The 116,476-nt window shown below is 43.9% G+C and overlaps 1 protein-coding gene and 1 long non-coding RNA gene across 5 annotated transcripts; one reads left to right on the top strand and one right to left on the bottom strand.

Moving 5' to 3' along the window:
- Positions 1-31,188: 31,188 nt before the first annotated feature.
- LOC148224780 (uncharacterized) lies at positions 31,189-53,935 on the bottom strand. The gene is made up of 2 exons (XR_015801401.1): positions 50,113-53,935; positions 31,189-45,432 (listed from the first exon to the last, which is right to left on the bottom strand). It is a non-coding gene; the product is annotated as an uncharacterized LOC148224780 (long non-coding RNA).
- Positions 53,936-54,254: 319 nt separating this feature from the next.
- KATNAL1 (katanin catalytic subunit A1 like 1) lies at positions 54,255-91,797 on the top strand. 4 transcript variants are annotated; one of them, XM_088159544.1, is made up of 11 exons: positions 54,255-54,340; positions 63,013-63,188; positions 70,478-70,638; positions 72,526-72,694; positions 79,304-79,428; positions 79,933-80,038; positions 84,594-84,752; positions 85,590-85,716; positions 86,672-86,806; positions 89,146-89,272; positions 90,751-91,797. In XM_088159544.1, exons 2-11 carry the CDS (start codon positions 63,027-63,029, stop codon positions 90,947-90,949), a joined length of 1,470 nt encoding a protein of 489 aa, XP_088015670.1. In that variant the 5' UTR covers positions 54,255-54,340; positions 63,013-63,026; the 3' UTR covers positions 90,950-91,797. The 4 variants fall into 4 exon arrangements, with proteins under 4 accessions (XP_088015670.1, XP_088015673.1, XP_088015672.1 ...); XM_088159547.1 differs by lacking the exon at positions 54,255-54,340 and adding an exon at positions 54,503-54,600; XM_088159546.1 differs by lacking the exon at positions 54,255-54,340 and adding an exon at positions 54,611-54,780.
- The last annotated feature ends 24,679 nt before the right edge of the window (positions 91,798-116,476 follow it).

Here is a 116,476-nt window from a genome sequence, read left to right as displayed (position 1 = left end):
CAAAGGAGTGAAGACAGCAGCATATGATGGCCAAAAATGGAAAATAAATGCTAGAAATGTTTCATATTGACCCAAATTAATAAAAACCTCAAATGAAGTGGTTTAGGCTTGTTTCATATGGTAAAGATATAGGCTAGCCTGGTCTCAGGCTAGTAATTTGCTTTCCCTAGAACAAAACAAAAGGCGACCATTTATCTTGGCTATGAAAATGTCCTTGTCAGATGTCAGCTGAGCTGTCTCTGGGCAGGTCACCTATCTCCTCCCAGCTTCAGAGCAGACCCATAAACTACAGCCCTCCAAACACGATGCATCCTGAGCAGTGATCCCTTCTCTTCTCTGACCCGCTTGAGTTGTCTCAGAAGGCACAGACCTTCCCTATGCCTGGAAAATCCTGCTAGAGAAAAAATATCACTGCTAGTGATAATGGAAGACATCTCTGTAGCCCCCTGAACCCTCAGAGGGTTAAAAGTGACTTTCATGGCAATACCAGACATAAGAATTCCTTCTTGCTGACCCTGCTTCTCACCCACCCCAGAGCATGGCTCCTGCTGGCACAGCCCTTCCTGGCACCAGGAGAGAAGTGCGGAGGACCAGCTCCCAGAATGAACCAGTCATAAATAAAATCCAGTGAAAACTTGTTTCTGCTTAGAAATAATCACCAGACAAAGAAAAGACCCAACTCATAGAATTCCATGCTTGGCATACCAGTGATGAGGTGATGGACTGCAATTCAGAGGTAGGAGGAAGCAGCTAGAGCAGGAGTGGGCATTGCTGCCAAGATTAGCTTCAAACTAAAGCCACTGTTTCCACATTTCCACAAAGGTGGAGAGAAGGGTGACAGTGTCTCAGACGGGCAATAGCTGGAGTGAAGTGGAGCTGAGCCCTGAACCAAGGCATGAGTGAACCATACATGGAACCTCTGACTGACAGCACGGGTGTCTCCAGGGAGTCCTGAGGACTCACATTGATCTGCACAGTTAGGAGAGCAAAGAAAGTAGTGATTTATCCGATCAGTCATAAAAATGTGAAAATCTGCCTTGTTAATGTTGACAATTAACTCTTATGTTTGCCTGGGGGAAAGGTGCTGGTGCCTTTCCTCTAGGATGCTCAGGTATGTGGCAGTGGAAGCCTACTGTTGTCTTCTGTAGGACCAGGACAACGCTGTGCTGGCAGGCAAGAAAATGACGTGGCTCCTCTGGACCTAAGTGAGCACTGAGCAGGACACAAGAACAGTGGAAATGCCCCTAGCTACACAAATGTGATACTCAATCATGCCGCTGAAGCCTCCTCCTGCTGCTGCTCTGAACGGGCTGCGTTCTCTGGTTTGGGTTTCTCAGAGTCCTGGAGGAGATGTTAGATGGTTGTGCGATTCAGTCTCTAATTAGGTCCCTGTAGTGGTGAGATTGCTTCCTTTATAATCACTCAGTGGGAACTGGTACTTTATCCTCTGTACTCAAATTTTTATGTCTTTCACCCTCATTTTCTCTCCAATGCCCAGAGTCGCCAGTCCACAGGATGACAGCTGCAAAAGCCTCTGACATTCACTTTAAGAATGATTCTTTTCAGCTGCTTCACATTTCCTTTTGACAAGCTCTTCCAGTGATATTTACTGCAACTAATGAATTAACTCACAGCTGGACCACTTGCTAGCCTTTTCAGTCTGGAGCTGTTTTAAATCTTGATTAGCTGTTATGATTTGTAAATCTCATAGAACTGCTAAGTCTAAGCTTTCCTGTCTCACACTGTGATCAGGAGACTGTTCCCAGTCATGCAGAGCAGCAGTACACAGGCATTAGGCATTTAGGGGGACTTTACCTCTGCAGCAGTTAGCAAAAAAGTGTATTATCCACAGGAAGTACTTCAATTCACAAGGAAAGTTATTTGGATAACTTGTAGTACGTCGGTTTTGCATGGCCTGGGTTTTGGTAGCAGAGAGGCCAGAGGTGGCTTCTGTGAGAAGCTGCTGAAAGCTTCCCTCATGTCCAGCACAGCCAATGGCTGATGGCTCTGAAGATGGACACGCTGCTGGCCAAGCCTTGGCCAATTAGAAAGGTTGGTAACGGCTCTGTGATTGCAGATTTAAGAAGAAAATCAAAACAAAGTGAGGTGCGTGCGCAGTGCTAATTCCAGCTAGAGAAGAGGAGGATGTGAGAACGTGTGAGGAAAACACATGGAAACACCAAAGTCAGTGCAGAAGGAGGGGCAGGAGCTGCTCCAAGTGCCAGAGCTGAGATTCCTCTGCACGCCATAGTGAGACCATGGTGAAGCAGCTGTGCCTCTGCAGCCATGGAGATCCATGGGGGTGCAGAGATCCATGGGGGTGCAGAGATCCACCCACAGCCCGTGGGGATCCACGGGGGATGCAGAGATCCACCCACAACCCGTGGGGAAGGTGCCCACACCAGAGCAGGTGGATACCTGCAGGAGGATATGATTCAGTGAGAGACCCAGTGAAGAGAAGGAGTCCTGCTTCCAGGATGGAGCAGCCTGTCCTTGGAGGACTGCACCTTGTGGAAAAGGGACCCATGCCACAGCAGTTTTGGGAGGACTGCTGCTCATGAGATTGGAAACACACTGGAGAAGTTCATGGAGAGCTGTCTCCATGGAGAGGAGGGACCCCATGGTGTCATTAGGGAAGGACTCCTCCCCCAGAGCAGTGGAAGATCCCGGGTGATGAACTGACCAAAACCCCCACGCCCCATCCCCTGCACTGTCGGTGGGAAGGAGGGAGAGCTGGGGTTGGAAAGGTGTTTTAAGGGCTTATTTTACTTCTCATTATCCTCCTCTGACTTTATTAGTATTCACTTTGTACTTCCAAGTTGAGTCTGTTTTACTCTTGGAATATTTTCTCCCGGTCCTTAACTCATGAAGCCTTCATTTAACTTTTCTCTCTTCTGCCCAGCTGTGGCAGGGGAGGATGAGTGAGCAGCTTTTGTAGGTGCCTGGTGTTTGGCTACTGTCAAACCACAACGGTTTTTGGTGGAGAATGTGGGTACTCACAAGGACTTTGAGATAAGGATATTAATTGGGAGAAATATTGGGCAAAACAAGTATTAAACTGTGTTATCAAGTAGAATGATAGTGAGGGATTTGCATTGTAGTTGTAGTGAAGAGTCTAGGGGTGGATTTTGTGTAGTTTGTCCATTTTTGTTCTGTGTTGTGATGATGTAATTTTTGGATCTGGTATGGGGAACGTTTTCTTTTCTTTTCTTTTCTTTTCTTTTCTTTTCTTTTCTTTTCTTTTCTTTTCTTTTCTTTTCTTTTCTTTTCTTTTCTTTTCTTTTCTTTTCTTTTCTTTTCTTTTCTTTTCTTTTCTTTTCTTTTCCTCTGTTTAGTTTACTTGTTTTTGTTGTTCTAAGTAAAGATTGTATGTTGAATGTGGATGATTTTTTTAACTGCAGACTTCCATGGTCATTGCCAGTCATTATATAAAGTGTCTGATAGTGTTAATATTATTAGCCAATGCCGTTGTTATTCTATGGAATTCAGGGAATTTGTCGTCATCCTCGTGCAAGAAAAAACAACCTTTAAGTGAGGAGCTATTAAAATCTGCCCTGAGGCATTCAGTTCCTGGGCGGAAGGGTGTGTGGAGGGATTTGGGCAGGTTCCTAGGGCGGTTATCATCTCCCATTGCCTGGGACTTTACTCCTGAACAGGTAAACAGCCCCAGCAAACTGGCCCGTGGACTGACAGAGGGAACCATTACCCATGCTGAAGCCCTGCTTCCCGGAAGGGTCCGAGCAAAGCTTACTTGACTTTTCCCTTCACTTACGCACACACTGATTCTCACTTATTTCTTTCCTTTCACTGTAATAAAACGGCCTGATCTCACCCTCCGGTTGCTCTCCATCTTATTGTCTCCCCTGTCCCACTGGCAAAGGGAGCAAGAGAGCAGCTTAGTGGGCACCTGGTACCCATCCAGGGCCAACCTGCTACAGATAGCTGGAAAAGTAAAGGTCTTACTATTTTAAGCCTATGCGAAAAAATATGCAATGCAACACATACTACATTTCACAAGCATCTTGCACAAGTGATATTACACAAATGTACCTTTCTCCACATTATTTTGCAGATCCTCTTTTCTGTTTCTAGCTTCTGAACTCATCCTGAGCAATGAACAACAGCCCAACATTTCAAATTAGGATCCTTATTTGAGTTCCTAAATAAAATTAAGTCCGGTTTGTACAGATTCTGCCCTCGCAAGCCCCAAGACAACTTAAAGGGTCAGCAAGTGTTTGGCTGTGGGTTTGTTTGTATTTTGGCAACTAACTGTGCATTTAGGCATCTAAATTTTCAGTGTTTTGAATTCCAACTCTAAAATTCTGGCCTAGAGGTAAGCATCAAACTGGAATTTATAGCCCAGGGGCTGGGAATACACTAGTCATGCAGTTGCCTAAGTTCAGGATGAAAAGTCAAAGCGCATGGAGCCTTTTCACTTATCAGAAGACCTAGAGCAAAACAGGAAGTTATTAATATCAGAGCCTGAACTGACTTGAGAGTCAGACAATATCAAACAGAAGGTGTCTCCCCTTTTTCCTGTTTATCTCTTGCTAGCTCAGAAGACAGGGGAGATGAAGAGGCAAAGAGTTTCATAATTTGGTGCTACAAGGCAGTAAAATTGAACCAGCAGGCTGTACATCATTACACAAAGTATATGGCATCACTTTCCTCAAGTCTTTAAAGCTTTTGCTGTACTTTTAAACAAACAGGGAAGCTGTTTTAAAATGATGGGGTGGAACATGACAAAATAATGCAGTGCAATGGCATGCAGGAGTTCAGACAAAGTGAGCAATAAATGAAACTGCAGGGGAGGGTAATATGCTGCCTTGGTATAATTATCTTAGCAAAACACTGGAACATAGAACTTTCTCTTGAGAAAGTGTCATTTGATTTTTAAATAACACAGGTCATTAGAATTAGAGTTTCATGTAGTGTCTGCATGATGGTTTATCAAAGTAAGATCAAGTTACTGGCAGGGTCCTAGGAGGAAGCTCCAGGGTAAAGGAAAAATACTGCACAGAGCAGCTTTGCACCATACAGTACAGAAATCAGCAAAACTTTTTGGACTCATGGCCCAGCCTCATCACATCAGCACGGCACACACCAGACTGCATTCAGCTTTCTGTTTTCACTTCTGCTCAACACAGTTATTTTCTTTCAAACAAGGACAATTTTAAAAATTGTCCTTTCTACAAGGGAACTGCACATAGTCCCTCCTTGAAAGACAAGATCGAGCAGGAAATCCTACACTGAGAACAGCTAGCAAGGTCAAAAATGGAGTGCCAGCCTGTTGGGGTGTGGGGTCATTGGCTGGCTGAGCTCTTCTGTGTTTTGTCAGCCACCGTGGAGGTAACAGGGCCATGGAGCTGCCTCCTTGGCCTCCACATTTGCAGAGAATTTATTAAAAGACTCATGCTGGGCACAGAAAAAGTGGCACTGAGCAGCAAAAGGGAAACCCCAAGAATAGTTATTTGTTTTGACTTATGATTGGGCAGGTCATACTTCCTAGCATAACTTGGCTGTTCTCGAGAAGACAAAACACAAAACACTCTAAGTAGGTGTCAGCTCTCTGAGAGAGGTTTCCTTTCTTTTGGAGAAACAGGAGATTTCATGCAAGGATTCATTCACTGGGTGCTTTCACTCTTTCAGTTATTTAGAGGTTTGGGCCTCTTTCTTTTTTTCCCATCCTATTCCACTCACAGCCACATGAAATAAATTCCTAGAAGGAGATCACTCCCACAGAGCCTTACACCTCTCAATTTACACTGGAAAAACACTGTTAGTACATGCAGAAGATTTAAAAAATAGAGGTGCATCTTCCTTTCTGTCTTTGATAAGGTTTCAGCTGCAAACAAAAGGCAAGAGTCACACTTTCTTTCCACTGAGGTTGCAGATGTCAAGCAAAAACATCACAAATTTCATTGCTGCTTAAAGGAGATTTGCTGTACACGACTTGCAGAAAACACTACCTCTGACAAGATTTGTTAACTACAGTACTGATGTACACAATGTAATCTTCAGGGGAAGGCTGTCCCCTAGAATGGCCTCTTTTCTCCACTTTAGGGGTGCTGGGTAAAGAGGGGTACAGCAAGCAGCTTCCAGGCTCCCAGATAGTTGCTTTTGTCATCTCCTGAACTCTTGGATGAGGAGGAGGAGGAAGGGAGGAAGAACTGTATCAGATGAAATAGAACTAGGTAAGACAAAAGAGTGGTTACTAGCAAATGAAAAAGAATTCTACAAATAAAGATACGAATAGTTTTCATGCTTAAGCAAGAAATGTGAGAGGTATGAAATGAAGCAGAATTAAGAAAAAGCATTCTACTTCTGAGCGAATTAGAGATATTTACAGCACAATATCAGTTCCCTGTGCAGCTCAAGTCAAACACTGATTTGCATTTGAAAATCAGCTACTTGGAGTACTCTGGAGTATCCCCTTTGCTGTCCATTGCCTACGGTGAAAAAGTAATGCAGACCAAACCACTACAGGGCCTGATATGATTTTCTCTCATAGTGTACACCTCACATGTATTAATCTCACACACCTCAGAGGTATGGAAGCACATTTTTCCTTGGAGAATGAGAGGCAAAAGGCTGAAGGATGGGAGCAGCTTACACAAGGGAGTCAGTGGCAAAGCAGAAACCAGGATGTAGATCACCCAAGTTCCAAGCTCACATCTGAACTTACACACACACCCTCTTCTCCCTCAAAATGTGAGAAAAGAAGAAATAAAACCAAAACCATACCACAGTGGTTTGAGTCATTTGAGAGTCCTGGCTACAACCTCCCACACAGCAATCACCGCACAATCTTGGCTGCTTTCACCATTGCCATCTTACCTTTCCCTCTCAGGCTTTCTGTTGTGTTCTGACATAAACTGGGAGCTGCCTGAGGCAGAAACTGTTTAAGCTTCCCCATTATTTTGCATGTAGCATGAAGTATCATGGAGTATCTCATAGGTTTTGGCTCTAAAATGAGTTTTTGAGAGAGAGTCAAATTACTTAATGTCACTTGAGTCTGCCTTCTGAAGCTTTTCCACACCTAGGAGCAGCTGGCAGAAGCAGTGGAAATGAGCAAGAGCCATGTGTGCATATTGCTCAGGTTCTACTATTTCTGCTCACCCTGAGATTTTTGGTATCAGGGAAATTATTTAGGCTGCAGGAAATAGCTCTTGAGGGCAACAAGGATCTGGCTAGTGAGTCTGTCCTTAGGCTAGGCAAGCCTGAAAGATGTGCATACACCAGCAGCTGCTTTGCAGGAATGAGGCCCTGTAAATTTTTTTTATGCATGCTGATGTCCAAAGCATTGCTGTGAAGAACTTATGCAATAGATATGTGACTATGTGTCCCTGTTCCACTGCTAAGTATTTGTATGTGTCTCCTCTCTCACTGCCCTTCAAGGCTTTGCTCTGAATATAGTGATGCATGCTGTTCCTGAGGAGTCTTGGGAGAGCATGTAGAGGGCATAGATTTGCTTCAAAGCAGATCTTCAAACATCTGTTTGTACTTAGAGCACAAAAATTCAGCACACTACAGCACATAGCTGCCTGGAGCTTCAAGGCAAACGCAAATGCTAAGAGGTATTAAACACTCATAAACATAAACAAGATAGCCTGGAGCAGCTTATCAGTTAGGTGGTAATGGGTGGGGAAAGGCTCATTGTATATTTAAGGCCCAGGCATTTTCTCACTGATTTTTGCCATGTTAGTAATGAGCCAGGGAGAGAAAAACTGTCATGTGATTTAGCCGGGAAATATTGTTCAGGTCAGTCAGTCCCTGACTCTCTCCTGCTGTGGTTCCTGCTTGCTGCTGCACAGGGGTGCAAGGGCAGTCCCTGGACAGACACTCTCTGAGTCAGGAAGGGGAAGAGACAACTGCTCATGCCAGGCCACCACTATGAGAGGTCACCCCTGCAGCAGAACAGAGGTTACACTGAATGGTAAGGGACTTCCCCGGCAACAGAGCCTGGCTATCTCAGACTGATACAGGAGCATCAGGGGAAGGCTCTGGCCCCAGATTATTGTTTGGGTGGAAAAAGAATGAGCAGATGAAGACACTGTCAGCTGCTTTTGCTTGAAATCACTCTACGACCACAGGGTAGAGTGGCACTGAGACACAGGGACATTTTTACCACTACCTGAGAGATAGGTATCACTATTAACCCGATAGAAGTTAGTGGTGTTTCAGTCCCCTCCACACTTTCTGGGTGAATGAAAAGAAAATTTGGCTGGCTTGAAGTCTCCATATAATTTTGTGTTAGCATCAGATGACTGCCAGTTCTGGTGTAAAGGAGGGAACAGAAACATGGGGCAGGATCTGTTAGGACTTGAGGCAGAGAAGCAGAGCTGTTCTAGGTGAGCTTAAACCATTATGGACAACATCTCAGTATCTCTAGTTCACAGTCTTCTATTTAGTCTAATCCCACCTCCTTGGAGATTCAACTCCAATGCCATTTGGAGCAGCTCTGCCCTGGACATATGTTGTCTTCTGCCAGCTCCACTGCAGGGACTGTAATCTTCGTCAGCAGAGCAGTAAAAGCAGCTGGGTCGGTCACCTCTTCAGATACCTCACCATCACTCGTTAGAGCTCATTTGTCAGAGCCCTAAACCACAACACAAACACTAGAAATCAACCCAAAATGGATATGGCTAGACCACAAGACCTGAAATCAAGACCTGAAAAAAGGTGCAATCTAGTTCAATAAATAGTGCCTCCCCTAGAACAGATAATTTGAGTTCTCCAAGCAAAATAGTGCCAACAAGAAAAGCATTTTACACCAATATTTTTGGCAGTATAGAAACATCCCTGTATACTGCATAGTACTTACTACAAGGGCAGAAGATTCCAATGTAGATCCACATTCACTTTTGCGTTTCTAGAGGTGAAGAGGGATTTTCAGTCATGTTGAGCTAATGTGACTGAGCCAACAGGAATTAAAGCTATGCCCTTTACTGCCTGTTGAGACATGGTGAAAGAAAGAAGCTACCTTAAATCAAAGGGTCCAGATTCAGGGAGGTGCTCCAGCTAGAAATCAGAAGCCAGTGTGCAGATACTTTGATAACTTGAGCTTTTATCATTCCACAGGCCCCCAAGATCAGTTGGTGAGGGCTGGGTAGGTTTCCTCATGTGGTATTTGAAGGCAAAGACAATCTACATTTGCTTCCCACAGGCAAGCCCAGGCAGCTACAGCATGTTATAAAAAGAGGAGATTAAATGCAAGTTTTGTAGCACTACTATATGAAAAGATACAATCGGTTCTACCATTAGGAGCTTAGGAGTTAGGATTCTAAATCTGATGTAGGCACCTTTGAAGCACCAGTTTTGTCATGAATATCCCATGCTTTGTCCTATCTTGAAAACTGAATTGTTTAGCTATTAAGAGATTAATGTAATCTCTGTGTCTATGAAATTGGATTTTGAAACTGTTTGCTTACTGTACTATCTCCAGTGCAGTGAACAAGACCTCTGCTGATTTTCATGTTGCTATAATTACAGGTCACACCTTGTTTGAGCCCAGCGTGTGCTGGCATTGCCAGCAGGACAAAGTGCCTGGCAGACTGCAGGAGGGGGCATGTAGCTGGCAGGGAGAGGGAGCATCCTCACTGAACCACTGGTGATGTTCTGTGTTGTTTTGGACCCCTGAGTGTGAGCAGATCCAGTTAGAGGGTAGAGTGTACCAGCTATGAGCAGAGGCTGAGGGAGCTGGGTGGGTTTAGTCCAGAGACAGGGAGATGGAAGGGTGATCCAATAGGACCCCATTGCAAATCACACTTCCCTCAGGGGGAGACTGACAGACCCCAATCCATCCTGCAAGCAACAGATGGACAAATGAGGGGCAACAAAACCAGGCTGGAGCATGGGAGAAGAGAATGGACATTAGTGGAAAACAGGTCCCAGAGAGGGAGACTCTGCATTCTCTATTCTTGGAGGCTTTCAAGTCTTGGCTAGACAATGCCAAAGCTGACTTGATGTAATGCGATAGTCCTGTGTTAAGCAGGAGCCTGGGTGACCTTGGGCCTTCAGAGGACTCTTCAAACCAACATTTTTGTGTTTCTGTTGTTGTTTCCTAGTGAAGGAAATGAACACTCTTCAGCTCCATGGATACGTGTCTTTTTATGCTAAATAAGGAGCTGGTCCTGCAGTCTTCCTTCCAAGAAGCTAGCAGTAAAAGTTAAGAAATCTTAGCCCCTCTCCACCCCTCCTTCTCCCACAGGCAGCAGTGTGTTGTGCCCACCTCCAGTCTCCACTTTGCTGCAGAAACATGGCTTGTGGTCCAGTGAGCATGGACCATGAGTGTTGACAGACCAATTGCTTCACTCGGAACTAAATGGTAGAAGAGATATCCCAGGGCAGGAGGCAATTGCTGCTGTGAATTCTGCTTGTCATCAGCTAACTCAGAACACGTCTCCTTGCAGCAGGTTCTGTTCACTTGAGAATCCTGGCATAGTTACTTTATTGCCGCTTCCGCTCATGCACACCAGAGACACTTCAGCAGGCTCCTTTACCACTAACAGAGGGATCACGAAGCATCTTCTGGCCACCTGAAGCAATTTCTCTCTCTAGCTAGAGATCTGCAACTCTATGCCCCAATCTTAGCAATGTTTGCTTGTCTTTGCATCCTCTGCATGTCCTCTGCCAAGTTTCCCCTCTCTTGGGAAAAGGCGATCTATTTGCTGAGTTTTTATTTACTCATCATGACAGACTAGCTTCTGACAAGTCATCTCTGTGCAGTGCTGCAGCCCTACACTGCTGTCTTGCATGGGTACAGGCTAAAAATAAAACCACAGAGTTTTAAAATGGTCATTTTTTCCTTTTTGAAGCAGATGAAAATCTAACTCACTTTCGCTTTCCCAGAAGTAACCTTGACTGCAGTGGCTTGAGAAATGCTCTGGCAGTAGCAAGGTTCTTGTTAACGACTGATTGCTCCAGGGCAGGGGATGATTTGGTGTTCTGATACAGGGAAAAGGGCAGAATAGAAAGAAGTCAAATGAGCAGTGCCTGTAGCTATTATGCTTCTCCTGATGTATCTGGCAGAGACTGCAGAAATGGCTGGGTGACCAATGGAAGCGCTCGTGTACCATGGGGAGCCCCACACCCCAAAACACCACAGGCACAGACTGTGTCATCACCAGCAGCAAGCTCTCCAACACTGGTGGAAGGGACAAAGAACCAGCATGTGTCCTCTGCTCTCAGACAGAAAAATAATCTTTTGTATTCCTCTTTCTTTTGGACTTTGTAAACAGTTTGAGCCTGTTTATATACAACTTGTTTTGTCCAGTTGGATACATCTGGGTTACTTGTACCGTCTGTTCTCTTCAGTTTTAGGCACCTCCCCATTATTTGCTGTTTCTTTGACCAAGCTTTTGCCCTCTGAAGTCCATAATGCATCAACAGCACACATACACACACAGGCCCAATACCACCCTCAAAGCCTACCAGGGTTCTGAGATGCCCTCAAGGCCAGATCCGAACCTCAAAGGGAACACATGGCACAAAAGTGCTGCCTCAGGGCTCCTCTCCACCCATGAGTGTTCTGGCAGCTGAGTGCCTGTGCTAGCCTTTTCACCCCAAACTGTATTCAGCCCATGATGATTTGCTCCCAGCAGCTCTGTTAGCTCTCCTCACCTGGCAGACAGCAGCTCTACAACCTTTGCTCACTATGCCAGGTACAGACAGGGCCAGGCATTCTGGGGAGCTCCGCAGCAGCAGTATTGTGGTGGCTATGATGAACCGAATTAAAACAGATTGAATGGAAACAGAAACAAAGGCAAAGACAGCATCACTGAAAGATGACGCAGAGCAGCTACAGTTCCCTCAGAGCTGCACTAGCACCAAACACTGCACCTTGCTGAAATGTGGTGCCATTAGAAAGTCCAACTGCATGTACCACATTTTCAAGTTACAGGGAGACTGGCAAAAGGTCTGGGGGGAGCTGCTAATGTGTGGGGCTGTATGCATGCTCTGGAGCTGGAGGAGTACCCAGTAAGTGCTGGGAACTGACACAATTTTATATGTACACATAACTTTACATGGTCTCCTTGTTATCTGAACATTTTCTACTGCTTAAAAGACAACACTGTTCTGACCTAACTACAGAGAGGATCTGGAGTATTGATTTTAAAGGCAGAATGCAGTCATAGAATTATAGCATCATTTACGTTGGAAAAGAGTTATAACAGCACTGAGTCCAACTATTAACCAGCAGTTCCAAGTGCACCACCACACCATGTCCCTCAGTGTCACAGCTACGTGTCTTTTAAATATCTCCAGGGATCGTGACTCCACCACTTCCCTAGGCAGCCTGTTCCACTGCTTGACAATCCCTTTGATGAACAAATTTTTCCAAGTATTCAGTGCAAAGATCTGAGATAGGTGTGCCTCATCTGTCACCAGCAGCCCTGCTGTCATGTAAACTGAACCATGATCAAAATCCCCCAAATTTTGCAGGTGACACCAGACTCAGAGCCAGGTATTGATCTATTTTCTCTTCCTGTTTCTTTTCTTACTAATCCCCACAATTGGTAGGGTAAGGGAGAAAACTACCCATGGTCCAGATTCCTTAAGCAATTGTCCCAAAGCCCTGAAGTGTCTCCTGATTGTCCTTGGACTTCCTGGTGCAACTTCATTGCCGCCTACCTGAAAATTAATAGTGGAGAACAATCTGAGGGCTGTATGAGAGTAAGAAGCTTCCTCTTCACATCTTTAACCCATGTCCCAGAGAGGCAGCAGACCTCCCTCAGAAGTGGTTCCAGCCGGCATATCGGGTCTTCTCCCTTCAGAAGGGAGTCTTCCACGACAATGACCTGTCTCTTTTTCTTCATGGACACAGTTTTGACACAGGTTGACTTAACCTTGGTGACAGCCCCATGGAAGGTGAGACACTTGTCCCTGTTGCTCAGTTCTACTAGCAGAGCCTTGTACCCATAATTGCTCCTGGCCCTACATGATCCTACCTATATCCATCCATTTCTTCTTGCAGTCAACTGCTTTGGAGCATGTATGTCTTGTTCCTTACTGAGAGTCAAATGCAACATGATCCTGATTATGAGCATTTTGTCTCAGACCAAAAGTTTAGATTGTATTTGCCGTCAGCAATGTGTTGTTGAGAATATAAAATGAAAACTCACAATCACCAACCAACAACATTGCCTGAGCACCAGAAAACATGGAAAAGTTCTTGACTCTGGCCCAGTAGGGGTGCCACTTAGATATTTTTGAAATTTAATTAAGCAAATGTCATCATTCCTAACACAAACCATCTTGCAGTGAGCATGCTTTTGAGTGCTCAAAGCAAAGCAGAAAGGAGCACTGGAATCCTGAGGAGTTTTAGGAATTATTCCCATATTAGGTACTATTTCCACAATGAGATGCACTCTCAGTTTATCCATTTTAATTATGCCAATTTATTATATTTATGGAGTAGGGATGTGCGTTTAGATTAAAAACTCATTTTTGTAGGTGCTACATTAATAAGTCATGAAACAGCCCCCATTCCTGCAGACTCCAATGTAGTGCCACAGTGACCTGGAAGCAGAGGATAAAGGACATTGCCAATGGGGAGAATGTGCAAACTGATGTACCCAGCAAAAAACCACATTCTTTGGAGCAGGAAAAAATTTGCTTTTCAGGAGAAAACTGTACAGTATGAAAGTGCACATAGGTTATGCAGACATTTCATTTTTATTTAAGGGTGGGTGTAGTCCTTATGAAATGAGACAAATAAAAAGCCTGAGAAATTTCAGTTCTCTCCATCTAGAGAACAAATATATCAGGTTGTTCTGCAGTGACCTGCTAAGCCTAAATTTAAAAGGATCTGGGAAGAAGAGGATAGTTCAGGCTCTGTACCCTTCGCAGCTTGCTCTCTGTGTTCCCATCACTTCCATCAACAGCAGGATCTTCACCACTTCCATCTCCCCATCCTTGAGAAAAGGGGCTAAGAGAACTACTACTTGAAGACTTTAGATGTGACAATAAATCTACCCACTGTCTGCAGTGACTTATAATAGCAACTGGCATTTTCCAAAGAGATTTTGGCATGGAGGAGCCTGAATGTAATTGTTAACGTGTGGAAGTCTCATGTAAATGAGTCTGTTTTGAAAATAGGGCTCAACCGTGTAGCTAGAAAGCCATGAAAGACTTCAGGATATACCTCCACTGCACCAAGTGAAGGTGGTCTGCAGATGCCATGGTGCCCCCAGAGCTAAAATCAGCATAGCCAGGTTGGTCAAAGCCTGGCTGAACAAGCTTTGCTCTTTTGCTGCCATGTAACTCTGCCAATGCAGATATATCCCCTTCCTACCCTCACAGCACCCCAGCATGGCACAGGACAGCAGCATGTGGTGGTACCAGCTGCAAACAGCTGCTGTGGGTGTGGTGTGGACACATCTGCAAGTGCTCACATCCCCCCATCTATGCTGGGCCTCAGTCACTCCTCACTTCTCTGAGATGACCTCAGGAGCTGGTAGGACCCAAGGGGGCAGGTGGGACACCCAAAATAGCTTTAAATTCGGTGGGGGGTGGAAAGCTAGCTGAGAAAACGAGCAGCAGTGAAACCAGACACTGGAATCTGAAGGTATAGGCAGCAGATTATTAATGAAGAGGCTTGTTTAAGTGTCTTGGTAATGTGGCAGTGAGAAACCTTGTTATTACTGCTTTCAGCACAGAGTGCATATACAACATGGTATTGTGAAACCTTGAAATCTTTGTACACAAATACAGTTAGGAGAAGAGGAAAAGGAAATCTTGGCCATGTTTCTGAATATGCTCACTTCTTCTGAAAATAATATCACAGCCAGAACACTATACTGCTCTATTCAACTCTCATGCACAAGTCCTCATACCTGGCTTAATAATCATAATGAACTACGAGGGAAAGGTAAACAGTCTTCATTCCACATCTCTGAGGATAATAGTAAGAAGGAAGAGATTTCAAACATTGGTAATGACTTGGAGAGCAGCACATTGCTTAAAACATTGACTATGAGCCAAGAAATACCCCTCAAGGCTGCAATCAAAAACAGTTTTTGGCGTTGTGCTGAGAACAGAAACTTCATTTGATCAACAGAGTTATTGCAACAGACTCGCTGTTGAGAGTTTGGAAGCTCATCTCTAATGTGGCACCCCTCACTAGAGCTAAAGCTTCTGCATGAGAAAGCTCTGGGTTCATGAAATGCAGCTCTGGCTCACAGCTTCAGGTTAATTGTGATGACCACCGAAGAGAGTTGATGCATCTCCCTTGGCTGGCACAGAAGTCTGTGTAACTTTTCATGGGGAAATAAGAGAGATCTGAGACTGGCAAAAATACTTCTCCCTGTTTTTGCAAGTAGTTGTTGATTTAGGAGAATGAAATCAGCTTGAACTGTTTTTTGTGAAGAGCTTCAGCCTATTGCCCTCAGCAGCAGTACAAGTACAGGAGCAATCTCTGACCTACAGGCCTTGCCAGGATAAGAAGAAAACAGATGTGGATTAGCCCCCCTCCTGACCAGAAAAAAAACCCACCTGCCAGAGAACATCGGCAGGGAGAAAAGGAAGGAACTGAAAATTAATTTTTTATAGAGTTTCTCAGAAAATGGCAGACCTTCTCAAAGTATTTAAGGCCTTTTTTTTATGCTAAGTAGACATTTCAGATGAAATCTGGAAAACTGAAGGTCTATTATTCCTATAAATATCTACCATCAGAAATATGTTTCCTGCTGGCATCACTAAGGAAAAAAAAAAGAGTTTTGAGAAGAGACAGGGTTGTTAATATCAGAAAGTAATTTTCAACAAGCAACAACAAGCTATATTGATCTTAAAAAAAAAAATTTTACTGACTCTCCTGAGTACCATACACTGAACTAATTGCTCAGGGACCTATGGATAATTGGCAGCTCCATGCTGACGATTTGGTGATCTGGCAAAAGAGAACCCTCCCCAACCATGGGAATAAAATTTAAAAAAATTCAGAGGCTCCTGTTCAGCAAAAAGAAGCCAGTAGTGCACATAGACCGCAGCCTGTGTCAGAGTTCCAGAGGTCTGACGCAAACCAGACATGAGCTGCTGAGTTCCTCGGGAGAGAAGAAGGAATTTCAGACAAGCATGCCACAGGAGAGAGTCCTAGAGCCCAGAGAAGCAACTAGGTGCTCACACAAGCCATGATCAAAAAAGACCACAATACCAAAAAAACGGAACAAGTTAGAAATAAACAAATTTTGGGGAGATGATGTATGCTGAGTGACATCCAAGCACTGGAACACCTTGCCCAGAGAAGTGGATGTCCATCACTGGAAATGTTAAAAGTCAGGTTAGATGATCCAGTGAAAGATGTCCCGGCCCACAGCAGTGGGGGTGGACCAGGTGATCTTTGAAGGTCTCTTCCAACCCAAACAAAGTCATCAATTTTATGATTTCTTACTTCAGCATAGAAAGCCTAAAATTTTCTGGTTCTGACAATCTGAACTGCCATTAAAAGCAATGTGCCTTTTCCAAATATAATTTTCTTAAAACAGAAGAGCATTAACATAGTGATTTTTTTTCTCCAAAGAATGAGGCAACTCATGGAGTTTTCAATTAATTTTAAAGATTGTGATTTTCTTCTTCAAATCCAGGCAAAAAGACAGGCTGATAAATTTTCATGTTCAAAGATTTACCTTTCCAACAAGAGACTGGCAAAGTACAGAAGAGGGGAAACGCTGGGAAAGGGAAAAAGCTAGCATGTGTCCAGGTGTTGCCTTCAGACTTTATGTTTGACAGAAACCAAACAAGACACCCATAGAAAAAGAGAATGTTTTCCTGTATGGGGGAGATTATATGATTATCACACCTGATTCTTGCTTTAAAAACCATGCAGTGTCTCCACTGCTTGGTGATGGCTGCAGGTAGAAGCATCTACAGCAATTTAACACCAGTGAGCCCTACAGTAAGAGTGGAGGAGACACCACCGCTGCAGGAACAACTTTTTGAGCAGTTAAAGCCCAGAAGGAAAGTTAGTACCTACCACTGTGAACAAAAAGCTCATTGTAATTAAAAGCAACTACCAAGAAGGCTGTGTTGCATCTGTTGGAAGCACACACGGATTTGGGGCAAACTGGGGAGATCTCTAAGGTTGACGCTTGTGTCTTCAGCCTCAGTACAGCCAGAGAGGTGTCTAAACACAATCCTGTGCCATGTGCTCTAGGATGGCCCTGTTTGAGCAGGGAGTTGGACCAGATGCCCCACTGTGGTCCCTTCCAGCCTGACACATCCCATGACTCTGTGGTACTCAGGAATAACCACTGAGGTAAGACACAGGCATTTCACACCCCCAGTGCTTCCTTGACAAGGTGCTGAGGACCAGCAGCGCAGCACTGGTTCCTACTCGTGCCTCTGTGTAACCACGGACCTGTGGCTGCACTCCAGGTTCGTAAATACGACACCTGAGATCAGGTGCTGGCCTGGTCCCCAGCCAACTGCAGCAGGAGAGACCTGTGTAGGGATCTCAGAGGCTTGCTTAAAGGCAGACACTGATGCAGAGGCTTCCCCCATTATTCACAGGAATACAGAGACCTGAGAAGCAGCTGGGACGTGGCTCAGTGCACTGCATACTGGTCACAGAGAGACACCACAAGTGGGGCCATGGTTATTTCTAGCCCCTCAGGAAAAGCATGTCCCCACGCTTTCCTTACACATGCTCTGCATGGCCCCCTTAATCCCCCAGAGTTCCTGCCTGCCAAGGAGGGAAAGGGGCCCGATGACAATACTGTGGCTGGGAACAAAAAAAGCAGGCTTGAAGCAAACAGCCCCATCCCATCCAGCCATGCAACATGACTCAACAGATCCACACAGGCAGGGCTGTGTACAGGCTGTGAGTAGAAACCAAACACAGAGCACTCAGCGGGCTGGCAAGCTGGGCGTTTTTGGTTTGTTTTGTTTTTTTTTTTCTTTTCCTTCTCTTTTATTTAAGCAACACTTCCAAGAGGAAGAAAGGCAGGAAGAAAATACTGACTTACCATGGAGTGAGGGCCTCTCACCAAGATCCACAGTGCAGCTAAGAGGGATCTGGCCTGCTTTCCTAAAAATGTATACAACTGATGGCTTTGCAAAGGCATGGAAAGAAGGAGCCACAGGTGCAGGGTGAGATAGGCAGGATACCCTGTGGCACAGAGAATCTCTTCAGCCTGTGTAACTTGGCAGGGTAGAGAATTGCTCTGACAAGTTACACAGGCTTCTACAGCAGCTATGAATTTGATCCTATAAAAAACAAGTATCAACAACTTAATCACATGCCTGGAATCACGTGGAAGCAAGGACAACACGCAGTAGCAAAAGTTGACTTTTCTTTTTTTTTTTTTTTTTTTTTTTGAGTGTGTTTGTTTTTTAACATAAAGTGGGAGTGAGGAGTGAAATTTGGGTGGGGCGTTCTGTTATTCATTGGGAGGAAATAGAACATGTTTGCAACAGTTCCTGCCTTGTTTTGCTCTCCCTCAAGAGCACGGGGCTCTCTCCAGGCTGGTAATGCTGCAGTTTTTCCAGGACTGCCAGGCCCCAGGTAGTTCTGCAGCCCAGAGGAGCCCTCACACTGTCTCCCTGGGACTCATCGGCTGAGCCGAGCTGGCGTGGGCTCAGGGCAGGAGCTTTGGCCGAGTGCCTGGCACAGCCGTGAGCGGCTGGCAGCAGCGCTTGGCAGCGCTGCCTTTGGAAAAAGATGACGGTATGCGGAGTGGGCGATGTCAGGAGGGGAGGAAGGCCGTGCAGGGCAGCGGCGCGCCGGGGAGCCTGAGTCACGGCGCCGCAGCGCGCCTGTGCACGGCCTGCCTGCGGGCCCGGTGCCGCCCCGCGGGCCCGGCTGGCCGCGGCCGCATTGCAGGCCTGTGGAGGCGGCCCGCAGCTGCCCCGTCCAGCAGCACCGTGGAAGGAATGGTGCTAGCACGCGTGTGCCGCAGGCAGGCTCCCCGGGGACAGGCCTATGGCCGCAGCTCTGCCCGACCCAGCGGGCCGGATCTGACTGGGCGCCGGCGGCTGTGTTGTTTCCAAAGACGCACGTCCGAATCATCTTGTCTGCAAGCGTCTCAAAGTGAAACAGTTTGTTTTAACTCACAGAAACCTCTGAGTTTCATACTGTTCTGTCTCCGCCTCTCTTCAGAGACCCCAGAGACTCAAATGAACCAAAAAACAACTTGTTTTTTCTTTCTTTCTTCCCCCCCGCCCCAGTTTTCAAATGAAAACCCTGTCTTTTCTGTATGTACTTCTGCCTTGCAGTATCCAGTTACAGATCTACAGGTCTCACACTTGTGGCCCGTTTCCAGCAATCCTGTTCACAGTAGGCATGGATTTTTGCCGTGGGCCAAAGCCACAGCAGGTTGGTCAATGATCTGCCTGTCTCATCCATCACAGGGAGAGCAGCAAACCAGCCCTCCAAAAGCTTTGCTGTCTTACACCATGAGGGCTTCATATAGGTATAGCTATTTTGTCAGCTTTACTGATTAATCTTGTGTGCACACGTGTAAACCAGCCCAAGTGTGCATACCTGAAACTGGGAGAGCTGCATGAAGCTCAGCCAGCAGCCAGCTGTGGGGCACGCTTGGCTCAGTTCCTTCCTTTTAACTCCTCTGATACAATTAAAGCAGCACAGACTCAAATGTGGCTGCAGTGATGCTGCTATAAAAATACAGGAAGGGAAACTAGATTTAACAGAGCATGACCCTTCATACTTGCATAGTTGTTCACACTGGTACTTCTACCAGCATCAGACTCCTTGTGAAAATGGAAATTATATCCCCAGCTGAAAGTCCTGCACAGGCACAGACACTGTGGGCAGATAAGACCCATGTGCTACTCAGTAGGAACAGTTTGTGTCTTGCAAAGTATCCTTCTGGTTTAGAAGAACCAGAAATATAAAGGATAATATTTGCTTTTCTTTTAAAAATAGCTTGTTCTAAGGAATGTCTTTTTCAACCATGAGAGAATACAACACAGAAGGGATACAGGACCTAATAACCCACCTGGAAATACTTTGTATGGAAAAGCAGTTCAGCCAGTTTGGGGATTGAGCCAAAGAATTATCAGACAGGCCTTGCTTGATATGATTTGGGTTTGTGGCAGCTTTTATAGCCCAGCAGGATTTCCCAAAGCTGAGGTGCTTTTAAGCTGCCCATGTATGTGCCTGGCCCTTATTGCAGTCCTGGCTTTTGGCCAAAGTGATTTCTGTTTGTGAGGGAGTGAACAAGTGAGGATCATTACAACTTGGAAGGAGCTCAGTTCTTGCTCGATGAGAGCTCTGGAGACATAGAATGGGACAAAACAAGTATAGAAATGTACCACAAAGTGGGAGCTGATAACGAGATGGCATGCTCCTGCAAAACTCAACTATTTAGGACATGGTTTGCAGACTGTGGGAAAATCCTTATGCAGAAGTAGGGGAACCTGGATGCAGGAGAATAAGAGGTTTCCAGGAAGATCTGTGTGCATCTCCCACTCTGAGGCAATCGCCCATCAGCAGATCTGTATTCTGACCATGGAAATGTAGGTCCTCCACGGCTGTGATTCTGCTCCTCATCCTTCATGGCAATGAGTGACCCTACAGCCTTAGGAGCAGCAGCACAAAACCTGTGAATTTTCAGAAGTCAACAGCAGAGCCTCTGCTGCGCTCTCTTCAAGAGGAGGGAAAAACAGTTCAATGAAAAGGTACAGATGGGACACTCTGTAAACTTTCTTGCCCCCCAAATATTTTTTCAAGGTAGAAAGGGACTTCTAATGAAACTATCCCACTGCCTGAAGGACAGAACAGATTAACTCTGACATCCATGAGGCACCCCAGGTAGCATTTCCAAATGAAAATGTATGGGTCCTTTAGGAATCTTATTTTGGGGTAAGGGGAAAGAGAGAAGGAAAGAAGAAAGGTTAGTTCCATGGAAAGCTGCTGTTCTTCATTGAATCTAAAATAGAACTTCTTGGAAGTTTACCAACCAGGCATTTTTGTGTGGAAAACACTAACTGTGCAGATTGGGCACTGTCCAAGTTAAAATACACACCAGTACTGGATAGGAATAGTGTTGGGGTCTAGATATGTTCACTCTGAAATACCTGCCAAAGAGTCCCTGCTATGGCAGGACTTGGGATCTCACAGCAGCTGTTATTTTTCTACAGCACGTTACAGTTCTGGCGTGTCAGTGAGTTCTGGAGTGTAGCTTGCCCTTTACAGTCAGTGCAGATTCAGACAGTTCACTAACTGGAGTCCCAGGAGTTTGCTTGGTTTTGTTATTCTGAGTTTGACACCTGCATTTGGAGAGCGACTTATGCCCAGCACTGCACTTGCAGCAAGGGAATGGGAGTGAAGGGGTGTCAGAGTGTGGTTTTTCAGGAGTGGTAACAGGACTGTTTTGTTCTGTTTGTCTTTTCTTAAAGAATAAATCCATGTCTACCATGAATCAAGGCACAGAAGGAGCAGAAAACAAGCTGGGAAACTGGACATTACTTGGACTGTGATGGAATTTGTCATTTGCTAGAATTTAAGGATTTTTAAATTGATAAGTACTAGGGTTGGTGTTTTACACAATATTGATGCTTGGCATGAGTCTTTGGGCATTGGATGAGGGCAGGGAATGGCAGTACAGTTTTCAGCTTGGGAGGTTTTCTCCTCCCTCTGAAAAGACCCAGGCTTAACCTTGCTGTACAATTGATCTCATGCATGGTAAGGAGAATTTTGAAGTTTTATCCTAGCCCTCTTCAAACTCTTCCTTTTTCTTCCATGCTTGCCATGATAGTATTGGCGCACCCACCTTTTCCATCTGCTTCTCTGCAAACACCTGCCCATGCAATTTCTCTCTGCTTCACCTTGTGCTGAACGTGATGCTGTTCTTGGTGAGTCAAATCCAATGAGGCATTGAGATTATTTGACTTGTGCCTAGGAAAAGCATGGTGCTAAAACTCTGTTTTGGTTCTGCACCATGGAGAAACCCTTTATTCAAATGGGTTTGTGTTTCCCTGCTCCAGCTGTCTCCAGTCTCGCATCGTTGCCCTTAGAGGTACACACTTTCTGTACTTCAGCAAGCAAGGCTTTGCCACTGGGGGCTGCTCCGAGAATACCTGATTGTTTCACTGTAATTTGGAGGGAGAAGCCTGTGTTTGTATTCTTGCCTGGGGCACAGCATAGCTCGTGAGCAGGACTTGTATTTCTGGTTTCTTCACAATACCAACTTTATCAGCCAGATGAAAGCTGAACTCCAGTTTTTCCAAAGAGGGTCACAACAAGCTTGGCTAGAGCCTTGTGCCAGTTAGCTGGGACTACACACAACACAGCCACATGGTTCAAGCAGTGTCTCTCTCATAAACACATAGAGCACCTCAGTATCCTCTTGCTGCTCTACTTTCATGCTCTAGTTGCTAAAAAACGGGACAGGATGCAGTAGAGCCAGTGTATATATGTCTGCATATGTACCTGTGTATGAAAGGTGGGATAAGCACAGTTCTTGCTTTTGGATAGTGTAAAGCTAGCATCCTTGCTGGTGGTAACTTCCAGAGGGTAAAGAGAAGGCACAGGAGAGCTTATCCCACGTAGTGTCATTACTGATGGGGCAGGAGAAGTGGCCTCAGTTATATTCTTAGCAGATCAAAGCTGCATTCCCTGGAGTTCCCTGGTGGAAGCTAAGTGAAAGGTTATGTGCCTGTTTGGCAGCCTGTCATTTAGATAGGGATAAGCTCGAGACTAACCCAGAAGCTAATGAGAGGGAGGAGGCTGAGAATGTATTGTAAAATGCCCTGAGAAGAGAGGCAGATGACACAGGGGAGCCAAGCCTGTCTCTCTGTCCAAGTACTGAAGTACTCAAGCTTGCAAGGACAGAGAGTCATGTGGTCTGTGCTGGAGCACGGGCACCTCTCCTGCAGAGAGGGCAGATGCTGCACTAGGTCAGGATCTCATGGAGAGAAGCTGAGTGCTGGGAGAAGGATGAGAGGTTTTCAAGGAGCAGTACAACCCGTAGCTCTGAGAAGCAGGGTCTGGCATGAAAGTGTGAGCAGACTGCGGTTTTAGTTGCTCTGGAAGAGCTAGAACATAGCAGCTGAGCAGAAAAGTTAAACTAAGTGTTTTTTATCCACTGAGAAAGTACTGAAAGGTAGTGGCTGACTGGGAATAGGTTAAGTGAGCCAGAGAGCAGCAGTGATAAGAGGGTGGAGGAGTTACTGATGCACTCCCTCAAGGCTGGGCATGTGCTCCCTTGTGTCTATGTGTCTAAACTTGGGGAACTGATTCTCTCTTCTTTTTTTTTAAGGCTGGCGACTTACAGTAGTGTATGCAGATCTGTCTCAACACTGTAGTGATGGCAAAGGAGTTTTGTGAGAAATGGGCAGTAGGAAAGTTTTGTGAAGTGGCCTGTACATTTCTGAGGTGTGAGGATAAGTGAGAGGCAGCTGGGAACAGGTGTTACGGTTTTGGGATCCCTGGGTGGGTAAAAAGTTAGGAGGACATCAGTAGGGTCTTGAAAGATTCTTGGCAGATAGCTCTGGGTGAAGGAGGCCTCTGTACAAGGTGGTCTTGCAACACTGCAAGGGCAGAGATGACCAAGCAACCTGAGCGTGGTATGAGGTGAGGCATAACAGCATAGTGGAGAGATGATCTGGAATGCCTACACAACCCCTAAACCAGCCAACGCTATACTCCTCAAGGGACTTACTGTAACTCAAAGGAAGATTATTTACTAAGACCACTTTTTTTCCTTTTTAAAAGAAAAATCAGTGCTTCATCAAAAGACAGTGTAAAGTAAATGAAAAAAAATAAGGTCACAGTGCCAGGAAATACAGACCAAACGCACATCCCATGAGAACTAACCTGCTTGTAGCTTTGCATCAAAAAATATTAGTCCATTTATTGCACATTAAAAATTCCCTTTGTCTCTTCTCAGTTGTGGTGCATGCTTGAGATCTTAAAGATGGCACTGCCAGTCCTTAAAGCAATATTTGACATCAATTTACTCATTAACTTTCAGATGCAGGACACTGAAAACCTTTCCCTAAGGACATCTGTGTGTTCTGTTTGAGAGAGTTACTGTTGTTTTCCCACCTCCCGTGAAGGGTTGTTTACAATACCATCTCTCCCTTTTAATCCCCTTTTCCTTTCATGTCTAACAAACAGTATTAAACAGAACATGGGGGGAAAAGCAGATCTCACACATTATAATTATCTATAGTTAACTGAAAAAATGCTTCACAATTAGAGGTCTCATTTTGTAAATTAATGCTCAAAAAGCTTTTTCCTATGCTTTTTTTCATATAAAACCTCTGTTCTTTCAAGCTCGAGGTTTGTATGTATAGTAAGTCAGATAACGGGTTTCCGAGTTGATGTGCACTCTGTGCAGGGACTGAGCTGCCACAAACAGGATCTTCCTCATGAGATCCTGTGCAGGGGGATGTCTTCAGACATACACACAGGAATGTGGGCAGTACCAAGATGTTGAGCCTTGACAGAAAACATTACATTTCAAAACTGACTGCTGTTTCTGCTGGTTATTTTTACAATTTCCCTTAATTTCTCTAGCTCTTTTTGCCCTGTATCTGAGCACTTGAAGACTGTAAATATATTTAAAGTCACAATTTTTATGTTGGGAGGTGTGAGACTCCACATTATTTAGATCTGAGAGGCTATTGTTTGATGAGCACTTCTTTCAGCAACAGCACCAACATAAGCATTCCCTGATTTCCCCTTCCCCTCTCCCACCACTCACTCACCCCTCAGCTGTGCCAGTTTCTGTTCTGCGTGGGAAACAAATCACAGAACACATCCAGTTTAAAAATAGCTGGGAAAGAGTGAGAGAGAGAGAAAAATGAACTCCAGAACCTGGACTAATATCCTACATGTACATCCAAAGCTGATACAACAGAACATTTTTAGCTCAGACTCCGTCTGTCCAGCTCCATCAATAATTTGTACCTGACTTCACATAGGACTGAAAGGTAGAAATTTCAACAGCTAGTGATTTCCTCTCTAATTTTGGTGTAAACTGATTGCTGTGTGAGGAGTAGGGACCTCAACTAAAAAAATGCAGCCAGCAGTCACCTGGCTAGTGAGTATGTGCATTCTGGTTGGCCAAGTATGCATTAGCTGATCAGCCGGCATATATGGACCTGACTGCAGCTCAGGAAAGGGTCTTAGAGCATATAATGGGGGAAGAGTGGGGCTCATTGCAGCTATTTTATTTTAGGAGGAGGAGAGGGAAGGGAGGTGACTATGAAGCAGTGGTCAGAGACCCTCAGAAAACCGAGAGTCATTAAGCAATTTGTTTCCAAAAGGCCTGAAATTCTATAAAATAAGACCTCTTCTGCACGTGAGCCTGTAAATCAAGTGAGCCTGTAAATCATAGAATTTGGGAGGAAGTTGAGAGCTCAGCTTCACATTCCTGTTAAGACTTCAGCAACCACTTCTGCTTTTAGCACTGTGAACACCAGTGGAAACCACGGATACTGATTTCTTTCCTGTACTCAAATGTCACTTAATGCCCTTATTTCTCATTAATAACTCCTTTAAGCACTTGCTTCATCTCTGTTGCTACCTGCCTCCTTTCCAATCCACAACAGCTTGCCAAGAGCTCTACTCCATCCTCTTCTTTTGTATCCTTCATGCCTCCCCTCTGACCAATGAATGGCCTCAAATTTGGTACAGGGCAGTACACAAAATATTCAGTGAATTGTATCTGAAAATGATCAGTATTTTGGTGCAAACAAAAGGTGGCTCTTCCTGCCCACCCCTTCTGAGAGAAAAGAGGCCTTGGGTCTCCTCACTGTTTTTGCTGATCTGCAGAGGGGACTGGGTGGGATGGGAGCCACAGGGTGGAGGAGTAGCCATGAGACACCCTATGAGTCATGGCTGTAGTCCATGGTCAAAAAAGGGTCTCGATGTTCCTGTTCTGAGGTGTGTTTTCAGCGTCTGGTTGAACGTGCAGGATGCAAGCAGGGCTGCATGGCTGCTCATAGTGGACTGTGCCTGTGTTGGAAGCTCATACCATCTTTGGCAGGGGAACTTTCATCTGATAGAAACTGGGTCTATTCCTACCATTTGTGGTCTTCCTCAGTAAGAGAAATTATCATCGCCATAGGCAGGTCTTGGATTTCTCCAGGTGGGAAACCAGAGGTTTTGGGCAGTTGGGGATTTTCCTGGTGTGGGAAATCCCTGGGTGGCGATAATCCAGTGTATTGGGCTGTGTGCCATCCCTGCTGCAGACACCCAGGAGCATTATTGGGAATTGCACCCAGTGTGATCTGTTTGCAGATACTCCAGTCTCACCACAGGTATGGAGTGAGGTTTGATGGCAAAGGCCTGAGAAGGCTCCCAGGGAATCTGCCTGTGAAAATTCCCTTGTCCTTGCATACCTCTAGGTCTGCTCCAGTCTGCACACTGGGGGAGCTGCTAGAGCTCAGCTCAGCTCCTGCAAGGGAGCTTTCCTAAGCAGAGGCTTTCCTAATACTGATTCCACTTCTGGAACTAGTTCCCGTAGGAAATTTTCTTTCCCCAAATGGAAGAATGTAGCCATTTTGCAAGGTGCCGGAGGGGACTTATAAAGGAGAACTAAAGCAGAAGCCGGGGCTGCCTTGCTGGAAAGGAGTGCTAGAAGGTCTCATCCTCTCTCCTCACCCGACACAGGCGCAGGGAAGGTGCTGGTGAATCTTTACCAACACGGAAAAGCCTCACGCAGAGCGGAGTGGCCCTTGCGTTGCTGTGAGTGATGTTAGGATCTTGCTTTGTTCTTGGGTAACTACAGAACTTGGGGAAGTGGTAGCAGGGGAGGATGATCAGAAAGCTGTCAGAAATTCTATAATTGGTGTATCAAAGGTCTTTTTACTCTCCTCCAGTCACATTTTAACAGTACCCATTTTATTCTACGTGTCAGTAAACAACAAAATTGTTACTGATAAAACTTGCCTTAAGCAACAAGACACATGTGAACAATAAAGCACTAAGAGCCACATTTTCAAAAGTGTGTGTGCAGAAATGTCTATTGTACAATGTATAAGCAGCATGTGGTCTGGATGTGGCAAGCAGCAATGGGAGAGGAAAAGGGGAACAGATGGAACCTGTACATGAGTGACAAGAGCGGACGTAGGCTTAGATCAAGTTTTGTACTGTGCAGAGGCTGAGCTTTTGAAAAGCCTTAAATAACAACCACATTTTAAGGAGGACTGCACTAATGGGACATGCAGATAAGCACACCAAATGGTGCAACTGCAGAGCACACAGCACTGCAGACAGTGATATATACAGAGTGTATGAAAAGTTTGGTCTGACACGCCAGCCATGCGTACAATCAAAGGTGTGCACATTTTAGAAACATCAGCCTCCCTGAAACCTCAATGACTTAGCAATAAAGCATCAGGAAATGATAAGTCAGGGTCAGAAAGGTCTGAGAATTCCACACAGCTGAAATAAAGGTTGAGCAAGAGGAATTAGCATCAAGAAATCAGATTCAGATGTTTAAAGCTGATTGTCTGAACCAAGTTAATATAATGCACCATGTGTCACTTCAAAACGTTTGGATCGTGCAGCTGGGAAGCCCTTCCCGTGATTGTGAAATGCAGCAGTTCACTGTATCTGAGAAAGCTGGGATGGACATGTCTGCCTGGACACGAGCAGGCTATAAATGATGAATTGGGATTACAGCATTTAATGTCCCAGTCCAGTTTTACCAGTTCCCCAAACCACTAGCACAGAAAACAAGCCCCGCAGCAAGGCAATACGAAAATTCTACCTTCACATATTCCGGACTTGCTTTCTGTCTCCATTCATCTCTCCATGGACTGAAAATGCTCAGACTCTTTTTTCCAACTGCGAAGCACTCTGATGATCCACATCCCTTACTCTCTTACTTTCATCCTATTTAAAAGAGCCCCTATTCAGCTACCCAGTCTTTTCAAGGAAAATTATCGTCTCTCTATCCATTCTACCAAGTCTAGAGTTCACAGAAAATTGTTTTTAACCTGTCAGTACTATGAGATAATACATTTTTACTCATCCTCACACATGCACAGGAGGAAGCCCTTACCAGTATGAATGCGGATCAGCACAACAACCACCTATGTGGGACACTGTAAGTCTGCAAAACTTGCACAATTTCACTGCTAATTTTTTAGTCTCAGTTGGATTTATATCAACTTACAGACACATGTATTGTGTATGCTCCTTCAGCCTTGAAGAGTAATCCAAGAATCCAGCACTGCTCACCTGAAATCCACACCTTGCAGAAAATGAGAATTCCGTAGGTATGAGGGTTTTGCAGAACAGCAACTTGTTTGTTTTGTGGATTTATGAAATTATATAGCTGGTGGGAGTGGCTCTTTCCTAGAAAAAGGTCACACACTCATCAGTCCTTGTGTGAGAAACTGATTAACTGGAGATCAGCATAAATTCTGTACTTTTCCATACACTGTTTGCGATGACCAGTTCTGGATTGGGGTGATGGTGTACACAGAGAAATATTTGACAATACAGATACTAGGCTCTCATATCATAGATCTTTTCTCCTGTTCTATTCACATGCATTTTCATGGAAACTAGACATGCATGATACAGCTATGGGCTAACACTCTCTCTGGTACATATCTAGTGAATCCAAAGACAAATGTGACACTGTGATTTATGTTGTGAACAAAACAGACCAGGGCGTGTTCTCTCCCCCATCAGCAAGTGTCACAGCAGAGCCACAGCAAGCTCCTCTCCCACAGCCACCTCCAAACATAATAGGATGACCAGCCTAAGGAACAGCATCTCAAAGAGGGCTCAGAGGCAACAGGTAGGGCTGCGCCAAGGGATGCTGGAACCTGGGCCCTCTCCTGGGGCAGATACAACCAAGACAAAGCCATTTCTTTCATCACCAGCACTTGCTGATTTCAGAAGACTCTCTGTAAAATTCAGCATCTTCTGTCACTTGAAGCTGAAGTGCACAGCCTGGGTTTTACACTCAGGCTGTGGGAAGTTGGTTGAGGTTTGCTCTGTTGCTGACAGCTTGAAATTTCCACTTGCATCTCCTTCCTGTTTCCTTTTCAGACATGCATCATACAAACTCAGAGAGGCTGCACAAATGTACCAAAATGGTGAGAAGAGAGGACATTCTCTACCACAATGAAGCTTTTAGTGTGCCTAGTCAATGCTGAAGCAGCAGAAGCAGACCTGGGCAGGCACTTCCCATAGCCACACCCTGCAGATACATACCTTGGTGCTGTTGATGGCTACCTGAAGTCCATGTCAGCAGCTCCCATCCCACTTGGGATGCCACCTGACATACTCAGACATCAGAACCTAGGAACTGGGAAGTATGCTGGGACTTTTTTTTTTTTTTTTTTTAATTTAAAACTTGCAGCACTGCTGCTGCCTCACAGAGAGTTGGCTCATTCACTGCTAGTTGTGAAAGGGACAGTGTGCATGCTGGGGCAGCATACATTCCACATGTCTCAGCATGGGATGGGACCTCTAGGAGGGATCACTTGGATATATATATATACCAGACACATCTCTGATTTCATGTGTAGGCCACATGGGAAGGCAGGGCTTGCTGCCTGGAGCCCATACCTGCCCACAAACCCTCCAGTCCTGAGATCCCCATGCCACATGGCACCTGATGTCTGGCGATTTCCTAGCCCTACCAGCACCTCACCATGCCTGGCAGGAAGAGCTGATGGAGTCCATGGCACTGTCCCACCTTGCTGCAGCTATGCACAAGAGCTTTGGTTGTCTCCAGTGTGTCTTTGTCTCACCCCATCAGCACAGAAAGTGAGTGGTGCCAGCCGCATTGTGAGGAGCAGGAGATGATATATCTAAAACAAGGGAGGAATTTTAACCCACTTTGCTTTCCCTTTGTCTCACCCATATTCCACTTGCCCTTAGAATGACCAAAACTATCCAGTGACATCATTCATCACCCACAGAAAAGCACAAACCACACAAATTCCCCATGGAAATCTCCTGAGGAAACAGGCTTTCTAGACTCTCAGTGCCTCGAAAAACTCCCTGACCAGTTACTTCTCTCCCAGACATTTTATCAGGAAGTGAAGCTCATTGAATCAGTGATTCACTCCCCACTCAGCACTGGCTGACTGCATTTTGTGTTCCTTGGGATAAGGATATTCTTTGCTCGGGTCCAGGACACCTCTCATATATGCGAGAGTATGTCTGGCTTGTTACAATTAAGATTATTCCAAATTTGATGGGAGAGTCGTTTTTATGCACTGCCTTTTTTATAGGGGACTTCAGCAGGGTCCATCCAATGCACCAGATCAACAACACAAAGAAATCAAAAAACACCTTAGTATGCTGCTTTCCTTGCCTATGTTTGTATAAAGCTTGTTTACAGCCAGCAGACCATGAGAAAAAGGTCATTTATAGTATGTGCTGTGGCACTGCTCGCCTGAATTTTAGGAGTCAGCAACTTAGATAAACTCTTGACACAGCATGCAGACAGTTAAGAATGTGTCTTCTGCCTGCTGCAGGAAGCTGGTCGGTGTATCAAAGATCAAAGTTGCTCACACCAAAGCAAGAAGGTTACATACAAGCAGAAAGTAACTACAATGCTCGGGTTTGGATGCAGGATTTGCAGGCATTGGTCTCTAAATTGGACCATAAACCACTTGAAGCAATTAAGAGAACCCCAAACACTTGCTGCAGCACCATCCGGATTACTCACAGGCTAATCCTACTGTTGCAAGGATAACAAGATGTTATCAAGATGTTTGATATGACTTTGAGAGGATGACTTTATTGAAAACCATATTAGAGACTTATTTAGAGAATGCAATGACCTTAAGTGGCTGTGCCTCAAAAGGGCTAACAAAAGAGTATGTGACCTGAAATGGGCATATATTGCAGGGGAAGTCACTTCCCTCTGCTACACATACAGCATCTGCAGAACAGGCAAATATTTATCAGGAAGCTCATTGAATCAGTTAATTGTTTAAAAAAAACCCCAAACCCTAAGAGATGTTTTTTTAATATATCTCAAAAAATCAGAAAGGTAGTCAGGACCTTTTCAGAAGTTGCTCCTGAAATAAGTGTGCCTGGGATAAAACACAGCTAGGAATGACTGTTGAGAAACTTTTGGTCAGCTCTGGCAGTTTTGATGCAAACCTGGCTGCTGCTGGAGTTATTGCTGCAGGACTGCACTGGGAGGAAAGACTGGCAGGGGAATTCAAGCTAGCATGTCTGCCCTCTCTTCTCTCTTTTCTGCTCCACTATAGAATAAGAAATCAGAGAAAACACAAGCCTGATTTTTAAATATTTTTATTGGCTCTAATGGGCTCTTGCGCACAAAGAGGGTTCAGGATAATTTTGTGTTGATTTGCTTTCAATTCTGCATCCCTGCTCTGTTCTGGTTTACTGTTCTCCAGCTCCCGGTACAAACAGGTTCCTTCCTCAACAATGTTCTGCCACATCATCTTCCTTCCTTTGTATACAGGCTGCTCCTGCCTGTTACATACCATGCGGCTTCCTAAGGCACCTCATTTCTCAACGCTAGCAAAAACAGGAACCAAAAGCAAAGCAGTAATAAAATGCTAAAATCTCACTGCAGTTAAAAATGAAATCTTGAAAGTTTCCGATTCAAGATGACTTTTCTGTTAACGGATTATTTTTCTAGTTTAGTGCTCTGCAGTATACGTGCAAATGAGGTGCTTGTAGTATTTATCAGATTCAAATGCCTCTTCAGCAAGGTTTGCAACATTGACCCACGCTTCTCCTCCTCTTTTACTGATGTTGAAAAGCGAACCCAGCTGAGCAGAGTACACATTGCTTCACTGTTCACCTCTTTTCTCCTGTCTTGTAAGGCTTTGCTGTCTGATTTTTGCTCTAGGGAGGTTCAATAGCATGTGTACAGGGACAAGAGAAAACCACAGGCCACAGTACATATTGCACAAATGCTGTTATTATTCTGAGGCCTGAAGAAACAAGGAAGGAAGCTTGAGGCTGGTGGTTTGGCAGGTGTGAGGCCTTTTTCACACAGACATCTGTTTCAAGTGGTAGCTCTGGGCTCACGGATGAGCAGGGAATGCCTGTCACTCCCACCCCTTCTCTGTGTCACAGCACAAGGGGGTTTGGGCTCCTGATGAAGTAATGTCAGCTCCTTGTTCAATCTGTGCTTCGAGACTCTGCTCTCTTGTGTTTGTGGGGCAGGGCTGCAAAGTGAGGTGATTCCTCCCTGCAAATTGGCTGAGACAGAGGCTGCTGCTGCTGCCACGCCAGCACGCACAAAATGGATGGGGTTAGAGTACAAAATGGGTGAGCAGCAACATGTGCACCAGCTCAACAAGCCCAGCAAGCTCCATGCAAGGACCTGATGAAAACCGTTTGGATGCTACCACATACCCCACATCAAAGTGAGCTTTTCTAATCCCACTAGATTAGTGTTTTGGGCAACCCTACTAGTGATCCCATTACAGTTTTGAATAGACTGCTTCATTTGGCAGGATGTTACAGCACACTCTCTGTGATGCCTTGTACCATATTTGAAGGAATTCATTAATGTTTGATGGTTAATTATCTATGCAATAACATATCTGGGACTCCACCTTAGAAATAATCTAGAAAGAAACTGCAGTTTTTAGGGCTGGATCCTGCTCTACTAAACACATGTGTAAGGAGGAAAAAAAGGGTTCACATAATATCCTCCCCGACAGGAATTCTTTGGGACAAGTTAGTGTTGAGCCACATTGTTATTTTAAATGACAATAGGTTCTTTCTCCTGTAGTTCATGGCCAACTTTAACGAACATTTAGCAACTTAATTATCTTTAACACTGCTACTCCTCTGTTACAGATTGCTGACATTGGTCAGAGAATTCAGAAGTTGCTGGGGGAAGGGCAGATATGCAGAAAAGCAGAGACTGAGATATATGTCTACAGCTGCCCTCATTTCCATAAGAAATCAAGCTGAAGCAATTTCAAGGTGAGGGACTGTGGTTAATCCCTCCCAATGCACTCATTAATACCTCTCATAACAAGTCTCCTTGTCCACTGACAAGGAGAGTCAATCAAGCACCACTTTAGTCTGGGCAGGAGAAAGGCTACAGTTTCATAGGGGCTGCTGGGTTTTATGGTTTCTTCAGAGGTTTTAAGCTGTGCTGCGCTGATGTGCCTTCATTCAGAACTGAGCAAGCAAGCAAGCAAGGTAGGTGATGTGATGGGAGAAGTCGGCTCCTGTCTTTGCTTCATGTCACAAATGACAGAGTAAAATCTGCTGATGTCAGCGCTAGAATGGGCAAAATCCTGGCAAAATGAAAGGCTAGGTGGCATTTTGACATTCTTTAAAAGGAAGGCAGAATTCCTGACATGAAGCATCCTTCTGTCATGCTTTACATGATCTCTAAAATCACCATGTCATCTGTGGTGGTCACGTGTGAGAAGCACCACTGAAGCACTCATAGAAATCTAATAAACTTCAGAGTTGAGCTGCAAGAAAAAAATATTTTGTCCTGAGGATTAAAAGAAAAATAAGAAAAGCAAGCCACACACAAGGAAGCCTGATGTTCCAGCTTTGGTATTATATTTTTTTTTCTTTTTCCTATCTGAAAAATATCAGCATGACAGCAAACAGAACCCTCCTAGTTCACATGGCAGCACAGCTTAACTGTGTTGGTAAGTGTGGAATTGGCTCTTTGCTCTAGCATGCCCCTAAATAGTACCATTAACATGTGGTTATAGTCAGAGAGCACATTTGGTAGGAAATGACACCTTGTTACTTCCCAGATTATCTGCTCTCTATGGGGTAAATATTTTAAACATCGTGCCGGGTTTTAGCAGCAACATCCCTATTAAAGTAAATGGGATCTGAGTGAGGGTAAATCCAAGAACGCAGTGCTGGGACAGTACACCTATAAATCTTCTGTGTCTTACACTCCGTGCTTTATTCGCTGACAAAGGACAAGTGTTTGCTGCCTTTGTAAGGTTCCTAAAGCACAAAGGGAGGGTGTGTGCTCGGCATTGCTTCCTGCAGCTCTGGCTGCTGCTACAGCACGACAGCCCGAAGCAGGAAGGACACAGGGATTCCTCAGCTCGGCAGCGCAGGCTGCAGCCACGCCAGCGGGAGGAATGTGGCTCTCGGGGGCCAAGGAGTTCAGTTCACTCTGGGCCGCAGTGACACAGTGATAAAGGTCCTTTTGAAACAGCATCTACTTTTAAGCCAGGAAGTATTTTAGGCAACAGATACCTCACAAGCCTCTTCAAGCTTACTCAGTATATATTAAGCAATTTTTGTGTAAATTTTATCTTCTGCTGATATCAATCCCATCACAGTAGTGGTTGATAAGTGCCCCAGTTTATGTAACAGCAAAGGCTGGGAAAGGCCTTTTCCTTAGGGTAGCTACCTTAAACCAAATAACTGGAGTTTGAAAAAAAGAGCCTGCTCTCTCCAGTAGGCATTGTTTCATGGTTTAATACGATAAATCTAGCCTACATGTGCAGGATATGTCTGGCAGTGTTCTTTGTTACTTCACTAGATGGCGTGTGGTGGTGCCTGGCAGGGGAGAGAGAAGGGAGAAGAATTAATTCAGTGTGTAACTGGCTGCACTGCACTCCTGCCTCTGATGTGCCTTTAACAATGTGGATCTATGAGTTAATGTTTCAAGGGTGAGAACTGAATTTCCTGCTGAAACTTTTGCCTGAAAAGTACCCTTAAATCAGCAGTGGGGCAAGACCGGTGGAAGAGAGGTTTATTAGACCAACCTCTTTCCTAGGCAAAACATGCTTTCAGAGACATAAGTTCTTCAAATCTAAAACAGGCCTGAAGAAGAGCTTATGTGTCTGCTTACTATAACATGGTCAGCTGGTAGACCTAATCTCTTTCTATAAATTCTGTCATGCTTATAGCCTCATACCATCACTGCTGCTACAATACTGTAAAAATGTCCAAAACTTTGTGTGGTTCTTCAAAAGGCAAGCCATAAGGTTAATTTGTGCTCTCACTTTCCCTGGTGTATACCCTGGCATAGCTGTCCTCTTTTGTTCTTCTATTAACTATTTATGCCTTCCACTTGGCAAAAGAACAAGACCCAGCTCTGCCCTGAGGCACTTCCTCTAGTGGGATGACACAAAATCACCCTCGAAGGGCACTCACAGTGCATGTGCAGTGAGAATCTGCTCTTTTCTAGCTTGGGAAAATAGGCATTAAATCTTCAAGGCCTCAGACATGAATCGCGGAAGTGGCTGGATCCATTAGGGATGTTCCAGGCTCCCTAACACAAACACTGACAGTGAAGCTCTCCACGGAGAGGTTTGTTGGTGAACACGCCCGCTCTCCCGGCAGCACAGGGGCTGTGATTTCACAACTGGCCTAAGCTGACCTAAGCTGGGCCCCAGCCAAAAGACAGCTCTCCCCCTCTGCTGACTCTTGTGCTCCTTTGGCTGTGGGGTCTGTGGTGCCAGGGGCGGATTGGTCTCGGTGCAACCCTCCCCTCCTGTTCTTTTTCCCTTTTGGTAGGGTTAATTTTCAGCTGGCTCAGTTTGCTGAATTGGCTGACTGCTTGGGTGGACACTGGAGATGGCACAAGGAGATGGCCAGGGATGAGGAGCTGGAAAGTGCAAGTTTGGCCGTTCTGCCATCGGTGTGGGCTGAGCCCCCAGGAGTCAGAGGGCTGTGTACCACAGCTTCTGCAGTGCCCACAAACCACCCCAAATGCAGTGGGAAGAGGGCAGGGCAGGCCACTGCCTTAGGATGGGATGCAAATATTCCTCTGCTCCTTTGAACACAGAGAAAAGGGGTTTAAAAACCATCTGCTAAAGAATGGTGCCATGAGGAAAACACATCTGATATACATACAAGTGTGGGGTTTTCCTGTGGTATTTAGGCCTGAGGTGTTTACGGTTTTATCATCCAGCTATGCACCCAAGCTGCAAATGTGTTCAGTGCAACCCATGCACTAGATTTAACACCTGCTGCACATGGCTATAGCTACAACAGCAGCTTATACCCTGGCTGAGTCAGCCACCGATGTCACATCATGGTCAACACTCTCCCCAGACAACAAAATTATGTCCAAAATCGAGTGTCTTTCTTTGTTGTTTGTGTCTTGTTTCTGAAGGAAGAGTGTATTTGGTAGGTGCTTGGCTTGGGGGAGAGTGTCTGATGAAGTGCCAGTGCTGCAGCTGTGTGGGGAATTGTGCAGAAAGGGACCAAGTGCTCACACTGACTAGGCAAAACAGGGGCAAACACTGGCAACCAGCTGAACAAGAGGCCCCTCGGCATTCCCTGAAGAGAGAACTCATTCTCCCCTTCTGAGTCAGGTTTGTGTGGCCCCTGTAAGATGAAGCTACAGAGTAATACAAGTTCTGCCAGGGTTAAGCCACTGCAGCCTCTCCACTAACCTTCCCCTGAAGCAAAAGAGGTTTAAGATGTTAATGGGAGAGGAAAACCAGGGTCATTGGATGGCTTATAATCAGTTCTGTAAGAGAGGAAAGTCGCTATGCAACTTCCTTCTGTATTTCCATGAAATACTCCTCCTGTCTTAGATCAGTTCATTTAGCTACCTCAGCCTCAAAGTGCAGTTGTCTTAGTTAACTCATTTGGTACAAATTTCCCCATCCCATCACTCAAATCTAGTAAGTTGAAACATCTGGATGAACCCAGAAAAAACTGCAAGAGATGTCCTGACTTTATTCCAACTAGTCTATGCTTTGAAAATCACTGTACATGCAACATTTCTCTGCACATAGCCACCAGTATCCTCTCAGCTGCGGCTCCTGGTTCAGAGTCCCACTCTGCTATTCCTTCACTCTGCCCCGATAGTCTCCCAGGGTTTAAATCTGTCTTACTGTCAGCATATTGTGTTTGAATTACAGAATTGTTCATATATGTCTCTCCCTCTCGTAAACTTACAGCAAAGAGTAAAGATCCCCATAAGAAAGAACTGTTTGGGTTATAGAGAAATGCTGCCAACTACTGTAACAGGAAAACATTACAGCTCCCTTTTGCCCCAAAAATAACATTTTCTTGCTGTGGGTAAATAGCTATTTCAGTTCTTCTGGGAGCATTAATCCTGGCCCTCTCTTTCTCCAAAGGCAGTGTGCAGTCCTCCATCCCACAGAAAAGCTCATTTCCACAAGGCATGTCCAGACAGCATTGGCATCTGCCAAGGAGTGGGGATAGTAGAGGATGAGAACAACGGCAGAGGGGGATGCTCCAAGGAAGTTGTTCATGCACATGACAGAAGCTAAAAAAGCATTCCTCACCAGAATGGCACTCAAAGGACTTCATTTGGGCTCTTCTCTGCCTGGAAGGGCTCTCACTTGGTTTCTTCCCCCTCTACTGCATATCCTGGAACCCATAATTCTGAAAGTGAGTCAATGTCTGCAGAGACACCGATGGTTGTGTTTCATGCAATTCAAATGTATCTCAATTCTGCACCTTGAGACAAGTCCCCTTGGCTCTGCCATGTCCATGCCTAATACATCTGCTGCTCAGGAAGGTAACAGGGCCATGAACTGTGTGTTCAGAGCACCTAGTGTACGACAGTTCACTGCAATTAACTGGGATTTCCAAGTACAAAATAAAATAACTGTAAACCAAGGAAAGTAATGACATTTGTCAAACTCAGCTATACCACAAAGAACAGATAAACAGATACCAAAATCATAAGTTAGTCCTCCACCTATTAGTCTGGTTTTAGTTGGTGTGAGTTTTTCTCCAAGGACCTCTTTCCTCACCAAAATGCACAGGTCTTTATCTTCCTCACATTATCGAGCTGTCAAGCTGTAGTAATTTCCAAGCAGCAACTGGTTCTATTTGTATTGATCTAATTTGAGATGAACACTGGCCTCATTAGGCTTTACTCTGCTTCCTGCCCCACTGCTCATCAGGGTTGGCTGAGATAACACCTGAGAAACAATGCTGGTACTTAGAGCAAAAAATCAGGACAAGTGAATCCAGCTCTGCCACTAACAAGAGCCAAATCCATGTCCCTTTTGTTTTAACTTTTCCTGTCTGTAATGGGAGTAATACTGATATCTCTTATGGCAGAGGCACAACGGCTTGTTTGTAGGACACTTTGAGATGGTGCAGCTTGGTGAGATCTCAACAAGGGTACAAAGTGCTACTGGTGTTTTAAGCGTCTGATGTGTGTCTTAAACTAACCTTGATCTTATACTTCACACATCTGATCCCCTTCCACATCTCTACTATAAACAAGCCATGATTTGAGTAAATTGTTTATTAAATATATAACTTTAAAAGACTTGTAAGAGTCTGCTTGTTTTTTAATCACTGTATATTGCAGATTTGAGCTAACCTGAGAAAAGCAAATATATGGCCAAGAGTTCATTGAGGGTGCTGCAACCCTTCTATAGGTATGCATCATGTTAATGCAATGTAGCCCAGATCTTTAGGGTTTCTGAAGGCCAAGAAGCTGTGTAAGGTCTTTTGATCCTGACAACAGCATGAACAAGTGGGTTACATAACTGACAAAGCTAGTCACATCTTGGTAGGCATAAAAGCATTTATTTTCTTGTCACCTAGCAATATGACAACAGCTTATACCTGCTTCTTGCAAGCCTTGCTGCAATATGTGCTTTGTCTGTGGATGCTCATCCAGCAACAAAGGGCGTACTGCAGAAAGGCACATGGCTCTGGATTCCTACCATAAGGCCCTGACTTTGGGGCTGCAGATTGTCCTGTCAGCAACGAACTCATTTAAGGTATACCCATCTCCCTTCACAGCCCAGGCTGTGCCTTCCCATGTTTAGCTGAACCCGACCTCCATCATGCTCCTTCTCCTTTGCACTACTTCAGCAAAGTGACAGGATCTCCAGCACAAAGCAGGTCAGGCCTGGGATGGGTGTATTTGCACAGATCCTCAGCACTGGCTCCTCTTCACATGATGGGGTGCCATGCAGTGTGCCCTGATCCTTATCACTGACGGCAGTGACCACGGAGCACTTCCACACAGCTCCTGAACAGGGGGTCCTGGGTATAGGGTCCAATTCGCCCTCTCCTGCAGATGTGACTGCATTTATCCCAGGTCTTCTGGATATATAGAAAGTGTGTATCATGCTCCGAGCAAACAACAGTGAGGCAGGAAATGCCTCAAATGTACATCTGGCCTTGCACCATGCCATAGCAGAGCCACAGCTGTCTGCAGCACACTGCAGAGATCCAGAACTGCCCCACATTGTCTCTGCACATTACAGCTCAGCCTCTCCAGGGAATGCTGTGTTTGCTGTTACATTTGCACACCAGCCAGCACTTTGCTTCCTGGTTTATGAATGGTGTATCCAGAAATTGGCTGCTACACTGGTGCATTTCAGAGAAGATAATGCTGTCCTTTTCCCTGCTGTTTATCGTAACCCTAATTTCTGACAAACAAAAGAGATGAATTCTGGGCAATTTACCAATAATCAAGTATAGGGTGAAAGAGATGACTTTACAATATATATAGCCTGTGAGTGGGGCTCAACAAAGCCCTCTGATACTGGGTATCACACTTTCACCAGGCCCTTAGACTAATGAATAGTGGTAACAGCTGCAAACGTTTTCTGCCCTGCAAATTGCAGCCAGAGATAATAAAATTTCAAAACTAGCAACACAACAACATCATGGGAAAACTATGACATTAAAGATATGATAGGGATACCTTGGGACTATGAGAAGAAATTGAGTACCTTCAGCACTGAATGAGTAATCCTCAGGAGACTATTTAAAACTCATTGACTCGTTATGCCTACGCATGGCTTTGTCAGTCAACAGAAACGTCAAAACTTTGTGCAGGTGAAGTTTACTCAGCTACAGAAGAGCAGAGCAAGACTTTCCTTTTTGATCAGTTGCCTGGTTTTGCCCTTGGGGCAGAAATCCTTCAGACATCTCTTGGGGTTTCTTTTTTCATTTGATGGATTTGCCTCTGACATATGAAATCATAAGCTGTATAACTGAGGCAGGGTGGTAATACCAGACACAAGTAGGATGTGTGTGGCAGGATTCATTTCATGTTAGAGACATAATACATGCTCCCTCTACCTGCGGTGCAGCCCAGGACCCAGGTGGGGAACTTGAGTGATCTGCTTCTCAGCTGCCTTACACACGCAGAGCTCAGGACAGTGAACTGCACTGCCCTGCGGGTGCCCAGGAGACAGATTGGGCTGCTCTTACACTACATATAAAGCATCCTGGCCCTTCCTCACACTGCATTACTTCCCTCCACCAGCCTTCTTCATTTCCATTCTGTGGAGAACCCCATCCCTCCCTCCTCACTGATAGTCGTTCCTCAGCCCCCAAACATGGCTGGAGAGGTGATAGAAGACAGGGATATCAGCATAATGCAGAGTAACAGTGGCAAGTTAAGAGAAAACCCTACAACAAGGTAAACACTCTGCATCCTCTAGTTCCTGTTGGAACATAAATGAAACAGTTCCAGCTAGTTCATCTTAGTCCTGCATACATGTTGCGTGAAGGAAGGGCCTGAAAACGGCAGAGAAACCTCTAAGACGCAGTCTGCACAGGGGTGATGCCAGTTATGTGGGTAGAGTTCATTGAACAAATGTAGATGTTTAAGCAGTAGGTGTCCATTTGGGAGTTAGTCACCTTAGGATGTCGTTTTAAATCAGAAAGAAATAGACACTTTTGGCATAAGATAGAAATTTACACTCAGCTGAGCTCAATTGTGCCTCGTGAGCTCCTGCTGCTCCTCACTGATAATACACGGAGTCAGGCATAGCCAGCTCCCAGGTGAACGCCTGCACAACACACACCAAACAACGGGTGAGATAAATCCCATTTTGCTCAGCCTTGTTTTGACACAGGGATGCTACACGTTCTGGGGCTGCAGAAAGGGGCTTTGTAGGGTGCCTGATGGAGCACACTCTAGCATGCAACTGCAGAGGCTAGGGAGACAGATTCAGAGGAACAGACACAGTGACAGACACAGCAAAACCCTTCGGGAACGTGGCTGCTGAAGCAACCATGACTTCATTAGACTTGCTCAAGATGCCCTCTACCCTAGACCTTTCACCTCATTTAATGGTTTCTTGGCCTCAATCCCTTATAATTCTGAAATGAAAAAAAAATCTCTTTTGACTCCTGTTTTCAAGCCAGGGCTGTTTGATTTAGAACGCTGCATTGAAGTCTGTGTTACTGATTGATTTCAGGTTTATTATATTTTCCCCTTTGAAAAATGCTACAGTAAAAAAAACCCCACATTGTCGTTTTTCATGTAACCCCCCCCCCACCTTTTTTTTTTTTCAATCTTAGCAAATGCTCAGTCTTTTCCACTTCAATAGCTTGAAATTCTCCCCTGGGAGCCCTAAGCTCTTTAAATATTTTTAGGTTGCCAGATTTCTTATGTTCTCTCTCCAGGAAGCCAATTTTGTTTCTAAGCTCTTGAGAGTAGTCCAGCTTCATCTTTTGCGCACTCACTGCATCACAATAAAATGCTGCCTAATTGCTGCCTCAGCCGAGTCCCAAAGGTGCTAGAGTTTGTCTCTAGGCTACAGTTGTGGACAATAAACTCTTCTCAGACTGGAGTTAAGCCTTTTTATTATTTAAATCTGAGTCATGTAAAATTAGTTTACTAGCAAGTTACCCACTAAGATTTAGTATGGAAAGAAACTCCCACATATTGTTTTCCAACACAATGAGAGGATGATCAGATATAAAGATTTGCAAGTGGCCTGTAATACAAGATGTGTATAGAAACACCCGCATTTAATTTTGCCAAAATGACATGAAAATGTTTCTGTGAGCCTAGAAGTTACTCTCAGACCTCATCTGTTTGGTGTTCTTTAAGTTCAAATTGAAACTGGTGGTATGAAAAACTTTCTTTTTTCCTCTAGCTTATCCATGACCTGAAATACCTAGAAAGGAGGAAAGGCAGCTGAAGATAACAAATACCAGATGGGCAAGAGCTTTCTGTTCTCAGTCTAGCATCACAGCAAGAGGATTTAGTGATCATTTTGCTTGAAAATAAACAAGAATATACTAAGACCAGCCACCCAGGCTGCACCCCCATCAAGGGACAAATGGACACTACAAGGAGTGAGAATGAACACCTGCTCTCTTTCTCATCAGGACCATATTAATCTATCCTCAATAGCAGAAGACATCTGTATATGGCAGTTTATCTCTTTGTGCTCCTTTTTGTAATCTCCATTTTAAAGTGTTTGTATTTCTTTTGTACAATATGGCTTCTGACAAAAGTGCATACTCCGCAGACAGTATATAACAAGACTTAATGATCATTGTTTTGAGACTCTAATTCCTTAAGACAATAGTTTCTTTGGATGCATCCACAGTCTTAATTAAGCGAAAATGAAGCTGAAAGAGTGCTAGATTTTCTCAAAATGGTTAGACTGTCCTTTAATTAAAAAGGTCAGACATGATAACAGAGACCTGACATGGCTTTTGTAGTGGTGTCAGCAGCATATTTGCAGCCTGGGACACTCATGAGCAAGGACAGCATACATCCAGGTCAGGGCTAAGCCTGTCCAAAGGGCTCTTCGTCGGGCTCCTTTTGTCAGCACAGAGAGCGTGCAGGCAGATGCAGGGATCTGCAGTGACTGCGGGGACACTCTTAACCACACACCACACGCTCATCCCCTCCTGTTGCTGGGGTCTCTCATTCCTTATTTAGACTTGTCTTAATCACTTTTTGGGGGGGGAAATGCCAGGCATGGTGTGACAGAACCTCCATTGCTAACAGTGATGCAGAAGATGGGAAGGATGCACAGGTCTGAAGTTAACATTGGCAGGCAGCAGCTAGAAAAGCTAGGACGCAATTTCAGCCTTATTCAGATCAATGGGAACCTTGCCACTGATGTAAGTGGAATGAAGACTCTGCTCTACATGTCTGCCTGTAATCTGAGAACATGTATTGTGCACATCCTGGAGACTCAGTGAAAACCAGACCCCACAGAGTTTACCTTAGATTCACTGTCTCAAATAAAACTATGTGGATTCTTTGTGCCCCTTTTAGTTATCTGTAAAACAAGTATGATAATGCTTTGAGTGCTAAACAATACAATGTGTGTAGGAAGACAGTATCTTTTATTAGGCTAACTGAAATAGTTGGGGAAAAACAGACAAGCTTTGAGGCTTGTCTGAAATGCTTTGAGATGCTCTGATGAAAGGTGTTTGAGCTGTGCAAGGGATCATTAAATTACATTCTTCCTCTCTCTGGAAATCATTTAGTGATATTTCAAAGGAAAGATGCTGTACAGAAATAACTGATTTCTATTGCAAGTGCTGTCTGGAGCTAAATATCTTCCTTCCTCTCTCTTTATGAACTAATCTAAAGAAAAATATGTTTTAAATTAGCATGTTAAGAACAATTTTGTGGTATAATGTATAGTTCTGTGAAATGTTCTGTGTGAAGCATAACTCACAAGATCCTTAAGCATATTTCAGTACACTCAAACAAAATGGCCGGATTCCTGTTGAACAGTTTGTGAAAATTATGAAGGTACCACTATAAAGATATTAGAAAGCATGGAAGGTCAGTGAAAATGGCACATGAAAAAAAAAAAAGGCAGATATGAGTCAAAAACTACTTACGCTTGTAAATACCAGCTAACAAGCACCCAAACTGTCACTTTTGAGTGTGGACATCATGTCTTGGAAAGCTATGAACCAGCTAGTGTGCATAAAAAGTGTCAACAACCAAACACTTGACCCTCTGCTCTCCTTGATTTACCAGGAAGGAGCTGGGAGTGCTCACTTGAAATTAGCCAGGGCTGAGAAACCAACAGCATTAGGGTGTCACAGCCATGGGTGCAGCAAGATAGATCAGTGCTATCATGGAGTGTGTGCAACACTGGGGTCACTGGGGGCCCTGAAGGGGTAGGGGAGGCAAGGTTTAACTCTACATAAATCCTACCAATATCACTTTATTAGCACTTTAGTTCAATGTCAAGATACAAATGATGTCAAGAAGAAAGAACACTGAGGGCAGAACAATTTTAAATATGTGAAAAGTACTTGTGAAAAAGGATGAAATAAACTTGTTTATGTCTATTAGAACAAGAAGCAATAGGGATAAATTGCAGTAAAGGATATTTACATTAAACCACTAGACAACAGTGTAGGATTAAGGAAAATTAGGTATTGGTATAGACTCCCTAGAGAAATAGTGAACCCTCCATCACTGGAACATAAAAAAGGCTTAAATAAACCCCATCAAAAGTTTCATTATGGATGATTGTTCACTGAAGCAGAGAAGACTTGAAGATTCATCTGAGAAAGGTTACAATGTGTGACCAGGGCTTCCTGGATGTTCCTTTTTTTCTCCAGAAAGATGTCGAAGATTTTCTGTTTGTGTGAGATTTTGAGATGCAGTCCTCTGAAAATATTTGTCTAAGAGAGAAGGGACCATTTATCTTTTGAAGTCCCTGTTCCTCTCCATTGATCACAGATGCAGTCACAGATGACTGGCTAAGTATGGACACCTACTTATTGAATCTGCAAAGTGAGATGAGACAATTACCATCCTTAATGACAAATTGTGTCCTTTCTAATATATTCCTAAATATAACACTCAAATCCCCATTACTCATTCCAACTATAATTATTTGTTGTGCACGTATGAGGTGGCACCCATAACACATAATCATAATGTTATTTATTGTCCTGAATTAGTAATTTAGCACATTATATTTAGATGCCATATGGCCTGATGAAAAATGTAATAAGGGCTTCCTATGCAGTGGATAGAAAACTCCTAGATAATAATTAATATAATGTATTTCACTTTTGCACTGCATTTCTACTAAGAATATTGCAGAAGTGTAGGCTATCTCAGGAAAGAAAATGTTGTTTTGACCCAAGACACAGCCAAAGCTCTGCTGAGTTGCAGATAGAGCTACTAACTAGGAATGTAAGTGGTTTTATTTCAGCAGTATGTGTGAAAGAATAAGGTGTCTCTGATATATGGTATTAACCACTTGGGTTTCCAAAATCTGCATACAGTAACACCAATGCTCAGCTAATCTAGATGAATGTGTGTGTTTATATTGGACTCATCCCACCACAGGACTAAAACTGGGTACTTACCACTATGTCCCACACTGAGGTCATGGGAGGAAGCCTGAGCACCCAACTGTCCTCTCTGCTGAACTGCAGCTTTCTCCTTGGGGTCCTTTCCAGCTACATCCCATGCATTCACTCTCGAGATTCCCCCCAAATGGCAATAAGGCCAAGAACACTATATTTGGCTCTCCCAGACCCATGTTGTCTTCCAACACTATTCCTGCAGGTTCCACACTGGGCAGAGACGGACACCACAGAGTACATACATATGAGATCCAGGGTACAGGGCTGTGTGGCGTGGACAGAGCAGTCTGGAGTAGCTCTTGGCATCCTGGGTGTGCATCAGCACACACCACTGAGCCTTGGGATGGAAAACTGCTCCCTCTTTTGTGTGGATACAGACTTTGCACCGCTGCCTGTATCAGCCAGCACTGCACTGAACAGTGGTGCTGGAGACTGCTTTCATCAGGCAGAAAGGTCCCAAGGACTTTTTCAATAGGAGGAGGAGTTATCGGTATCTGAGCAAAAGAGAAACCCAGAATAAAAATGATGAAAGGTGACAAGGAGAAAGAGCACAGGATCACCTTCCCCATTCTGAGAAATTCGTAAAATATTATTCTCCTGTGCACTTGGAACAACTTCTTTTAATAACCTTTATTCTTTTGTAACCTGTAATTACAGAAACCTCAATCTCATACCTTCTCTTATGCACAAGTACCATCATCATATATGTTTTTCTACACTGTAAAAGGATGTGAAGACTTAAGGCTCTTGTATTGATTTTGGCTGGGATAAAGTTAATTTTCTTCACAGTAGCTGGTGCAGGGCTGTGTTTTGGATTTGTGCTGGAAACAGTAATAACATGGGGATGTTTTGGTTACTGCTGAGCAGGGCTTACCCAGGGTCAAAGCCTTTTCTGCCTCTCACCCCGCCCCAGCAGGGAGTGGGCTGGAGGTGCACACGGAGCTGGGAGGGGACACAGCAGGGACAGCTGACCCAGCTGACCAAAGGGAGATCCCAGACTGTGTGGTGACACGCTCAGCATATAAAGCTGGAGGAAGAAGAGGAGATGTTCAGAGTGATGATGTTGCTGTTCCCAAGTAAATAATCATTAACTATGATGGAGCCTGGCTTTCCTGGGAGATAGCTGACCACCTGCCAGGCTCTGGGAAGTTGTGAAGGAATTCCTTAATTTTCTTCGCTTGCTTGTGGGGCTTATGCATTACCTATTAAACTGTCTTTATGTCAGCCCATGGGTTTTTTCCACTTTTACCTTCTGATTCTCCCATCCCACTGGCAGGGGAGTGAGTGAGCAGCTGGCTGATCTGCCTACTGGGGCTAAGCCACAACAGGCTCATTTTGTAACTTCATTACATTTAAAAAAGGATCAAATATGAAAATTAAATGTAACACTTCCCCTCTTTTCTTTTTTTTTTTTCTTTTAAGGTGACATGAAGAATTATTTGAATGAGGAAATGCATACAGGAAGACAATAGCATATATAGATTTAACTCCAGCTTAGCATATAGAAGTTTACCTTCAGCTCTGCTTCCTTGTGGATTTTAGCTTGTTCCTTGTTTAAATTTTTAGGAATGTTTTTATTCTTACTTGCATGGAGAAGGACCAGAAAGAGCTGAGTACTTCAGCTAAAAGAAGCAATTAGGTAGGTCAAGCTACAGAAGCTCACAGATAAGTATAATTTAACAATCTCTTCATAGGTTATTAAGATGCCTACCTGATGACTACTGAACTTTAAAAAGAAGCAAAAGATGCCATGCAAAACTATTAAAAACTACTAATAATTCTCTCACCTCATTGGGTTTGTGGCTTGCATTCCTAATACATGCTTGTTTTAAAAGAATACTGTTTTATAACAGGATGGTTAATTCTCTAACAACATGAAATACCTTAACTGCCAGAGACTGAAAAAGTGTCCTGGTGGTGGACACCAGTAGCATCAAGTCTGTCTGAACTGGAATGAGTTTTAATAATAAAAAAATGAAGCTTTAGTGACATACTAGCAGCTGAGCCTGGGTGGTTTTAGAGGTCAGCACACAGGACAGTTGAACCTCGCTTGTTGGAGTCAGCAGTGCTCCATGTAAAAGCAGCAGCTGCTCAGCCTGGAGGTAGGATTCAGCTGCCCAAATGTAGGTATTTCATATCTGAGCATCTCTTATGGATCATATAAAGCATCATCTAAAAGGCCGGGTTTTCCATTGATTTTGAAAAGAATTTAAGACAACTAGTTTACAAGCAGATGCCTGCAATGTAAACCATTAAATGTAGGTACATTGTATCCAGCGTGTCTGATGAAACATTAGAAACCCTTGGCTGATGGGTGGGAAACTTCTTAAGCTACTGCAACTTGACTGCAGATGCTAGTGGCAACACCACGCTTCTAGGCTTATTTATGAAGTTTGGCACACCTTTTCATAGTACATTTGTAAATACTATAAATAATTCTGTTTAAATTATGACCACTTAAATTATGGATAACAGAGATACATGGCTAGATTATATCGTTCTTACAGTGGTACAAGCCATAATAAACTTCCATGACACTTTTGAAACTGTAATGGTATAAAAATAACAGTCTTGAACAGAACAATGCTAAGATACAAGACTCAGTCTCCTCAACTTGCAATGTAAAGTTAAACATATTTTTTCTTGGTTACACACTTGGCAAAAAGGTCAACAGTGCATTTCTGTCCTTTGCTAAAGCTCATCCTTCCTCAGTCATGTTTACAAGGTCATGCAATTAAGAAAATCAGAGACATGACCTAGGTTAAAAGTTACACCTTCATTTGCAGGGTTCTTTTCAACTCAGATGATTTCACCAGCCTAGCTAGCAGTACTAGCCCAAGAGACAGAGTGGTATGTAAAGTAGAAGGCAAGAACAAGTGCTGAGGGGTGGAGACCAGGTAAATCAGTTTAGTTGCCAAGGAAAAGATGCAAAGAATAGCACAGAAAGGCATTCAAAGTTGAAGAGGCTCCTCTGGATGATAATTCAGAGCAGAAGCCTAACTAACAGTCTGAACTGCTCTCTGGAGGAGCCTCTCTCACTCCTTCAACTATGCAAGGCATCTAGGGAGACCAGCCTCCTAATTTAGGCATCTAAGTTATATATTTAAACGTAGGAGTGAATACTCCCCCTGAGAATGTGAATGGGATGTTATAATAGTTTAAAACATGCTTCACCAAAGCCGTGATGCCAGTGTCTGTTCTTTTATGAGATACTGTTCTTTGTGCCACCGATCCTCTACCGACACAACCATGTTTCTCATTTATTAGATAAATGAACAGCATTAACAGAATGCAAAATGTTCAGTTCAAATTCTGAAGTTAAAAAAAGATCCCCAATTTTATGCTCAAAATACAAACCAGATTAAGTTGTTCACATGGAAACCACTGCAAATTCCCAGTAGTATTCATTTTAGGGGACCAGAAAGGGAAAAGAGATTCTTCACAATGATCACCAGTGTATATTTAACTTTGTTCTCCTCAAACATTTTTTTAAATTTTCCAATTAGGAACTTTGATCTGTAATTACATCTTGTCTGTTATCTACTTAGAACCTTTTACATATTCAGTGATGGGGGTTTCAGAAGTTATCAATAAATGACAGAAGTTGTGAAGTTGTTTTCTTTCAATGCAGATGCATGGCTTACCTCCTGCCCTGCAAAATCTTGATACTAAGGCACACATGAGAACACCAATTTTCAGTGTGTCTTTCTCCAGTGTAAACACCCTCATTGCCACTGATCACTGCAATTCAAAGGACTGTTTTAGACAGTTGTGGAAGAAATGCTCTTTAAATGTAGCTGTCTTCTCTCCTGGATGAATATGTTTACAGGAGTGGATTGTTAAAACCAATTCATTTTCTAGTGTCTCACACTGCAGAACTGCAACTAACATGCCTAAGAAATCAAACATGCTGGGCAAGCCATTAATATGTATTAGACTGTGCTTTGTTTATTCTAGTGGTTTGGGCATCTACACAGTGTGTGCAAAAAGCTGCTCAACAGCTCCCTGTTTTGACACTGCCACTGCTAAGTCAGAAAAACATCTACGGGGGAATGAGAATAATGTATACAAGCATGACTTAAAATGGCTGTGCCTGAGTTAACAGGCTCAACTGATGTAACTGCTTCAAACTATCAAAGCCTACTATCCTATGGTGTTGTATCCATTCCCATTTAGCCCTCATCCCCTAAAGAAACTTGCCAATGGATCATACATGGTACTGCAACTTGTGCACAGAAGCAGGTGCTGGGCGTTTCGTTAAGTGAGGAGCTGCCAGTCATTTTACATGGGCACACCGGGCAGCTTGTTACCGGATGAAATCTAGAACAGCCGAGTTCTGCCTGCCTTGTGCTCAGCAGAAGCACCAGCTAAGTGTATCTTTTCTGCTGTGCTACTTACTCCAAAACTAAAAGGAACTCAGTTAGACCTCCATCCTTCTGCAATTGTGGTAGAAACTGAGCAGTGAGGCTCAAACTTATTACAATGGGACAGACAGTGCAACTGCAGAATGTCACATCTTCAAAAAACAGCTTAAAGTTCACACTTTACCATGAAAGAGTTGTACTACCAAACAAAAGCACATCACGAGAGATTTTCTCTCAGCTGTCAATCCCAGCAGACAGATTAAGGGAACTTTACCACTTGATACTGTCTAGTGGTCTGCCACAGAGTCAAGACGGTGTGAATAAACTTTCTTTCCTGGTCCAGGTTTTAATTTTACAGTCGCTGACTGGGCATGCCTTTGGGCATGACTCTACTTTCTCTGAGGTTTCTGCCCAAGTTTCCTCTCTCTTTGTTTTGACTGCTGTAAGCTCCTTTCTTATTCCTTCTCCAGAAAGTAATACTCCAACACATGCAAAATGCTTCTGTATGTCTGATGAAACATTGCATGTTGAGTATACACACAAAAGAAACACAATATCCTAGTTCCTGTTTATTTTTCTAATTTCTGTCCACAGACTCAAAGCAGAACAGGTGGGATTTTTTTCCAGTGTACTGTGGGCTTGTTTCAATTCATCTCAAAGATCTGTCTTTTCTTCCACGTGTGCTTTCCATTAATGTGACACTGGGCTGTTCTTCATCATTTTAATCAACCTACTCAAAACTGCCATGACAGTTTTCCCTTTCTAGGGCTCTAACAATGCAACACATTGGGTGGGACTCCTGTCACCTACCTTTAGACATCTACAGTGCAAACACTCATATTGATGTTGATCAGATGAGTCAGCTATAAGCACTGGAAAAAAAATAAGCATTTAAAATTAAGCATTAAAAATGAAAACATTCAGGGCACAATCCACCTTGGTTGAAGCAGGAATTCTATCCCCAAAGTCTTGAATCAGAGGCAAAAGTCTAAAAGACAGATGTCTTCATTGACTAGATAAATAAAAACATCCTTGTCTATTCCACCTCTCGCCTTCTGCCTTAATTGAAATCCTGTTTGAAAATAAACTGCTTTCCCTTACACTGCTCTCTATTAACAATTCACAGCACTTCGAGATGTGCCTTGTGGGAAGGATGTTGACTAAATCTTTCTCAGGGTTTGGACCCTGAGGTTCTTTCCTAGGAGAAAAATTGGTGGACGTGTCATACTGATAAATATAATTCCATAAAATATCTGCACAGAAGAACAATTACTATGTGTGTATGAAAATTAACAGTCAACTGATGCCTTTACTGACTTGTGCATAACTTCCCTTGGAAGGTTAATGTCTATGAATATGTAGCATGCACCTTCTTCTCCCTACTGCTTCCCTATTGTTTTTCCCTTTTCATTATTACAGCATTTCTCCATACAGCCTGTAAGACCTTTGGTAAAGACTTATGTTTGCATCTGAGCATTAAAGCTTATCATGAAGGCACAATAATTCCTGTAATCTAGTTAAATATAATTGCAAGGGGAAGGGAAGACAGAAGCAGAGGGCAGTTCATAATTCATAAACTTCTCACATGATTTCAACCTTCTCCTTGCAGAACTTTGTGGGCGGGAGGAGGTTACAAATGAAGCTCTCTGCTTCTTTGTGCTAAAAGCCTATGCCAGCCCTCTAGTCAGTGGAATTTATGTAATGATAACCAAATCAATTCAGAAACCAGTTTTGTTAATTTGTCAGAGGCCCTAGGAGTGCACAGCTTTCAACTTCTCTGACAGTGTCTGCAATTACTCTAGCTGAAGAGACACTTCTGAACCAAATCTAATGTTCATGGCAAAAGAGTTACATTAATTTATATCAGCTTCTGATTGAACTGACTAGAATAAATCAGAGTGAGCAGGCACACAATCAGCTCTGCTGGCAGATTTGCAGATTGCTGGAAAGGGCCATGATAAGTCTCCGGGGTCTGGCTGTGAGTAATGCTCTCCTCCACCAACACAGCTGGATCCTGCCTAACCACACTCGCTGACACCCACCAACATCATGTCTTATCCAGAACTGCTAGGTTTATAGCCTCTATCAAAAAATAAAGATATTGTACGACATGAGAATATGCTCAGAGTAGAACAAGCTTTAGTGGCTTAAGGTGTCACCTCCCCTCCCAGCAATTTCCTACCTCCTCTTTGCCTGAAATTACTGCCTCACAGTAGAGTCGGTGGAATGACACACATGCACTAGTCCCAGCTGCCTCAACACAAGGTCCAGAAAATTAGCCTAAATTGGTCATAAGATGACTTTAACATCATATTTTGCATTAAAATGGCTTAGAAACCTTAGTTTTCCAATCCAGAGACTGCTATGGAGGCAGGAACCTTCAGTAAGGATGTCAGGGAAGCAGGCTATTTTTGTAGAAGTCCAGCCAGATTTTCTCAAATTTGACCCAGCAATAGGAAAGACTAAGAAATTTCACACTTACAGTTATCATTCTTATGGCTTACTAACAGGTTTATGAACTTCTGATTGTCTGGCTGGACTAATGACCTTCTGAGGTCCCTTCCAACATGAATTACCCTATATACCCAGTGTGCGTGGCCAGAAACCTGAACACAGCTCTTCCTGCTGACACAGTCACAGCATATCTTGGCAAACTGTGGAGACCCATGCTTATTAAACTTTCTCTCAGAGTCGTCAAAATAGGTTGACACTGGTATTGTTCTTGTGTTGAACAACTGCTTTTCAAAAGAGAGGTCAGCTGTAGCATGGGAGCCCTCTGCCACTAGGAAGCAGCCCCGCTTGACTCAATTGTAACTAAAAAAAAGGGATGGGGAATAAAAAAAACCCCAACCAGACAAATAGTGATTATGCCCAAATAACCAACCTTCTCTGGGTCACAATATCCTAGCTCGGGAATACAATCCTCAGAAAAAGCACTTAATGTGTTGCCTAATGTGGTAAGCGATACATAGACTTGTGGGAAGGGATATTATGGAAGTGCTGGGAGAGGCTGCTTATCATCTGTTCTCCCCTAGAAACGCTGAACTCTGTAAGGCCTGCACAGCATCTATGCTTTTGCGTATGTGAAAAAACAGCAGGAATTGATGTCATGGGCAGGCAAGTTCGAAGAAATCTGGAAAAGGGGAAGCCAGAGTTGCAGCTGTTATGAATTCATCACGATTTTGGCCCTGGTTCCAAAATTCTCACAAAGACATAAGACTCTCCACATGATTTTGAGGGAAGCAAGATCTGTAGATATATGACTGACACATACACACATGCTGTATTGTTTAAGAGGCACACTGAGCTTTTAGCTTCAATCCCTGCTTTTTCACTCGTGTCAGTTAGCATTTCTGAGAACCTTGTTGTGAGATACAACCTCATGCTGCTGCTTTAAAGTAACAACAACGTAAATTTTCCGGAGAAATCATGTACTACTATAAGATGTGATCACAAGATCACCACTGGGACACTCTCAGAGCTGTCACAAGGCAGTTAAGCAGTAAGGGCTCACTGCAGTGGTGCAGCTGCACACAGAAACACAGCTCGGATCCACCGGGACTTCAATGGGTTGCTCCTGCCTCCACATCTCTGCCTTCCTTGTGCCTGCAGCAGCTCTACAGACTCAGCTATTTCGGGAACTTTGTCCAGCTGAACTCGGTAATTTTTTGGAGGAACAGAATTGGCTCTCCACCAGATCAGATCCGAGGCTTGCCTTGCCAGATGGCATCATTAGTGTTACTGCGGTGTAAATAACAAACAGAAAGGCATAGCCATGATCAGAGAGGAATGCAGGACTGCCCCTTTTGGTGGCAATACAGACACAGGCTGTCTTGCATTAACTGTAAAGTTACATCCTTAAAAAGGTTTATAACCTTTCTAACCTGCATGGCTCCCCTTTCAGGACACCAGGCTGCTCGTATTAACTGTGAGCTGCATGCTTTAGAAACGCTAGGTAACATTCACCCTCAGGAGACGACACAAACTGGGTGGTGCCACCCTGTGAGGGAGCGTCTATGGCCAAATATCACTTTGGTCCAGAAATAGGGTAAATCCCTAAATCTGTTCCTTTGCGGTACTATAAAAGCATTTTAAACCGCTATAGCAAAGATGGTCCAGTGCCCTTCTGTGTGCTCACGCAGGACAAACGTAAGCTCTGCATTTCCTAGACACTCCCACAGACTAGGTGGAGGCACATGAGGTTTGCATTCAGAGTGTGAATGAGCTCTGATATGTATTCAGAGCTCTTCTCGGTGGTTCCAGCTACAAGGACAGGACGCAAGGGCAGAAAGGGACGCACAGGAAGTTCCAGCTGAACATGAGGAAGAACTTTACTGTGCAGTGACCGCGCACTGGAACAGAATGCTCAGAGAGGCTGTGGAGTCTCCCTCACTAGAGCTATTCACGAAGGGTCTGGACGCAATCCTGTGCCATGTGCTCTGGGATGGCCCTGCCTGAGCAGGGAGTTTGGTCCAGATGACTCCCTATGGTCACTTCCAGCCTGACGCATCCTGTGACTCAGTGTTTTCAGCCGAGCCGAGCCCTGGCGCAGCACAGCGCAGAGCACGGCCGGCGCTCAGCAGCCATCCCGGCCGCTTGGCTCCGGCTCTCCCTCCCTCCTGCCCGGCCGGGCCCCGCGCCGCTCCGGCTCCCGGGACGCTCTCCGCCCGCTCCGGGATGCTCAGCGCGGAGCCCTGCCGACGGCCGCCCAACGCAGGCTGGGCGGCGGCGCTCGCAGCCATCGCAGGCGGTGCCGCGGGGTTTTCCTTTAGGAAAATCCCTTTCCCCCACCACCAGGACGAGGCGGAGGCGCTCCGGAGGCCGCAGTGGCGGTGGCGGTGCCGTCCCCTCCCCGCGCCCGCCGCCGCCGCCGCCATGGCAACCGCCCGTGGCCGCGCGCGCGCACCCCCTTCCCCGCCCGCCCCCCCGCGTCTCTCCCCCCCCCCCCCCCCCCCGGCCCCGGTCTGACAGAGCCGCAGCGCTGCGCCCCCTCCCCGCGCCGCTCCCGCCCGCGGACACGCACCCCCGGCTCTCCCAGGTAACGGCAGGGCCCGGGAACGAGGCAGCCCCTCACGGCGCTGCTGCCCGCGGCGGGCGGCGGCTCGGACCCCGCCACGCTGAGAGAGACGGCGGGGATGGGGGGGAAGCCAGAGGTAGAGGCTGGAGGAGGGCGGGGGAGCCCCCCCATCTCCCGCGGAGCGTGCCGGGAAGTGTAGTCCGCGCCCCCTTGTCGGGCGCTAGAGGCTGCCGGAAGAGGCGGCGGGAGGGAACTACAGCCCCCAGCGCTCTCGGCGGAAGGTGGGGGGTGTAGGAGATGGGTGCTGTGGAGGGGACCCCTGTGGGGACGGGAGGCTCCCTCTGAACGAGGGCAGCGAGGCGGCTCTTCCCTCCGGAACAGCGAAGGAGAGAAACCACTGTGCCGCTGCCGGGGCAGGAGGGGCTGGACGGAGGGGCGGTGCGGCAGGGCCGGCTGAGAGGGTGGGCGCAGGGGCGGTGCGGCTGCAGAGGGGAGGTGCGGGGCAGGGAAAGGAATGGGCGGTGGGTGCGGGAGAAACACGGGTGGGTTCCTGCGGAGAGGGGAGGATTGGTTAAGGGGCGTCTGGATGCAAATGGGGGAGAGGAAGAATACAAGGAAAGGAGCACATGGAAACATGGATGGATGGATGGATGGATGGACGGAGAGAGCGGTGCAGGAGGCAGAGCAGCCCGGAGGCTGGGAATGGGTACGAAGGAGGCAATGATCGGAGGGAGCTCTGCAAGGTTTCCCCAACCAGTTTGCGTTTATGGTTTCCAGTTTCACGTCTCCTACCATGCTTAGGCTCTGTTGAGCTTGTTGTCCTAGGTGGTCTGGACACAGTGTTACTTTTTAAAAATTATTCTGCTATATTTCTATTTTTTCCCCGAAAATTTCTGTCATGAGGTCAGTATTAGCATTTGTCCCTTATCTCTCTCCATTTCCTCTCCTGACAGTTCTAGGGTTATTCTTTATCTTGTGCTCTCTAACAGCCATGAGGGGGAATAAAATCAGTTTCTCTACATATCATATTTAAAATATACATGTTTATGATTGGTATATAAGCGAGTGTCATTTTTTTGTCCTGAACATATATATCTTAAAAGCATCAGTGCATTAGTACTCCCCTATATATGAATATTGAATGTCTATTCCTACTACACTTTCATATTTCGCAGAGATAGGTTTCTTTTCAAAGAATGTTTGATTGCAGTTGCAGATTGTTGAGCAGTTTCTTTTTTCTTCCTTTTCCCCCACTTCTATGTCAGCTATAGCCTAGACAAACTTCACCTTCTTGCAGCTCCTGGTACTTGCCACAGTGCAGAAGTGAACATTGCAGCTGCAGCATTCTTCCAGGCTGCTTGGCTCTTGGAGGTTTGGGCTTTTGAGCAGGTAATGGGGAGAAATAGATCTTCCCCTGACCTAATCCCTGTCAAAAGACAGAGAAGTAAATGGAATACAAGAAAACAATGATAGGCCTTTATCTGGTTTTCTGTGTAATTAATTTTTTTAAAAAGTTGTTTCTTCTGGGGATGAGCTGAGAAATCTGAAGACTTAATGTGTGTAGTACTAACAGCGACATGCATATACACGTATATTTTTAAAAATATATGCTATCCTATTAAAGTAATACATATCCTTAAGTCCTAAAGAGCCAATTATTTGAAATTCAGAGTGGGGTTCAAAAGGTGGAAAAGTATTCAGCCCAAAATTCTGACCTTATGAGTCAGGGTTATAAACACCCGTGTGAGTGTATTGAACCTAAATTATTCGTGGAAAGCTTATCTGGGATGCCGATTAGCTGAGCTGGGAATGGAGCAGCAGCAGCAGCATGGAGTCTTTGTGGAGCTGGTAGTGGTCTGGTAGGGCTCATGGGCTGGGATCATGGGTGTGCTGTGTCCAGGGCCAGGTGCAGGAGCAGTTTCACTGCCTTCCTTGGCACAAAGCCCAACCTCAGAAACGCTCTGAACCCGAGCAGGCTCTGTGCAGACCCATCCTGGGAGCCTTTGGTGGCATGTTTGCTTTACCAGAAGTGCTTACACACATGATAAGCAGAGAAGCAAGTGGCTCCACAAAGGACCAGAAGGATTATTGACTTGGGCTGGGTTCCACTTTGTTGAGCTCCAGACAGGTCCTGCAGAATCCTTCAGGTATCTAGGCCTTGCTTGTTGACTGATCCACCTCAAGGCTGGTCCCACCTGCACATGGGCCTGGGTTTGATTTGATACTAACTCCAGAAGCCCTGGAGGCTGTGCTGGAGAGGAGAGAGATGTGTGGAGCCAGCCTGGGTCCAGCAGGGCTAAGAGGGAGCAGAAGCTGGCAAGCCTGTCAGTGCCTGACCCGTGTGTGTATGGAGTTACGCTCCCCAGAGTGCCCCGCAGCATTTGTTTTAGCTCTTTACGTTACCCAGCCTTGCTAATGAACACCTCATTACCCCAAATAATGGTGATGTGACCATATGGATGTGTCTGAAAAGGGTGTATGAGGTGCTTGGAGAAGGATGCAGTTCACACTCAGTTTGAGGAATACCACAGCCGTCTCTGATTCTCCTTTCTACTTCTTCAGAGAACTGTACTTCAAAGGCTCTGCAAACAGCTCTTTCATTCTCCAGGATGTTTTCTGTTTGGTTCACCAAACTAATGAAATCTCTAAATCTCTAAATTAATCTTTAATTAAATGTCTGACTTCCTATTTAGTGTTTTCTTATGTGTTTACTTTAAACTTGTGGTGAATGTCCTTACCTCGTTTGAAGATTTTTGTTTTCACTTGCACTCAAAGTAACTCTCTGTTTCAAGTTAAGAATGCACACAAAAATAGTTTGAGGCCTGCATGCATGCTTCTTCTCCTTCCCACTTCCATATACATTTCCCCATTAACTCCATGTCTGCTATTGCAAAACAGAGTTTCAGTGCAAAGAGGCCAAAAACCAGTTAGCAGAAAGCAGTTGACTGAATTAAAAGATCCCTTGGTGCTGGGTTTCCTGGACCACGGTATGTGTGTGTGTGTTTCATCTGGTGTCTGTACTGCTCTGAAAAATGACATAACCTGCTGCAAACCCAATGCTGCTTCTGCCATTGTAGCCAGCCTTGTCACTGCTAATGCACAAAGTAAAAGGAAAAAACAGCCCTGGCATAGTATATTTCTCATCTTTGATTCATTTGCATGTAGTTTAAATTCAAATCTGCTGGAACTGAGCCATGTCTTTACTTATAAATATGTTTTTAACGGGAGTTGTGATCCTGTGAGGTCATGATCGTTAGTTTTCACACCAGTCCATGGGACCACAGCTGCATGTTCAAACAAAGCCATGTTAACAGAGAAAGATGGATTTAGTTATGGAACTTGGCAAGCCTTTTGTTTGTTTGTATTTTATCTGACAGTGATCGGTTAAAATGTTGTTTTTGTCATATAAACGTAATGTCTGCAGCATCAGCAATTGCTTCTGAACAGGGACAGATAATTATTGGAAATGAAGATCAGTTGTTCTGCACCCAACACAAAAACAAAAGAGATAATCTTTAAAATAAAGCAGGAAAGACTTATTTAATTTCTTTTAATTATTGCATTTTTAAGATCTTATTCTTAAAAATCAAATAAAATGTATCAAGCACATTAAAAAATATAGTCTATATTTCTGTCAGAAATAGAATTCTGTAGGCTTCTAGTAGGAGTCACATGTCATACAGGGAAAAACACTTTTTTGTTCCTCTGACAGTATTCCTGTTAGTGTTGCTGTTTATGCTTTCTCCGGTAAAGCATTGTCATTTTGTTACATGTCTCTATTTTGACAACTTTTAAGTTTGAAGAGAAGACTGAAAATTGGATCATTGTGCTATTTTAAGTGAAGACATAATTGAGGGAGAGAGAGCTGTTTGAAACTGGTAAAAGCTGGCTTACAAAACCAATATGGCCTTAACCTAAGAAGGGCAGGTTTCAATTAACTGTAACGAAAAGCTTCCAAGCAGGAAGAGGAATTTGAAGAAAAAACAACTTCAATTTATGACTTAGACTCTGATCATGGAAATGGGTGCAATGAAAAGTGTATAAATCCAAAAATGAAAACCTCTTAACACTGGACTTCTCTTCCTTGCTTTGCTCTGTGTGGCAATTGACCTGTTCTGGGATTGTGTGACGGGAGAGAGTCATCCTGGCTCTACTTTGTAGAAGTGGAAAATGTACAGTCATACCTCAGTCATAAGCACTGTATTCAGAAGATGGTGCCTAACAGTGTGACTCTCTGTCTTGTGACATTAGTTGTGACTCTTTGCATTTCGGGATGCCCGACATCATGCATGGCTGATTTACAGAAAATGAGAAACAGGATTAGTAGCCAATCTTCATCAGCGTATGTCCAGGCCTTTCCAGATGTTCAGCTGTCCAGTCAGCAGTGCTTCAGGGCTGCCATGATGTGAGAGCATATGTCCACCAATCTGAGGGAGCTGTGGAATGCTTTTGTTTTGCCTGGGTAAAATTTTGGGCAGAGAAAGACACATGTCCAGAAAAATCCATGTATGGTATAGCCCTCTCAGTGAGGAATTAACATCTGATTTTGAGAAAAGTCTGATTAGTAGGTAGTAAATAAGGCTTGATGTGACTATTGAAACAATGAGAATAAAGCAAAAGTATCTAAAAGCTCATTTAGCGAGAGTCTTCCGTCCTGTGCAAAAGTCAAGGGCTTGTGGAGAAAATGGGATGCAGTGGTGTCACTGTTTGTGTCAAAGCACATGCATAAAAGAGACATGTAAAGATAGCGGATGCCTTCCATTTTGGCACTTGTAGAGTGAATGTTTGGAATCAAGCAAGAGGAAAAGCCCTGCTGCAGACCCCCTCTACAGGGGAGAGCATTTGCTGCCTCTGGTAACACTGTGGTGAGATAATGCTGAGAGAGAGGGTTTCAAGGGGGCCAGTCCTGTATATCCATTCCCACTGGTGCACATAGTTTGGAATAGTGTGCTAAGCAAGCTGTCCCCCTTTGCCTGTTGTTCACACAGTCACTGTTATCTACCCATGGATATGTTTTGTGTGTATAATGCTTTAATGTTAAAGTAGAGACTTTTGTATCTTGCTCAATTGTGCATTGCTTTAGTTCTGGGAGAAAAATTCTTTTCTGACCCTAGATAGGGATCAGCTTAGCTTATGCTCCAAAGAATAGAGATTAATATCCCCTGTGACCTTTTAGCCTGGCTGCTGCAGGGTTTTTAACAAGTGGGTTTAAGACCCCATGTGTGGCAGCCACGCCGGCATGAATGTCTGTAATGTCTCTTCTTGTCAATGATCCGTGAACTAAGGAATCTCCAAGGAAATCTTGACGTGCAGTGGAGCTGTTACGGTCGAGTGCAGGAGAGAGCCACATAACAGTAGAATGAAAAGCTGGTGTCGCAAGAAGTGTGAAAGTTGTTCCCAATGTACTTGACAACCGTTGTCCCTGGCTGTATATTTACTTAAAAGATGTGTCTGTGGTAGGAAAATTAAATATCGAAACAAAGCTCCAGATAACAAACAACAAAATGCTCTATTTATGATTTCTGTATTTCTGGTTCCTTGGACATCTCTGATATTGTATGAACTCTGTAATACAATGTAGAACAGATAATAAAGAATGAGTACATAATGCAAAAAGGTTAGTTCTAGTTACTTCTCCCTTCCTCCCCATCCCTGACATTGAGGGATGGGATGTCCAGAGAACAACACAGGAAGTAATTCCTTCCTAAAAATAATTTTTCCTTGATTTTGGACTTGTTTTGATTTATTTTGGTTATTCGGAACATTACCTTCACTGGTGTGCATAGAAGGCTTGTAGCTTGTTTAAACTGTTTTTAGCATTAGTTTTATATAGCAGTAGCATCTCAGAGAACTGCCTGGGATTCCAGGAAAGCACTGATTTAGGACTGAGGCCTACAGCTGCTGTTTCAAATATGGCTTAGGTAAATGGATGACATCACCTTTTCAAGCTATATGGCCTGCTTTGGTGTCTAGGGTAGATGATAAGTAATAACTGAAGTGCCTGAATCCACAGGAAAGATCCAGGGGCTTTTGCCAGCCTAGCTCTGGAGGTATTGATCACTCAGTAGGTACATAGGGTGTACATCCACCAGCCTTCCTCCATGCTCTAAGTTTCAGTGCCTGTCAGTGTTTGATAAGCTCTTCAGTATGACACACCAGGCATCAAGCTCATATTTAAGCTTTGGCATCAGCAGCATGAGGCTAAAAGCCTCCAAACTCTTGGTAGCTGGAAGAAATGGGAGAGTCTTGTTTGGTTTGCTCCTGCAATTTTAAAACCATGTAATTTTTTTTGCGTCCTGCCTTCTCAACCTTATCTAACCACTGTCCTGAAGTGGGCAGATGTTTGCATGGCTCCTATGGCTTGCCTCCTGCCTGTGGATTGACCCAGCTTCCACCATAGACAGAGATGAGGAGGTTGTCTCCTCTGGTGAGCAAGGAACTCTTCTGGAATTAAAGGGAGTTGGATGTTGGTATCAGCCCTCTTAAGGCATAAGGGAGTTAAATATGCCCAGTGGGTGGGAACTAGTGAGAGATTGTAAAGCAAGTATGTGTTCTGTTTAATGAATTTCTAGGAATTGAATTCAGCAGTTCCTTTAAAATGTTTTATTTACTTACTCTCTTTCACCACGTGTAGGGAAAACCTCCAGAGATTTGAGGAATGTTTATCTTAATGGTGACAGGCCGGTTGTGAAGCAAATCCTAATCTGATGTGTTTGAAGACAGGTCAATGGATTCTGCCCCAGATGCTGTTCTGTTCATTCATAAGTTGACTCATGAGATCTGAATGGGTTATAACCTATCTGCAGTTCCTATAATTTTTTCTACTTCCGGTGCAATGTGAGTGATATCACTTTTTTTCCCTATTAATTACAAACTTCGTATTTAAAAATTAAATTATCTGAATTGCCACCAATCTAGCTCTTGGTAATGATGTATCAGAAAACAAAATAAGGGTTGTCACCCTTTCCACCTTAGATTTTCTCCTGCCCAGTAGTTTACAACAGCCGGTGGGAATGCTGTGCAAGCTGAAATGTGCAGCACAGCATGAGGACAAGTAAAGCCCCGGTATGTCCTGCTGTGCTTGGTGGAGTGTCAGCTGCGGGGTAGCAGCATGTTCTTGCTATCAGTCATCAGCCACATGCAAGCTGTGTGACCTGTGGGTTTAAGGGAGGGTGGCAGGTTTCCATGGCTTTGTTGCAGAAAGCAGGAGTGATGAGGTGGTGGAGCAGACCTGGTGTGCAGCTGCAGGCTGGACCATCAGTGTGGTGCCTTTAGGGGGTGGAGCATGTGTTTGCTGAGGGCAGAATGAATGTCATGTGGATGTCTGTTTAAATTGTCAGGGGTTTGAATTTTGCTAAGCACAAGGGAATACAGGCATAAGACACATCCTCCTTAATGCCATCTTGTTCTTGTCTGTTTATAAAACCTACTAGCATTTTTATAACCCACTAGGATGTAAGAGGTTGCTTCTCCCTGTTCTGGCTTCTGTCTGCTACCACCTGTTCCTTCTGTGTGCACTCCTGTAGCATGGACTGTTTTCAGCTGTGTAGCCTAAATTGTGTTTGCACCCCTTGTTCCTTCCTGGTTTCTTCTTCACCCCCTTGGTCTTGCCAAACCCTTGATGCAGCTAGTGGACCACCCTCCAGAGGTGACCTCCTCCCTCTTGCTCAATGCAACTCTGCATTGCATAGCAATGAATTGCATTTTTTTATTTTTCATTTCCAGTGGTTTATATCTGGGTGAATGTCAGGGACCCTATACATACTGAGTTAGAGTACAAGGGAAAGGAACTGATGCTCTTTTTCTGTGGTGAAGACCTAAACTTTGAGTCACATGAGATTCATGTAAAAGGACAGGCACTGCTTCAATCTTGAACCTTAAGTACAAACCTAGCTGTACAACATAGCTTAATTCTGAATGTCTGGATTATTGCTTTCTTGACTGGTTAGTGGGAAAATCTAGACTATAGGTTTGCCTTAAAGTCATGCTGCAATTTGAGGACTAGGGGAAGGCTGTACTTTGGGAATCACTGTTCTAAGGAATGTTAAATTTGGATTACTAACTCTGCCATAAATCCCAAAGTGACATGTTAAATTTAATGAAAAAATTCCAGTCAGCATGTGAATGTTGGAGTACTTTGAAAGAGTATTTAAACAGAATGAGGCTCTCAACTTTGTCTATAGCAGAGCAGTCATTCAACCATATCATAATCTCATTAGGGTGAGGGCTCTTGAAAGTGTGGAGTGCAGACATCCCTGATGCTGGTTGGCACATTTAGGCATGTATGTAATACAACAGTATAAAAAGCAATTTAATGCCTCGTGTGATTTGTGATTCATGGCTGATGGCTGCTAATACATTGTGGTGATCTACAAATTAAAGTTTAGTTTGTTAGGTTCAGTGTGGGCAGGGAATTTAATTTTATTGCATTAATTTAACAAGATTGGGGCCAAAGGCAGCAAAGAAGTTGTGGTTTTTATCAATATAAAAGAGTTACAATTCATGATCTGAAACCTTAGGCTAGCAAAGAGATGCTCCACACATAAATGGTTGTAGCAGAGCAGGACTAGATGGGAATGGTGTTGGAAAGACATAATTTAGCTATGAGAGAAATAACAAAACTGAAGCGTCACTGTCTGAATTTTTCTACAGCACATAAAATTATTTTTTCTGGTAATTATGTTCTCTTTTAGATTTCTGAGTAAAGATGAATTTAGCAGAGATTTGTGACAATGCCAAAAAAGGAAGAGAATATGCTCTCCTTGGGAATTATGACTCTTCTATGGTATATTACCAAGGTGTCATCCAGCAAATCCAGAGACATTGCCAGTCCATCAGAGATCCAGCAATTAAGGGCAAATGGCAACAGGTAGGGTGAAATAACATTCCTGTATTCTATTACTTTATATTTGAAAACCACACTATACCTCCCAAACCTTATAAGATGTTGAGGACTTACATTTCAGTGATGTTGGCTACATTTGTTGTACTACAATTTGTTGATATTCATGGGAAAATAATTTTTTGTGGTGTGTTCAAAAGGAATTCTATTGTTCTAACAGAATCAATTATGTTTTTGTTTATACTTAGGATGTCTGTCTAATTCCTGGTCTGTTTGTATGTGCATGCTGTCCATGATTGCACACTTTTGAAAAAATTAAGGACTTCTTTTTCCCCTTGTATCTTTTGGCCATCTAATGTCCAGTAACTAAAATGTGAGTGGGTGGGTTAGCATCACTAGAATTGTTGTCTGAGTAGCAGCTAACTAAATGACAATAGTGTACAAATTTGGATCAGGTTTCTAAAACTGCAAGTCATACTCTTAGCCCAAATCTTGCACACATCCATCTCCCTGCTGTACAGAGTATTGTTGAAGCCATGGAAGTAATCTACTGGTGAAATACAAGAACCCCCAAGGACATCTATTTATTACTTTCAGTATTTAAGTCTTCCTTACATTTTTTGGCCCATTTTTCATGGTGCACAAACTGTTCTATAAACATAAAAAAGGAGGAAAATCATATAAAGATGTTTACTAGAATAAAGAATTCATGTTGCATAAAGGCTATGTTTTGAAAGAATAACGTAGCTCCTATAAGATACAGTAGGTAGCTAAAGAGATAAATAAGAGTTTTTCTAAATATCATATGTTTAAATGATATCACTTAAAAACAGAAGCAATTTTCATTTTTATTGCAGCAGATTTGTTCATGGGTTTGTGTTTGAAACTTCTGACACTAACATAGAGAATTTTTTGTACTGATAAGTACGACACTTTACAATCACTTTGTAGTAACAGTACAATTCATGGGTGTTTATCATAGAACTGTAGAAGTCTGGCTGTTTGCAAAGCATGTGCATGTACATCCAGCAGAGATAGTTTTCCTGGTAATGTAGTAAGCTGGATGTTGTATAGGAGATATTCACATTCAAGTACTTGTGTTCAAGCTTTTTCCCACCCCAGGACTTGCTGGTACAAGGTGTTCATGCTCAGTACATGTCCTTAGTTCCTGCCAAACTTGCAACTGATGTGAAGGTAGAGCATGAAGATTTCCTCATTCTGCAGCTGAACCACTGCATTGTATTCACATCTAGTATTTAGTGTTTGCTCTGATGACACTGATTCTTCCAATAAACTTTCAGCAGCTCTTGTGTTGTGAAGGTCACTGAAGACTCATATTACTGTGTGTTGTTTGAACTGCTTCAGAGAAGCTTGTGCACCATGGAATGTGTGCTGCACATCGGAGACAAACCTCAAATACAAAAGGACCATTAACACAGTTTCCAGAATTTATTACATGGTGAAGGCAGCTGGCTCTCTAGGAGAGGATCTGAAGTTGGCACCTTCTCAGAAATTATCCCCTGTAGGCAAAAGAAGAATGGCCCCTGAGCATGTCACATAAATGCTTTAGAAATCTGTCCCAATAAAGATCTGCAGCAGGTGAGGTAGCGTCTGTCATGCTGTGCACTCATGTTAATTCTGAAACTTCCCAACACAGTAGTGGCAGATGAGCTTTGTCAGAATATTGCTTTGCTGTTACTGCTGCCAGGCCCAGAGACAAACAACAAAAAGTAAGAAGTGTGACTGAAAAAAAGCATGTGGATGTTCATCCCTAGGTTATTTACCTTCTCATTCGTTTAAGGGGACAAAATGATACAGCCCAAGAGCAAACCCTGCAGCCCTGGAACTGCTAGCTATTCCATACCAGAGCTTGCATGTTTTGGGGAGACCTATAGAGTTAAACCTGCTTTCTTTACTCACTCTTAATAAATAATTGTTGTTTTCTCACTACTTGAGACAGACTAAGAGGGAGTCTGATGATGTGGATGTTACTTTCCAGCTCCAGCAGTCACTACATCCAAACTGTCAGTCGCAGTCAAGGAGCTGTCTTGACCGACAGCCTGTTCTGAAAAAAAATTAACTAAGAAGTTGGATCACAAGTAGCATTAATTCACAGTATTAAAGCAATATCTAGATATTACTTTTAGATCTTTCTCATTAAAGAGTTATGCCATACGCATTATGTAAGTTTAGCAAATTTCAGGTCCAACCCACTTGGTACCAGTAATGTGGAGACGCAAAAGATTCTCATACCAGTGTGGTTCTTACAAGTGGCTTGAGAAGCAAAGTGACCCTTAGGTCATAGTCAAAGGGATTAATGCAGTTGATTTTTACCTGAAATGCTGCCTCCTCAAGCATGTGGAACTAGCCTGTTCTTCAGGTTCTTCAGCTTCTCCATCATCTGAGGAATCTGGAAAGGATAATACCACTGGTACCTTTTGGAAGAGGAGTTTAGCAATCACTAACACTGTGTGGGTAGAGCTTTTTACTCTTGAATGTCCATGTAAGTAAGTGCTCAAAGGAGAAGATTGTTACTTAGACCAGCTTTTTCTCTTGGATATACTGTCTGTATGCACATTCAAAATCTTGAACCTTCTGAAGGATTCCTGGGATGCTGTGTCAGTGTGAAGCATCCTCTTCCTTTTCTGTATGTTTGTGTGCAGCTCACTAACAGGATGTTTGTCCTACTGGTACTTCTGAGGCAGTGAACTTAGTTTCATGTGTTTGTGGATATGTTCCCGTGTAAATCAAAAATGTTCATTTGAGGAACTTCTCAAAGAATGGTTCCAGCTGTGACTGTGCAGCTTACAACTCTTACATGAGCCATTGCTCTTCCCATTTGGTCTCTTCTCACCAGTGGGTGCTCCATCTTGAATAGGTACCTCATGCTTGGTCGATCTGTTTTGTTGCCTTGTGTATGAGAGAAGATGAGAGAGGATTTTCCCATTAGTTTATTGAGCAATATCAAAGCCCAGGTGAACCAGAAGTAGTTGGGATTTTGGGTCAGATTCCCAAATGCTCTGGATTTACCTCTCTTTGTGTAGGTGTCATTGTTTTCAAATTTCTACAGATTGATCTGGATAGAATGATGTTCTATGCAAGTGTTTGTTGGGCTGTATTTCATGTAACACAGAGAGACAGCTTCAGCTTTGCAACTGAACATCTTGATTACAAGGATTCCTCTTGCTTGGAGCTGATGGTTAGGGTGAGGAAGAATATGAACGTGTCAACATCTTCTCCCTGGGAACAACTGACTGGCTTAGTTACAGTCGATGCAGTACTGCTTCTGGGAATTCAAAATCAGTGCTAACCAGGGAAGAGGGATTTTGTTACTAGTCTGGCACAGCCTGCAGAACTTAAATTGAGCAAAAGATGAATGCTGAGGATCCACCAAAGCACTGACATGACAGCATAAGAATTCCTCTGACTTAATGGAAAATTCACAGCCATTGATCAACTGTTGACTGGTTTGTCTTGGGGATATCAGGATGACCTGCTCTAGAGACCCATCCTTGTTTTGCATCCATGGAGTTCCCAGCTTACACTTGGGTTGGCTGAGTGTGGCTCCATTTGCATCTTTACTCCTAGGCCTCCTGAGCTCTTTTATAAAATAAGAAGTTACTTTGTTGTGCTTTGAGGTTTAGCTGACAGGTAGGCATATTAATTAATGTAAATGCAGGTTGGGACTGGAAAGATTCAAAATCAGAATCAACTCATCCTTACCAAAACTAAAAGGTAGGTTTAGTCCCATTACCACTACTGTGAACTTTACTTGTGTTGACATTCTCTCTGTTTATTCTGAGAGAGTTTCTTGGCCGCTGCAGTGTTTTTACTAGACAGCTGGCTTGTAGGAATGAGCTGCTTCAGTGACAGTTCAGCAGCTGCAGAATGACAGCAGAGCGTGCCCCCAGGAGATAGCGCTGGCTTATGACAAGGCCAGCGGCTGTCAAGCAAAACCTGCTGCGTGTTAGAACCTTGTGCTCTGTGTTGCACAAGAGCTGAGAGCACAGGGCCTCTGCTGGAGCTCAAGCAGGAGTTCAATGATTCCCTGAGCACTTGGAGCAGCCAGCCAGGCACCCTGACTGACTATGGTCACTGGTGCAGGTGATTAGGTGCACTGTAATCCTGCTTAAAGAATAAAGGGTGAATTCTTTTTATTATTTCAAACACATTTTGGTCGATCTGTGCTTTTGTTGCTTTTTGCTTCATGCCTGTTTCATTAACATTTAGTAGGTTACATTGTGATTAATTAAGAAATTCTTGTGGGTAACTCATGAATAGATGCCATTATAGGAGCTGTACCTTCACTCCATGGCATGAGACAGGGTTGCAAGGTATCTGTTTTGGATATGGTTTAGGGACTTCTTATTTTCACTTTTTAAAAGATTGAGCTTGTTGAATAACTAACGCTAATTGCAGGTAGTAATTTCAGGTTTGGAAAACACTTAGAGATAAACTTGATCAGTTTTTCTTCAGCAAAAAAAACCCAAATATTAAAAACCACACATTATTTGTATTTACCAAGGTACAAATACCCATACTTACTGCAATGGGTATAGAAGGACAAGCTCTAACATAGCAAATAAAATCTGGTGATGGAAAAAATATAACAGTTGCCAGATTATGAAATATGGAGGTACTCCCTGAAATGGGTTTTATAACTTCCACTAAGAACAAGTGAACTCTATTCTTGTTCACTCTGTTTTATACCCATATGATAGGATGTGTTTTCTGCTTGGTTGCTGGAAATTCTTCGGATTGGCATGTCAAAACAAAGCTGTGGGGCCATCCTGTGAGCTGAAAGGCTTTTTATTGGGCCTTCCAACATCACTCAGTGCCCACGATGCTGCTTCTGTGGAGGAGGTGATGTGGCTGGTAGGGGTGACTGTCGTACCAGAGCCTGGCTCTGGGGACCAGGCAGCTTCACATGGCAGCTGAATCCCGCTAACATCCTGCCATTCCTAGAGAGGCCAAATTCTTCCCTACCTTGTCTTCCCTCCACCTGCACTAGCTTCTCTCCCTCCTCTGCCCCCTGTAATTTTTTTTTTCCCCTGGAATTTACCTGATCACTGGATGGTGTGCTTGTCAGCTTGCTAACCCAGCAGAAGTGTCCTTTATTTTCTTTTTACTCTCCTAGGCCATTTTTTTGCCATTTTACCGACCTGTCTTACTGTATTAAGATGCCAGAACTGAATGCAGAAGAGCAGGGATGGAGTGTGGTTGGAGAGAAGAAGTGAAAGGAGTTTTTTCTGTTTGGCAGTGGTGAGCTGCTAACTTGGGACACTGTCTCTTGAAACTGCTTAAACATAAATAACATAAATAACTTAATAACTTTCTTTAGGCTCTCTAAAACCTGAGCTGGAGCCTCCTGAGGGGTCTGGCACATAAGGATGTATATGATGGGGGACAAAGAGACTGAGTGAGTCTAAACCACTGATTTTTCCATTTGCAGCCTTCCTAGGTTGCTTCAGAGTGTCAGTGATCACTGAAAGACACTGCTCAGTCAACTTCATAATTATTGCACAGCCTTTTTGGGCCCATGTCTGGGTTGTTTCTCAACTGCAAGGAAGCGTTTCTGCACGTGAGTCATTTTCTTTAAGGCTTCTAGGAGTTTCTAGCTGGTTTTCCTTTGTGGTCCACACGTTGAAGATTCCTTGTTGATTGATTTGCCAGGTATTGACTAAGAAATAGGGTGTGTATTTCAGAGTTTGGTTGGTTAAGAGAAGGCTGGCAGATGTTAGTCTGTTTTCATCTTCCTAGGCATCAAATGGTCACTTTCCCTTAATTTTCAGATACCATCCATCCTCTTGCTGATCCAGTGAGGTAAATGACAGCACACTGGCTGTTAGTGCTAGAAAGCTGTTTTCCACCAATTTCTGTGCATGTTTTGGAAGGCTGATAGAAGGAATCCTGTCAGTACTCGTGGAGCACTGGAGTAGGAAGTGGCTGTCTCTTATGAAGTGATGCCCTGGAGGATTTATGCTGTATCATTCCTTTGTACCTCACAGCGGCTGTTTGGCTGGATTTATTTTTGGACAGGAGAGATGTGTGTGAAGACAGTTTGAAGGAACCAAGTTAGTAATCAATCACATTTGTAACTCAGCTGGAAGCTCTCACACTGGGGAATGTGTCCACTGATTGTGTGATGAGAAAGCAAAGAGAGCAAAGCAAGGCAGGAATAATCCTGCCTGAGCTGGATGTCTTGTGTTATTTGGAAGGATACAGTTACCCCATCTGGAATGAGCAAGAAGACTGCTTTACCCTGTGAAATGGTCAAGATCTTCCTGCACTTAAGGCTCTCTTTGTACAGGTGTTCATAAAGCTCCTGGTAAAGAAAATGCAGTGTTTCAAGATCTGTACAGGGCCTTGGGGATTTACCCTTCTCTTTTCCTCTGTCCGTACCAGTATCTTGCTGATGACAGTCACATATATTAATAAAACCATGGTGAACTCTCAAGCTGGAAGGAACTCATAAGGATCATTGAGTCCAACTTCTTGCTCCTACCTAAAACTAAACCACATGACTAAGAGCCCTGTCTAGATAATCCTTGAACTCTGGCAGACTTAGTTCCATGACTACTTTAATGATCCAGTGACTGACCACCCTCCCAATGAAGAACCTAATGTCCAATTTGAACTTGCCTTGATGCAGCTTTATTCCATCTCTTGTGTCCTGTCTCTGGTGCCCAGGGAGAGCCCTCTCTGCTGCCCACCTTGAGGAAGTTGTGAGGTCACTCCTCAGCCTTCTCTTCTCCAAGCTGAACAAGCCAAGTGAGCTCAGCTGCTCCTTCTGAGTCTTGTCCTCGCCCTTGCCCAATCTTAGTTGCCCTCCTTTGGACACACTAATGCTGTGCTCCTCACAAAGTCCATGTTATAATATTATATTTTAATGATTTGGCCAGTTTTATAACTAGGACATCAGAGACTGTAATCAGAGATCTTTTATGCCAGAATAGTAGCAAATTACTATAGATCTGCCAACAACACCCTTACTAGCATGAGAGTATGTGTGCATACATGTCAACATACACACATAAATCCAAGCATCAGCACATGTTATGAAAGAGTGATCACTGTGTTAGCAATCATGTCTGGTTGGGACATTAACAAGCAGGAAAATGAACTGAACAGAGATTCAGTTCTTTATGCTGCTGTTAAAGGTCTACAGCCTGGTAGGTCGGAGTTCGTGAATAGGAAGACTTGTGAGTCCCTGCCTTTGAGATTAGCATATGTTCTTGAGGTACTTTCTATGTTTGTTTGGTTCTTTTTAAAGTTTGAATTGTAACATTTTTTAAATAACATACATATTTCTCAAGGTCAGACAAGAATTAGTTGAAGAATATGAACAAGTTAAGAGCATTGTCAACACTTTAGAGAGTTTTAAAATGGACAGACCTCCAGATATCTCTGTGTCCTGCCAAGATGAGCATTTCAGAGATCCAGCTGTTTGGCCTCCTCCTGTTCCAGCTGAACACAGGTAAGGAGAGGCTCAAGCAGAGTGGGTGGAATAAAGGTGGGTCACCATAATTTTATATGTGTTTTTGAATGCTTTTGTAACATCAAAATCACATTTAATTTACACATTTATTACATTTAATTTAGTCACTTGTAATAAAGAATAAATCTAATTCATTGAGAAAAAAGTATTTAAATTACTCAGATGTATTTCTGACATTCTAAAGAGAGTCAGTCCTTTATTCTGGTAGGAGTTACTAAGTGCCTGGAACTAGAGTCTGCTGCAGAGGTAAATGGGATTTTGGTGACTGCTGATGTTCTCATGTGCAAGGAGAAAACTTTTCAATTTCAGTTTATTTGAGCAAAAGAATTAATTGATGACTGAGGAGTCTGTAGGGAGCTGGAACTGAAGAATCTTGAAGGATCTGGTGTTTAGAAATCACTCCCTAGCTACAGATAATTAAATCTGTGTTTAATCCATTGGTTAGTTTAATTGCTAAACATGTTCTGTTACACATGGTATATCTATTCTGTAACTATATTTAAGATAGCTTCAGTTGGCTAATAGATTTCTTCAAATAGATGCTTGTGCATTTTCTGAAATCCCTATTTACAACCTAACAGAGCTGGTTGAAAACAGATTCAGTTTACAGACAAAAATAACCTTTATCATGTCAATGTTTTTCTAACATAAGAGCACAGAATTTTGACGTGTGTATACTCACATAAGCAAAGGAGCAAACAAAAATGAGAGATCTTGGTTGACGGAAAGAAATGCCAAGTTTATTTATAATTTTCTGTGCTTTATGATTATCAAAAAGATCTTTTCTTTAAAAAAAAACAAAAAACCAAAGAATATAAGTATAAAATTTTATTAATGCTGATTACTTTTGTGAGTGGTGGAAATAACTCAAATTTTCTATGGTAATGTTATGTAAAGTTCAAGATGTATTTTTTTCATATTTTCCTTAGTGGTAAAGCCCCAATAGTTCATCTGCTTCTTTTAGGCTGAAACTTGACTCTTGTGCAAATAAGTAAGGAAACCTAGGCACTGTTCTATGCTGTTACATTTGAAGAAAATGCATGAAAAGCAAAACGTTGCTGTTGTATCCAGCAGTATGTTTAAGAATGTAGTCAATTTAAAGCATATTCCAGGAAAAAGTTTCAATAGTGGACAATTATTAAATTTGGGTGGCATTCCTGGCTGTTTATTTTAGTTCTGTATTCAAATTCAATCCCTAGAGAAAAATGACGGTGACACCTTGTCTTAAAACCAAATGTTTTCTCCTCATTCTAATGCTAAGTACTCTTTGACATTGTGGGTGATGTACACAAATATAAGTGGTTGCAGTTCGGCTCTGTTTGCTTTTGCTTTCAAGACAATTTTTATGTTTTGACATTTTTACACAGGAGAATGAAGTCAGAGGTGGGCGGATTGTTTGAAATCCTTCCTCTTTGTTTTGGGGCCTGTCAAAGCTTTTAGCCACCTTTTTTTTTATTTCTCTATTTTAAAGATTTTTATTTTACCAGAAATGTCATATGTTTGTGTAGAATTTGTGCATGTGAATGTAGCCTAATGTAATGCCCTGGTTTGGAGTCAGAAGAATATTCAATTTGAAGACTTTTAGTAAATTGTTTCTCTTTTGTTACATGGGTGTTGGTTTGTTACAAAACTGATTAGGAGTACTGATCTGATAATGTTGTTAATTTTTTCTTTTGTGTGGTTTTTTCTTACTTTGGGTATCAGAACTCGAAATGTGGTCTCGGATTTGCAGATATAGGGAAATAAGGCTTAGGGTCTTGGCAGCTTTAGCAATAATGTACCAAGGTAAATTAGAATTCTCCCTTCTTAATGTTGCTCTTCTTTTCGCTGTTTTTAGCATGTTTTTGTTGTGGTTGCTATTGTTAGGGCTCCACCTCAGATAAAACGTCCCAACCGAGATGGAAAATCTTTGAAGAAAGACTCCCCGGGGCTTCAGCCCCGCGGGCCCGCGGGCAGAGCACACCTGGTGTCCAAGGGGGAGAAATCTTCAGGCAGCCGAGAAAGGGAATCCAGAGTCAGAGCAAGAGATGACAAGGTAAGAAGTGGGAAAGAACTTGGCAGGGAGGTGTTGTGATGCAGCACGTGGCAAAGGGAAGCACTCTTAGTCATTTAATACAAAGTCACAATAATCCCATGTGGGAAAATGTAGTGCTTTCTTTTTCCCCATGATCAAAGCATGTATTGTGGTGACATTTATTAATAATTACACCAAATTAAGAAAAGTTCTGTCATGTTTGCTCTGTCTTGGTGTAAGATTTTCTTGAGGGAGGGAAGCATAGTGTCCTATTGCTGAGGGTTTCTTATTCTTTGACCGAAGACCATGGGCTGCTCTTTAATCTCTAAGTGTAATTCAGGCATGAAGTCCCTTCTCCTCCTTTCCCCCATGTTTGGTGGGGTTTTTACATTAATATCTTTATAAAAGCCCTGTATTGGATTCCTTTTAAGGACAAAAAAGTGCAGAAATGAGACCACTGTCCTTCCCTAGACTTGAAGCATTATGAATGGAGTTCCACAGTACCATTGCCTCTGCCACATCACAGTATAATTTGGGCCTGCCTAGGAGTTCAGAACAGTTCCATAAATGCACTGATTATAGGTAAATCTGTGCCAAATTATTTGAAATACTTGAAAATGATGTGAGGGAGAAGTATTAAAAGCAAACTCTAAACAACTTTCATTTTCTCTTGTTTATGAAAGAGGTTTTGTATTTATTATAGTGTTTAGAAAGAAACTTGGAACTGTTTTGTTTTAAAAGTAATGAATTAAACTAGACCAATTTGGAGATACTTTCTTCTGAAGATCCATGAAAAAGAAGTGGTGCTGAAGTGAAAGAAAAGGAGAAACAGTGATTCATTATAAAGTGGTGATGTAAAAAAAAAAGGACTGTTTCATGGCCAGAAAAATGTCAGTGTGCAAATCACTGTTTCTGAGACACTTGTGTTTTTAAATTTAATTGTGGAGTTAATGCCAGGAATGCAAGGACTTAGTGGTATTAATTATACAAGTTGAGACTGTACTGAAGTGGCATTACTTTCCTGACAGACAAAGATGCAAGACATGCCTTCCTATGGGGGCACACAGTATTGTACAGATCTTGAGAGATGAATAAAAAATATTTAGGCCACTTTTCTTCCAAAATTTGGTTAGTTCCTTTGTGACCTTTCTATTGCACTTCTTGACATCTTAGGAATAACTCAAAGATACTCTTTTTTCCATCATAGATTGTTTTCTGATACACAGGAAAAGTATTAAGTAATCCTAGCCCTTATTACCATCAGAAGGGAGGGCCAGGCACATTTTCAGCAGTGCCACTGAGTGACTGTACAGATCAAGCATTTTAGAAATCTCTCTACCCTGGAACAGTAAGATTTAAAATAACAAGTGTGCCTCCTGCAAGCTATAAAAATCTCGTGAAGATCTGTGAAATTATTGAAAGTTTTGCCAGCTATATGGGGAATTGGAGTCATGGTGTGTGACAGGTTCACCAGATGTGCTTGTGTAAGGCAGCCTTCAAAGTCTTAGCTCTAATGAGGGTGAACTCTGCTCTCCAAGCTTTCCGGTGATGAGCATTATAGGGCTTTACTATAAGGAGCCTACAACAACATGACTTGTATAATACTTGTCTCTGGGAATAATGTGATTAGCAATAGTACTGCTGTGAGGTGCAGGAGAAGTCATGAAGGTGTTCCATTTAATATGGTACATCTAAAACACTGCTCTTATCTGAATAATTGGTCACTAGGTGGCAGAAGGAAAATATGTCTACTCCTCAAAAAATTCCAATACATGTGCTCTTGTATTCCCCTTTGTCTAGCTCCTTGGTGGTTATTCTAGTTCCTTTGTCTGGGGTATGTGACTGAAAATCACCCCAGGTTACAAATCCTCATGTGCTATTTAATGGTTCTTGTAAGGGATCCATGATTTGCCTTTGAGAAAGATTTTGAATGAAAGAAGAAACAGCCAGGTGTGGGAAGTGGAAGAAGTTAATGCAACTTCCTATATTTTGCACACAGGCATGAAAAAAGGTTTACCTTTCAGTTTTATTCTTTCTTAGTTTACAAGTGCTTGTTCTTCAGTTTCTGAGTTTGAGCCATCAAGCAGCTTTCCTCTGTAGCCTGGTGTGTTAAATCAAAGAGATTTGGTAACTCATCATGTTCAGTTAAAAATAACAGGGCAAACCTGAAGCTTTATATTCAGTAACCAGGTGTCTTTTCTCCTGCTAAATGTTTCAGCTCTGTAGTTTTTGGGTTTGGGTGCTAGGATAGGACAACTTAGAACATGTAATGAATTATCCATTTTCTAAGATATTGACTGCAGTGAAATAGGTTGCATGCTGTCCTGGCTATAATACCACGCATTATAACGTAACTCATACTTTTTTCCAAGGTAAATATAATACGTATATTTTAGAAATGCTCTGCCTCACTTGAAACAAATGTCTCCTTTCACTGTTTCTCCTCTCTAGACCATAACATCTTTTCATTCTGACAGTAACCATCTTGGGATAAGTAATTTTAACCTGACTATGCCAATAAAATTACCTTTTTTACTGCTATATAAAATAATTTTGAACTAAACCCACCAGATTGCGTCTATCCACTAAATTCTTATGTGTCCTTTTTTTTTTTTCTTTTTCTAAAATAGTGCTTTCAAGGATTTTTTTCCTTCTTAGTTCTACTGAAAATTATTAGGCTTGTTTTCAGGGTATCTTCTGTTGGAGCATTACCAGGAGTTTTAGCTACTGTTTAATAGTTCACTTTAAAGAGGTAGCATGAATCCTATCAGTATGTCTTTTAGAAATTGCATAACACCATATCAAAGAACTGGAACACTTTTTTAAGAGTACTCTTTAGATTATTTTAGACTGTCAGTGGATAAGGACAGTAAATATTATGGAGGATATGAAACAGCCAAGGGCTGCACAGCTGTATTGGTGAAGGGAATATTAACATCAATGAAGGTATGACTTAAAAAATTAAATTATTTTTTATTGATTATCCTCCTGTGCATCACCAACTGTGAGATGAAGTGAGATGAGATAGTTGCATTGAGGTGAAAGCACAGACCTCCATGCATTGGGACTGGAAGGCTACATAATCTCAATCTGAAAATTCTCAAATAACTGGTAGATGAAATTGCAGACCTGGGAGCACATTTTAAAGTAAAATTTACTTAGTCTGATGCTGTCTCATGTGAATGGTGACAGCATCAGACTAAGTTGTGTTGACAATGCCTCTATTGAGAAAGTAACGGAAAAGTGATCCAGACAACTGGAGTTGTTAATTTTTATGTTTTACAACAAATTTAGAGTGAATGAAAAGCTAAAGACTTGGAACTAACTGAAGAGTGGAATAGAGTGAAATATGGTTTTTTAAGGAAAGGTGTTGCCTCTGCCAGGGCTTTAGAGTTCTAGTTAATGTCGTATAGAAAGAAATTAATCTACCCGGATGTCACATGGGAAGCAATTTGTTAATCTAGTGTGTGATGTAGAGGAATTTTAAAGTGGGATTAGGCAGCAAGGGGAAAGTAAACAAGCACTACTGAAAGGAGAAGTAGCAGGCAACTGGCAAATCATTTTTGACTCTTGTTTTGTATTTAAATTAATATTTTTGTGCCAATTTAACTTGGCACAAAAAAGAGGCATTTGCTTGTGACACCAAGTTGGGAAGCACCATCACCAGAAGAGGTAAATGAGGCTGTTGCACAGACAGGAAGAATTGGATGACTGTGTTGGAAATGGGATAATGTTCAGCAGTGCAGAACAGCAGGCTGTGTTCTTGGAAACTAAAACAAGAATTTCTACTAGAAGCTGGGAGCTCTTGGATGTATCAGCAGAAACTGGATCAGGCTGAATTTCCATTTGGCACATTACCTTTTCCTGGTGGTGATGGGAAGGGCTGGCTTCCGTGGTGAGGTGTGGTCAGGTGCTACCTTTGGCTTTGGCAGTAAGAGGTGGAGAGTGCATGTGGCAGTTGTTACTTGGCATTTGTATGCAGTGGGAAGAACCTGCAGGAAAGCAAGGTGTCTTCAGAGTCCAGTTCTGGCCATTACAGCCCTCAGGGTAATTCTGTGTGATTAATCTGCTGGGATTGCCTTAAAGGGGGCAGTATGATAATGCTATGGATGTGAATGTAAACAGAGTCCCAGTAAACAAAATCTCAGATTGTTGAGGTGTTACCAGCAGAGAGAAGAGATAGCTGTGTCGTTATCGGAGGATCTGGTGAGAAAACAACTGGAGTGTTTTGTGTACAGCCATGCTCAAGAAAGATATGTTAACATTAGGAGGGAGAGAAAAAGAAAAGTGTTGCCAAAGTGAATGGGTAATTATATTCAGTTTGTGTTCCAAAAGAGACTTACTTGGTTTGGTAAATGAAGGGAAAACACAAACCTAATGCAGGTATATCAGTGTGGTGGACACACTGTGAACTGCTGCCAAGTTTCAGCAAACTGCTGAAACTAATGCAGAAACTTAATGCAAGAGTAGAAATAACATCAGTTTTGGAAAAAAGGTTTTTGTTCCAGTGTGTTAATGCAGGTCTAATAGCTCTTCCTGATGGAAAGGACAGCTGATTGCTAAATGTTTAAGACAGATATCAGTTGCTTGAAATGATGAGATGGGATTGCCAAGGGTGGGAGTAGTCTTTTGCAGCCCTGTATATCTGTTGGCATACCTTCTTAGAGAGAAGCCACAGCAACTTTATTTAAAGCTGTTTTGTGAAAGTAATGCCTGAAGAGATGACTGGCAAAATTATGCTTACTCCCGCTGCCTAGTCTCAGGTGACATTTTTAAAAAATCATTCTTTCTAGTCTATGCTCACTTGTCTGGAGACTGAGAATTGCAGGTTGGACCAATTTGGGACCAGCATTAATAATATTATTACTTGTGAAAACTACAGCTACTTTAAATCTTGGTTTAATTCCGGAACTGGGGGCAAAAAAAAAGAAAAAAAAGGAAAGAAAAAAATAATTCAGTGTCACTACAATGACAGCCGAGGTGATGCTGAGAGCACGTCTGCCCGCTGGCCGCCCTTCTGCATCGTTCCATTGGCGAGACGTGCCACAGGGGCAGGAGAGCCAGCGGTCCTTGGCACGGCACGTCCCGCAGGAGCGGGGCCGGGATCGGGGCCGGGATCACGGCTGGGATCGGGGCCGGGATCGGGGCCGTGCTGCCGCCCCGCGGCCGCGCAGGGGCTGCCGTGCCCTCCCGGCCCCGGGCCTGCTTTCCCCCTTTTATTTTCGTATTTCTGCTCCGCTGGGCTGGGTTGGGCTGCGCCGTCTGCCCATCGGGCTCGGAGCTCTCGGGGCTGCCCGTGCTCCAGCAGCCAGCCTCCCTTCCTGCTCCTCCGCCTCAAGTACTGCCTTCACTCGGTTTCACTCAGCAAAAAAACAAAACCCAACCGCAACAAGATAAACCAATTGTTCTGTGATGTGCAGAAAAATTTTTCTACTTGGAAGGCTAGTCCACTGCAGAACAAGAGGAGTATGTAACAGACAGACAGCAAATACCTTTCATTTCATTGTTTCATTGCCCTGTTGTATTCCTTTTATTTTTAATGCTTACATTTGGATTCCATTTTATGCCTCCTGAAATCTTGAAAACCCTACAGAATTTTCACCGTTTCCTTTTTACACCAGACCACTACATTTTTTACACCAGTTTTTTACTTAAACACAACCCTGAGCTTTGTTTCCATTGCAAAAAGCTGAGTTAGGAGTACTAAACAACCCAAGAGTTCGCTTGGAAGCAAGAAATAAAAGTAGTGGGAAGACAAACTACTCCCTCAAGTTGTCGTGGGCAAACGGCAACTGGGAGGGTGTAATCGCTACCTTTTTGTTTTTCCACTGCGAGGTTATTTGTGTGTCTCCAGCTGCCTTTCAGCCCGCCTTCGTCTAGGATGCTTTTGTCTAGCCAGCTGGGATTCTTTCACTTGCTTCTGATAGTGTTTAGAAGCTGGGTTAAGAGTCCTAAAGTAGCTCCCTGATCATCCCCCTCCGTTAAACCAGTGCAGCTGCTTTTCAGGCACCCTGAATGGAGGGGAAGCGATTTCCTTCAGAACTGAGAGAGGAGGAGCATGAGCCCTGATGCTTCAAAGGGAAAATGTTACTTCACCCTCATAAACAGCACTGGGGAAGTATTAACCAGAAATTCTGGGCCATTTGGGGCAGAGGCAGTGTAGCTTGGTCACTGATGTAGTGCAGTCTAAGAAGCCTGTGTGTCTTTTGAGCTTCTTTAGCGCTTTTGGTGCAGCCCTTAAATAAATATGACCTTTTAAAAGCATTTTAATTGTTTATGAAGCTGGCCTACAAATGAGAGGCGAGACATAGATAGTTTGAGGAAAGGAGATATTGCTGGGCAGGAAGGTTTTAATGAAACGAGGGGAGAGGATCTTGGTTTTCCTTCGTCAAAGACAGTGCGTGTGACAGCTTCCCTGTTCCTTTTCGGTGATGATGGTGGTGTCAGATGTTTACTTCTGACAGAAGGGTCACAAGTTTAGCATCTTCAAAATAAGCTTTGGATGCTCTGGTCTTCAGCTAGTCGTGGCTGTGTCTTTCTGAGGCTGTTCCTGCATTCATGCCTTTGGTTGGCCAGAAGGTGTGTCAGTTGTGTAATATTCTTATGAGCCTGTGTGATTTTCACTTCTAGGGAAAGAAAATACCCCAGGAATTTGGTGATGGGGAAATTCCAAAGTTTGATGGAGCAGGTTACGACAAAGACCTGGTCGAAGCTCTTGAAAGAGACATTGTATCAAGGAATCCAAGCATTCATTGGTATGAGGATTTTCTCAATTCAAGCGTTTTTGCTAGTGAGGAAAAGGAGAGAAATTACCCATCTTCAAACTCCTAAAATAGGGAGACAACATGATCTTCTACAGTTAGCAAAAATGAGATCTTCTGCTTTAACAGTTTATTAATTTGATTAAAGTTAAGCTTTTGTTGCTAATTAATATTATGTGCAGTACCTCCGTTACAGGTACTGCTGAAATGAACATATGCTCCAGAGATCTTTAAAAATACTGCTTTGGTGTTCACATTGTCCAAAACAATTTTTAATTAAGCAGCTCTGGGTAACTTGAGTTGAAAATAATTTTTTTCCTGTCTTCCAAAAGTGGATTCAATTTTAGGTCACAGTATGATAGGAGTACTCGCATGAGGCATATGCTTGCATGCTAAAGGAAATGGTACTAAGTGAAAAGCTTTTCTATTTCTCTTGTATAAAAATAGAAGAAATATAGTTGTATGAGAATCTTATACAAGTTTCTTCATCTTGCACAGGGATGACATAGCAGATTTGGAAGAAGCCAAGAAATTATTAAGAGAAGCTGTTGTTCTTCCAATGTGGATGCCTGATTTTTTCAAAGGGATCAGAAGACCTTGGAAGGTGAGAATTTATGTGGTGTTTTAGTAAATGGCAAGCTGTAGCTATGTGTGTGTCCTGCTGCGACGTGTGGATGTCTGTAGCAAAGGCTAAAAAGGTAAATAGGAACAATCATGAATTAGTTTTTTAAATCCTCTCATAATGATTCGTGTAAAAGGCACTGAAAGAGACAGCTGGAAGTGTATCTGGTCCTTAGAGTAAACAGTATTTTCTGTTTATTTACCCGCTTATAACTTGTTGATATTATAATACTTTCTATATGTCAACCTGTAGATGTGAGCACACAGATTATATCGACCAAAGCAGAAATGCTTAATAGGGAGCTCTACGTAGGCTTATGGTGTCCAGCTGTCATCACTTCCCAGAGGAAAGCAGTCCTTGGACTGGCTTTTTCCCAATATTTCAGCTATCTCTCACTCAGACTGCAAGCTGCAGCCTGCATGGTACAAGGAAGCAAGGAAAGAGGGGGCCAGTCAGGTGACTTAGCTTTGCAGTTACATTTGCAGCTGGGCGTAGTTGCAGCTGGAATGAGAAATTCGGAGTAGGAGTTGCAGGCAGGGCAACAGGAAGGGTATAGGACTGAACTAGGCTGACCAGGATTGACCAGTCTGAGCTAGGATTGACCAGAAATGAGCCCAGAGCTAAGAAGGAAGAGGAGGGAGGAGTTTGACGAGCATTTCTTTAAACAACAAACAAAATGATGTTGCTTCTGATGTGGAATGGATTGACACTTTTTTGGGGAATAACTAGTCACAGCACAAGGCCTTTTTGGTTACTGAGAAGCATTACTGGGGAAAAGAGACTGTTGCAAGTGGTCTGTTATTCTGAGTATGAAAGGCAGTGGCACGTGTAGGGAATGCTGTGTACATGAGGAGTTTCCTGCTTAGTACGCTGATTCAGCAGCATGTACCGGATCTTGCTCTACTAATACTTGTTCTGTCATTTCCCCATTGGTCCTTGTGCTTCCCTGGCTTATACTGAGGTCAGACTCAGCAGGAGCTGGGAGATTGCTGCTTGAGAGCTGTTCACAGAGGTTTTAGTGAGTTTCAGAGAGGGATCCCAAACACAAACTCAGTGCAAACCTAGCCCCAGGCTATTGGGCCTTTGGAGTGCTTGTGGTCAGTACCAGTGGCCTTGTGGTTAACCTTAGGGTTAACTGAGCTATCATTTTGGACTGAGCCTAGAAATTGTGGGTTACATGTGCAGGGTGAGATTTTAGTGCGTTTTGAACAGCTGAATCTCTTTCTTCTCTTCTTCGCTTAGAGGAAGTTGATCCATGCTCTTATTAGAGACTATGGAGGCCCCATCTGTCTAATGTTCAAAATCTTCTAAGAGAGTAAAGATCTGCTCTGCTTTTTTTTCACCTGTTAGCGTGCATAGAGGGTGTAATGGCCATCTGTCTTTAAGGCAGGTATCTCAGCAGACTGCAGGAAATGTGAAAAATGCCACTGGTCTTGTCTCCAAGTGTTGTGGCAGTGGATAAAGGAGCAACAGCTTGGTCCTTTAAAGAGTTACAATCTCCATCTCTTTGCATGAGACTACCTTTTCCTACTGGGTAGTGTCACCTCTGAAAACCAGGTGGTTGTAGACATGGAAAAGATTCTAAGATTATTTCCTCTCTTCAGTCTGAAATGCAAATTGATTTCTGACAAGGCTATGAAGAGTCTTCATTGTTAGCCTTTTCCCTGGTGACTTGTGAAGCTGTAACTCTTATGAATTTATTTTTCACACAGAACAGCATGTATTTTCCCTTCTGTTGACCTCTGACTGTGCTATAAGGATGAGAAGTATTGAAGGGAAGGCTGTTTCATGCAGTAATCAGTGTAGCAGCAGGCATTTGTTGAGCTTAGGAATTCAGGACAATAATTCAGGGAAAAAGGCAGCCGAAGCTGGTTTTGGATGTTCAGACTCCCCTGAGAACAATTCCCAAGACAGCCCTCACAGTTTGTGCCTGTATTCAGAGGACTGTGCCTTGTCTGAGGGAGCCAGCTGTCTTCCCTGATTCAACACAGGTGCTGTGTAGTTGCAGCCACGGGTTTCTGAGTGTCCATGGGTTTGCTCTTTCTGTTCCTCTGAACTGTTTTTGTGCCAAGAAAGCCTGGTTGCTCACTGTGCTTCCCACTGCTCTGCTAGTGATTGTTACAACAACAAGAAGTAACCCTGCAGTGATTTCATCAAAACGCGTACTCCCTGCGGTGCATTTCAGCTTCTTATTGGAATACTTTGGATTAACAGAGCCTTAGAGGAAGAATAAAGAAGTCTTTGTGTTTGTCAAGGATTTTAAATAGTAAGTGGCAGCCTCCTAGTTTGCAGAAAGAGCAACTTGATCCTATGTGTTTCTGTTTGCAGCCATGCATGTCTTGTTTAGCTGCGAACTCAAGTTCTTTTTTTGGTTTTTGTTTTTTTTTAACTGATATTTCTATTTTCTCTATCCCCAGAGAGCTTAATTTTCCCCCAGCTTTACACCTGGTGTGTCGGCTTTGCACCTGTGTTATGTACGTGTATAATTCCACCAGTATCACGTGCAAGGTAACTCTTCCTGTAACACTTAGCAGGAGGTGCAAAGCAACAGGCTTCAATTTTGGCAGTGTACAGAATGTGTACCTGACGCCAGGATTTGACCTTCCAGAATAATGGAGAATTGAATCAGTATCCCAAAAATGTCATTATTTCCCTGTGTGACCAGGTCCTGCACGAAACACAGTTTATCAAACACATACTTTGAATGTGATTTGAATTGAGGTGAAGCTTTTTTAAAAACACTAAATGTACACATTTCAAGCTCAGAGAGAACAGTAAGTCATCTCTGACCTGCATATGACAGGCTGAGGTATCTTCACCCAGTCACTCCAGGGTTGTATTTTCAATATTGTTGTAATATCAGTATAGCTGTGCAGCATCTCAAATCGGAATGTCTGAGCATTCAAGGGGAGAAAAGAGAGTCCATTTACTTTTTATGCTCACTGCTCTGGAGCTTAGGAAACCTTGAGCAGCCTGAGGAGTGACTTTGGACTGTTAGCTGTAGAGATGGTGTGTGAACATTTCTGACTTAATTTACCGATGAATGTATGTTGAGCTTGCATTAGCTAAGTATTAAATGGCAATAAAGGTATTAAGAGTTAATGGAAAATGGAGTACAGAGTGGCTATTGCTTTTGAATGGTACATTTTTGAATAATTGCATTCCCGGTTGATTTGTTTTTATAGATCTCTTCCATGTCATTCTTTGTGCTTTTTGAAGTAAATTTTTTTGAGGAACAGATGAAATCTAATTTGCTGTATAGCTTGGATTTAAAAGATATTTTATTGCTGTGGCGTTTTATGTAAGTTATTAATTGCAAAGCACATTATGATGTGCAATTCTAACTCTAACTAATTTGATTACCCTTGCAATACAGTACAATTTTAGGAAACGCTTGTTAGCATATAATAAGATCGTGCAATTGGGAGGGGAAAAAAAACCCCAAGCTGCTTGAGCACTACATTTTCACTGATTTCCTTAAAACCACAAGGCCCTATACTAGTACTATGCAGAACATGAAACAGTGTTTTGTCCTTATCCTGAAAGTGTTGGAAAGACTACCCATAAAGTTGACTGTATTTAGTAGTATTATCAAGAGTGATTAACCCACCTCAGTGATATCATTTTAACATGGGTTCTGAGAGCACTGTGTGTAAAGCCAAAAACCTGTTTGTGTAATGATGGGTAAATGTGCTGAGCTGCAGACATGTGTGCTGCTTTCTTTCAGAGACTACAGATGGTAAGATACCAACCTGGGACTTAACAATTGCTTCTAGTTTAAAGCTTTCTGAATAATCACTGAAGTTCAGATTAGGCTTTTGTGGGACTAAGCAGTAGTCCACATGAGCCACAGTTACTTATCTGTAAAATAGGAAGAGCAGTGCAGTCTAGTCATCCAACAGCATGATGAGGATGGTGTTTCATCCAGGAATTGCTATGATGCAATAGTGTGGTCATAGGAACATTGAGATCAGGAGATTAAGTGAAAAACAAACTGATGTATTCAGTGAATGCTCTCATGCAGATGTAGACATCAACCAGATTCATACATATTGTCAGGATATTTTGGGAAAATGTTGTTTCTGTAGAAAATCTCTACTGAGGGAGCACAACTTACTGTGAAAGTATTTTGGTTTCTGTGAAACTTTCTCGTGAAGGGGCCTTTGTTTCAAAAAAAGAATTTACTGTCATCTGCCTTTGCAGTCCCTTGTGAGCTTCCCTTGTAGGAAAGGCCTAAGTTCAAGTCTAGACTCTGATTCTGAGCAAGGCTGTAAATCTCTTGTCCATTTTCTAGGTGTTAGGTGCAAGCAACAGTTACTGGCTTTTGTGGTTCTGACTCCAGTGGAGTGGTAAGAAGAAATGGCAGAACGCTTCCACACCATCTTCGAAAACAGGATACTTGTGTTCTGTTTTCCACTGATGAAAATTGTGCTATTAATTTAAATCCAGATCTTGGCTCATAGTGAGGTATTGTGTAGAGTACCAATGGCAAAGTTTTCTTAATTTGTTCTTCATTACCTTTGTTCTCACCCTTCAGGGTGTGCTGATGGTTGGTCCTCCTGGCACTGGCAAAACAATGCTAGCAAAAGCTGTTGCTACAGAATGTGGGACAACGTTCTTCAACGTGTCTTCCTCTACATTGACGTCTAAATACAGAGGCGAGTCTGAGAAGCTGGTCCGCCTCTTGTTTGAAATGGTATGTCCTCGATGATGTGCTCTGGGGCTCATTAAGGTGAGAAAGGACAGCACTCTTAGTTTCCTGCCCTTCCAGTAGCATGTTGGAACCATGGAGTTCACTGAACTGACACCTTCTCAACCAATTAGAAAAACATAATTTCTGGGTTTCTACATATGGTATGTTACTGAGGATTGAGAAGGAAATGGTTCATCACACATGTTTAGGATAGCATTTTCCAGCCTAAAAAGACTTGTGACCTCAACAGACATTCTGTACTTGTTTGGTTCAAGGGTAACAATGGCATATGAAATAGATCTGAAATTGGAAGGGGTTTGGAACACTTATTCTAGATGCAATACATGTTTTAGTTCTGTTTTTGTACTGAATGATGGTCACAAGCCTCTCAATCAATCATGCAGGGTGTGTGAAGGACATGTCCATGTGGACTATACCTCTGGAACCCTCACTGCACTCCTGTAACAATCACAGCTAAAACCTGAGTCTCTTGAGATTTCTGACCTCCCTTCTGTCCCTGATGCTTAACCCTCTCCAGCCCAAAACCTGGACACAAAAACTGCCTGTATGGTGTTAAGAAGACTATCCTATTGTGGTAGTGTTTCTTTTCCCCTTTTCAATGTCATCTGCTGGGGAAAGCCAACCAACACTGACCCAAGGAGTACAATTTAAAGTGTATAAACCTCAGCATATGACAGTTTGTAAAGCAAGGTCTTGAATTTCTCCCTTGTGCCAGTGAGGGAAGATATGTATGCAGTTTGTCCAGCAGGCTGGTTGTGGTCTGATGAGGTCCTGTGCTTGCTGAGAAGCCTTAATGGTGATGTTTCCGTTTGAATAAAGGCACGGTTTTATGCGCCAACGACAATCTTCATTGACGAGATAGATTCCATCTGCAGCCGCAGAGGCACGTCTGACGAACACGAGGCCAGTCGCAGAGTCAAGTCAGAGCTGCTTGTGCAAATGGATGGTAACAAGGGCTTAGATCTGGCTTTGAGGCTGGGATGCTGTTTCTTTACAGGTGGGAACGTAAGAACTTGAGCCATCTGGAAAACCTGGCTTTATGGATAAGAGAAAAATGAGGCAGAACTTGAGATGAGTGTATTTTTGGAGTGTTCAACAACAGATAACTGAAAAGGGTGTTCTGCTTTATTTTTTATAAAATGGCTATTTTTAGGGTGACTTGAAAGCTCATATTAAAGAGACACAGACTCCAGGAGCAGCAGATAATGGAGATTTGTGCAGCTTAATGCAGGTATTTAATTTGTATTCAGTTTAAACAAAATTCTGCCCTTTGCTAGAGTCTCCAACTGTGGAACCCCATTGTGAGATCTGCTTTTGCTGTATTCTATGATGGCAGCTAATATTACCCTTTTAAGTCAGATGTAGTACCTGTTCTGTGCAGGTGCACACAACAAGCATGACTATCTGAGGAATACTGTATGGTGTAGAGGTTTGATAGCCACCTTTATATTGCGGCTATCATAAACTGCTGTATAAACTGCTGTGTATAAACTACTATTTAAAATGTTCTCAAATTTGCAGGTTCATTGTGGTAAGCTCAGGATAGGAAAGCTTTTGATCTCTTTGCAGTCCTCACTTGGTAAGCTGAGTGACTCCTATTTCTTCTATGACCAGACTTGTCAGTGGGACTAGTAGGACTACACTCACATATGGCTGTGTTATTAGCACTGTCAAAGAAAGCTCTCCCCTGACTCAGCAAAATAATGAACTGTCCCTCTCTCTCTGTGATAATGATGGTCGTGTGACACCTAGCTATGGGAAGTTTTGAAAGGGACACAGGACTATAGAGAGCTGTTGCTTAGCTTTGTCCAGTCTATGTTTGTCTGTGCAGTGTTTCTCAGCAAGCATCTCAATCAATAAGAGCTCTGGAGTAAAATGGCTCTGGACTGTTGTACTTGCAGGGGTAGGAGGTGCTCTGGAAAACGATGACCCTTCCAAGATGGTTATGGTATTATCTGCTACAAATTTTCCCTGGGATATTGACGAAGCTCTACGACGGAGACTGGAGAAGAGGATTTATATACCTTTGCCCACAGGTATTGTTTGATAAGACCATTTTCCTTTCCTCTCCTTACAAGATGAGTTTAGGATTACTGCAGGACTGTTGTTTTTGTGAGGAATCCTGATGGTTTTGTGATCAGCAGTGTAATTCAGGGGTTAATCATTTGTCTGGATTGCTTTATTTTTAAAGAGAGTGAGAAAAAGAGAAATACTGCTTGCTTGGGGGCTGAAAAACAAAGAGCTGTGGCATTTCATTGCAAGCCATTGATGGGTTCTTATATTTTGAAAGAGAGTTAGTTTTAATGAGCCTGGAATTATTTTAAATGTTTAACAGTCAGTCCTTGAGTGATCTTCAAAGGCAGCCTTTGGACATGTTCGCAAATATTGCAAATGCACTCCATGCCCTTGCAGACAAATGGAAAGAAGTGAATCCATGAATTTTCACTTACAGGCTTAGTTCATTGCAAATCACTGCTTGCTTGCCTTTATTACTGTGCTTCCAGTCACTCAGAATGCAGCAGGCTGATTGCTTTCCTGCCCTAAGACATCTCAGCTTATATTGTCTTTCCTAGCTGTCATTCACCTGTCCTATTAATTTTGAGATTCCTATCACTTGAAGTTTGCATAGCTCTGTTTCTTCTTGGTATAGTGGATGCCTCATCTCCCTGCATGAGCACTCAAGATAACAAGATGCATGTCTGGGGTGACAGTGGTTGTGATTGAGTTTAGCAGGTCTAAGGACACTTAATAGCTCTACAGCTTGTCTTTGCAGCTTACAGGCAGTAACAGCTCCTAACAGGATGCCTGTCTTTATGACCAATTAGTTTAAAATCCTACCAGCTCTTCCTCTTGTTTCTAATTAAACCAGATTGTTTTTTAACACAGTGTATTACACCCTAGACAACACAGGAGATGTGGTCTGGTTTTATTTCCAGTCTTAGTTTCTGTTGTATCTATTCTGCAAGTAAGAATGTTGTGCTACTCTGAGTGATGCATTTATAACTGTGCTGTGTGACTTGATGTAGTCAGGCATTTTAACTGAAAAAGTAGCATTTATGCACCTGTATATTGTGGAATTTGATGCAGGCATATATTCTGTAGTGTTTAATTTTCAAAATGCTGCACAGACTTGCTTAGCCCCACAGCAATAATTAGAAGAATGTTCTCAGATGCAGGATACTCTCTGCAGATATGCTGTGTGTACATTGTGCTCTCTAAATAATAAATCCCCATTTTATGGCTAGTGCCAGTTGTGTGTGATGGATAACTCTGTGCTTTTGACAGTTCTGCAAAGCACACAAAACCAGCAGTTCTAGACAAGCTTTCTGTTTTCTTTTGTATTTCTCCTTCCCCAAAAAGTTAAAAAAATAAGAATTAGGGACATCAATGAATAAAACATAATGTGTTTTACTGGACATTTCTTTAAGACTTTTAGCTTTTCCTACTGCTACTTCTTCTTTTGTGGTTGTCCTTTTTTATAGGTCATAAAAATTGATCACTTGGGGAATAAAGATGCTGAGCTGGTGTTTTTTTCCTGTACAGTGAAAGCCAGGAAACCACTCATCCTCTTCTTTCCTACCCTTGTGCAGAGTAACTTGAAGGCCTAAGCTGTGAAATGTGAATTCCCTCTTACAAGCTTAGGTTGCTTAACATGTGTACCCAATGCACATATGCACATGCCCTCTGCAAGAGAAATGGTTAATTGACTGTGTAAGTGCTCATTTACACAGCTGCTTATTACTGTGTGCACACACTGCATCTGGGTAGGAAAGGGGGATACCAGGACATTTGTATCAAAAATATACTAATATATGTTTATTGTATTTATGTGCCTGTTTTCTATCAGGCTTGAGCTGATTTCTTGGGTCCCAACTGAATAAACTGCTTAAACATATGCTTAAAGTTCAGCCTGTTGTTAAGGGGTTTGTGCTGTCTGAAGCTCTTTTAATAGAATCCTTATTGTAGTTCTAATGAAATTCTATGAATAATATGCAGTCAAACCCATGAATAGGGAGTGGATCCAAAGGAATGTGAGAAGAAACAGAAATGTCTAGGATTGTGCTTTTGTGCACTTGGGTAATATGTGACCGAATGTTTTATCACCTGAGACATAACAGACATTTTTAATGACAGATCACTTTGACAAATTTCTCTCGACCATGCTGTTTTAATATACTGCATTTAACCAAATACTTCACTGTATTTGATTGCACACTTCACTATGACTTGTTCTCTCTCTTTTCTTACATTGAACTCTTTTATTCATACTTTTAAGTGAAAAATCTAAGTTGTGTTTATATCTTTTTAAAATGCATTTATATCTTTCTTAAATGTAACTCTTACCAGTATTCAAACAAATACTTTTATGTTCTAGCAAAAGGCAGAGCAGAACTACTTAAGATTAATCTTCGGGAAGTAGAACTAGATCCTGATATCAGCCTTGAAGAAATTGCTGAGAAGATTGAAGGCTATTCTGGTGCTGACATCACTAATGTTTGCAGGTATCTCTTTGCCCTTTATTTGCAAACAGAACTGCATGGAAAGTCATCATTTGCATTATTGCAATACCCACTACAGCTGAAGCCATGCCCAGAGTGTTTGTGTTTGATGCCCACATCTATTTACTGTATTAATGTATTACTGTCATGTGGAGTGGTCCAAAGACCATGGAGTCTTTCTGTGATATGTGGTTTTCTTGGATATGAAGTGGAAAAAATTATCTGAGCAAATCTCATGGTACAATTGGCGGCATTTACTGTGGTTGTCTGCATTTGTTAATGTAGTGCAAAGCAGATTGTTTCGGATTTTTTTTAAACCCATTAATTTAGGAGCTAAATTCTGTAATCCAAAACATTCCTTTCACAGAATACTTCTTTGGGACTTCTATGTGCTGGATGTTTGGACAGCCCCCAGTGAAGCAGAGTCCTGGTGTCTACCTGAATCTTCTAGGTGCAAGGGGGATATAGATGATAATATTAGTATTTCATTTATTTCCATCCTGTTCCCACAATTCGTTTCATTTTTGACAAATCAGTCTTTTCTGGTAAAGGATAGGTATTTGAAGAAACTTATATAAAGAAAGTATATGTCCCTTAAGAATCCTGTCAAGAGAAACTGATCCTGTAAGAGCATGGCTTGGGAATCTTTTTCTTCTCCCCCTGCTGCCTTTCTGAAAATGTGAAATCACTCCATGGATTTGAAGACATGGTGTGTGTCACGTAGTAGTGAAATTACCTGTTCTCCCTAAGGCTTGTGTTATCCCTTGCTGGGAAAAACCTAGGGAAAGAGAAAATGTAATTCAGACTGCCTGTGGGCCACGGTGTGAGAAAATGAAGTGTTCTTCAAGCCAATGGGCCAGGCTGGCAGGATCTGAGCTAGGGAAGAGTCCCGGAGCAGGCAGAGCATGAGGAGCCACAGGCACTGATGGCCTCAGCACTGCAGGGCCACGTGTTGCTGTGTCTGAGGCCTCCTGCTCTGCCCTTCACACATCCAGGTGCTATGGACAAGCAGGCAGCCCAGCTTGGCTGCACTCTTTACCCTTGCTGACTGTCCTTTGGGGCTATGCTGCAGAAAGAAAGTTGAAGTTTAAAAGGAATGTAGTGTAAAAATCTAAACTTAAAAAAAAAAAAAAAAATCTTTGAGTTCATCTCCCACCCTGCCCTTTTCTTCTCTAAAGTTGTAAAATTTCATCTCCATGAATCATTGTAAAAGGTTTTCAGTTTTATAGTTTTAATTATCTCTGCACATTTACCATATGCTTAAATGGGTTTTGGTGCCAATGCATTCTTTATATTGAATTAATGTAGTGATCTGGGAGCATGGAAACTACGGAAGATGTGAACTGCATCTTCTATGGTAAATAAATGCTCTCTTAAGTGTTCCTGCCAGTGGTTTCTAGCAAGAGTATACAATCAAAATTCATAGGCTTACAGCACATTCTGCTAGCAATTAGCTCCCATGCGTTGTCCTGTATTTCCAGGGATGCATCTTTAATGGCGATGAGAAGACGTATTAATGGCTTAACTCCAGAAGAGATTCGTGCACTTTCTAAAGAAGAGCTTCAGATGCCGGTTACCAAGGGGGACTTTGAGCTGGCTCTGAAGAAAATCTCCAAATCTGTTTCTGCTGCAGACCTGGAGAAGTATGAAAAATGGATGGCGGAGTTTGGATCTGCTTAATCTCAGTGGCAGCTTTCCTTTGCTGGAGTTTTATGGTTTTTGTTGTTCTCACTTTCAAAATGAGTTAGAAATCTTTTTAAAGGTTTAATAAAAGGTTTGCCTCTGCCCTCATCCCACCCCTTTCTGGTGACAGGATATTTTAAACTATTTGCCTTTAAAGGGAATGAACACAATAATGAGCTGATATTGTAAAAGATATTTTATCTCTGAAGCAGAAAAATAAGACAAACAGGAAGGGAAAAATCATACTTCTGAGGGTAGTCTTTTTATTTCTCAAATGAAGAGCAGTGTTACTTAACTTCCTCCTAGTCATTTTTTTATGGCTGGAGTCAATAAATCAGCTGGGGGATGTGACTCCAGAGGAACAGACAAGGGCTTGCTGTACCCCCTGCTCTTAAGTGCTGCTTCTGCCTCCCTTGAATGTGACATCCAAGTTATTATTCTTTCTGTGCTCGGATATTCAGAGCAAAGCCTGTGGATTAATTGGCGTTACACAGAGGAATGAAGATCAGTTTTCCATCAAGACATGGGCCTGACTCTCCTCTCATGTACTCCCATTTGGAACTGATGTCACTTCAGGCTATTATCAGTGTTACCTGCAATGACTTCTGATGGAAATGAGAGGGAAAGAAAAAGGCATGGATTGTTCTCAGTCCAGTTTATGCTTGTTCTCTGAACATAGTTTGAACCTGTTTTACCAGTAGGCACTTTGACTTAGATTGTAACTTGCACTTTTATGCTTATATATCATCTTGTGCTTTGTCTGTGCTATCTAAATGTAATTGTTATTACTATTATTATTATTTTAGTACTATGAGTTTAATAAAGACACTAATATCAAGACTGTATTTAAAACACAAGTCTGTCCTTAAAACAAGTGGCTGTGAACTTCCACTTCTGATTAGATATGATCCTTTTCCTAGCATGCTAGGCAATGGGACTTGTACCTGTTACGTTGTAGAACTGTTAATGCTTAAATTTTTTTTGGTGAAGATTTCTTTAAAATGTATAAATATTACTGGTTTAGTAATATTTAGAAAATAATCTGTATGATCTCATTTATGTTCTTAGCTGTTTCTTCCCTTTCCTTATATAAGTGCAGTGATGAGGAGGGTTCTAGAGTCTAACAGGAGAAATCCTCTCTAGAGTCTACCTGTCACACTGACTGCATGAGCTTTTCCAGCCCAGGAGGGTTCCATGTGTCAGGAATGTGAAGGAGTGGTCAAATAACCATATTTACAGAGAAATATGCAAGCTCTCAAGTATTTGATGATGTTGTGAGCTAGGCCTTCAGTATCTTGGTGAATGTGAATTGCCCTGCAGTTTGATAGGTATTCAACCTTTCAGCTCTCTGCTGAGACTCCCAATGGCACAGACAGATGTGATGAACTGGAGTAAGAATCACACAGCACCTCTTATTGAATGGGAATATATCCTTATTTTCTCCTTTCTGTTAGTTCTTGGAAGTTCCCAATAATGACAGTAATTCAGCACACTGCTCTCTTGGGCCATGACATGTTAACCACTAAGGCAAAAACCTTAAATCACATACTTAGTTTGCTCAGGGAAGTGGTAAAATCACTATCCTTCGAAGTGTTTAAAAGATGTGTAGATGTGGCCCTTGGGGACTTGGTTTAGTATTGAACATGTCAGTGCTGGGTTAATGGTCAGATTTGATGATCTGAGAGGTCTTTTCCAACCTTAGTGATTCTATAATTCCTCCTGGGGAATAACTGGACCATTATAGAGAGAAAGCTCTGAAAATATTGCTATGGACTGTCATTTCTTCTGTAGGCTGCCACAGTTTTTTGTTTGTTTTTTTAACTGCAGTAGAAATTAGCAAAGCTACCCAAATTTTTGTGGCCAATGCCAGATTAGCACTATGGGGTCTCTCACTAAAGATGCCATTGCTGCCCAAGGAACTTAATCTACACAACCAAGATGTAGAAGGGAGTTGACATGAATCCCAGTAACAACCCTACTCAGCTGTCCAAGAGCAGTGCTGGGGTTCAGCAGCTGCTGCTTAGGAGAGTCTAAGTACCAGTTTGCTCAGTTTCACATTGCAAGCAGCAGTGACCTTCCTACTGATGAAAGCAGAGCACTTGGTAAAAATGTCAGTCCCTAGCTCTTTGATGAACCTTCTACCTTAAGGCATTAAACTTCCCTCTTGTCTGTTAAGCAAAATTCACTGTACTGGGTATTCCCTTTAGCAGGAATTATTCAGGTGCTGCAGTCTTTTTCTCTAAAGGTCATGGTTTCTACCCCAGAAATGTTTTTACTGTACAGGTCCATTCATCCTTTACAGCTGCAGAACAGAAAAGTGGAAATTTTCAGGCAGTAGATGTTTGTGATGGTTGTGCCCCAGCATTACTGCTGTGACTGGGGCCCTGCTAGATCAGACACCCCAGAAGACTGAGACCGTCCATTCCCTGCTGAGACCTTTCAGGAAAGGGAGCTATCCTTGCATGCTGACCCTTTCATCTTCACCAAGTCATGCTGGCACACCCACCTAGGTGGGCTTGGAGACTGGGTTATTAATTCCAGGGGAGCCAGCACTGGAGCAGCAAGGAGCAACCCAGGAGGGAAGGGCGGCCAGCAGTCGCAGCAGTTCAAGGCCCAAAGGATGAGCTTACAGCTCAAAGTAAGACCAGTTCATGTCCCAGTGGTGGAAACCCTTGTGTGAGGATACTGGATTCCTTGGAGAGCAATGTACAAGCATGTCAGAGCCTGCTATGACACTGTTTGATCTGTGCCTGTTTGTGTGTGGACATCATCCAAACATGTGGGGGTATGCACACACGGTAGGTGGTGCTTCAATAGTTGTACCTAGATTACATAAAAAACATGTTTTAAGCTGTGTTTATATGTTTTCTAAACATCTGCGAAGGCCCTCTTGGGTGGCACTGTTAATTTTTGTACAATACACAATCTGGTTGTATGAAGTAATAAATGTGTGCTAGAGTCTCACTCAAGTGGGGCTGTGAGTGCTTTGCTGCTAACTGCTTCCAAAGGCTGCCATACAATGAGGATCTCTTCAGGATATCATGGTGCTCTTTCACCAAAGTCTTGGATGGAGAGCAGTTAAAGCAGAGTCTGGGGTTTTTGGATAAAGCTGTCAGCAATTCTTTCTCTCTAAATTGGCCTTTTGTTGCCACAAGCTATAAAATGGAGAATACTCCAATGCCCAGCACATGGAAGGGTGGGTAGGGGAGAGCAGAGGCCCCAGCAGATGTTCAGTGTTAGCACCTGATTCAGACCTCACAGAGCCAGGCAGCCTTTTTCATTACTTGCCCCTGGGCTGGAAGTATAATCGGGCTCCAGAGAAGCTGCATCATCAGCTGCCTGCTAACCAGGAGACTTTCAAGGGCAAAACTTCTATTAGGAAGGAGCTTTCAAACTTGGAAAGAGACCCTGTGTCTGCTGGGAATTAGTTGATTATTTGAATTTTCTCACTAACTTCCTTATGAAAGGATGGAGTTTCCAGTGTTTCATAATGCTTCAAACATGAAAGAGCGAGCAAGGGAAATGCTGATCAGGGGATTTCAGGAGAGGTCAAATCTTTGCATAGGAAGTTCAGCTCACCCCAGTTTAAAAGAGACTGAAATAGCAAAGGTGCACTGACTTGTTCTGATCACGGGAAAGATGAAAGAGCTCCATCAAATGAGCAAAGACTTCATGGTACAATCCAGGCATGAAGAGGTGGAAGCAGACAAAGAAATAGTGATTTTATTTTTTGATCTGTTATTGGAATAAGCCACCCTCAATCAGATTATGAAATGAGATGTTTTTTCAGAGCTGTAGTGACAGATGAATGCGCAGATGACACTGTGCTGCCAGGGAGCAGGCAGGGAGCCTGGGAGACCTTTACACTGGTGTAAAGTGGGTGTCAGCACCACGGCAACAGCTGAGCCCCCTCTGTGTGAGCTGTCCACCAGGCAGCAGGGTGGTGCAGAGTGGAGCCAAGATGAACAAGAGTAGGCTCAGTAGTGTTCTGGTGGAATAAGGCAGAGTGCTGGTGATAGCAAAGGCAGGGCAATGGTGCAGTTCAGAGAATGTCTCATGGCCATTGCCCTGCACATGTTAAGGGTTTCACTAGAGCTCTGTGTGCAAGCTTGGCCATTGCTGTGGAGGCCTCAAGCACCCGTGTTCACAGCCCAGCTGCCACACACACCACAGCTAACAGAGCTGCAGCAGCAAGTGGTGCTCCTGCATCCCACAGCACAGATACATCTGATCCTCTCCACCTTCTGAGCCTGCCTGGTTTTGTGTGCTGGCTGTGACCCGTTCTTGTGACCCACTTACTCCATACCTGGTTCAGTACCTCTAATAGAGGAGTTTCTTTTGTGCAGTACAGAGCTGCCTTTTGATCAGCTAAAGTGCCACACTTCTACACATGTCTGCATGTAGGTGTCTTGAAAACCTTCAAGCAATTTTCCTCTTCTTTAGAAGGCCCCAGCTAGCATTAAAAGCAGGTGGGATGAAATGTCTTGGCCAGCCTTGTCGCCCAATGCAAGAAAACTTACCTGAGCAGCCAAGGAGGTGCCACAAGGAAAGTCCTGGCTTTGTTATGAAGTGGCAAAATATGGGGATGCTCCCACTCCTACTGCACAGGCAGAGTTAGGGTTGTGTTATGTCCAAGCTCTGTTCCCTGGCTTTTGTGTATTTGTGATTTCTTTGTTGCAGTGGGAACGTTTTTCTCAGAGTTAGGGGGAAGCCATGGGGTATTTGTTCAGTGTCCAGGTTAGGAATTTGGAGATCCCATGATCCGATTGGTACAGGAAGCAACTGAACCCATTCCCAGGTTGGTTACTTTTAGAGAAACTCATCATGCATCCTGCCTGACTGGCTGTACAGTAAGCAGTGTAGCTTTGTGCAAACTCTCTTAAATATAATATTTAGAATATTTGTTTGAGAAAGAGAAATTCTTACTGCCAGTTTGCAACTGTATTGCTCTCACTTGTAAGCAGTCCCTTGCATACATTGTTTAACTGAGGTAAAAGAAAATGTCTTAGAATTAAGAATTTTTTGAACTTGACTTTGGAGAGCAAGAAAGGTAGAAAAATATTTGCCTAGAGGGAGATACAAGGGTACTCAAGACACAGAGAGCTGCAATTTCTTCTTTTTGTGGCTTTCCTTTTTGTCTAGCTGTTGCACTGCTGGGCTGTGCTTTCTGTTTCCAATTTGTTTTGAAATAATTACCATTGTTTATCCATCTCTCAGACAGCCTTTGCAGATGATTTGGTTCCACAGAGCCCTCTTTTGCTTGGCGGTTGGTGTTCTGGCACAGAGTGTTGTGTGACATCTGACTGAACAGGCTGAGATCTTCCTTGTGAAGGAAAGGTCACCCAAATGGTGAAGGTGAGAAGAGCTTGCAGAATACCAATTGGGCTGGCAGAAACCATAGCAACTCTGCACAGGGTTTAGAAATACAACCAAGAAGAAAAGGGGAATACCCTCAAGGAGATGCTGACAACACTACGATATGCATATTGATAAAAGTGTGGGTCTGTGCCTTCACCAGTGAGGAGAGCCTATGTAAGAGGGTGGAAGTGGCTCAAAGGAAGCCAATTGCAGGCACTGCCAACAGATTTCATCACCCAGCCTTGCTGCTTTAAAACATGCCAATGTCCAGGGGCCAATTTGTTACTGCTGTTACAAAAGCTGCCTTTTAGATAATCAAATTGGACTTTCTAAAAGCTTGCTGCCCATCTTGAAATGTCTTCAGACTTTGGCATGTGATGGGACTGGAGCTGTGCTTGGAAGGCTGAAAGAATAAGGCAATGTTGATAATGGTGTATTTCTGTAAGATCCTGGGGCTTTGTTGTGCTGGGTACAATTTGGGGATACAAGAAGAGATGCCCCAAATGCTTATGAGGAGTTGAGATGGTAGAAGGATGGGGAGGGAGGTGGAAGGTCCTGGGATCAGTGGAGAAGACAAAACTCTTCCTCTGACTCCCAGTTCCCCAACTTAAAGCAAACAGTAGTATTTTTAGTTGCTTTTGATTTGCAGCGTCCCTAGCATTTTTTGTACTGAGGCTGAAGATCTCTGTAGTGTGAATTAAATAGAGCAAGTTTGTTTTTCTTAAATACATTTTGCAGACCCTTAATAGGTGCTCTCATGGGCTACAGATGATGGTCTGAAAAGCACTGGCCCATGTCATCCTAAGCTTGCCTGAATTTCTTATGGAAGAGATTCTATAATGGATAGTGTTGATTTTATTTTCTACTTGTTAGTTTGCTCACAAAGATGAAGCTCAGCAAATGTGAGGTGCTTCTGGGGAGTTTATTTACTGTGTGTTTTCTTCTGTGCAGATTAGCATTTCATCAGCATATGGCACAGCCATTTAAAATAAATATTTGGCATTCCTTAAATTATGCTTGTATAGAAAGGTCCCTGAGTATGCATATCTGTCCCTCTGTTGTATCTAATTAGACATTTCTACCATGGTGCTGGGGGACCAGGTTCCTTCCCTCTCACAGAGGAGGCAAGAGCCTGCTCCTCCCCTGCCTGAGGATCTGTGTGCCCCAGCTCAGGGGGAACAGGCAGGCAATCAGCCCCTTCCCTGTGGGGTTCCAGACACACTCTGGTGGCACCGCTAGGTCAGCATCCCTCCCTAGAGCCTGGGAATTCAGGTTTATTTAAACTGGGAACTGCCCAGCTTAAGCAAATGCTTGGCACCCCGTCCAAGCTCCCTTCCTTCACCTGCCAAGGCAGCTGAACTTTTGCAAAACACCGCCTGGAGCGAAGCCTGTGGGAGCAAACTGAGCAAAAGGCTGGGGAGGAGCTCGGGCAGTGCTGGGCTAGGATGGGATGCTGGGCTGCAGCCCTGTGTGCCCACCCAGCCCGGGCAAAGGAAATCAACGGTGACGAGAGGGAACAGCGTTCCCTCAGGCATGCAATAGAGATGTGGATGGGAGAAGAGTAGGAAGCTTATTTTAAAACAAAGGAACAAATGACAACTAATCAGTTTTAAGATGGAGTGGAGCCTGTAACCCAGGAGGCCTTTTACATCTCTTTGGCATATCCAGATGTTTTGTTTTCTCACAGATGATTTGGAATTTGTTTCCAATCTAAGTTCTCACTTGATTTGTATCCATCTGCTCTTGTGCTGGTAGCACTGTCTAAGAAATATTTCTCACTCCCTGATATTTACCGTACATCTCTGAATGCTTTTATAGACTCACCATATAAAACAACACCTTGTGCTTTGTTGTACTCTATAAACTCCTTCAGGCTCTTGTATAAACTGGATCTTCCTCAACACCCTTCCTTTCTGACTGAGCCTGTTCTTTATTTAACACAGACCATCAGGAGCATACATGGTGGGTCCATAAGCCACACACAGAAAGTTAGCCAGTAAGGCAAAGAAAAAAGAAATTGCTGTCATGGTACATTTCTGTAATCAAGTAAATAAACCAAGTATTTGGTTTTATGATCTGCAGCAGGGCAGAAGATTTGGGTATATTATTATTGCACAGCAAACAGGCCTCATTAGGTAACCAAGGCATTCATAGGCAGTGGTGAAGGGAAGTGGTGGAAGATGCAGGAGCTCTGCAGATAGCAGTGATAGAAAAGATATGGAGATTCTGTTTGCAGGTCTTCACATGGTTGGAGACCACAGCATTTTTTTTGTGGATGTTTGGATGCTTCCCAGACAAAGGGGAAGAAAATATCTAGTACCAGCTAACACACTCCAGGAGTCCATGGCCACCAGTAACCAAGGATGAATGTGAGTGTGGAGGGACAGGATGGAGAGCAGCTGCCTTCTGCCAGTCTCACTGCCTCTGCCTTACTCTTGGAGCCCGGGCACTCACACTCAGATCCCCACTGCCATTAGTACCCAGTCACTCTGTGCAGGACCCTGCTGGTACAGGATTTTCCAGTGCATGCTCCTTGTTCTTGAGCTGTCCAGATGCAAAACCAAGCTGCAGCCTCCCAAAGGGAGCTGTTAAGCATTTGGCACCAGAAACCCTATTATGCAAGATGTGAACCCACTTAGACTGAGTCTGTTCAAGAGATTCCCTTCGTATCTGCTGGTGGCTATTACAGCCAAGGTGGGAATAAAACTATTGCTCTTCTGCTCCTCAGTGACAGGGCTGTTTTGTGGTTTTTCTGTTGTGTAGCTCTGCTGGGACTCTGTGGGTGTGCCAGCAGCCTGCAGTGGCTGTGTGTAGACAACCACAGCTTTGCTGCTTGGTGACCCTGCGAATGCAAAGGCTTTGTCTCCCGTTAGAGACCCAGCAGCTCTACTTCTCAAAAACTTCTTCCAACCACAGGTATTTTATACCATGTTTCAACTCTCAGTCCTTTTGACAGAAGTTACCTGTAGGCTGCTTGGCCAGTCTTTTCCTCTAATGGTGCAGGGTAGTTTTAAGAAGACAAAAAACCCTGTCACACTTAAGAAAAAATGCCTGGCCAGGTTTGGTAAAGGACAGAACCACAGGAAGAAGATTGTGTCTGAACCCACCTGACAGAGCCCATCACACAGCTCCCCAAATAGGAGTCACACTTACTTGAAATGGTGTTGAACATGGTCAGGGAAGGACCATGGGACAGGATGAGGAAGAGATAGGTGGTAGGAATTCCTGCTGCTGAAGCTAGTCCTGGGATAATGATGCAGCTGCCCAAGTGAGGATCCATGGATGATTTAGGGGTATGAATTTGGAACAGACTTATAGTTTATATGGCTTTGGTGGTTTAATTGTGGTTTCTCATAGCTGTGAGTTTTGCTAGCACTCTTCTCAAGGGAGTGGGACAGAGGTTCCCCTAAAAAGGGTATTGTAAAGGCCATTGATCTTTCTGTGGGCACTGCATCTCTTCAAAGACCTGTGTTGTGCAAGGTGCTGGACAGGCATGCAGGAATCACAGCCCCAGCCTGAACAATAAACTGGGAACACCAGTGAGAGAAGCCAAGATGGGAATAAAGAGGCAAGGAAAGGAAGAGGCAAGAGCATCGGTAGGAGATCCATCCCATCATGAGTGCAGCCAGGATGTACTGAGCTTGCTGCTGTCCCTGCTGCTTGTTAGCAGCCCTAGAGATGGTGTCTTCCAAGGCTGAGGACAAACACAGCCTTTGCTGAAGGAAGCTGTCCAGACCATAGCCATGGGATGGTTTGCAGTTTGTCTGGGCAGCTCCCAGGCTCAGCTGGGGCATGGGCAGCTGGGAGCACGGGCAGCCTGCTCTTTGTGAACATGAGGTTGGGACCATTTCCATCTGCCCCCAAAGAGAGATGGTGCAACATCTCCTGGCTCAGCTTCCTGAATATTTTCTGGTCCCACCAGGATTTTCCAGCTGCTGTTGCTACACTGCACAGAGCTGGACCATTTGAATCTCCAGCAAGCGCTGCTCTTCAGCTTCACTTTTAACCTTGAGTTTTTAACCTTCAGTTTTAAGCTTAACTCATTTTTTCCTTAAGGATTGATTTAGCATGCCATGAAACAAACGTTCCAGTATCTTCTCCAGTCTCTCAGGACTCATTTAAAATTCACACTTAAGCCTTGTTTTTTATTTAAGCCTTGGAGTTTTCCATGTAATTTTCCTTACAGGGAGGAATGTGCGCAGAACTCACTTGCTCAGCCAGCACAAATCCCTCAAACAGTGTTTTATATGCCATGTACATGGAGTTTATACCCCTTTGATTTAGCGTTCTTGGGATGTGGTGCCCACACTGGATTGATAAATATTGAAATTTCTTAAGAAGCACAGAGGCTGCACAGCGTAAGAGCTCAGCTGGAAGGGATTCAGAGTCCTGCTGAGCTCTGAATTCTTGAAGACCACTTGACTCTTTGATCCAACAGAAACCTCCCAAATGCAGCCATCTGCAGAAATCTGTCCTTTAAGAGAGTAAGAAATTGTCAGGGAAAGAAAGGGTTCAAACTGCTTTCGAGATTCCTAAGCCTGTTGAGGAAGTTGTAAGAGCTGGAACAGCTCAGCAGTCGCTTTACATGCCCAGCAGCTTTCTGTTTGGGCATCTCGTAGCCGTAGCTGGGGGCTGGATGCAGCTCCCAGCCTTAGGGCTGGGCTCAGGCACACGCCTCTTGCTGAGAGGAGCTCCAGCTTTAAAGCCACTGCAAAGGTTTGTGTACGAAGTGCTGACTGCAAACATCCATCACGAGGAAACCAAGAGGAATGCGATGCACCAGGCTTGTTTAGAAACCACAGATGATTTACAAAGTGTCCTTAATTGGAAGTTTCTCTTTGCGGCTTTCTGATGTGTTATTTCTCTGATGCAGACGTGTAGGAATCTTTTAAATGGCCCATGTTTACTAAAGAGGAGTTCCATAATTGGGGATATATTTATGAATTGTATATGTGTAGGATAGGGAAATGACTTGAGCAGCCACATCAGTGCAGGAAGGGGTCTGGGTGTCTCAGGGCATCACCAGCCATGTATGAGGGACCAGCATCCTGTTCTCTGGGTGGAAGAAAGGGTTTCCTGTCCTTATCCCCTGGGCATCTGTTCCCAGTGCTGGCACTGCAGTTATGAGAACATGGGGGATATGAGTGCATCCACAGAAAGACAGTAAGGAATAGAAGAGCTGAAAAGAAACATAGTCTGTGGAGGAAGGTGCTCAGAACGAGAGTCATACATTTTTTAAAAGAAAACTTTAATTTTTTAAAAGAAAACTTGATATTTTTCTAAAAAGTCTATTTTAAAATCTAGTTTCAAAAAATCTTTAAAATCTAACACTTTTTGAAGAGGGAGAGGATATACCATTCTTGGTGTCCACTGTGGGGAAGGCAAAGGGAAACAGGCTGAAGTTAACATATGGGATATTTGTGTTAAACATCAAGGGAAAAAACGCAAACATGCCTACAGAAAAACTGGAAGTGTTGTGGAGACACCATTCCAGCAAGATGTGTCTGGACTAAAAATTGCTCCCCACAAACAGCACTGGAGGAGCCATCCTGCCTTTGAGCAGGGAAGTGGACTGAGCGATCATCTGGACCTAGTTCTGATGAGTTTTGCACACAATTTGGGCTTTACAGCCTTTTCCCTTCTCTTGTACACCAAAGACATGAGTTTATGAGCGCTGCTTCATAGAGCTGCTGCTGGCACCCACCCGCAGAGGCAGAGGAGAAGTTCAGTTTCAGGAATCTGATGCCACTTTTTCACACCCAGCTGGATGGGCATTTCCAAACTGACCAGTGTGGAAATACTGGGGCTAGCTGGAGTGCTGGCATTCACCCCCGTGCTCCACACTCCTGAAGGTGTTCACATGGCAGCAGCCTCACAGCACACATCCTCACACCCCAGCTCTCCCTCCCTATATCCCCCCCAGCCTTAAAAGCAGCCATTTGGCCTGTTTATAGTTTATTAATACTTTAGGGACTAAGCTGCCCCCCTACCACAAGGATTTTGTCCAAGAACATGATGGGCAACAGGAAGAAAAGGCATATAAAACAAAAGGAGGAATTCTAGTTTTTGTGAAGGTAGATGCTGTTGCCTCCCAGGTTGTATTCGGGCAAACTCACCTCAATTTCCATCAGCTAGGTGACCCTGCCTCTATCCTGACATGTGGAATTAGCATCTAATCTTGTCTCAAACACCTCAGGAAGTGCAGTATCCATCACTTGCTGTGCAATTTTCTCCAGAAGGTTAATGCTCTTATGGTTAAAAAGCATGCCTGATTTCTAATTCAGCTCGGCACGTTCTCCAGTGCCCATAACTGTCTGTCTGTGGCCCTTTCTCAGACTAAATTTTTGGTGTCCTCTTAGCATTCCGTATTTTCTCTCCACACATGTACTTATACACATCATCAGATCACTTCTCAGTTTTCTTTCTGACAAGTTACAGAGGCTGACCTCTAGAAGTCTCTCCCTGGAAGTGATTTTCTTCAGCTCTCAAACCATTTTTATGTCTCTTTTCTTTACCTGCTCCAATTTTTTGATGTGCTCTTTTAAATATGGCACCTCAGCAGGATGTAGTATTCTAGTGTCAGCCTGACCAAGGACATACACAGATAAAAAATCGCCTTCTATTCCACTTCACAGTCCTGTTGCTTACGCAGTGAAGGACCAAATTAGCTCATTCTGCTGCAGCAGACAAAAAAAAAAAAAAAAAAATTGACCCTACATTTGAGAACCAGAAGGCCAGATAGTGGTATTAAAAAGAAATAAATGGAGCCAACATGAGAGCAGAATTACAAACCAGGGCAGGATTAATAGCACACTGTGATACTAGCCTGGACACATTAGTTGAAATAAAATGCTGAGAAAACAGTTTCTTGCACTTCAGAGCTGATTGCAAGGCTGTGCTGCTGTGAAGGCTCCTGTGCGGTGGGCAGGCTGTGCTCCAGGCACTGCAAAGTGACAGGGCAGCCCCGGGGAGGGTGAGTGATTCCAGGATGGCACAGCTGCCCTTGGAGACCCTTGCTAAATTGTGCCCCCCAGACTCCCTGAGAAGCGAGGCAAGCTCTGATCTTTTCCAGGGTCAGCCCACAGCTGGCTGTGGATAGATCTGCCCTGCAAACTCTGAGATATCATCAGGGCTCCACACACAGGAAGGCATCCACAACCCTTTGTACTCTCTGTCTTCTGCATTCAAAAACAGGCAGGAGGATTTTTCTTTACTCCCATGCCAGGTGACACTTGCTGAATGCAGAGTCACTGTGTCATTTCCAAATACATTTTCAGAACACATCCTCAGCATAAGCCTCATCTTCCTGTATCAGAGACAGTGACCTGACCCCAGTGCTCTAAAATCTTTGAGGGATTCCCTGAAGCATCTCTAGGGTAACGTGCCCTGTGCCAGTGGTCAGGTCTCCTGGTCTTTGAAGGCTTTCTGTGAGATAGTTCCTTAGTCCCCTTCTTCCTCATTTCTGTATCTGTAAAATAGATTTAACAATCTTGGGGGTTGGTAAGATGTTTAGATCCCATCCTAAGTTTTTTTGTTTGTGCTGCTGCAGACCCCGTTGCACTGCTTCTGTCGTCAGAATGAGAGTGACAAGGTGTATCCTTCTCCCTTGCTGACCTTCTAGTTTGGGGTTTTGACCCCTGGTGCTTGGGTGCTCCAGGAAGCTGGACACTGAGGGCACTGTCAGTCCTGTGCTTGCTGTGTGTGCTTCTTGTTGGATACATATAGGAGGGTGTCCTTTCCCCAGGGGATGAAGCAAAGCCAGGGAGAGGAGCACTGGTGTATAGAGATGGTTGCTGGGGGACTGACGGACTGGAGAGAGCCTGGTGGAGGTCACCAAGCTAGCTGGAGCACATTGAGACACCAGGGAATGGTGAGAGAGCTGAGCTTATTCAGCCATATGAGGAGAAGGCAAAAGAAAGATCCAGTTTTTGCCTCCAACTACCCTATGGGAAATAATACAAAACATGAATCCAGACCTTTACAGGACGTACATGGTGGAAGGACGAGAGACAACACAGGAAATTCTGTGTAGATAGAAGGCATCAGAATGGCACTGTGAGAGTGGTCAAACACTGGCACAGGCTGCCCAAAGAGGTGGTAGGGTCTCTGTCCTTGGAGGTGTTAAAATTCATCGTGGTCCTGATCAGCTTGCTGTAACTGGACCTACTTAGAGCTGGGCTGGTACCTGATGACTTCCAGAGGTCCCTTGTGACCTGAGTTATTCTGTCATTCTCTGACACACTTGAAGTAACCTGCAGGGAAACGACAGCAAGGAGATGACAGCCACGATCCCTTGAAATGAAGGCTGTGCAGATGGCTTACTGGCATAGGAAAAACAATTAATCTTCATGCAGCACCACTTTTATAAAAGAAAGCAGTGTAATCCTAGTCCATGGAGCAGCATTTCACCTTGGACAGGGGCAATGCACAACGAGGCTGAAGGAGAGCTGTGCTGCTAATGACTCTTTGACCAGGGATGCTCCAGATGCCCTACAAGCACTGCTGGGAGCTCTCATAGAGGCAGCAGCTGCACCAAGGCCCTGGAGACAGACCTGGACAGACCTGGGAATTCCATAGTTGTGACCTCTTGGCCTGCGATCCTAATTAATGCTCAGGTGGTTGGCAGTGATAAAGAGAAGACTAATGAGCATCATTTGGCCAGATGGGGGTGATGTGAGAGGTTGTGTGAGCTGGGAGTCATGTCACCTCACTTCAGGTCTTGGAGGCAGGGCTGGAGCCCAGCTGGGCTCTCCCCTTCATCAGTGGAAGGTGGTGTGCTCCCCTTGGAGGATCCAGCTCATCCTGAGGCGTGTGTCCAAGGCTGGTGAGTTGATAGTGTTGGTGATGGTATTTGGAGTTTACTGTCCTTCTTCATTGGCTACAGAGTGGGAGTCTAATCTGAGATTAGAGGGACAACCATCTCCGACTTGGCCAGTGGAAACAACCCATTTTGGGGTTTGATTACAGGTTTACCTTAACACTCCACAAGGCTCAACCTATCTGGGAAGGGACCAAGTCCCTGTGAACACCAAGCTCAGCACTGAGGCAATATACTGCCTTCATGGGAGCAGGAATTTGAGTTTGATGTGGCTAAAGCTAGAGAGGGAAGTCCAGTTCCTGATGCCATGTGCCACTATCCTGAAATTTTTGCTCTTTTCAGAGTCAATTTTTCATACTGGGAAGCTGAAGAGTTATGCTTCCTGTGGAAAAAAGAGGTGGAAAAGCAACACCTCAGCTTGATTTGCCCTGGCCAGGCTACCAAAGGCATCCATGTGTGTCATTATCTCCCAATTCTTCTTCCATTCTCTGATTCCAGATACCTCCCCAAAGCCCCCTCACATTTCTCCTAAATGGTATCCATCATTTTGTTTGCTGACTCTTCCTGATGTGCTAGCAGTGCCTCCTGCCCCTCCAGGCCCAGCTACCACATTATGTACTGCAGAGACTGCCTTGCAAGGCTTCAGAAAAACTTTCCCTGCTATTCAAAGAGAGAAGAGCACATTGCTATTTGATTCTTAAAGGCAGCCTGTGTTCTGGTCAAGAAAAAAACCTAATCTGACCTATCAGTGCTGTAATATGGAGAATAAAGCCAAGAATGCTGAATTACATCTAAAAATGTTGTGCTCTGTCAGCACAAATGTGAAATATATATTTTGTGTTTGTGGAAATCTCAAAAGAACATTTTGGAAGATACCTACAAGTGTCCAGACAAACCACTATGCAGGAGCAGGCAGTTCCTGGGGAAGGTTCTGTGTCCCTCAGGAATCCCAGCAAAGCAGCATTGCTGGTGACCCTGACACCCAACACACTTCCATTCATTGTAAACAGCACTGGTGGAAAAGCAGATTTGAGCTTGTTCCACAGGTACCTTAAATGAAATAACATTTCATTTACATTCGGAATTTACTTACAGAATTTTTTCCACCACTGCAAAGGTCTTTCCAGATTTTAAACTTATGATTATGCACTTTCATGCATATTATGCACCTGTGTAATGTCACAAAGAATTACAGTGTTTCACCTCTTGTTCAGTATCTCACATCTGTGTAAAAAGTCTGTCTTTTGGCTTTAGATGCTAGGGGTGGAGCAGCGTCCTCTGCCCATGAAATTGTTTGTGGGAGGACAGATGTTAGTTCGTTTAGTTCAGCCTCTAGACTGTCTTCACCAAGTTTTCCTTTTTCTTCCCCTGAACTGCTGCTCAGCAACACTTCAGCCCTGGGGCTTCTGCTCCGTACTGATCTCCTGAGATGCAAGCTGCCAGCTCCATCAGCAGTGTGTCCGTGGGTCTGGCAGGTCCTGAAGCCACAGGTCACACAGGGACTGCTGATTGCCAGAGCCTAGCAACTGCCCTGGAAGCGGCATCTTGAAAGCAAAGCCTAATAAAAGACCTCTCTTCTTGCTGCCATGGAAACTGAACAGACTGAACAACTTGTTACCTCTCTCGTCTCCAACAACTCAACACCTGAAGTGACTTGACCTATGAAGATATTTGCATTAAGTATCATAGAATTGCTGAAGAAATGGGATTGAACAGAAAAACAAAAGAGAAGAAAAATGTCCCAAAGGTCCTTTAAGAGCTGCTGAGCAAAGGGAGAATTTTTGAGAAATTGAGGCATTTCTCTGGAATGAGAATCAAGGGAACAGAGAGGCCAAGAAGGGATTGTTGGCCAAGAAGAGTTCACTATGGACCCAGAGAGTGGAAGAAACCCAGAACAGTGGCTCCAAGCTTTGCTGGGATGCAGCAAACTGCAGGAGCAGCAGAGCTGCAGGCTTCATGGGTGTGTTGCTCCTGGACAGCATTTTCCATCCAGCACTCCATTTCTTCTTCAGATAGCCAAGGCAGTGTGAAGCTGCATTTCCTGGGGAGCAGGGATTATTGCTGGAGTCCCAACTCACAAAAAGCTCTCACAATGGGATTGCTGGACTAACCTCCAACATTCACTGCAGCTCTTGCAGGACCCTGCAACAGCTGAACCTCCCCTGGGAGAGATTATGAAACAATAAGTTGTTGGTTTATATATTTAATGTGGTAGTAAATTAGAGGAACTCTGTACTTATTTGTGAAGTTCAAAAATCCCGATATTAGCCATGAGCCTTGACATCTTCTCAGAGATATTTTTTGCAACCCTGTGGCACAGGCTGCTCAGAGTTGACCTCTTTGCTCCCAGCACATCTTTCCCATAACCAGGGAAGAGTCTCTGGTGCCTACAGCGAAGCCTTCAGGAATAAACCTTCTCACCATGCCCTGCTGACACCAGAGCCCACTTCCCTTTTGTCTCCTCCCACTCCACTGTGACTCTTTGTAGCAGGCACTGCTCAGGGCTCAGCCCTGTGTGGCCCTTTGGAGGCTGGGATGGATAACCAGCATTGCTGAGCACTGCTGCAGCTCAGCACACTGACGCCAGCCTGCAGAGCAGCCTGGAGGCTGCAGCTGTGCTGGGCACGGGCAGGGCTCTGGGAATCCTCATTTGGCCTGTGTAGTTCTCCTCTTAGCCCCTGCTGGGTTTGCCCTGCCATGCCCTGAGTGCAGCCAGGCAGGCATGGACTGGATCCAGAGGCTGTTCCCTGATGAAACAGCATCATCTGCTTGGCTGAAGAAGCTGCCCCACCTGCTCAGCTGGGTGCCTCCTGCCAAGGCAGTGCAAACACTGAGTGTGAGTGCAAACACTTCTCCTTGCCAGAGACCACAGACCAGAGTGGGGCTGTTCTGGGTGGGACAGCCCAGGCAGGCCAGAATCATTCCCAGACACAGGCTGCCTCTGACAGAGTCACAATTTATTGTAGGTGTCATCTCTCTCCCTTGCAGGTACCACCCTGCCTGCTTGCAAGGTGCATGGTCAGAAGCAGCAAACCTCACGAGCACTGAGACCATGTAGCCAGCATCTGTGCCCTACCCCTTCCCTGGGTCCTCACACCAAATTGGGCAGCATCCTGCTCTAGGTGCTGGGGACTCACCTGTCATACTTTGGTTCAATATCACAGCTCCTCTTCCTGCTCCAGGATTTGTTATCTGTGACTTTTTCTCAGATAACTTTTTTTTTTCTTCAGTTTTAAAAGTTTGTGCTAGTATTTTTATGTTTATTTTATGTTTATTTATGTTTATTTTAATGTTTATTTTGTTTTAGTTTCATGCTGAAATTGTTGTCACCCTCCCACTGGGGGCTGGACAAGCAGCTCCCACATGGACTCTATTCTGAAATAAAAGGAATTAATTTAATTCTGAATAAATAAATTTAGGACTAAAACTATTTTTACTTAATCAGCCAACTACTCTGTACTGGTTTCTTCAGAGGTGGTTATTTCAGCCTGGTTTGCCATGAAGATTCTGCATGCATGTGCAATTTACTGAATAACCATGCTGGCACCACAAAATGGTCTCCTCCGGAGCATTTGGGTTTTGCACAACAAATTATTCACAAATATGGGGCGTCCCAAAGTAGTGTCTCCCAAGCAAATGCCTCCCAAGCCCCAGGTGCTCCCTAGTTCCTGGCTGGACTAGGCTAGGAGTGCAACCATAAGTGGTTTTATTGTTGTTGGACAGTGTCTTGGATGAAACATTAGGGGTTTGAGGCATGGATTTGGCATACCAATAGCACTTCCTAAAGAGGAAACAGATGATGGTTCTTTGCCTGTGTTAGTTTTGGCATGGGTCAGTCTTTCTTACAAAATTACCTCTTAAATTAAGCTAATGAGGTCTCAGACTAGACAGGCCCTCACGGCACAGAGTGGAGGGGAGGAAGGTGTATCCTGTTGGCTGTGCTCAGCTGTGGAGAGAGATGCATACCAAACAGCCACTCAAATGCACCAGAATTACATCCAGAATAAGTCCAAATTGTCCCTGCTAGGGCCCAGCCATGGCATTTTACCCAAAACTCCTGTGGTGGGGTGATGATATGGGACAGGTTGTGGATGCTCTGCTGCCTCAGAGACCCTGCAGGGACTCAAATACAAGTGGGGAATTGCCCGGGAGGGGATGGGAGGTGATCTGTGGGCTGCCTAAGCACACATCTCTTCATCACTGGGCAAGGATCTGGCATCAACCCATCCAGGGGAAGTGCTGGGGCATTCCCTGGAAGAATTTGGATTAATCATGCTCAGCATGGATGAGGTATGGTGGGACACCGACGTCCAGTTCCACAGAATGCTGCCTACCATCCTCACAATGCTAACGGGGATGTAGCTAGAGAGTATCCAGATGACAGGATATGTGAAGGAATATTCCAAATTCCTGTTCAGTGTAGGTGCATTTTGACTTGTTCCTGTGAAAACCGTGATAAGCTCTAGTGATCTTAGATTCGACCTGCAATTTTTATCTCAGAAAGCACCACTGACTGCTGCCTTCTCAGCAGCACACTGGGTGCCAAGGGATGGGCACTGGAAGGGGCTGAGGTTTCAATTGTGTTAATTAATTTGTGGCAAATTATTTAGGGAAATGGTGGGGGGAGAGCACTGGACAAGTGTCGTTGCGGACAAACTTTACCCATTTGTCTGCCCTACCTCACCAGCAGATTTTTCTCTCTGAGTGCCTGGGAAGGGCAGAGTTCGAGCTGCCCCATTCACGGTGCCTCCACAGCATCGTCTGCACCTCACACTTATTTAAAAGCGATGCAGACAGACACCCAAAATGCTCAAGCAAAATCCTGCAGTGCGCATGGCAAAACTCAGGAGCTGCTTTGTTCTACACCCACCAGTTTTGTAGCCAAGTAAATAGCTCCGGGGCACCAGTGACTTGAACACTGCTTTTTCATGGCTGAAAAGTGATCCTATTTATTGAACATTTGTTTTACACTTGAGAGCTAAAAACTTCCTTTTCCCACCTCCTGCTGTAGACGCAGGCACCTCCGGCATGTAACCAGGAGCGAGCTGCTTCTCTGCGGGAGAAGAGCTCGATGACTCACGGAGATCCACTCTTTGCTCAGCCTGTGGGCTGTGATGTCCAAGCAGAAGCAGCTTGGTTCCTGTGGAGTAGAATCCCTCTAAAACCACAAAGGTTTTTGATTCGGGGCCCTGTGGCAAATGCACAAACAGAAAAGCTCAAGGACAGTGAAAGAGAAATGTGTTGGATGGCAACCGTGAGCAGGTGCTCAGGCAAGGCACTCGGTGGGTGTGACATGGCCAAGGGAGCATCATTGGCTGCCTTGGCTGTGCTTTTGGGATGTGTAACAAGTCTTCAAGAGGATGCAGAGCTCCCCTCACCTCAGGGGAGGGATTTCACCATCATTTCACCTTCCAGGGCTTCTTCTGCCAGCCAGGACGCCTGCTTCCCTTCCTGGTTTACTTTCTGAGTAGCTACGGTGTGTGATACCGTGTGTGACACACCCTGGCAGCGCTGCTCAGCAGCAGCCGACCCATGGTACCATCCCCAGAAATCCTTGCCCAGAACTTGAGGCGATGGGCACAAACAGAAACAGGAGGCTCTGTCTGAACACCAGGAAGCACTTTTGCACTACGGGGGTGACAAAGCACTGGCATCGGTTGTCCTGAGAGTTGTAGAATCTCTGTTTCTGATAAGAATTAGTTTGTAAATAGCTGATTTAGTTACAATCCTCTGCATAGGAAGAGCCTTGATTTCTCAAGTTAGGCCAGAATATGCAAGGTAACAAAATATTACATTACAATATCCACGTTTAATTTTAAACCACAAAAAGTTAAACAGTTTTAAATAGTATAATAGAAAATAAGAATAAGCTGAAGTGGAAAAAGAAATCAGAATGTGGCTTGTCATACTTTCTTTGCTAAAAATGCCCCAGACCATCTTGTAATACAGCCTAAGTTGAGCATCACTTTATTCTGAAAGCTTCATGTTTAACAACATTACTATGATGGTGCAAAACAATTACAGCTACAGTAGTGATTTGCACTGTAAATTTTTTTGATTCTTTTATCCATAATTCCAAGTTTTCATTTGAGGAAATGCATGCTTAAGAGAGAGCTGCAAAAAACAGGTTTGCAATATGTGGCAGGAAAACTCACTGTATACATGATAGGTTACATTGTATTCATAAATACTTTAATCGTTGAAAATCATTCAGAGAATCTGAGCTGAATATGAATTTGTGTCACAGTCAATGAGTAGTGTCAGGTAAATGAAGACTGAGGATATTGTGTTGTAGAATCATGGTATCATGGAATTGTTAAGGCTGGAAAAGACCTCTAAGACCATGGAGTCCAGCCATTAACTCAGCACCGCCACTTTCACCACGAAGCCATTTCCCCAAGTGCCACAAACACACATTTTTGGGCACTGCAGAGGCTGGTTCCCCCTTGTCTGTGGCTGTGGGGAGCCCCAGCTGCCCGTGGGAGCATGGTGCATTGCAGACTGGGGCTCTGTGCACATTTTTCCCTTAGGCTTTGTGGAAAGCTGCAGAAATCTCTGGCTGAGTGGCTGTGGAGGGAGGGGGTGGGGGTGTGCCATGGTCTGGTCCTGTCCCTGTCTGTGCCTGTGGCTGTAAAAGGCAACAAACCACGGGGCAGCTACCCTGCCCAGGGCTCTGTCAGATTCTTGATGCCTTAATTTGCTGTCCCTGTCCATGTAGAAGGCAGTGAATTTCTGTGTGTGTGGCGAGCACATGAATGTGCCATGGCCCGGGCCCATCCCTGCCTGGGCTTGTGGCTTCAAAATGCAAAACAATATCAACGACCAAAGGAAGCAGCCACCTTGGCTCACCTGGCCAGCCCAGGCTGTGGGACCCACATCCCTCTGGCACACAGGAGACATTCATTCCATGGTGTCATGGGCCACCATCAGGCAGCTGCCTGCCCTGGCAGAGCCACTGCACCAGTAGATTGGGGCTGGTGTAATTTCTGATTGCTTAACTCAGTGCTGGTGTCCTCGTACAAATTAGGAAGTCTCTGGCTCCGTAGGTGATGAGGGGAGTGCCAGGCTCCTCATGCTGTGATATACCTGGAATTGCTTGTGGCCATGCTGCTCTGGCACAGCCTGGGTCAGGAACATGTGTGTGACACATCTCTGGTCCCACTGGTGTGCACTTTTGGGACCAGCGGTGTGCCCTTCCCACATACTTTAATAGGAACATGGTGCAGTACCAATGAAATGAGCTGCAGGTGTGTTTTCTATTCTGGCGGTGTAAAATTGCCATGGTGATTTCCTAATTAATTATCATAGTTAATTATTTTTCCCAGAGACCTCTTCCCTGCTGACATTTCAGTTTGGAAACATGGGCTGTCTCCATCAGCCTTCACCAGCACTGTATGCTGCAGATGGATACATCATGGTTGTGGTTGCTGTTTGCTGTATGATTATTTTTATCCCACATGCAGATAAAGTGTGGCGAAAGCCAGGATGTAAATCCCAGAGTGGACTTCAGGAAAGAGTAGTAAGAAAACGCTTGTGACAGAAGCAGGGTCCCTAACACCTTAGTCTTTGGGAAGATAAAAAAAATTACTGCTGAAACCAGCAAGGATTTCCAGTCCAAGTTGGTTTGCCACACACAGATGTGGATCACCTAATTGCCTGGGCCATAGCTATTGGGAAAGAACGGCTATAAATTATTTCTGGGATAAAATTTCTTCCACTCACCCTCTTCGATGATGTTTATGTAAGAGCTGGGGCTCCTCTGATCTGTTTATCGAGGAATGATTTGCAGAAAGTGCATCTCTAACGAGGTTGTGCCCTTCCTTATGGCTCTGTGATGCATGGCGTGTTCCTGTCCCAGCTCACCCCCTCACTTTCACGTGGCAGTGAGTGCTGGGAAAGGGGAGCGGCGGGGCAGCCTGCCCTGCCCGGAGGGTGGGCCCACGACACCGTGGAAGGTGAAAGACATTCACCCCATTTCTAGCGTGGGCTGCATGGACTTTTTTCCAGGAAACCTTTAAACCATGCCCATCAGGGCCAGGATGAGGACGGCATCCCTTAGTTCTGGTACCCCCAAGGGCACAGGCGTTGACATCTGCCCAATCCATCCCTCCCTGCGGAAAGGCAGCAGCTTCAGCGCGGGCGTCTCAAGGACCAAGCCGAGCTCTCGCCGGGCAGCTGGGCCACGCTGGAGCGCGACGGGCGCAGCATTTTTGCCACCCAGAAGCCGAGATGCCCGGCAGAGAGGGCGGGCAGCGGGCGGAGCCGCCGCCCTCCGAGCGCCTTTGCGGTCCCGGGGCGCTGCTGGCCCGGCGCTCCCGGCATCGGCGGCTGCAGCTTCCCGGGATCGGCAGGCTGCAGCTGCCCTCTGCCGGCCTCCCGCCGCACAGCCGCCCTGGAACACTCCCCTGGAACAGCCTGGAGCCAGCCGGGCTCCCTCCGTGCGGTGCCACATCTGCCCGCGGGACTGGCATTTCTGCCTGGCTTTGCCCGGGCTCGTCCATTGCGCCGTGAGCGGGGATAGTTCAGCTGTAGCCGTGGGTGCTAGAGCGCCTGCATTGCACGGAGAGGGTGAGAACGGAGGTGCTTAGTGCTGGTTTTCAGCTGCTTCAGTGTCCGCTGGATGCTCCTTATGCTTCTGGGTTTTCTGATATGTTTATGTCATCCCCAGCCATTTCTGCTCCCAGCAGAGGCGATCTGGCTTAGTCGGATCTAAGTTGAAAGTCCCCGGAATAGACTTTATAAAGCATATTTAAATCCTAGTTTTGAAAGCAAACTTCATCATTTTTCCCAGAGGAGAACTGGGGATGTCGTGCTGGTGCATTCAGTAGTTAATGTTTCATTGCTGGTGAGAACCAGAGAAAGCAGAGGTGAAGAATTCCTTCACACTTTGCCACATCACTGTTGGCATTTTGACGTCTGGAGGTTCAGTGCTGCAGAACTACATCAACTGCAGGCAGTAGCAGAGCGTCCAACCTGGGTGTGACCATTCAGGTGACAACGCTGCTGTCTCCTGTCGTCGGCACTGAAGGCAGCTGGCTAAGTTGGCAGAGCTGGTCCTGATAGCTCACACAATACTTAGGTGCTCCAGAATCTGCGTTTGTTTGCTCCCTATGGCCAAGAAGCAGAAGGACAAAGTCCCAAAGCTCTATGTGGTTTTCTCCTGCTAGGTCTTCCCAAGAGATTTCTCAAGGATGCTGTGAGTGATGCTGTATCCATCCATCCCAAGGTGTGTGGAGGAGATAGCTGTGACTATCAACTGCGTTTTGAAGTTGCATTGTTATTTAGCTTCACCTGACACAAGGATGCAGTGTTACCCCAGGTTTTCTGTAAATTCTCTTTCCGTGCAAATGTCAGAGAGAGGCTGAAGCGAGATACCGTGTGAAAAATAACAGGCTTTTTAGTGCCCAGATCGGTATGATCCAGCTGTGCACAATTCCAGGCAACAACTATACAGGAAGAGCTCTGGAAATGCACTTTTCACTTATGATAAATGATGAGTCAAACCAGGAAGGCCAGGCACAGAAAAAGGCAGCCCCTGCCACAATGCCTGTGGGCTGTGGAAGAGCAGAGGGGCAGAAGCACTGCTGGGCCAGGATGCACAGGGATGCCTGGGTGAGATATTTGACCACAGCATCCCATGGAGATCTCAGGTCCACTGTAGCGTGTGGTAACATTTCTGTGCAGGCAACTTTCTTCTACTGAACTTTGTTTTCCTTCTCTTTTCTCTCCATTGCAGTTCTGCTCACTGGGTGCTGGCTGGGCAATGCCATGACATCTCCAAATTCTTGTTATCGTCAAAGGAAAGTTCCCACGCCTGGTGGTGCCTGCAGAACAACAGCAGCAGGAACAGAGGGAATGGGAAGTACAGTCTGGGAATGTTAGCAGGGAAGAATAGTAACTGTATTTCTCTTGCTCTACTTGGAACAAAGAAGATGATTTAAAGTGGAACAGTCCCTCTCATGCTTTCTAATTTAATGTGACTGATGATAATTTGGTTGGACAACTACAATTCTCACAAATACTTTCTTGTCATTTTGGGGAATGGAAAAAGCATTATGTTGATTTGAGCTGCAGAATTACCAGTGGTCACTGAAGTGAACAAATAACTCTTCCAGGATGGTTTGGGATTGGAATACTAAATGCAATAGTAGTTGCTGCTTTCAGGAAATTGTAGATTGAGTGATTCAATATTAACTGTTTTAAACATAACTAGCAATACAGCAGAGTTTTAATTAAAAGTGCCTAGAAGTAAGTAATTATTTTAGCAATTCAAACGCGAGCTAAAAATGAGTTTCTCACCCTTTTTTAAAGCAGGACACTGTTAAAGGACGATCTTTTTTTTTTTTTCCTGAAGAATTTAAGTTGTTATTCTGGGTTTTAAGTGGCAAAAAGACATGAGATTATTGTTTTGCCCAAAACAAGACAACAGTAAGCAAGGAGCCTGAAGGAGAATGATGTCCCCACTCCAGCTCCTGGGCTTTGAGGCCAGGATGTTCCAGTCTGGCAATTTCAAGAGATGCTGCAGAACCAGAATTTCCATGGCCAAGGCAGTTTTCCCTTGTTGTGTTTTAGAAGATCCCTAGTAGTGGAGATCTTTGTCCCAAGGCCTAGGTCCTGTCAGGAGAGACATATATCAACTGCTGAAAACATATCTTCAGGACAAAATCATTTTGAGAAGGAAGAATTACTGTTATCCCCTGCCTGGTGAAGCTCTATCAACTCCTGACAGCCTCTGGGGCTGGGGTTTGGTGGCAGCTGGCATGGGATCTTGCCATGACTGTGAACCACAAATGTTTTTTGCTGGTCTGGAACCTGCTCATGAAGGAAGTGAGCATCTGCTTAAAAGCTTCCGTGCAGGCATGTCTAAATGAGAGCTGGAGATCTGTTCCCCTCTTCAGACCTCACAGACATTCAGCCTTCTCCAGCCTAGAGTTACTCAGACTGCATGGCACACTTACCCACCTAAACCTGGCAGCAACTACTTCCCTGTTCCTTTGGATACCAGAGAAAAGTCCTTGTCCTGGAAGCTGCACTTCCCATCCCAGAGATAACAAACATTCCGCCTAGATGGCAATGCTGCAATAGCAGGAGTGGTGGAAAGATGAACAAAGATGCTACTATTTACGAACTTGTTACTCAGCTCTTGTTTATAGAAGCAAGTATTTGTAGTCACTTCTCACCATAAGGAGGCACTGATACACACTGTGTGACATTTTCTGTGCGTGCCAGATTCCTCACTCAGCTGTGCTCTCACCCTGCTGGCCCTTTGCTGGGGCTAGTGGCTGTGGGTAACCCTGTGGATCCCACTATCCCACTACATGCATAATTACCAGCACACATGCCTGTGC

This window comes from Sturnus vulgaris, chromosome 2 (genome assembly GCF_052056855.1).
Source record: "Sturnus vulgaris isolate bStuVul1 chromosome 2, bStuVul1.hap1, whole genome shotgun sequence".
NCBI lineage: Eukaryota > Metazoa > Chordata > Aves > Passeriformes > Sturnidae > Sturnus > Sturnus vulgaris.
The sequence above is the reverse complement of the archived record's forward strand: the minus strand, read 5'-3'. Positions and strand labels throughout refer to the sequence as shown.

What these genes read in the sequence shown, in the direction of transcription:
- KATNAL1 (XM_088159544.1), top strand. Translation starts at nt 63,027, where the DNA reads ATGAATTTAGCAGAGATTTGTGACAATGCCAAAAAAGGAAGAGAATAT. An exon ending in TTAAGGGCAAATGGCAACAG is followed by an intron (nt 63,189 to 70,477) that starts GTAGGGTGAAAT and finishes ATATTTCTCAAG; the next exon opens with GTCAGACAAGAATTAGTTGA. An exon ending in TTATATACCTTTGCCCACAG is followed by an intron (nt 86,807 to 89,145) that starts GTATTGTTTGAT and finishes TTTATGTTCTAG; the next exon opens with CAAAAGGCAGAGCAGAACTA.